This window comes from Oryctolagus cuniculus, chromosome 1, assembly GCF_964237555.1.
Source record: "Oryctolagus cuniculus chromosome 1, mOryCun1.1, whole genome shotgun sequence".
Lineage (NCBI taxonomy): Eukaryota > Metazoa > Chordata > Mammalia > Lagomorpha > Leporidae > Oryctolagus > Oryctolagus cuniculus.
In genome coordinates, this window is record NC_091432.1 from 237,436,372 (window position 1) to 237,551,976 (window position 115,605).

General features: G+C 70.6%; 19 protein-coding genes and 1 long non-coding RNA gene across 47 annotated transcripts; 12 read left to right on the forward strand and 8 right to left on the reverse strand.

Annotated features, from left to right (window-relative positions):
• Positions 1–7,767: 7,767 nt before the first annotated feature.
• On the forward strand, positions 7,768–29,952 carry GRIN1 (glutamate ionotropic receptor NMDA type subunit 1). 10 transcript variants are annotated; one of them, XM_070059507.1, is made up of 21 exons: positions 8,163–8,554; positions 10,431–10,565; positions 13,536–13,712; positions 15,287–15,349; positions 15,951–16,051; positions 19,775–19,896; positions 19,984–20,158; positions 21,963–22,107; positions 22,205–22,288; positions 22,970–23,111; positions 23,203–23,330; positions 23,721–23,885; positions 24,370–24,488; positions 24,591–24,703; positions 24,778–24,926; positions 25,000–25,157; positions 25,238–25,399; positions 25,935–26,044; positions 26,118–26,263; positions 27,273–27,383; positions 28,908–29,952. In XM_070059507.1, exons 1-21 carry the CDS (start codon positions 8,297–8,299, stop codon positions 29,022–29,024), a joined length of 2,880 nt encoding a protein of 959 aa, XP_069915608.1. In that variant the 5' UTR covers positions 8,163–8,296; the 3' UTR covers positions 29,025–29,952. The 10 variants fall into 10 exon arrangements, with proteins under 10 accessions (XP_069915601.1, XP_069915613.1, XP_069915608.1 ...); XM_070059519.1 differs by having other exon boundaries at positions 29,179–29,952; XM_070059500.1 differs by lacking the exon at positions 28,908–29,952 and having other exon boundaries at positions 7,768–8,554; positions 27,273–28,897.
• Positions 29,953–29,954: 2 nt separating this feature from the next.
• Positions 29,955–31,712, reverse strand: LRRC26 (leucine rich repeat containing 26). The gene is made up of 2 exons (XM_051831135.2): positions 30,424–31,712; positions 29,955–30,347 (listed from the first exon to the last, which is right to left on the reverse strand). Exons 1-2 carry the CDS (start codon positions 31,091–31,093, stop codon positions 30,031–30,033), a joined length of 987 nt encoding a protein of 328 aa, XP_051687095.2. The 5' UTR covers positions 31,094–31,712; the 3' UTR covers positions 29,955–30,030.
• Positions 31,713–31,847: 135 nt separating this feature from the next.
• Positions 31,848–32,695, reverse strand: TMEM210 (transmembrane protein 210). The gene is made up of 4 exons (XM_051831136.2): positions 32,550–32,695; positions 32,284–32,419; positions 32,149–32,178; positions 31,848–32,069 (listed from the first exon to the last, which is right to left on the reverse strand). Exons 1-4 carry the CDS (start codon positions 32,647–32,649, stop codon positions 31,886–31,888), a joined length of 450 nt encoding a protein of 149 aa, XP_051687096.1. The 5' UTR covers positions 32,650–32,695; the 3' UTR covers positions 31,848–31,885.
• A 29-nt stretch (positions 32,696–32,724) lies between these two features.
• On the forward strand, positions 32,725–34,808 carry LOC138845861 (uncharacterized). 2 transcript variants are annotated; one of them, XR_011383119.1, is made up of 4 exons: positions 32,725–32,790; positions 33,232–33,629; positions 34,240–34,450; positions 34,740–34,808. It is a non-coding gene; the product is annotated as an uncharacterized lncRNA (long non-coding RNA). The 2 variants fall into 2 exon arrangements; XR_011383115.1 differs by lacking the exon at positions 32,725–32,790 and having other exon boundaries at positions 32,805–33,629.
• ANAPC2 (anaphase promoting complex subunit 2) lies at positions 34,512–47,639 on the reverse strand. 3 transcript variants are annotated; one of them, XM_051831134.2, is made up of 13 exons: positions 47,277–47,639; positions 46,491–47,113; positions 44,559–44,691; positions 43,023–43,197; positions 42,649–42,768; positions 42,242–42,359; positions 40,573–40,754; positions 39,998–40,139; positions 38,592–38,667; positions 38,307–38,510; positions 35,348–35,477; positions 34,965–35,200; positions 34,512–34,877 (listed from the first exon to the last, which is right to left on the reverse strand). In XM_051831134.2, exons 1-13 carry the CDS (start codon positions 47,622–47,624, stop codon positions 34,665–34,667), a joined length of 2,700 nt encoding a protein of 899 aa, XP_051687094.2. In that variant the 5' UTR covers positions 47,625–47,639; the 3' UTR covers positions 34,512–34,664. The 3 variants fall into 3 exon arrangements, with proteins under 3 accessions (XP_051687094.2, XP_069915583.1, XP_069915578.1); XM_070059482.1 differs by lacking the exons at positions 34,512–34,877; positions 34,965–35,200; positions 35,348–35,477 and adding an exon at positions 36,060–37,987 and having other exon boundaries at positions 38,287–38,510; XM_070059477.1 differs by lacking the exons at positions 34,512–34,877; positions 34,965–35,200; positions 35,348–35,477 and adding an exon at positions 36,060–38,227 and having other exon boundaries at positions 38,287–38,510.
• Positions 47,547–48,675, forward strand: SSNA1 (SS nuclear autoantigen 1). The gene is made up of 3 exons (XM_051838913.2): positions 47,547–47,674; positions 47,939–48,138; positions 48,308–48,675. The coding sequence occupies exons 1-3, from the start codon at positions 47,623–47,625 to the stop codon at positions 48,416–48,418; spliced, it is 363 nt and encodes a 120-aa protein (XP_051694873.1). The 5' UTR covers positions 47,547–47,622; the 3' UTR covers positions 48,419–48,675.
• A 1,325-nt stretch (positions 48,676–50,000) lies between these two features.
• TPRN (taperin) lies at positions 50,001–55,558 on the reverse strand. Its single transcript, XM_051838889.2, has 4 exons — positions 53,750–55,558; positions 50,614–50,845; positions 50,432–50,538; positions 50,001–50,345 (listed from the first exon to the last, which is right to left on the reverse strand). The coding sequence occupies exons 1-4, from the start codon at positions 55,466–55,468 to the stop codon at positions 50,283–50,285; spliced, it is 2,121 nt and encodes a 706-aa protein (XP_051694849.2). The 5' UTR covers positions 55,469–55,558; the 3' UTR covers positions 50,001–50,282.
• Positions 55,559–57,148: 1,590 nt separating this feature from the next.
• TMEM203 (transmembrane protein 203) lies at positions 57,149–58,124 on the reverse strand. The gene has a single exon (XM_051838912.2). It carries the CDS (start codon positions 58,122–58,124, stop codon positions 57,714–57,716), a length of 411 nt encoding a protein of 136 aa, XP_051694872.1. The 3' UTR covers positions 57,149–57,713.
• A 150-nt stretch (positions 58,125–58,274) lies between these two features.
• On the forward strand, positions 58,275–63,149 carry NDOR1 (NADPH dependent diflavin oxidoreductase 1). Of its 6 annotated transcripts, none has more exons than XM_051838898.2 (14): positions 58,275–58,530; positions 58,690–58,718; positions 59,688–59,815; positions 60,282–60,380; positions 60,465–60,566; positions 60,646–60,855; positions 61,053–61,174; positions 61,261–61,481; positions 61,562–61,669; positions 61,801–61,915; positions 61,997–62,143; positions 62,233–62,351; positions 62,430–62,524; positions 62,612–63,149. In XM_051838898.2, exons 1-14 carry the CDS (start codon positions 58,275–58,277, stop codon positions 62,754–62,756), a joined length of 1,896 nt encoding a protein of 631 aa, XP_051694858.2. In that variant the 3' UTR covers positions 62,757–63,149. The 6 variants fall into 6 exon arrangements, 5 of the variants coding, with proteins under 5 accessions (XP_051694858.2, XP_051694859.2, XP_051694856.2 ...); XM_051838899.2 differs by having other exon boundaries at positions 59,718–59,815; XR_011383050.1 differs by having other exon boundaries at positions 58,313–58,530; positions 58,641–58,718; positions 61,781–61,915.
• A 799-nt stretch (positions 63,150–63,948) lies between these two features.
• LOC138845857 (ring finger protein-like) lies at positions 63,949–65,630 on the forward strand. Its single transcript, XM_070059657.1, has one exon. The coding sequence runs from the start codon at positions 64,271–64,273 to the stop codon at positions 65,120–65,122; it is 852 nt and encodes a 283-aa protein (XP_069915758.1). The 5' UTR covers positions 63,949–64,270; the 3' UTR covers positions 65,123–65,630.
• Positions 65,631–65,954: 324 nt separating this feature from the next.
• RNF208 (ring finger protein 208) lies at positions 65,955–67,862 on the reverse strand. Its single transcript, XM_051838909.2, has 2 exons — positions 67,653–67,862; positions 65,955–67,415 (listed from the first exon to the last, which is right to left on the reverse strand). Exon 2 carries the CDS (start codon positions 66,914–66,916, stop codon positions 66,131–66,133), a length of 786 nt encoding a protein of 261 aa, XP_051694869.1. The 5' UTR covers positions 66,917–67,415; positions 67,653–67,862; the 3' UTR covers positions 65,955–66,130.
• A 105-nt stretch (positions 67,863–67,967) lies between these two features.
• CYSRT1 (cysteine rich tail 1) lies at positions 67,968–70,619 on the forward strand. Of its 2 annotated transcripts, none has more exons than XM_070059670.1 (2): positions 67,968–69,733; positions 70,020–70,619. In XM_070059670.1, the coding sequence occupies exon 2, from the start codon at positions 70,028–70,030 to the stop codon at positions 70,460–70,462; it is 435 nt and encodes a 144-aa protein (XP_069915771.1). In that variant the 5' UTR covers positions 67,968–69,733; positions 70,020–70,027; the 3' UTR covers positions 70,463–70,619. The 2 variants fall into 2 exon arrangements, with proteins under 2 accessions (XP_069915771.1, XP_069915769.1); XM_070059668.1 differs by having other exon boundaries at positions 67,974–69,635.
• Positions 70,620–72,329: 1,710 nt separating this feature from the next.
• RNF224 (ring finger protein 224) lies at positions 72,330–72,776 on the forward strand. The gene has a single exon (XM_051838914.2). It carries the CDS (start codon positions 72,330–72,332, stop codon positions 72,774–72,776), a length of 447 nt encoding a protein of 148 aa, XP_051694874.2.
• Positions 72,777–72,781: 5 nt separating this feature from the next.
• Positions 72,782–78,509, forward strand: SLC34A3 (solute carrier family 34 member 3). Of its 5 annotated transcripts, none has more exons than XM_051838891.2 (13): positions 72,782–74,633; positions 74,756–74,855; positions 74,969–75,058; positions 75,361–75,489; positions 75,569–75,712; positions 75,783–75,894; positions 75,980–76,175; positions 76,287–76,361; positions 76,465–76,525; positions 76,612–76,779; positions 76,851–76,967; positions 77,037–77,161; positions 77,957–78,509. In XM_051838891.2, exons 1-13 carry the CDS (start codon positions 74,391–74,393, stop codon positions 78,407–78,409), a joined length of 2,013 nt encoding a protein of 670 aa, XP_051694851.1. In that variant the 5' UTR covers positions 72,782–74,390; the 3' UTR covers positions 78,410–78,509. The 5 variants fall into 5 exon arrangements, with proteins under 5 accessions (XP_051694851.1, XP_051694853.1, XP_051694850.1 ...); XM_051838893.2 differs by having other exon boundaries at positions 72,782–74,067; positions 74,496–74,633; positions 75,980–76,361; XM_051838890.2 differs by having other exon boundaries at positions 75,980–76,361.
• A 2,192-nt stretch (positions 78,510–80,701) lies between these two features.
• On the forward strand, positions 80,702–82,949 carry TUBB4B (tubulin beta 4B class IVb). Its single transcript, XM_051838903.2, has 4 exons — positions 80,702–80,922; positions 81,260–81,368; positions 81,448–81,558; positions 81,762–82,949. The coding sequence occupies exons 1-4, from the start codon at positions 80,866–80,868 to the stop codon at positions 82,820–82,822; spliced, it is 1,338 nt and encodes a 445-aa protein (XP_051694863.1). The 5' UTR covers positions 80,702–80,865; the 3' UTR covers positions 82,823–82,949.
• CIMIP2A (ciliary microtubule inner protein 2A) lies at positions 81,801–85,823 on the reverse strand. Of its 2 annotated transcripts, none has more exons than XM_051838905.2 (7): positions 85,579–85,823; positions 84,160–84,374; positions 83,811–84,073; positions 83,602–83,728; positions 83,330–83,424; positions 83,113–83,230; positions 81,801–83,025 (listed from the first exon to the last, which is right to left on the reverse strand). In XM_051838905.2, exons 1-7 carry the CDS (start codon positions 85,632–85,634, stop codon positions 82,937–82,939), a joined length of 963 nt encoding a protein of 320 aa, XP_051694865.1. In that variant the 5' UTR covers positions 85,635–85,823; the 3' UTR covers positions 81,801–82,936. The 2 variants fall into 2 exon arrangements, with proteins under 2 accessions (XP_051694865.1, XP_051694866.1); XM_051838906.2 differs by lacking the exon at positions 85,579–85,823 and adding an exon at positions 84,886–85,318.
• STPG3 (sperm-tail PG-rich repeat containing 3) lies at positions 84,374–88,348 on the forward strand. 2 transcript variants are annotated; one of them, XM_070059647.1, is made up of 7 exons: positions 84,374–85,013; positions 85,997–86,127; positions 87,142–87,281; positions 87,382–87,516; positions 87,617–87,705; positions 87,791–88,067; positions 88,158–88,348. In XM_070059647.1, the coding sequence occupies exons 1-7, from the start codon at positions 84,960–84,962 to the stop codon at positions 88,289–88,291; spliced, it is 960 nt and encodes a 319-aa protein (XP_069915748.1). In that variant the 5' UTR covers positions 84,374–84,959; the 3' UTR covers positions 88,292–88,348. The 2 variants fall into 2 exon arrangements, with proteins under 2 accessions (XP_069915748.1, XP_051694868.1); XM_051838908.2 differs by lacking the exons at positions 84,374–85,013; positions 85,997–86,127 and adding an exon at positions 86,797–87,057.
• A 450-nt stretch (positions 88,349–88,798) lies between these two features.
• NELFB (negative elongation factor complex member B) lies at positions 88,799–96,390 on the forward strand. Of its 2 annotated transcripts, none has more exons than XM_051838902.2 (13): positions 88,799–89,171; positions 89,254–89,417; positions 90,143–90,242; positions 90,473–90,703; positions 91,245–91,430; positions 91,982–92,094; positions 92,194–92,296; positions 92,387–92,482; positions 92,724–92,866; positions 92,953–93,059; positions 95,455–95,596; positions 95,679–95,787; positions 95,868–96,390. In XM_051838902.2, the coding sequence occupies exons 1-13, from the start codon at positions 89,070–89,072 to the stop codon at positions 96,012–96,014; spliced, it is 1,743 nt and encodes a 580-aa protein (XP_051694862.1). In that variant the 5' UTR covers positions 88,799–89,069; the 3' UTR covers positions 96,015–96,390. The 2 variants fall into 2 exon arrangements, with proteins under 2 accessions (XP_051694862.1, XP_051694861.1); XM_051838901.2 differs by having other exon boundaries at positions 88,856–89,171; positions 89,287–89,417.
• A 988-nt stretch (positions 96,391–97,378) lies between these two features.
• TOR4A (torsin family 4 member A) lies at positions 97,379–108,282 on the forward strand. 3 transcript variants are annotated; one of them, XM_070059600.1, is made up of 2 exons: positions 97,379–98,497; positions 103,038–108,282. In XM_070059600.1, exon 2 carries the CDS (start codon positions 104,562–104,564, stop codon positions 106,233–106,235), a length of 1,674 nt encoding a protein of 557 aa, XP_069915701.1. In that variant the 5' UTR covers positions 97,379–98,497; positions 103,038–104,561; the 3' UTR covers positions 106,236–108,282. The 3 variants fall into 3 exon arrangements, with proteins under 3 accessions (XP_069915701.1, XP_051694864.1, XP_069915708.1); XM_051838904.2 differs by lacking the exon at positions 103,038–108,282 and adding an exon at positions 99,056–101,409 and having other exon boundaries at positions 98,055–98,497; XM_070059607.1 differs by lacking the exon at positions 97,379–98,497 and adding an exon at positions 100,326–101,481.
• Positions 108,283–111,574: 3,292 nt separating this feature from the next.
• On the reverse strand, positions 111,575–113,385 carry NRARP (NOTCH regulated ankyrin repeat protein). Its single transcript, XM_051838868.2, has one exon. The coding sequence runs from the start codon at positions 113,137–113,139 to the stop codon at positions 112,795–112,797; it is 345 nt and encodes a 114-aa protein (XP_051694828.1). The 5' UTR covers positions 113,140–113,385; the 3' UTR covers positions 111,575–112,794.
• Between the last annotated feature and the right edge of the window lie 2,220 nt (positions 113,386–115,605).

Consider the following 115,605-nt stretch of genomic DNA (forward strand, 5'->3'; position numbering starts at 1 on the left):
CAGCAGTCAGGGGCTCCGTGTGGGAGCGGAGGGCCAGCTGTGGCCACCCTGCCCACGCAGCCTTCACCGCCCATGGGCAGACTCCATGGGGAAGGTTGCCTGTGACCCTGGCCCGGCGCCCAGGGAGCCAGCCCCGCACCTGTGGCCAGCTCCCCCCACCGCGGGACACCTGCCAGCTCCCAGGGCTGAGGTCCTGGCAGAAAAGAACCCTGGGGGCTGGGCCCCAGTCCCTCTGGGACCACCGCCCGGCCACCCCCAGTCCACATCCGGGTACCACGCGGGGACAGGCGCCCCCTCCCGACTCGAGATGTAGGGGGCTCCTCATGACCACCTGCTCGGTCCCCTCAGGCCTCAAAGCTGCCGGCTGTGGGGGGGTCCCTGCCTTGGCAAGCGGGGCAGCAGGGGGCGGCTCGGGTTCCCGTCTCCCGCATCCCAGACCTGGACTGAGTTCTGAGCTCCCAGCTTCAGCCTGGCCCAGCCCTGACTTTCACAGGGATGGGGGAGTGAACTGGTGGATGTAGGACACGCTCGCTCCCCCTCTCTCGCTCTCCCTCGCTCTCTCCCTCTCTTGCTCTCTCCCTCTCCCTCTCTCCCCCCTCCCTCGATCTCTCCCTCTCTCCCTCCCCCCCTCCCTCTCTCGCTCTGCCTTTCAGATAAATAAGCAACCTTTACAAAGGAGAGGAATCTGTCACTGGCTGTGGTCCTGCAGCCCTCTGCTCCCACGGGGCCGTCCCCTCGCTCCCGACCGCGAGTGTGGGCGCCGCAGAAGGGGCTTTGTCCGGTGCTCAGGACCCCTTCACCCTGGCAGCCTCCCCAGGGCCTGTCCCTGGGCCCCAGTGTTTAACACGTTCAGTGCACTGTTGGATTCAGTCTGTATTTTGTTGACAATTTAAAAATATATAAGGTGAAAGGCAGAGGAGAGCGAGCGAGTGTCCGTCCACTGGTTCACTCCCCAGATGGCCACAATGGGGGGGCTGGGCCAGGCTACAGCCAGGAGCCTGGAGCTCCATCCGGGTCTCCCAGGCACTTGGGCCATCCCCGTCCTGCACTGCTCTCCCAGGCCACAGCAGAGAGCTGGACTGGAAGTGGAGCAGCCGGGGCGCCAGCAGGCTCTGTCCGCTGTGGGGTGCTGGCGCCCAAGCCGCAGCTCGGCCCTCTGCCTGCCGCGCCCACCATATCTGTGGCCTCCTCGTGGTGTTTGTATCAGGCTGGCCCTGGCCTCTGAATGGATGTCAAAGTGTTTTTCTTGAATTTTTGGGAAGAAGTGGAGAAAGACTGGTGTCCGTTCTTAAACGCTAGGTAGAATTTACCAGCAGAACCTGGCTTTTTCTGTTTGGAGGTCTGTCGGTTATCTGTTTCCTTTACTTGAGCAGAGCCTTCCACCCGCTGGTTCCCCCCTCCCCCAGATGACCGAGAGCTGGGAAACCCACCGGTTCTCCCACTTCCCAGGCGGGTGGCAGGGACCCACGTGCCTGAGTGACCACCTGCTGGGGGGGCACAGCCAGGCACTGAGTGACCACCTGCTGGGGGGGCACAGCCAGGCACCTGACCACCTGCTATGGGGGGGCACAGCCAGGCACTGAGTGACCACCTGCCGCCGGGGGGGGCACAGCCACGGACTGAGTGACCACCTGCTGGGGGGGCACAGCCAGGCACTGAGTGACCTCCTGCCGCCGGGGGGGGCACAGCCACGGACTGAGTGACCACCTGCTGGGGGGGCACAGCCAGGCACTGAGTGACCACCTGCTGGGGACGCAGGGGCACAGTATTAGCAGGAAGTGGGGGCCTCGGATGCCGGGATCCCGGTGGGTGCTGGGCAGGTCACCTTCCCCCAGACCCTCGCCCTGGCGACCCCCGCGCATCTGAGAGCTGCTCGCGTCTCCGGGACGCCGTGTCCGGTCTCACTGGAGCTGCAGCCGCGGGGTCGGCTCCTCGCTCACTGCTGCTGTGTTCGCCCGTCTTCCCCCGCTGCTCCCAGTCCTGGGGGGGGGGGGGCAGTCCGCGAACCGCGTCCTGTGCTGTCCTGGCCGAAGCCCGGCTGAAGCCCCCCCCCCCCGCCAAGGAGCGACAGGCACCCAGGGCCTGGGCGACGCCCGGGGCGGGGCGGCTGCAGTGGGTCCTGGGGGGGTGGCGGGGGGGGGAGGGGGAGGGGAGAAGTGGGGGGCTCCCGAGCCCAGCGCGGCAGGTTCCGCGGGCACCGCCTCCCTAAGTGTTCTCCGGTCTTGTCGAGGAGACGCCGGGTTGTTGTTTTTTTCTACTAAAACCTCTTCGCCGTCACTGTTGGGCGAGGACGTGGGTGACCGAGACCCCGTGTCGGGTCGGGGGGGGGGCTGCCTCGTCACGTGCGGGCCGGGGCCGGGGCCAGGGCAGGGGCCAGGGGGCCGGGGGCCGGGGCCGCGGGCAGGGGGTCGGGGTCGGAGGCCGGGGGCAGAAGCAGGGGCAGGGGGCCGCGGGTCGGGGTCGGGGGCAGGGGGTCGGGGTCAGGGGCAGGGGGCCGAGGCCGGGGCAGGGGGCCGAAGCCGGGGGGCCGGGGTCGGGGGCAGGGGCCGGGGGCCGGGGAGGCCCCGGCGTCCGGGACGGTCCGCTCGGGCCGCAGCACTGGGCTCGGGTCCCCGCGGCCGGGTTCTCCCGAGGACGTCGTGTGGAAGACTTTTTACCTAAGTGCGCGTTTACTTTCATGTGATTTGAAAGGCGAGGTCCCAGGCCGCAGCCAGGGGCCGGAGCTCCCTCCCGGCCTCCCACGGGGGCGACAGGGACCTGAAGCCCCTTCCCCGACGCGCCCCGGGGCGCCCGCCTCCCCTCACTGCGCCTGCGCGCCAACGTCACGTCCGCTTCGCGCGCACGCGCCTGCGCAGACAGCGGCCGTGCGCTTCCGGTCGGCTCGCGGCGCTTCCTGCCCGCCTGGTGTCCCGCGGGCTCGTTCGGGCGCGTCTGGGGGCACGCAGGGTCCGAGTCAGAGACCCCTGCCCCGCGCCCCCGCCCCCGCCGCGGCCCCAGCGCTCCCGCGAGCTGCTGGCGCTGGCGGTGTCCGCCGTGCGAGTGCGGGAGCCCCCGGGGCTGTTGACCCGCCGGGTGGTCCCGGGTCCCGGCCGAGCGCTGGGCGGGAGCCCGACGGGCCGCTGCTCCCACGGGGCCCCCGGAGAGCTCCGGCCTCGGCCGCGAGCGCCCGGCCCCCGGCCCACGCCCAAGGCGGCCCCTGCGGCCCCTGGGCCCGGCGCGCCTGCGGAAGCAGAGCCCAGCTGTCCGTCTCCTGGGGCTGCCCGCGGTCACGAGGGGCGGCACGAGGGCGACGTTTGTGGTCACGAGCGGTTGTGCCCCGCGGCGTGCGAGGGCGGTGACCTGGGCCACCCCGGGCGGGGCCGCGTCCCTGGGCTCCACGTCCTGTGGCCGAGGGAGGGAGAGGCCGCGCCGGGGAGACGGGGGAAGGACACACTCGGGGCGGCCCAGCCCGTGGCGGCTCCACGCACACGCCTCGAGACACCTCCGGGGAGCCGGGCCCGGCCGCGGAGGCCCAGTCCCCACCCAAGGGTCATGCAGGGCGGCGGGAGTAGCCGGGACCCTCCTGCGGTCGGCAAGAGCGGGCTCCCCGCGACGCCCCTGTGTCCTGCCGGCGGTGCTGCCCGTGGGGTCCACGGTGGGGACCGGGGCGGCCGCGCTCGGGTCGGGGAAGACGGCAGAAGGGGCTTGTTGGAAACGCTCCAGGTCCAAGGGCGCCCAGGGTCAGCGAGGCCCAGGCAGACCTGGGGGCGGGGTAGCGGTGACTGACGGCCCAGGGGTCAAAGCACTGTCCGACGCCAGGGACGGGGGCTGCTTCGGGGGCGCCCGGTGTCCCGGCTCCGCGGCCTCCAGGTTGCTGTCTGGGGGTCTCTTCCCAGAACAGTGCTGGGACCGCCTAACGCGAGGCCACAAAGTGTGTGACCCAAGCGTGGCACGGGTCCATCCTGCGTGGGAGAACCTGGCACTGGGGTCAGATTCTGGCCCCTGCGCTACCGGTCCAGCTCTGCTGTGGCCTGGGAAAGCAGTGGAAAATGACCAAGTGCTTGGGCCTGCACCCGCGTGGGAGACCCGGGGCAGCTCCTGCCCAGCCCTGCTCTCGCGGGTATTTGGGGAGTGAACCAGTGGATGTAGGATCTCTCTCCCTCTCTCACTGCACTTCAAATACATAAATCCTTAAGTATATTTTTAAAAAACCTGTGTGGGGGGCTGGCGTTGTGGCTTAGTGGGTAAAGCCCTGCCTGCAGTGCTGGCATCCCATATGGGCGCTGGTTCAAGTCCCGGCTGCTCCACTTCCCATCTGATGGCCTGGGAAAGCAGTGGAGGATGCCCAGGTCCTTGTGCCCTGCACCCGTGTGGGAGACCTGGAGGAAGCTCCTGGCTCCTGGCTTCGGATCGGTGCAGCTCCAGCCATTATGGCCATCTGGGGAGTGAGCGATTCTCTCTGCCTCTGCCTCTCTGTAACTCTGCCTTTCAAATAAATAAATAAATGTTAAAAAAAAAAAAACAAAAAACCTACATGGGGTCCTGTGCTGTGGCTGCGCACAATGCCGGTCCCACTTGAGCGCGGGTTCGAGTCCTGTCCACTCCACTTCTGATCCAGCTCCCATCTGATGGGCAGGGGGAGGCATTGGAGGTCAGCCCAAGTGATGACCCCTGTGGCCCGCGTGGGAGACCCGATGGGGGTCCTGGCTCCGATCCACGCAGGGGCCAGGCGTTCAGATGCAGTTCCGTGTCCTTCAGCGGGCCGGCACCGAGGAAGGTCCTTCGCGAGTGCACGGCCCAATCTGTGGGAAACGCTGAGGGAGCGGCGTGCTCGGTCCTCGAAAACCCATCTCATTCCTGCACGTGACAGTGGACGACCTGAAGATACAGCCGAGAAAACCACAGGTGCGTGGGTAAGGCGAAAACACTGGAGAACCGGAAACAGAAGGTGATGGCCATTGAAACCCCGAGGAGCAGGGGGCTGGCTCTCGGTAACCGGTCTATGCGAGCAGCGCGCCCCCTGTCGGTCGTGGCGAAGATTGACAGGTTGATCCTAAGGTGTGTGTGTGAGTGCGGACACTGTTGGATGACTGACGCCAGCGGAGAAAAAGCGGCAGTGACCACGACAGTGCAGCCTTGGTGCAAAAAGGGGCAGGGGGCGGGGAAACCGCCACCCGCAGCACCACCAAACCACCTGGGCGCCGGTTCCAGCCTCGGCTGCTGCACTTCCCATCCGGCTCCCTGCTAATGCCCCTGGGAGAGCAGTGGAGGATGGCCCAGGTCCTCGGGGCCCTGCACCCGTGTGGGAGACCCAATGAAGCTCCTGGCTCCTGCACCCAGCCTGACCCAGCCCTGACTGTTGGGGCCATCTGGGGAGAGAACCAGCAGGTGCGAGAGATTCTTTTTAAAGAGATGTATGTTATGTGAAAGGCAGAAAAACAGAGAAGGAGGGAAATTTTTTTTTTTAAGATTTACTGTTTATTTATTTGAAAGGCAGAGAGAGCACGTCCGTGTGCTCCGCCCCGCAGATGCCGGCAGCAGCGGGAGCCTGCACGTGGGCGCAGGGACCCCTGGACCGTGGGGCCGTCCTCTGCTGCCTTCCCAGACACGCTGCAGGAAACCGTCAGAACCGGAGCGCCGGGACGCGAGCCGGCACCGGGCTGGGGGGTGCCGGTGTCCCGGGTAACTGCGCCCCAGGCGCCTGTCCCCAGTGTTCAGTCTCGTGGAGTCCGACTTTTCCTCTCACTGATTGGCCACTTGCTGTCAGCTCCGAGTTATCTTTGCCAGACCCCTGGTTCCCTGGGGGCGGGGACTGGGGAGCAGGTGACAGGCAGGTTCAGGCTCAGCACCTCATGCGGCTGCGGCCGTGCCGGATGCTGGCCACTTCCCAGGTGCTGGGCTCCTGTGGCCCTCGGCGTGGACTTCCTCTCCACACTGGCATCTCCCGGGGCCACCTGAGTGTCCTCGTGTCCAGGCGCTGGCCGGTGTCCCCAGGGGAGGGGCGTTCTTCCCGGGCCTCACCCTGGCGGTAGCCACTTTGCAGTGCGCCCTGGAGAGCCTGGCGGCCGAGGACAGCCCCCCCCCCCCCCCCCGTCCTGGCTCCTCCATTTCCTGCTGTTCAGAAAGTGAGAGCCTCAGGCGGTTCTGTGCTGTTCGCGGGCCAGGGCCTTGCTTTCCCACAGCTCTCCAGAGCTGCACCCCAGTGCTTGCAGGGCCAGCACGCAGGCAGAGCTGGGAGGTGCAGGCCCACAGTGGGGGCACGCAGGAGCCAGCCTGGAGGGGGCACAGGGGGAGTCAGGCGGGGGTAGCAAGGTCGCCTCCTCAGTGTCTGGGCTTGTTCTCTGTGAGGGTCCTTTAGCCCCAGTGAGGGACCATTTATTTGCCTGTGGCCAGGCCTGCGAGGGTCAGCCCCATCCCCCCCCCCCACCTCCCAGACAGGGCCTGACCTCTGCCCACTTGGTCAGCCACGCACCTGTCCCTTCTTCCCTGCCCGTCAGCTCCTCCTCCTGATCAAAGTGTCCACAGGTGGCCCTGAGCCCCACTCCCAGACCCCTGCACTTGGGATGTGCAGCCAAGTCCAATCCCAGGGCCTGATCTGCCCAAAATTCCAGGCAATAATCCTGATTGGTCTACTTGGGTCATATGAAAACCTCTTGGCCAATCCACTGAGGCCAAGGAGGGACTATGCCTGTGATCGACAGCCCCTTCCAGGACCTCGGAGTTGGAGTGGAGCAGCCGCAAGCCGGCGGCAGTCCCCTGCCCGCGGGTCTCAGCAGAGGGGAAACCCCAGGAGATGGGCGGCAGGGGGCGGTAGAGGGCGCCGGGCAGCACCCCAGGTCGCAGCTGGACTCAGAGGGCCCAGGCCCAGCCCATGCCGGGCCGCAGCAGCCGGACAGGCAGCCCAGGCCCTGAGGGCCTCGCCGCGCTGCCCCCAGGAAAAGCAAAGAACAGGGCCCCGGGAAGCCCCCACACGGCCCTGGGGACAGAAGCCCTAGATGGAGCCTGGCCCTGACCAGGGCTGCGCGGCGGCTGCGCGGCGCCCACGGCACCGGGAACCCGGCTTCTGAAGCCAGCCGCCTCGCTGAGCCCCCTCCTCCCCGCACTGCCACGGCGCCGAGCCCCCAGACCCAGGCCAGCGGGGGCCATGCCCTGGCCCCGCGCCAGTGTCCGCCCTGCTGCGTTCCTGGGCCGCAGAACCAGGGGGCTCCCGAGCCCAAGCGCTGGCCCCTGCTCTAATAGCCAGGGCGGGGAGCGGGAGCCGGGCAGCCCCCGCACCCCCACAGCCTCTGGCTCTCCTCTTGGCTCAGGGGGCCCCACAGCGTGCGTGAAGACGCAGCGGGCGTGAGGCATGGGACCCCGATGCTGCACCGCTGAGGCCAGCGCTTAGGTGCCGGGAGGATCCCACTTTCTGCCCACTGGGGGCTTTGGCCATGCGGACTGCAGAATCCTCGGTTGCTACTGGAAACCGTGACGTCACTGGCAAGGGGCGGAGTTAGGCAGAGGGATGCGTGGAGAGGACAAAGGATCCGGCTGGCGAGGACCCCCAGGGCGAGGAGCGCGCGAGAGGGAGGGGCGCCTGATGTGCGGCCTCAGCCCCACAGTTGGGGACCAGAACCCCAACCTCTCCTGGGAAATGGGGCTCAGCACGTGGGGGCAGCACGGCACCCTTCTTGCTCTTGACCTGGGGATCCGAGTCACGTGGTCCAGGGGATTGGGGTCCCTGTCCCCTTTCTGCTCCCTGTGAGGATGGAAGCCCGTCTCCCTCCCCAGCGGGCACGGCTTAGGGTTCCTCGGAACAGACGGCCTGGGGCTGCACCAGCCGCCCCGAAATAGCACTCGTGCACGCGCACAAGCCGGCGGGACAGCCTGGCCCCGCAAAAAACGCGAAGGGGTGCAGGCTGCCCGCGGTGGCACAGGCCCCTCACCTCTCGACGCAGCCCGCGCGAGTCGGCGCCGGTCGGCTGGGGACCCCCCACCCCGCAGCGGGCGCGCACACGCACTCGCGCGCGCACGGGAACGCAAGCGCACGCTCCGCTCCGCGTTGGGAAGCGGGGGCGGCGAGAGACGCAGAGACCTGGTGCGGGCTCCGGGCTCCGCTGCTGCCGCAGTCGCCGCAGCGTCGGGACCGGGACCGGCGAGTCCTCTGCGCGCGGGGCGCGGGGAGCCGCCGCGGAGCCGCTTCAGCACCGCGGACAGCGCCGGCGCGCTCCGCACCGCGGCTCGGGGCGGGGAGACGCGGCGCCCCCAGCCCGCCGGGGATGCCCCGCGGGCCCCGCGTCGGCGCTGCCCCGAGCCAGGCCCGCCGCGGCCGGAGCCCATGAGCACCATGCATCTGCTGACGCTCGCCCTGCTCTTCTCCTGCTCCTTCGCCCGCGCCGCCTGCGACCCCAAGATCGTCAACATCGGCGCGGTGCTGAGCACGCGGAAGCACGAGCAGATGTTCCGCGAGGCCGTGAGCCAGGCCAACAAGCGCCACGGCTCCTGGAAGATCCAGCTCAACGCCACGTCGGTCACGCACAAGCCCAACGCCATCCAGATGGCCCTGTCGGTGTGCGAGGACCTCATCTCCAGCCAGGTGCCCGCCGCCCCGCCCCGCCCCGTTCCGGAGAGACCCCCTTCCCCGTGCCCGCTGCCCCCACGGCCGGCCCGCAGAAGGGGCCTGGGGCTCCCCCGCGCCGGCGTGCGAGGTTTGTGCCGGCAAGGGACGCGCGCCCCGCACAGGGGCAGGCGCGCTACTCCAACCCCAGGCGCTGCTGCGGGTTTAAGCAGGGTGGGGCCCGGGGCCATCTTGACTTCTGCTCCCGGAGCCTCCCTCCCTTCCCCCGCCCCATTGTCTGGCTGTCAGGAAACGGCCCAGGCGTGGAAGCGGGGTGCCGGCAGGGGCGGGAGCGGGAGCAGGGCTGCGCATGTGACAAGTGCGGGCGCCGTGTGAGCTGCGGGGGAGGACGCGTCCCGGCTGCGGGAGCTGTCCGCCCCCAGCTGCACAGCAGCCTTTTATGTAAGAGGCGGGGCAGACACGCGCGCTCACACGCACGCACAGAACACGTGACACCGGCACACACGCGTGCACACTGCTCGGCGGGCCCAGACCCAGCCGTGCACCCATACGCGCTGCTGAGCCCCTGCCTGGCCGTGCACACGCACGCGCACGCGCGCTCGCACAGGCGCTGACCCGTGGCCCTCTGCTGAGCGGCCCTGGGTGGCGACGGCCGGTGTGAGCTGGGGCAGGGAGACCTTTTCCCTCAGAAACCCAGACACGCGGCTCCTGGGGCAGATGCGTGGCCCAGCCAGGAGACGCCAGAGAAGGCGCTGGCTGGTGCCAGTGCGTCAGAGGTCCTGGCTTTCATCCCTCTCCGGCTCCCTGGGCACAAGTGCTCCGGCCCCTGCCACCCAGGTGGGAGACCCGGATGGAGCTCCTGGCTCCTACCTTTGGCTTGGCCCAGCCCCGGCTGTTCCTGGCATTTGGGGAGTGAACCAGGGGTTAAAAGAGCTCTGCTTCTTTTTGTCTCTGTCTCTCGAATGAATGAACTATATCTATCGATGGACTCCCCTGCACGCCCATCCCCACGCCCCAGCCCGGAGCATCATGGGCCTCTGGGGCCAATGGCCCAGTCATGCCTTCTGTCTGGGGGTCCAGGTGGGACCCGACTCACTCATCGCTCTGGCCCTCAGGACGGCCAGTGCGGGAGCCCACCCTCTCAGACCTGCCCCGTGGCCGGGCACTGCAGACGTCCAGCTCCAGCCTCCTGCACACCTCCCCTTGTTGCAGAAGCAGGGGGACCCACGACGAGGGCAAAGGCAGAGCTGGACGTGCAGGTCCCTTAGGCGGCCCCTCTGCCTGGAGAGGGGCTGCAGGGGAGCAGGAAGCACCCGCTCCAGGAAGCAGAGCCCCTGCCATGGGGGAGGCTCAGAAGGCCAGGCTGCCCCCAGGCCCTCCCCAACCCCTGCCTCAGGCCGGCACGCAGCTCCCCGATGCAGGGCTCTGGGCAGTGCTGGCCTCCCTCAGGGCTGCCTGCCCTGTCTCCAGGGGTGGCCGGCGCCCTCCTTGACCAGGGAGGGGGATGGCGGTGGCCTAGATGGTGGTGCCAAGCCAGCCATTCTCCCCATTACCCCCCAGGGGCCCCCCTGCACAGGAAGGGACATCACAGGCCAGCCCCTCTCTCTGGGAGGTCTTACACCTGCCTCAGGGTGGCCGTCCAGGGCCCTGTCAGCAGCAGGAGGGACAGGAGGGGCTGGCGGGAGCTTCATCTCCCTGGGCACCTCCTCGGCCGCCTCCATCTCTGCCGCAGGACTGGTCAGGGAATGGGGACGGCCAGGCTCTCCTGGCTGTGCTGTGAGTGTGTCTGCAGCTGTGCTCAGCTGGGTTCCGCCCCTGCGGCTCCAGGTCTCCGGCTCCGGGGCAGGGCCTAGCCTACCAAGCTGACCGTGTCCTCCCGCCCCCGTGTCCACAGGTCTACGCCATCCTGGTTAGCCACCCGCCTACCCCCAACGACCACTTCACCCCCACCCCCGTCTCATACACAGCTGGCTTCTACCGAATCCCTGTGCTGGGACTGACCACTCGCATGTCCATCTACTCCGACAAGGTAAGCCTGACCGCCGGCCCCGGAGCTGCAGCTGTCCATCGGGGAGCTCAGCTCCAGTGACCCCGCCCGGCCAGGACTCAAGGAGCAGCATGGTGGTGCACACACATTCACACTCACAGTCACACACACAGTCACACTCACACAGCCACACACACAGTCACACTCACACACACAACACCCACACTCATTCACATTCACACACATTCACACTCACAGTCACACACAGTCACACTCACACACACTCACACACACAACACCCACACTCATTCACATTCACACATACAGTCACACACAATCACACACTTTCACACTCAGTCACACTCACAGTCACATTCACACTCACACACACTCACACTCACCCACACACAACACCCACACTCATTCACATTTACACATACAGTCACACACATACACAGCCTCACACACACAACAGCCACACTCATTAACATTCACACGTACAGTCACACACAGCCACATACACACACAGCCTCACACACATTCACACACACACATTCACACTCACACACACAACACCCACACTCATTCACATTCACACATACAGTCACACACATACACAGCCTCACACACATAGGCACACACATTCACACTCACAGTCACATAGTTACACACACAACCACACACAATACTCACACTCATTCACATTCACACATACATAGAGTCACACACAGTCTCACACACATACAGAGACACACAGTCACACACACAGCCACACACACTCACAGCCACAGTCACACACTCACATTCACACTCCATGGTCACACACACACCTATACTCATTCACACACACACTCACAGTCACACACGGCCACACACACACTCACACTCTCGCAGTCTCCCAGATGTGCACACAAGTCACCCATGCTCCTGCACACACATGTGCATACTCACAACCACACACTCCCTCCTGCCTCTCACAGAATTCACATGCACACGTGTGTGCTCTCACAGCCCACACGCTGTCACACACGTGTGGTCACCTGCACACTGCAGTTGCACGCACTCACTCCCACAGCCTCAGTCTGCCCATGACTGGGGCACATGGCAGCCCCCAGGGACTGCGAGGGCTGCACTCACGGCAGGGCCACAGACCCCGCCTGAGCTCACCCCCAGGTGCACCTGCCTCAGGCAGCCTCAGGCTGCCGCGGGGGAGGGGTGGAGGCGGAGGGGGCCAGGCTGCCTGGGCTAGTGGGGTCCTCCAGCAGGGCCCCCGGGGCGGGAGACAGGGACATCCAACCCTCCTCCCAGGCGCCCGAGGCCTCAGCCAGACAAAGCGGACACAGTCCTGGGCCCCGTGTGCCCCTCCTGGGCCCTGAGTCCTCCTGAAAGGAGACAAGGCTGTTCTTGAGGGAAGGCAGAGCGGCAACTCCAGGGTCCCCATGAGGCCAACGGCAGGGTCAGGGCCAGGGCCCCTGTGCCCAGCACACCCGCAGACCCGAGGCAGGGCCAGGGTCCCCGTGCCCAGCACACCCGCAGACCCGAGGCAGGGCCAGGGTCCCCGTGCCCAACACACCCGCAGACCCGAGGCAGGGCCAGGGTCCCCGTGCCCAACACACCCGCAGACCCGAGGCAGGGCCAGGGTCCCCGTGCCCAACACACCCGCAGACCCGAGGCAGGGCCAGGGTCCCCGTGCCCAACACACCCCCAGACCCAAGGCAGGGCCAGGGCCAGGGTCCCTGTGCCCAACACACCCGCAGACCCGAGGCAGGGCCAGGGTCCCCGTGCCCAGCACACCCGCAGACCCAAGGCAGGGCCAGGGCCCCTGTGCCCAACACACCCGCAGACCCAAGGCAGTGCCAGGGTCCCTGTGCCCAACACACCCGCAGACCCAAGGCAGTGCCAGGGCCCCTGTGCCCAACACACCCGCAGACCCAAGGCAGTGCCAGGGTCCCTGTGCCCAACACACCCGCAGACCCGAGGCAGTGCCAGGGTCCCTGTGCCCAGCATACCCGCAGACCCGAGGCAGGGCCAGGACCAGGGTCCCCGTGCCCAGCACACCCGCAGACCCGAGGCAGGGCCAGGACCAGGGTCCCCGTGCCCAGCACACCCGCAGACCCAAGGCAGGGCCAGGAACAGGGTCCCCGTGCCCAACACACCCGCAGACCCAAGGCAGGGCCAGGGCCCCTGTGCCCAACACACCCCAGACCCGAGGCAGGGCCAGGGTCCCTGTGCCCAGCACACCCGCAGACCCGAGGCAGGGCCAGGACCAGGGTCCCCGTGCCCAGCACACCCGCAGACCCGAGGCAGGGCCAGGACCAGGGTCCCCGTGCCCAACACACCCGCAGACCCAAGGCAGGGCCAGGGCCCCTGTGCCCAACACACCCCAGACCCGAGGCAGGGCCAGGGCCCCTGTGCCCAGCACACCCGCAGACCCAAGGCAGTGCCAGGGTCCCTGTGCCCAGCACACCCGCAGACCCAAGGCAGTGCCAGGGTCCCCGTGCCCAACACACCCGCAGACCCAAGGCAGGGCCAGGGTCCCTGTGCCCAGCACACCCACAGACCCAAGGCAGGGCCAGGGCCAGGGTCCCCGTGCCCAGCACACCCCCAGACCCGAGGCAGGGCCAGGGCCCCCGTGCCCAACACACCCGCAGACCCGAGGCAGGGCCAGGCACAGGCTCCCGGGGCCCCAGAGGCTCCCAGGGACAGGGCACAGCCCCAGGCACAAAGTGGCAGTCCCGGGCTCACTCTACAGGGCTTCCCCGGGCTCCCAGAGACGCGGGTCCTGCGGGCGGCCCCTGGCTTTCCCTGGAAGCTGACGCTGAGACGCGGGCAGGGCCAGCCAGCGGTGACCCCAGGAGGGGGTGGACGGGACTTGAAAGAGTGAAGACTCCCCAAAACACCCATGACTGACAGCCGCTGGGCATGTCCTGAGCCCCGCCTCCGTGGGCGTGGCCTGGCGCCGGGGCGCGGGGCGGGGCGGGCGGGCCGGCCCTCACGCCCCGCCCCCCGCAGAGCATCCACCTGAGCTTCCTGCGCACGGTGCCGCCCTACTCGCACCAGTCCAGCGTGTGGTTCGAGATGATGCGGGTGTACAGCTGGAGCCACGTGATCCTGCTGGTGAGCGACGACCACGAGGGCCGCGCGGCGCAGAAGCGCCTGGAGACGCTGCTGGAGGAGCGCGAGTCCAAGGTGGGCGGCGCGCGCGGCCGGGGCGCGGGTCCGCGCTGCTGTCTGTGGCTCCGTGTGACTCTCTCTCCATCGTGCTGGCCGGCAGCCCCGCCCCGGCGGGCGCCCGCCCCGGCCTGTCCTCGGCTCATTTCACTCGCTTTGCCATTAGTCGAATCTCCTTCGTGTCAGTCCCTGCGGGGCCAGGGCCGGACCACCTGGAGCTCCGCAAACACCCCCCCCCGCCCCGCCCCGCCCCGCCCCGCCCCGCCCTGGGGGCTTCTTCGGGTGGCAGCCACCCCCGCGGGCCCCCCAGGCCTGTTCCACCTGCTCCTCCTGGAGCCCCGCCACACCGAGGCCCACCCAGGCCTCCGCCACTCCTGCCCGGGGGGCCTCCTTCAGGCCCTCCAGCTGTGCCTGGACCCCTCCCCTGCCCACACCTGGCAGACCCTGGCTCCTGGACACAGAGCCCCCTCCCCACCCCGGCCCAGCTCCACCCTGTGCTGCTATGGACTGAGCCAGGATTCCCTGAGGGCGGGGGGTCCCAGCGACCCCCACTGCCTTCCTCGCCAGTCAGAGGGGACCCAGACCACCTCCCAGCCCCAGCGTCCAGGGTGTGCAGAGAGGGAGGGAGGCCCCGACTGGGGGGCCCAGAGGGGCTGGGGAGCTCCATCTGTCTGTGAAGCCAAAGCTTCCTCCAAGTTAGCAACCATCTGGGCCGCCAGGGCGCTCAGGACCCGGGAGGGAGGGAGTAGGGGCCTGGGGGGCGGCGAGGCAGACCCAGGGGTGCCTGGGGACCTGTCATGGGGGAGTCGGGGATGGAGGGCTGACTGGGAGCATGGGGCCCCGCCCACCCTGAGACAGAGCCACGCCCCCAGCACCTGACAGGCAGGTCACCTCCTCAGCACGCACACACACTCCGTGCCACGTGTGCGCCCGGGCCCTGCTCACACACACAAGCGCACGCCTGACACGCCCTGCAGGCTCTCATCACGCTCCGCCCCCCGCCACAGACTCGGGCCGCCCGTGGGCTCACACTCGGACACACACGGGCCCCCGGGTGCTGCTCGCAGCACCTGCCCCTGCGGCTCTGCTGCCACACACACGTGTTCCTCTGTCATCAGCTGGTGCGCACACAGCCCCCTGCAGGCACACGCACGCACACACACACACACGTGGGCCTCCTGGTAGTGAGGAGGGAAGCCCTGGGCCTCAGCCAGGCAGGTGGGAGGACGGGAGGTGGGGAGGGAGCTGGGAGCAGGGCTGGGGGCTGCTGGGCCACAGGCAGGACTGGGGTGGGCGGGGTCACACGGCAGGTGCATGGCAGGGCTGGGGGCGGCAGGCGGGACCCCGAGGGTGGGCGCGGACAGAGCCCCCTCTCTCCCGAGACGCTGGCCCCCAAGAGCAGAGCTCCGAGGCCGGAGCCCCGCCCCGCCCCGCCCGCGCCCCGCCCCGCCCCGGGCCTCGGTGTTTGCGAGCTCCAGGTGCGGCCGCGAGCAGTGGTGCCGAGGAGGCGGTGTGAATGCTTGGCTCCGTCATTTCTGACCGTTGATAATCTTCTGTGTCTGCGTATTTTCTCTGTGCACATTATCCATCAGAGTAAAAAAAGGAACTATGAAAACCTCGACCAACTGTCCTATGACCACAAGCGCGGACCCAAGGTATATATGCATGGACGTGCACGCCACCCACCGGCTAGCGCGCCGCGGGCGCCATGCCGCGCCCAGCCGCAGGCCCCAGCAGGAAGCAGAGCCAGGCGGAGAGGCAGGCAGCAGGCAGGCGAGGGCAGGCGTGGGCGGCCGCCCGCCGCGGGCCCGGCTGCAGGAGGAGCGCTCTCTGGGAAGTGCATGCCAAACTCCGGGACCCCCAGGGCTTCCTCACGGAACCCGGGCGGGCACCCGCCCACCCAGCCGGCCGAGGCGCTGCTGCCGGGGGCTGCGGAGCAGCGCGAGGAGCCCCCGTGGTTCCGGTTCCGAGACTCCGTTGTTTCCTGTCCGCTGCACGCCTCTTCCTGAGTCTGGGTCCACTTCAGCTTGCATGCCCAGTGCAGACCAGCAGGACAGGAGGAGAGCGGCAGGCAGAGCAGAGCAGCCGGCGGAAGAAGACAGGAGAGGCAGGGCCAGGCCAGGCCAGGAGCCAGCGAGGCAGGCGCAGGCGCAGGCGCAGGTGGCAGGCGGGCCGCCGCCCCGCCGCTGGACTCTTGCCCCTGAGGCGCCGTGTCCCTGCCGCGGCAGCCGGCTGACGCCCCCGCTCGCACCGCAGGCGGAGAAGGTGCTGCAGTTCGACCCGGGGACCAAGAACGTGACGGCGCTGCTGCTGGAGGCGCGCGAGCTGGAGGCCAGGGTCATCATCCTCTCGGCCAGGTGAGGCCTGCTCGCCGCTGCCTCCGCGTGCCCACCCCCAGCCCTGCCTGCCCCGGGAGGGAGGACGTGGTGGCTCGCCCAGCGCGGCCGCCGCGGGGGTGGGGCCACGGCTGCTCCTCCCCGGCAAATCCAGGGGCGGGGGCGGGGGTCTCTGCCCTCAACCTCAGCCGCGTGGGAACTGCGGGGAAGGCGCCAGGGGCTCCCGGAGACAGGGTGGACGACGTGGCCAGGGCTAGGGCTGCACAGAGACCCCCCGCCGCTCACAGCCGCTCACTCATCGCGGGGCTCCAGGCAGACCGGGCGTGGCGGGTGGGCAGCGAGAGCGGGGGACGCGTCCAGCCGCTCAAGTGGAGCTGCCGCACCAAGCTGGACCTGCCAGGCTCAGCGCAACTGCAGTGGCCGCCGGGACACGGGCCGGAGAACCGCACGGAAATCCAAGCCACGAAGCTCAGTCCCGGGCCCAGGAGAGCCGGGTGGGGCTTTGCCTCCGTTATCGCTGTGCCTCGTGAGCCCTGGGCACCCAGCACCCACACAGGCTGGGCGTGTGGACCCCAGGGTCAGCCAGGCCTGGGGGTGTGGCTGAGAGCCCTGGGAAGAGACATGGTCATGGCAGACAGGTGTGAGCATGTTCACACCACACACATGTACACGCACACGTATACCACACCACGTGTGCACACAGTGCAACCCATATACACACATACAGCATATGCACACACGTGCACACACACCACATGTGCACACAGTGCAGCCCGTATGCACACACATATACACACACCACACCACATGTGCACACCGTATGCACACACATACACCACAGGTGCACACATACATGCACCCCAACATGGCATATGCACACATGCATGCAGACACACCATATGCACAACACACAGAAGTGCACACACACGTGCCATGAAACAGTGTGTACACACACACGTGCCATGAAACAGTGTGTACACAGTGCTGCATTGTACCACATGTGCACATGTATGCACACACATACACACCACATACACCTGCATGTGGGCAACCAGATTAAACCACATACGCACGTGCCTGCATACACCCATGGACACAAGTGCACCACACACACGGGCTAACATGTACCTGTGTATACCATAGATGCTCACACACGCACACACGGGCTAACATGTACCTGTGTATACCATAGATGCTCACACACGCACACACGGGCTAACATGTACCTGTGTATACCATAGATGCTCACACACGCACACACGGGCTAACATGTACCTGTGTATACCATAGATGCTCACACACGCACACACGGGCTAACATGTACCTGTGTATACCATAGATGCTCACACATGCACACACGGGCTAACATGTACCTGTGTATACCATAGATGCTCACACACGCACACACGGGCTAACACGTACCTGTGTATACCATAGATGCTCACACATGCACACACGGGCACATACCATCTGCACTGCACACGGCACACACAGCATATACACAACGCACACAAGTGCACATGTGTGCATGCCATACATGTACCATATATGTGCTCATGTAACGGCACCAAACATACAAACACAGATGTGTGCACACATGCCACATTGCATCACATGTGCACACATGCACACTCCAAATACAGACCACACATGCACATACACAGGCACACCAAAGTCACATCACATATGCACACACATTCACACCGTATGCACACACGTGTCCACCACACATGGGAACACACATGCCTACGTATACCACAGGTGCATACACCATGTGCACACTGTAGAGTGCACATATCCTGTGCACACCAGGCATACATGCATGTGCATACTACGCATGCACACATGGTGTCAAGGCACAACATGGGTACATGTGCACAGATGCACATGCTATGTACAAACCACACACGTGCACATCGCACAGCACACGTATGTCAGTGCACATATAAGCACACATATACACACCACATACTGACACGCATGGCACACACATGCATGTGTCGTATACATACATGAGCCATGTGAACACAACAGTCATGCACATGCCATTTGCACACCACCATAGGAACACCTTATGTACCTCACCTGTGCACACACAAGTCATGCACACATTATGCAACACACGTGTGCACATAGTACACACACAACACACATGTACATGCATACAGGGCGCACTTTCCCCTCTTGCACACCACAGCACACAGCGCACACATCAACGCCATAATCAGGAACAGCTGCACGCTCACGATTCACACTAACGTGACCTGCACACGCGTCCTTGTGCATCAGTACATGCACCGTGCACACACCACATGCTACATACGTGTGTGTGCACCGCTCACAGCCACACATCCACCGACCCCGCTGTTGGTGAACCGCAGGCCCCTGGCCCGAGAGAGCTGGGAGGGCTGGACGCTTGCAGCTGACCGGGGCCCCACAGTGCAGCCTGGACCTCACGGCCACCGCGGCCCCTCCCTCCTGGAGCTGCCCAGAGACTCTGTGACACCCGCTTCCTGTTTAAAAAGAAGATCGATTGATTTGAGAGAGAGAGAGAGAGAGAGAGGAGAGAGAGAGAGAGGAGAGAGAGAGAGAGAGGAGAGGTCTTCCATCTGCTGGTCCACTCCCCAGATGGCCATGATGGCTGGGGCTGGGCCAGGTCGAAGCCCGGAGCCCGGAGCGCCAGCCGGTCTCCCCCGTGGGTGCAGGGCCCAGCACGTGGGCCGTCCCTCGCTGCCTTCCCAGGCGCACCAGCAGGGAGCTGGGCGGGACGAGGGGCCCAGATGCCGGCACTGCAGGCGAAGGCTTTACCCGCTGCGCCACAGAGCCCGCCCCTGCTCAGTGTGGCGGTTTCTATGGCGTGCAGAGAGCTGGCTCCAAACCTCGTGGTTTTTTTTTCCCTGAAATTGTTGGTGTCGGGAGGAGGTGGGGTGGCTGATCGGCTTCTGTCCACCATCACCCACCGATCGCGGTCACTCCACCGTGTCGCCGGTCCAGACCCGGCTGCACTGAGAAGATGGCTCCTCTGCCAGCCTGGTGGGCAGAGCCGGCGGCCGGGAGCAGAGCCTGGACACTGCCGGGCACCCTCGCTCTGGCCGCCTGTGTGCTGGGGCTTCCGGCCGGCTGCAGAGGCTGAGGGTTTGCTTTGCTCCGTGGGCTCCTCCTTGACAGCGCAGGGGCGGAGCCCTGGGGCAGACGAGGGCAGCTGGCGCCAGCATCAGCCTCTGTGCAAACAGCCCAGCGCCCACCACGCACGCCTTCTGCTGCCCGCGCACCAGAGAGGCTGGGCCCCAGTCCCTGGCCAGGCCCGGTGTGGGGGGTCCTTGTCACCACCAGGGAGGCCCCAGCCCCCCAGTGTCCCTGTGCACAGGGGCTCTCCCATGAGGGAGCCCAGGGTGTGTGGCCCTGAGCTCTGTGCCGACCCCAGCAGGCAGCAGCCCCTCAACTCCCCGGAAGCCCCCACCCGAGTCCCCATCTGAACATGGGGGCTGCAGACAGGGGCTGTCCCCGAAGTCACAGGGGCTCGGGGCGTAGTTAGGCGCAAACCCCACTCTGCCCACCAGGGGCACTCGCGAGCCTCAGCTTCCCCTCCTGGCACAGAGGTGGTCCCAGCGCCTTCCCCGAGGGCTGCTGAGCCCCGGCAGAGTATCCCAGGTGCAGGTGCGGGTGCCCGGGCCCAGCCAGGCCGGCCCCCAGAGGCCTCGGCGGCGCCTGGGTCTTGGCCCGTCACCCCGCTCTGCCCCACAGCGAGGACGACGCAGCCACCGTGTACCGCGCAGCCGCGATGCTGAACATGACCGGCTCGGGGTACGTGTGGCTGGTGGGGGAGCGCGAGATCTCGGGGAACGCCCTGCGCTACGCCCCCGACGGTGAGTGCCGAGTGCCGGGACGGCCGGGCCTGCGGGCGGGCGGGAGGCGGCGGCGGCCTCGCGGGCTCTGAGCCGGCCTCGCCGCAGGCATCATCGGGCTGCAGCTCATCAACGGGAAGAACGAGTCCGCGCACATCAGCGACGCCGTGGGCGTGGTGGCGCAGGCCGTGCACGAGCTGCTGGAGAAGGAGAACATCACCGACCCGCCGCGCGGCTGTGTGGGCAACACCAACATCTGGAAGACCGGGCCGCTCTTCAAGAGGTGAGGCCGGCGCCGCGCCCGCCGGGAGCGTCCGGGGCCCCAGGGGGTCGGCGGAGGAGGCCATGCGGGGCCAGAGTCCCAGGTGGACAGCTCCACCAGGAAGGCCTGCACACACGGCCCCACACCTGCTGCGGGTCGCTGGTGAGCACACACACGCATGCACGTGTGTGCCCCAGGTAGAAGGCGTGCACATGTGTGCCCCAGGTAGAGGGTGTGCACGTGTGTGCTCCAGGTAGAGGGTGTACACGTGTGTGCTCCCAGGTAGAAGATGTACACATATGTAGAAGATGTGCACGTGTGTGCCCGCAGATAGCAGACATGCACGTATGTGCTGCCAGGTAGAAGGCGTGTACATGTGTGCTCCCAGGTAGAAGGTGTGCACGTGTGTGCTGCCAGGTAGAAGGTGTACACATATGTAGAAGATGTGCACATGTGTGCCCGCAGATAGCAGGCGTGCACATGTGTGCTGCCAGGTAGAAGGTGTGTACATGTGTGCCTGCAGATAGCAGGCGTGCACGTGTGTGCCCCAGGTAGAGGGTGTGCACGTGTGTGCCCCAGGTAGAAGGTGTGCACGTATGTAGAAGGCAAGCACGAGTGTGCTCCCAGGTAGAAGGCGTGCACGTGTGTGCCTGCTGATAGCAGACGTGCACGTGTGTGCTCCAGGTAGAAGATGTACACGTATGTAGAAGGCGTGCACGTGTGTGCCCCAGGTAGAGGGTGTACACGTGTGTGCTCCCAGGTAGAAGATGTACACATATGTAGAAGATGTGCACGTGTGTGCCCGCAGATAGCAGACATGCACGTATGTGCTGCCAGGTAGAAGGCGTGTACATGTGTGCTCCCAGGTAGAAGGTGTGCACGTGTGTGCTGCCAGGTAGAAGGTGTACACATATGTAGAAGATGTGCACATGTGTGCCCGCAGATAGCAGGCGTGCACATGTGTGCTGCCAGGTAGAAGGTGTGTACATGTGTGCCTGCAGATAGCAGGCGTGCACGTGTGTGCCCCAGGTAGAGGGTGTGCACGTGTGTGCCCCAGGTAGAAGGTGTGCACGTATGTAGAAGGCAAGCACGAGTGTGCTCCCAGGTAGAAGGCGTGCACGTGTGTGCCTGCTGATAGCAGACGTGCACGTGTGTGCTCCAGGTAGAAGATGTACACGTATGTAGAAGGTGTGCACGTGTGTGCTCCAGGTAGAAGATGTACACGTATGTAGAAGGCGTGCACGTGTGTGCCCCAGGTAGCAGGCGTGCACGTGTGTGCCCCAGGTAGCAGGTGTGCACGTGTGTGCCCCAGGTATAAGGTGTGCACGTGTGTGCCCCAGGTAGAAGGCGTGCATGTGTGTTCCCCAGGTAGAAGGCGTGCACATGTGTGCCCCAGGTAGCAGGTGTACATGTGTGTGCCCAGGTAGAAGGTGTGCACGTGTGTTCCCCAGGTAGAAGGCGTGCACGTGTGTGCCCCAGGTAGAAGATGTGCACGTATGTAGAAGGCGTGCACATGTGTGCTCCAGGTAGAAGATGTGCACGTATGTAGAAGGCGTGCACGTGTGTGCCCCAGGTAGAAGATGTGCACGTATGTAGAAGGCGTGCACGTGTGTGCCCCAGGTAGAAGATGTGCACGTATGTAGAAGGTGTGCACGTGTGTGCTCCAGGTAGCAGGGAAGCTGGAGGTGCCAGCAGACGCCCACCCCCTGTGCGGCCACCCTCACCCTGGCTGTTCCCAGGACTGGGACAGGAGGGCCCTGGCTGCCCTGGAGGCCTGCAGGGTGGGGGTAGCAGCCCCCTGATGAGCGGAACACGCGGCCCCCAGGGTCCTGATGTCCTCCAAGTATGCGGACGGCGTGACCGGCCGCGTGGAGTTCAACGAGGACGGGGACCGCAAGTTCGCCAACTACAGCATCATGAACCTGCAGAACCGCAAGCTGGTGCAAGTGGGCGTCTACAACGGCACCCACGTAGGTGGGGGTCATGAGGGGGTGGGGGCTGGGGCCTTAGGGTCCTGGGGCCGAGACCCCTGCGTGGCCACCCTCCATCTCATACTCCCACCCCCAGGTCATCCCCAACGACAGGAAGATCATCTGGCCGGGAGGGGAGACTGAGAAGCCTCGAGGGTACCAGATGTCCACCAGGCTGAAGGTGGGACCCCCAGCCCACAGGCAGCGAGGAGGGGGCCTGCCTCAGCTGCCGACCTCCCCAGGGCACAGCGGGGGGGCAGGCGACGACGGGTTGGCTGCCCCCAGCACCCCTCTTGATTCAACCCTGAGGGTGGGCTGGCGGGGGACAGCCTGGAGGGTCACTGTGCCTGGTGTGGACCTTGTCCCCAGCACTCTGCGTCCTGGCGCCTCACCACCCCCAGCTACCCCAGGCCGCTCGGCCCTGGGCCTCCGGGAGCCCCTGGCTGGCCGCTCCTTCCCTCCAGGCAGTCTCCTTGGCCTGGCCGCTGTCCCCCTCTGGGCTCGGGCACTGGCCCCGTCTCCTCCGGTGCTCTCCTGAGTCTCTCGGCTCTGCAGCCCCACCCGTGGCAGTGCTCCGTGGCAGGCGGTGGGGGAGGGGCTGCGAGTCTCAGGGAAAACGGCCCCGCCCCTTGCGGCTCTGCTTGTTCTGCAAGCGCGGGACCCCCTGTGCAACAGAGCAAGGAACGCACCAAGTCTGAAACCAGGGCCTGCGGTCCCCCAGGGCCAGGGTCCCGCCTCCCTTCCCTCCCCGCTCCCGCGCAGGCCCAGCCCCGCGGCCCCAGCCTGGCCCTCCCAGACGGGGTCGGGGGCTTGAGGCCGGGTGGAGGGCGCGCGCGGAGCACCTCGGGCCCTGTCCCCGCAGATCGTCACGATCCACCAGGAGCCCTTCGTGTACGTGAAGCCCACGCTGAGCGACGGGACGTGCAAGGAGGAGTCCACGGTGAACGGCGACCCGGTCAAGAAGGTCATCTGCACCGGGCCCAACGACACCTCGCCGGGCAGCCGTGAGTGCCGCGGGCCGGGCGCGCGGGCGCGTGGGCGGGTGCGGTGCGGGCGCGCGGCGCGGGGCCCAGCTCTGCCCGCCCTCGCCCGCAGCGCGCCACACCGTGCCGCAGTGCTGCTACGGCTTCTGCATCGACCTGCTCATCAAGCTGGCGCGCACCATGAACTTCACCTACGAGGTGCACCTGGTGGCCGACGGCAAGTTCGGCACGCAGGAGCGGGTAGGCGGGGCGGGGCGGGGCGGGGCCGCTGGGGCGGGGCGGGGCGGGGCCGCTGGGGCGGGGCGGGGCGGGGCCGCTGGGGCGGGGCGGGGCCAGGACCGCTGGGGCGGGGCGGGGCTGAGACCCCTGGGGCGGGGCGGGGCGGGGCCGGGACCGCTGGGGCGGGGCGGGGCCGAGACCCCTGGGGCGGGGCGGGGCCGGGACCGCTGGGGCGGGGCGGGGCGGGGCCGGGACCGCTGGGGCGGGGCGGGGCGGGGCCGAGACCCCTGGGGCGGGGCGGGGCCGGGACCGCTGGGGCGGGGCGGGGCGGGGCGGGGCCGGGACCGCTGGGGCGGGGCGGGGCGGGGCGGGGCGGGGACCCTCGGCGGGCGCTGACCCGGCCGCGCGCAGGTCAACAACAGCAACAAGAAGGAGTGGAACGGCATGATGGGGGAGCTGCTGAGCGGGCAGGCCGACATGATCGTGGCGCCGCTGACCATCAACAACGAGCGCGCGCAGTACATCGAGTTCTCCAAGCCCTTCAAGTACCAGGGCCTGACGATCCTGGTCAAGAAGGTGGGCGGGGCCGGCGGGGCGGGAGCAGGGGCGGCGGGGCGCGGGGCCGGAGCAGGGGCGGCGGGGCGCGGGGCCGGAGCGGGGGCGGCGGGGCGCGGGGCCGGAGCAGGGGCGGCGGGGCGCGGGGCCGGCGCGGGGGCAGCGGGGCCGGCGGGGCGGGAGCAGGGGCGGCGGGGCGCGGGGCCGGAGCGGGGGCGGCGGGGCGCGGGGCCGGAGCGGGGGCGGCGGGGCGCGGGGCCGGAGCAGGGGCGGCGGGGCGCGGGGCCGGCGCGGGGGCGGCGGGGCGCGGGGCCGGAGCAGGGCCGGCGGGGCGCGGGGCCGGAGCAGGGGCGGCGGGGCGCGGGGCCGGAGCGGGGGCGGCGGGGCCGGCGGGGCGGGAGCAGGGGCGGCGGGGCGCGGGGCCGGAGCGGGGGCGGCGGGGCGCGGGGCCGGAGCAGGGGCGGCGGGCGGGCCGGCGCGGGGCTGACCGCGCGTGCGCCCCCAGGAGATCCCGCGGAGCACGCTGGACTCGTTCATGCAGCCCTTCCAGAGCACGCTGTGGCTGCTCGTGGGGCTGTCGGTGCACGTGGTGGCCGTGATGCTGTACCTGCTGGACCGCTTCAGGTGAGCCGGGGCCCGCGCCGCCAGCCCCGCGGGCGGGCCCCCTCGCCGGCCGGGCCGCGCCGCGCCGCCGCTCTCTCTCCCGCCTGCCCTTTCGCACCGCAGCCCCTTCGGCCGCTTCAAGGTGAACAGCGAGGAGGAGGAGGAGGACGCGCTGACCCTGTCCTCGGCCATGTGGTTCTCCTGGGGCGTCTTGCTCAACTCGGGCATCGGGGAAGGTGAGGCCGCGCCGGCCCCGCGCCCGCACGCGCACCCGCGCCCGCACGGCGCTGACCGCGGCCTCCGCCCGCAGGCGCCCCGCGCAGCTTCTCGGCGCGCATCCTGGGCATGGTGTGGGCTGGCTTCGCCATGATCATCGTGGCCTCCTACACCGCCAACCTGGCGGCCTTCCTGGTGCTGGACCGGCCCGAGGAGCGCATCACCGGCATCAACGACCCGCGGGTGAGGCCCGGGCGGGCTGCGGGCGCGGCGCGGCCCGGGGCCGCTGTGAGCGAGCGCGCGCCTCTGCCCGCAGCTGCGGAACCCGTCGGACAAGTTCATCTACGCGACCGTGAAGCAGAGCTCGGTGGACATCTACTTCCGGCGGCAGGTGGAGCTGAGCACCATGTACCGGCACATGGAGAAGCACAACTACGAGAGCGCGGCCGAGGCCATCCAGGCCGTGAGGGACAAGTGAGGCGGGTCCGGGGCGGGGCGCCGGTGGGCGGGGGAGGGCGCGCCCGCCGCGGGCTGCTGACCGCGCCCGCCCGCAGCAAGCTGCACGCCTTCATCTGGGACTCGGCGGTGCTGGAGTTCGAGGCGTCGCAGAAGTGCGACCTGGTGACCACGGGCGAGCTCTTCTTCCGCTCGGGCTTCGGCATCGGCATGCGCAAGGACAGCCCCTGGAAGCAGAACGTGTCGCTGTCCATCCTCAAGTGAGCCCGCGCCTGGCCCCGCCCCGCGCCGCGACAGGCCCCGCCCACAGGCCGCCCGGCCCCGCCCTGAGGAAGCCTGCCCAAGACTTGGCAGTCCCGCCTCTGCCCCGCCCCGCGCCTTAACCGGCCACGCCCACGCGGCAGCCCAGGCCCCGCCCCGTGGAAGCCCCGCCCCGCGCCCTGGCAGGCCCCGCCCACAGGCCGCCCGGCCCCGCCCTGAGGAAGCCTGCTGCCCAGGACTTGGCAGTCCCGCCTCTGCCCCGCCCCGCGCCTTAACCGGCCACGCGCACGCGGCAGCCCCGGCCCCGCCCCTGGAAGCCCCGCCCCGCGCCCTGGCAGGCCCCGCCCACAGGCCACCCGGCCCCGCCCTGAGGAAGCCTGCCCAAGACTTGGCAGTCCCGCCTCTGCCCCGCCCCGCGCCCTGGCAGGCCACGCCCACGCGGCAGCCCCGGCCCCGCCCCTGGAAGCCCCGCCCCGCGCCCTGGCAGGCCCCGCCCGGCCACGCCCGCACGACAGCCCCCGCCCCGCCCCGCAGATCCCACGAGAACGGCTTCATGGAGGACCTGGACAAGACGTGGGTGCGGTACCAGGAGTGTGACTCGCGCAGCAACGCCCCCGCGACCCTCACCTTCGAGAACATGGCAGGTGGGCCCCGTCCCCCGCGCCCCCACGCGTGCCGGCGCCGCGGCAGCCGCTGAGGCCTGGCGCCGGCCCGCAGGGGTCTTCATGCTGGTGGCCGGCGGCATCGTGGCCGGCATCTTCCTGATCTTCATCGAGATCGCCTACAAGCGGCACAAGGACGCGCGGCGCAAGCAGATGCAGCTGGCCTTCGCCGCCGTGAACGTGTGGCGGAAGAACCTGCAGGTAGGGTGGGCCACCCTGCGAGGCCTGCTGCCCAGGGCCCGGCCCTCTGCCAGCCCCCAGGCGGCGGCGGCGGCCGCACTGGCTCTGGCTCCCGGGGGCAGGACCTGAGCTGGGAGCCGCGGCCGGGGGGCCCGCGTGGGCGGCCGGGGAGGGGGCTGCCTGTAGGTGGCCGCCCACTGCAGAGCCAGGCCGAGGAGGGAGGCCCACGCCCTGCTCCGAGCCTCCAGCCGGCCCTCGGTCTCCAGAGCCGCCCACCGGTGCCGGTCCGGTAGGAGAAAAGCAGGCAGGGTAAGGCAGGGGGCCCCCTCCCCGCACGTGGCCCGCGGCCGACCACCCCCCAGGCCTCTCAGCACCTTGGGAACCCCCTCCCTCTGCGTCCCCTGCTCTGTGACGCCGGTCAGAGGCGGCCGAGCCTGGCCCGCAGGCTGCTCCGGCCCGGCCAGCAGGGCCGAGGCGGGGGTCGGGCCCCGGCAGGCCGCGGCCCTGGTCTCTTCTCTTTGGGCGCCGTTCTGGAGCCGGTGTCTGGAGGCGAAGTTGGCACCGCACCGAGGGCTGTGGGGGGGCCAGGCTGCCGGAGCCCCCACACCTGTCATCCGCCCGCTCTCGCTCTTGGCCCCACAGGCCCCCCGGGGACCTGGCCGAGGCTCCTGTCTCGCTCCAAGGCCATCTCGACTCCTGCCTTCGGCCCCTGAGCCCCCTGCTGAGTCTCGGTGTGTGTGCCCTTGGGGGTCAGCAGGCTGTGCGCGGAGCGGCTGGCGTGGCCGAGGGGCAGCAGCGCCTCCTCCTCCTCGTCCCGGGGACGCCTGTGAGCCAGGCCCACCTCCCAGCCCCAGCGCCAGCCAGGTCAGGCCGCGGAGAGGCCGCGCACCCCCGCACGCCTGGCTGCCGGCTCAGCCGTCCAGCGCAGGGAGGCAGGCAGGAGTGAGGCCCGAGTGGCCGCCCAGGAGCAGGCCAGGGCAGGTGCGGCGCCACCCTTAGCTGTCTAATCACTTATACATATTCATTTTAGGATAGAAAGAGTGGTAGAGCAGAGCCTGACCCTAAAAAGAAAGCCACATTTAGGGTTCTCACCTCCACCCTGGCTTCCAGCTTCAAGAGACGTAGGTCCTCCAAAGACACGGTAAGGGGGAGAGCACCCCGGTCCCACGTCTCCGACGCCCCCTCGCTCCCTGCCTCCGTGTCTGTCTGCCCCCTCTCATCCCACCCCTGCCCCGGCCGCCTGGCCCCTGCGCCCCACACGGCCGGTGCTGTGCTCTCTCTCGACCTCTCCCCCGGCCCGCGCCGGGCCGGCCTCCCCCGTGTGTCTGCCCCGCCCCCCATGCCGTGACCCACGCACCATCCGAAGCCGTGTCCTGTGTTGGTCAGTCAGTCAGCCTCACCACAGCTCAGCCCCCTGCGGCCCTGCCCCCGGGAGGCCACGCCATCCCCGCTCTGCCACGGCCCTGGCGCTCTCGCCTCCCCCAGAGGGGCCCGCCGCCCTCGCTCCCGTCCCGCCACGGCCCTGGAGGGGCAGCTGTGACGTCCCATCCCGTCCGTCTGTCTGGCCGCTGGCCCCGCCCCCCCGGACACCTGTCTCGCCTCTCACCAGAGCCATGCGTGTTGCATCTTCCATGTGGTCTCTGTGTGGGCTGGGGGCTGGGGGCCGGGCCTGGGTCCATCTGGGTGGACAGCTGGGGCCTGGAGTTGGAACTGGCCCCTGGCAACAGGGGACTGTGTCAGGTGGGGACCGGGTGGCAGTGGGTGGCAGGCCGAGCAGGGGCCCTGCAGGGAGGTCGGGTGGCAGTCCCCGGAGGGTCTGAGAACGGGTGGGGGCAGCCCCGGAGCCCTGGCCTGCATGGTCTGGGGCGATACTGAGGCCCCCAGACATGGGCCCAGGAAGCAGAGGCCCCTGGGAAGGAGGCCACCCCCCCCCCGCCCCGGTTTTGAGCCCAGAAGCCCTCTGCCTCCTGCCTGCTCGTCCCTGTACCAGCTGCACACACCTGGGCTGAAGGTGTGCAGAGGCTGTCGTAGGACCCAAGCAGACCAGGCAGCGCCAGGGAGCAGGAGGGACCTGCGGCCACCCCAGTGCAGATCCAGGCCACAAAGCAGTCCACGTTGGGGGCAGAGAGAGCGAGCGAGCGCCTAGCTGCTCTGGGTCCCGGAGTGCGGGTCCCTGGAGCTGGCAGCACCTGAGGCTCTGGGGGTGGGCAGGTCTGAGCGGGGGCAGGGTCTCCCAGGTACCCGCAGCAGCGCTGGCCGTCCTGCAGGTGGTGGCCACTTCAGAGGGGGGCGCCCGCCCCGGCCCCGCCTGTAGCTGAGGCAGGTGCAGCTCAGAGGTCTTCCCGGTGGCCGACCGAGGACACGCCCCCGAGCCCCTGTGCAAGGGCCGGCCCCGCCCCAGCCCCGCCCCGCCCCGCCCCGCCCCGCAGGGCTGAATCAGCGCGCCGCCGGGCCCGTGGGAGGGCGGCCCAGCTCCCACCTTCCTTCTCGCGCCGGGCACCTGTTCGGAGGGAGGTGGGGGGCGGGACGGGCTCCTTCGTGGGGGTGGGGTCGTCCGGCTGCTGAGATCGTCTGCCCCTGCCCTGCGGCCGGTCTGGGCCAGGGCAGCGCGGGGCGCTCGGGGCTGGGATCCCGGCGGGTATTGATTCTTGGTTCTTATTTATAGAGCACCGGGGGTGGACGCGGCCCTTTGCAAAACCAAAAAGACACGGTGCTGCCGCGACGCGCTATTGAGAGGGAGGAGGGCCAGCTGCAGCTGTGCTCCCGGCATAGGGAGAGCTGAGACGCCCCCCCCGCGGACGGACGGACGGACGGACGGACGGCGCCCCGCCCACGCAGAGCCCCGGCGCCTCCCCAGGCCGCGCCGCCCGCCGGCCGGCCGCCGCGCGTGCCCCGCGGGGGGCTAACGGCGCTGTCTGTGTATTTCTATTTTGCAGCAGTACCACCCCTCTGATATCACGGGCCCGCTGAACCTCTCAGATCCCTCGGTCAGCACCGTGGTGTGAGGCCCCCGGAGGCGCCCACCTGCCCAGTTAGCCCGGCCAAGGACACTGATGGGTCCTGCTGCTCGGGAAAGCCTGAGGGAAGCCCACCCACCCCAGAGACTGCCCACCCTGGGCCTCCCGCCCGCCCGCCCCGCTGCTGCCTGGCGGGCAGCCCCTGCTGGACCAAGGTGCCGACCGGAGCGGCTGAGGACGGCCAGAGCCCAGCCGGTTGGGCAGGGCCGCGGGCGCTCCAGGAGAGGCAGGGCCCCCGGGGTCTCTGAGCAGTGGGCCCAGGCCAGGGGCTGGGGGGCGTAGGCCGGCAGCCCGTCCGTCCCAAGCCACCAACCACCCTGAGCCCCAGTGGGGGCCCACGGCCCTGGCTGGCCGCTGCAGCTGAGCGCCACCTTCTCCCGCCGGGGCCACCCCTGCCCGCGCCACTTCTTCCCCTCCCCGACGCACCGGCTGGCCCTGCCTGCCCTGCCCCCAGGGCGTCCTGGCTCTGCCGCGGGCAGCCGCCTCCCCAGGCCTCCCCCTCCGGACTGCGAGAGGCTGAGCCTCCTCTGGGCCGGCTGCCGGGACCGGATTCCGCAGACGCCGGCTCAGGACTGTCTTCAACCCTGCCCCGCACGCCCGCCGCCTTGTACAGCATCAGCCCTCCCCGCGCGGCCCGTGTGCCCCCCGCCCCACGTGGTGTGCAGTGGTGATGCCTAAAGGAATGTCACGACATCTCGGCCTGTGTCGCTTGTTGGCGCTGGGCAGGGGCGGTGGGGGGAGAGCGGGGGTGGGGCTGGGGGGGGCGCCCGCTCAGGCCTCGGCGGGGCTCCCAGCGTTCGCTGGCGAGGCTGGGCCGCCGGGGTCGAGGTCCAACGATCTCCTTGGCGGGCGGTGGGCAGCAGTGCGTTGGCGGCGGCGGCGACGCGCGCGGCAGGCGGTGAGGGCGGAGCCCAGCGCCAGGCAGGCGGCCAGGCTGGCGAGGAAGGACGCGGGACCGAGCAAGTAGATCATCGCCAGGTCGCGCGGGGAGAGCGGCCGCGCGCAGTGTCGGAAGGCGGCGTCGGGGAAGGCGGCCAGGGGGCTGCGCGCCAGGCGCCCCGGCGACACGCAGACCGGCGTCTCGGCTTCTGCGGGACACAGGCGGCGTCAGGCGGCGGCCGCAGCTTTGCCCGAGCCGCCTGGCCGGCACCCCGCACGGCTCACCTGATGCGGGCCGCGGGTGCCGACGCAGCCAGGTGCAAAGCGGGCGCAGCGCGCAGTCGCAGGTCCAAGGGTTACCGCGCAGGCGCAGCGCGTCGAGGGCTGGCAGGCCGGCCAGCAGGCCAGGCGAGAGCGCGGACAGCGCGTTGTCCTGCAGGCTGAGCGCGCGCAGCAGCGGGAGCGCGCCTAGTGCTGCAGGCTCCAGGCGCGCCAGCCGGTTGCCCGCTAGCGAGAGGGTGCGCAGCGCGCGCAGCGGCCCGAAGGTGCCTGGCGCTAGCGCCTCCAGCCGGTTGGCGCTCAGGTCGAGCCGCTGTAGCGCGCCCAGGCCCCAGAAGGCGCGCGCGTGCACCCAGCGCAGCTCGTTCTCGCGCAGGTCCAGCCGCAGCAGCGCGTCCGCGTCCGCGAAGGCGCCGGGCGGCAGCGAACCCAAGCGGTTGTGGTCCAGCAGCAGGGCGCGCACTCGCCGGCTCAGGCCCGCCGGCACCGCGGACAGCGCGAGTGCCGAGCAGTTGGCCTGGCCGCCTGGCGCGCACGCGCACGCCTCGGGGCAGTCCGGGGCGCCCGAGACCCCCGAGGAGGTAGCCAGGGAGGGCGCCTGCGCGCAGACTTGCCACGGATGCAGCAGCAGCAGCAGCAGTGGCGGCGGCCACGAGGAGAATGATGGACTTCGCATGGGGGCAGTCGGGGGGGGGGGGTGCGAGGCGGGAGGCCTGGCGCCCCTGCGTCCTGGGAACCCGTCCCTTCGGCGCCTGCACCAACACTAAACTGACCGGGGCACCCGTAGTTCCTGTCCCAAGCCTGATCCCGCGCCTGGGGCGGGGGCCAGGCTCGCAGCCAACACCCAGCACCGCCAGCCACCTGTCCCGGAGCTCCGGGCTCGTGACTCTGCGCCAGCCGCCGCGCCGACCAGACCGGCCCCCGCCCCGCTCGTCCACCTCCGGTGCCCCCAGCGTAGACCTCAGCAGCAGCGCTGCACCCACCAAGCAGGCGGAAGTTCCGCGGAGAATGCGACCCAGTGCCCCTCTCAGGCTGAGCCAAGCGGTGCCCCCCAGAACGGACGTTCCCACCCAGTGAGCCGGCTGGTGGGGGCTTGAGTTCAGGGCACAGGCACTGCGATGGAGGGGGCGGTGCCCCCCCCGCGGTCCCCAGGAATCCCGGATCTGGAGGGGACGGTGTGGGCGCGCAGGAGGGACTCCAGCCCAAGTCCTGGGCCAGGTGTCCTTTTATGTTTCCAGCTGTGGGTCCTGTGTTGGGGGGCAGAGGGGGGATGGGATGGGCAGGGCCCCAGGATCCCCAGACTTCACAGGACAGAGCCACAGGAAGGAGCTGGGGACTCCTGGGGGGGGGACCCTGCCCCGGGCGGAGATAAAGGTGACCCTGGCTATGGGCGCGGCACATGTGGGGAAGCCAGCAAGGACAGCGCCACCACTAAATACCATTTAATCCCCTCCCGGCAGCTAGGGCCCTACTCAGGGGGCGGGGGTGGGGGTGGGGGCGGGTCCTCCAGAGAGGGGTCCATGGTCAGGAGGCCCTGGTCCTCCAGCGGGGTGATCATCGACACCTCCATGTCGGGGTCCATGAGGTGGGACTCCACGTGCACCGTGTGCAGGTCCATGCGGTCCTCCTGGACCCCGAAGCGCCCCACCAACCTGCAGGACGCGGGTGTGGTCAGCGCCCCGGGGCGGTGCTGTCCACACTGCAGGCTCCCTGGCCCGCCCCTGCACTCACCTGCTGTCCACGCGTCCCGGGCATGTTTCACTGAGGAGAGAGGCTGGGCGTGAGTCCTGAGCCCCGGCGCTGCCCCCCGCGCGTGCACACCGAGGGCCTCACTCCCCCGGCTCCCAGCCCCAGGGGCCCACGCACCCCTTGGCTCGGAAGACGCCGATGGCCACGATGAGGAGGGCGCAGAAGCAGCTGGCGCTGACGCCCGCCAGCACCACGATCAGGGCGATGAGGGCCTCCCGGCTGAGGCCCAGGCTGCACTCGCAGTAGGTTCCCGCTGCAGAGACAGGGCCGTGAGGCCGAGGCCCGGTCACCTGCCTGGGGAGGGCCTGGGTCCCCGGCGGCCACCGGAAGGACACAGCGTGCCCACCCTGCGGGAGGGGAGAGCCCTGGCTGGGGGCAGGCACCTGCAGCAGGGACGAGCCACAGGGACAAGCCCAGGAGGCCCAGGGGACTGCCCAGGGGACTGCCGGCCAGGCAGGAGTCGGGCTGGGGACAGAGGGCCATGTCCAACCCCCAGCCCCACCGCACACCTCTGGACGGAACTCGTCGGAAGGCGCTGACCTCACAGTGGGGCTGTGAGGCCGGGGGTGGGGGGGCAGGGTCACTCGTCCCGGAGTGCCAGGAGGTGGCCCTGGGAAGGGGCAGGTAGGGTGGGCCTGGGGCCCCTGCTCAGCTCTGAGGCAGAAGCAGTGGTGGGGAGCGGGACGCTGCTGCCTGAACCCCGGCTCCTGGCACGGAGGACACAGGGGCCCGGCAGCACCAAGGCTGCGTGGGGGGGGGGGGGGCTTGGCGTTCAGCTGATGACGCGGCACTGCCTCCCCCAGGGCTGGGGCACAAAGGGGCCGAGGAACGCACTTGTGCCTGGCTGCCCTCGTGAGCTACTGCCGGAGAGTCCGAGCCACACCCCCAGCAAAGGCCAGGGCTGGACGGCTGCTTGCACCCAAGGGGAGCCCAGCTGCCGGGAGCAGGCCCCAAGCCACGCCCTCCCCCAAACACCTGAGAGCAGGAGGCTCAGGCGTGGCTGCTGGCACCAAGCGTCTCTGCAGCTGGGAGCTTGCTGACCCCACGGGTTTCTTCCCTCTGCAGACTGGACAGGCAGCGCCCAGGAAGCGGACAGCAGGCTGGCACGGCCAGGGGGACCTGCTGCTCCAGGCGGGGAGCGCCTTCCCTGTTCCCACCCCGGGGACCTGTGGCAACCACCAGGCTGCAGGAGGAGACGCACACGGCGGCTGGGCCTCCTGCCAGCTCAGGCCCCACAGGGTGGCAGGGGCAGCCCCGCCCCTGGCGCTGGCCACCAGAGGCCGCCTGACTGCCAACACAGGTGTCCTCCTGCTGGGATCCCTGGGGGACCTGCCAGCGCACCTGCTGAGTGATGCTGTGACCCGGGACACACCCTGATCCAGAGCAAATCCAAGGGACACCAAGTACAAAGTGTTCCCGGAGCCAGTGGCTGGCACCGCCACCCTGCCAGGCCAGCCCGGCAGGTTTGCATCCTGGTCAGGCGGTGGCCATGGACGGAGGGGAACACGTGTGTCACCAGCGCTCAGAGCAGTCCCTCTGTTCCCAACAGCACCGACAGCCATGGCGCCCGGGTGGGGGAGGGGAGGAGGTGGAGCCCAGGGCTGGCAGCTGGCGGGGGCCAGCGACACCAGGTCCCGTGCCCGCCCCCCACCTGCCGCTTCCCCCAAGCCACAGGGCAGCGAGGAGGAGGAAGTGGCTGAGGGGCTGCCACGCCACTGAGGGCCACATGCAGACCAGGGCAGAGCGGGAGGCGTGGGGTTGGGAGTGGGGAAGCGGCTGAGCGTGGGGGACCAGGAGGGGGATGGGGCGCAGGGCAGGACGGGAGAGGCTCAGGGGTGGGCCTCTCCCCTGCCTGCTCAGCTCAGCTTCCAGACACCCAGGCTGGGCTGCACCCTGGGCAACAACCTGCCCCGGCCAGGGGCGCTGAGCCCGCTCCCTGGGCCCTCACCCACATGCGTGATCACTCATCTCAGGGACACGGAAGTCACTTTCCTGGGTTCCGTAGCCCCCCCCCCCCCGGTGTGGGCAGTGGACGCCTGGGGACAGGCCTCACGCAGCCCCTTGCTGCTGCAGACATGGGAGGTTCCGGCTCAGGTCATTCCGAGTCCACACAACATCCCAGCAGCGCCACAGCCTGCCCAGCCGGCAACGGCGGAGGGCGGGTGGAGCCGGGCATCCCAGCCAACCCCAGTGCACTGCTCTCACAGCAGGCCCAGGGGCGGCCCTCAGGAGGGCCAGGGTCCCAGCACAGACGTCCACCCAGCCCTGCACAGCTGGGAGCTGGGTGAGGCCCCAGGGAAGGAGGGGGAGACACCCGCAGGGCCCACAAAGCCACGACAGGGAAGCAGTGGCCAACCTTTTATGCAACCGGGGGTGGGACAAGGCTGTGGGCGGGGCCAGGCAGGCCTGTGGGAGGGGCAGGGCCATGGGAGGGGCCAGTCAGGCCTTGGGGTGGGGCGGAGCCGTGGTGGGGCGGGGACATGGGCGGGGGAGGGCCCTCAGCCGCAGCTCTTGGGCAGCCGGTAGACGCCGGCGGCGTAGACGAGCTGCTGGTCGCGCACTTTCTTCTGCAGGTAGGCCTGCAGCTCCTGCAGGTCGATCTCGGCCAGCGCCGGCCCGGTCATCACGAACATGCGCAGCATGCTGTAGATGCGCTCCAGCGAGAGGCTCTCCAGGTTGGTCAGCATGGCCTGGATGTAGGTCCAGAAGAGCTGCGGGCAGAGCCAGCCGTCAGCCAGGCCGCCGCCCCGCCCCCGCCAGGCCCGCCCCCGCGCGGCGCCAAGCCCCGCCCCGCGCACCAGCAGCTCCTCCTCCTTCTGGTCAGCCTGGGAGGCCATGCCCGAGTCGCTCTCGTCGTCACTGTCGATGAGCACCATGGTGTCGCGGTCCTGCGGCCGCTCCTCCTCGATGACGGAGAAGGTGCCGGGCGGCTCCTCCCGCAGCACGCCCTGCTGCAGCCACACCGCCAGCCGCCGGCGCAGCAGGGCCGCCGGCATCTTCACCACCTTGCTCAGCTCCTCCAGGCTCCAGACGGCTGCGTGGGCGACAGCGGGCGGCTCGGGAGGCCACACACCCGGCCCCGCCCTCCTGCAGCCCAGCCTGGAGGGACCGGGCCTCCCCCACAGCTGCCCAGAGCAGTGCCGGCACCAGCGGCGCGCGGCCTGGAGAGCAGCAGGCTCACCTTGGTCCTGGAAGTACAGCAGGATCACAGCCTGCACGGGCGTCACGGCCACAGACAGGGTGCGGTCAGCCAGCTCCACGTCCATGGTCACCAGGCCCAGCGTGTGCTTCCAGCTCAGCGTCCGCATGGCCTGAGCGAGACCGGCATCAGCCACGAGCAAGCTGGGGGTCCTGGCCAGGCCCAGCCGAGTCTGCCTCAGGCCCAGGGGCTCGGGCGGCAGCGGCGCCAGGCTGTGAAGGGGCGCCCCCTGAAGGCCAGGGCCTGAGCCCCCCAGGAAGATGCGTCGGCACCCCTGCCCACGTGACGCCGCCCAGCACCCGGAGTCCCTGCAGGCACTGGCTCGGGGAGCGCACGAAGGCGCCAGGGGCTGCGGCAGGCACCACAGGCCGGGCAGGTGGCCGGGCCTCGCACCCTGCTCTCGGACGGACAGATGGACGCGGCGCGCCTGCTCTCAGCCCCGGTGCACGTGGATCCTGTTACAGCAGATCCTGTGCCCTGGAGCGCGCAGCCCCGGGGGCAGGGGGCTGTGGAGGGGGCGCCTGTCACCCCAGGAAACACGGATGACTGACATCAGCAGGTGCCCGTGTGAGGTGCTGGGTGGGACGAGGGACGTGCGGCCGCAGGGCCAGAGCAAGACTGGCAATGAGCAGAGACGGGGGGCTTCCCGGCGAGGGGCGGGGGCTGCTCCAGTGAGCGCACAGGAAAGAGAAACGGGAGGGGCCCGCGGGAGCCAGCACTGAGGCCCCGCCCGGCAGCCCGCGGCCTGGACTCGCACCTCCGACCCCGGCAGCAGCCAGGAGCAGACGGGTGCCTGTGAAGTCTGGGGAGGACCGTCCCCGGGATGGCCAGGCCCCAGAGAGCTGCACGGGGAGCAAAGCTGCTCAGCGCCTCGCGACACCGGACACGGCCATGGACGGGGCGGCGGGGGGGCCGCGGCTGACGGGGCGGGGCCGGCTTGGCGGAGCGGGCATGCAGGCATCACCAGGCCTCGACGCCCCTGCGCGGCCCGAGGCCCCTCCCAGCAGCCCCCTGGAGAAGCAGGCTGCAGCTGGGGGCGCATTCTGCCCCCGAGGCCGCACCCCCAGTCTCACCTGCCCCGACTCATGCCGAGCACGTGGGCGTGGGCGGAGTGCCGAGCCGTGCCCACAGAGGCAAGGTGAAGTCCTAACTCCCAGGACCTGAGTGGGGCTCCATTCAGAAACTGGTCCCTTACGGATCCTGGGAGAGGACAATACGCCTCCGCGCTGACACGTCAGAGGCAGAGCTGGGGACTCCGCCCGCCCAGAGCACAGCCTGCTAACATCTGGCTGACCTCTGACCTCCAACCTGGGCTCTGTGAGTCAGGTGCCGCTTGGAGTCCCTGCAGGGTCCCAGGAGGTGGCCGGCAGCCGGCTTGGGCTGCGGCCATCACAGCTGTTCCGGCTGTATACCTCCAAGGCCTCGGCCTGCACAGGACAGTCACGGGGCTGGGGGCACCCAGCAGAGCCACTGTTGTGTCCAGCAAGATCTCCGGGCCGGGAGATCTGCAGTCGGGAGGCAGAGGCACCGCAGGCCGGCTGCTCAGCACAGCCCAGGGAGCCACGTCACATCCGGCTGGACGTAGGGGAAGGGACACACATCGGGCCTGAGGCCCGGGTGGGGCAGGCGAGCACAGCCCTCACACAGAGGCTGGATGGGAGGTGGCAGGCACGGGACCTGCAGACGGTGCCAGGGCACCGGCACAACACAGGCCAGGCGGGGACATCCACCCGGCCAGCAGGAGCCACACGGGACAGCTGGTCTCCAGACACTCGTGGCCGCCGGCCCAGCACGGCCCTGCCATGGGCCCCAGCCTGCGCCTTTCCCCGGGGCTGCCTGGGAGGGAATCGCCAGCGCCATCCCAGCTGCCCCTCCCCCAGGAGCACGGGTCCTCAGCCGGGACAGCGTCCGCCCAGCACCTCTTCACAGCAGACAAAAGCTGCCCACCAACCGGGGCCTGGGCAGGCTCAGCGCCCCAGGCCAGCTGCCGGCCCGCCCACCGCCCGGGCGTCTGTACCCCAGGGCCCCCCTGCCGCTCCACTCTGCCTGGTGCCTCCCAGACCCAAGCACTCGCTGGGCCACAGCCCACGGACGTGCAGCCCGACTACCTTTGCTCCACCTGACCGTGACGCGGGAGGAAGGACTTGGAACTGGGACCCCGTGTCCCAGCCCACGCCTCCCACCTGGACCCTGCCCTGGGGCTCAGGAGCAGAGAACACCAATCCCGTCGTGCTGCGTGCTGAGCACGCGCTGTCCACCCGCTGTCCCGGCCCCGGCCCTCCCCTCCCCGAGCTCCCCAGGGCTCCACGCACAGCACAGCCCTGGCCCTCAGGCCCCGGGACAGAAGTCTGCATGTAGGACAAGCAGGGCGCACCCAGGGCAGGGAGGGCGCCCCGCGGGCCCTGAGCTGGTGCCCGCAGAGAAGGGAGGGGCTTGCTCCGGCCCAGGGGTCCCTGAAGCAGAGGGGACAGTGAGGACGCGGGCCCCGTGCAGGGGACAGTGAGGACGCAAGCCCCAGGGGACAGTGAGGACGCGAGCCCCGTGTAGAGGGGACAGTGAGGACGCGGAGCCCCGTGCAGGGGACAGTGAGGACGCGAGCCCCGTGCAGGGGACAGTGAGGGCCTGGAGCCCCGTGCAGGGGACAGTGAGGACGCGAGCCCCATGTGGAGGGGACAGTGAGGACGCGAGCCCCGTGCCAGGGACAGTGAGGACGCGGAGCCCCGTGTGGAGGGGACAGTGAGGACGCGAGCCCCGTGCAGGGGACAGTGAGGATGCGAGCCCCGTGTGGAGGGGACAGTGAGGACGCGAGCCCCGTGCAGGGGACAGTGAGGACGCGAGCCCCGTGCAGGGGACAGTGAGGGCCTGGAGCCCCGTGCAGGGGACAGTGAGGACGCGAGCCCCGTGCAGGGGACAGTGAGGACGCGAGCCCTGCCGCCGCTACCTTGAGCTTCTCGTACTTCTTGCAGTAGACCTCCAGGGCCGCCCTGATGTCCTCAGGCACCTCCAGCTTCTCGTCCTTGAAGGGCGGCCAGAACTCGCTGGACAGGATGACCGCGTAGACGCTGAACGGCGGCTGCTCCTCCGCCGGCCGCTTCTCGTCCTCCTCGCGGATGTTGGCGTTGATGCGGCGGGAGTCGGCCATGTCCTAGGGGCCGGGGGAGGCGGCTCTCACCGAGGCCAGGCCAGCGGGCAGGGCGGGCGGTGGGGGCGCGGGGGCGGGGCCGACCTTCAGCATGACCTCGCAGAAGTGCATGGGGGCCTCCCCGAAGCGCAGCTTCAGCAGCTCCACGTTGCGGATCTCCCTGGGGGGACAGAGTTTCTGGGGGCTGCGTGGTGCCCTGGCCCCACCTGGTGGCCGGAGCAGGGCCTGCAGCTGCACCCCACACACAGGGAGGCCACGGCCACAGCACGCCCACTGCACTGCCACCCGAGAGCAGCGCTGAGCTCAGATAAGGCTGCGGCTCCTAGAGGCACAAACGCTGGCCAGTGGGGGGGTGTGGGGCGGTGTGGGCCAGTGGGGCAGTGTAGACGGTGTGGGCTGGTTGGGGGGGTGTGGGGCGGTGTGGCTGGTGTGGGTGCTGTAGGCTGGTGGGGAGGTGTGGATGGTGTGGGGCGGTGTGGGCGGTGTACACGGTGTAGGGGGTGTGGGCGGTGCACACGGTATAGGGGGGTGTGGGCAGCATAGACGGTGTGAGTTGGTGTGGGGCGGTGTAGACGGTGTGAGCTGGTGTGGGGCGGTGTTGGGGGTTATGGGGCAGTGTGGGCGGTGTGGGGGGGGCGGTGTGGGCAGTGTACACAGTGTGAGGGGGTATGGGCGGTGTAGACGGTGTGAGCTGGTGTGGGGGGTTATGGGGTGGTGCGGGGGTGTGGGCTGTGGGGTGGTGGGGTGGTGTACACAGTGTGGGCCGGTGGGGGGTTATGGGGTGGTGTGGATGATGTGGGGCGGTGTAGGTGGTGTACACAGTGGGGGGGTGTGGGCAGTGTAGACAGTGTGAGCCGGTGTTGGGGGTTATGGGGCAGTGTACACAGTGTGGGGGGGGGTGAGTGGGGTAGACAGTGTGAGCCGGTGTTGGAGGTTATGGGGCGGCGTGGGCAGTGTACACAGCGTGGGGGGGTTTGAGCGGGGCAGACAGTGAGAGCCAGTGTTGGGGGTTATGGGGCGGTGTGGGTTGTGGGGTGGTGGGGCAGTGTGGGCGGTGTAGACAGTGTGGGCGGTGTAGACAGTGTGAGCCGGTGTTGGGGGTTATGGGGCAGTGTGGGCAGTGTAGACAGTGTGAGCCGGTGTTGGGGTTATGGGGCGGTGTGGGGGTGTGAGCCGGTGTTGTGGGTTACGGGGCGGTGTGGGGGTGTGGGCCGGTGTTGGGGTTACGGGGTGGTGTGGGGGTCTGAGCCGGTGTTGGGGTTACGGGGCGGTGTGGGGGTGTGGGCCGGTGTTGGGGTTACGGGGCGGTGTGGGGGTGTGGGCCGGTGTTGGGGTTACGGGGCGGTGTGGGGGTCTGAGCCGGTGTTGGGGTTACGGGGCGGTGTGGGGGTGTGGGCCGGTGTTGGGGTTACGGGGCGGTGTGGGGGTGTGGGCCGGTGTTGGGGTTACGGGGCGGTGTGGGGGTGTGGGCGCGGCACCCAAGGCCTCACCGCTCTGGGCTGAAGCTCAGGTGGTGCAGCAGGCGGTCGGCCAGCAGGGAGCGGTACTCGTTGATGAAGAGGTCCTTGCTGCCGTAGATGCTGACCAGCAGGCTGATGATGTCCGAGGAGCGCCGCTTGGAGCTCGACTTTCCTGGGGGAGCGACCGCGGGCACCCGGGCAAGCTCAGGACACCCGGCCGGGGCCCACCCCGCTGGACAGCGCAGCCCAGCGGCTCCGGGCGGGGCACCCTCGCGTCTCCATGCCCCTTACAGCTGGGGGCAGCTCAGAGCCTCCCACTGGACCCCAGCAGGCCCAGCGTCAGGCACGCTGCCTCGACTCCCACCCAGGCTCAGGGAACACCAGACTTCTGAGCTCAGAAACCCCTCAGGGCCAGGCACGGGGCACAGGCAAGTCAGGCGGGGTCCTCCGCAGCCAGATGGCCGCAGCCAGGGCACACAGCCCCTCCGGAGGCCTGTCTCAGCTGGGGACACCTTGACCTCCGACTGCTCACGGGCTGCCCCCGACGTGGCCTTGCACACTCAGGGCCCTGGATAAACCCAGGGAAGCCTGCGGGTCAAGCTGACCTGGATCAGCGTCCACTGGGTCAGGGACCCAGTCCTCAGGCTCGCCCGAGTCGTCCTCGCTGTCCTGCCCGGTCTCCAGGCTGGCTGGGTCAGTCTTGGACAGCTCAACGGCCAGGTCGCCAGTCCCATCTGAGTCCCCCGTCAGCCCAGCCACAATCTGCCGCACCGTGTCCTCCCGCGTCCTGCCAGGCACAAGCGCTGCTGAGCCCACAGCGTACGGCCCTCAGGGACCCCGCTGCCCACCCGACCCACGTCTGCAGCCAGTGCCGACGGCCCCACGCTGAAGACGAAGAGGCAGAGTCTGGCCCTGGCCCGGAACAGCGGGTGCCGAGACGGGGACCGGCCCAGCCACTCGCCCCCAGCAGCTCCCGCTGTCCAGGCCCTCTGTGCCAAGGCGCTCTGCCGAGCTCGGTCACGGAGGGGGAGCCGCGGTAGCACAGGCCACGCCTCCCAGTCAGGCGGGGGGTGACGCCAAGTGCACGAGGACACAGGGACAGTGGGGGACCCGGGTCACTGCAGGACACAGGGACAGTGGGGGGCCGGGTCTCCGCAGGACACAGGGACAGTGGGGGGCCCAGGTTGCTGCAGGACACAGGGACAGTGGGGGGCCAGGTCACCACAGGAGACAGGGACAGTGGGGGGGGCCGGGTCACTGCAGGACACAGGGACAGTGGGGGGCCGGGTCACTGCAGGGGGACACTGGGACAGTGGGGGGCCGCGTCACCACAGGACACAGGGACAGTGGGGGGCCGGGTCACTGCAGGGGGACACTGGGACAGTGGGGGGCCGCGTCACCACAGGACACAGGGACAGTGTGGGGGCCGGGTCGCTGCAGGGGGACACTGGGACAGTGGGGGGCCGCGTCACCACAGGACACAGGGACAGTGTGGGGGCCGGGTCGCTGCAGGGGGACACTGGGACTGTGGGGGGCCAGGTCACCACAGGACACAGGGACAGTGTGGGGGCCAGGTCGCTGCAGGACACAGGGACAGTGGGGGGCCCGGGTCGCTGCAGGACACAGGGACAGTGGGGAGCCCGGGTCTCTGCAGGACACAGGGACAGTGGGGGGCCCGGGTCTCTGCAGGACACAGGGACAGTGGGGAGCCCGGGTCTCTGCAGGACACAGGGACAGTGTGGGGGCCAGGTCGCTGCAGGACACAGGGACAGTGGGGGGCCCGGGTCGCTGCAGGACACAGGGACAGTGGGGAGCCCGGGTCGCTGCAGGACACTGGGACAGTGGGGGGCCCGGGTCTCTGCAGGACACAGGGACAGTGGGGGCCCGGGTCTCTGCAGGACACAGGGACAGTGGGGGGCCCGGGTCTCTGCAGGACACAGGGACAGTGGAGGGGGGCCCGGGTCACTGCAGGACACAGGGACAGTGGAGGGGGGCCCGGGTCACTGCAGGACACAGGGACAGTGGAGGGGGGCCCGGGTCACTGCAGGACACAGGGACAGTGGGGGGCCCAGGTCGCTGCAGGACACTGGGACAGTGGGGGGCCGCGTCACCACAGGACACTGGGACAGTGGGGGGGCCGAGTCACTGTAGGGGGACACTGGGACCGTGGGGGGCCGGGTCGCTGCAGGACACAGGGACAGTGGGGGGGATAGGAGCCCCGAGGTGCCCGGCGTGAGAAGGCCGGGAGGCCGGCTCCCTGGTGCGGGGCCTCACCTCAGGTAGCGGCGGATGGGCTCACAAGCCACCTCCAGGATGACCATGGAGGGGTCCAGCACACGCAGCGCCTTGATGGCCGAGATGTAGAGAGTGATGATGTCACACGTGTTGACGCCTGCGGGGGTGGGGGCGCGGTCACTCAGAGTCCTGGACAGCAGCCCCCAGGTGCCGGTGCCAACACCCAAGTGGGCAGCCTACGGGTCTCCCCCGGGACCTGTCTCCCTAGGGGACCACAGGGAGCTGACCCCACCCCCACTTCCACCTTCTCACAGGCACTTTCTCCAGAGGCTTCCACGGACCAGGCAGCCTGTTCTGAGGAGCCCCCACCCCAGGCCAGACCAGCTGGGCCCTGCCTTCCTCCAGGAGCGCGCCCGGCCCAGGGGCTGCGCCGGGGCTGAGGGCACCTGGGTGGAGGAGCCGGGCCTCCAGCGCAGCTTTGAGCGACACGAGCAGCTGCTGCCTCTGGTCCGTCCTCTCCAGGCAGTACTTGAGGTCCTCGATGGCCGGCCGGGAGTCTGGGAAATCTGCGGGAAGGGGCCACCTCAGGGCCATGCACACGCACGCACACGCACACGCACACGCACACACGGGCAGGCCGGGAAGGCGCACGCGGCGAGGACACACGGGCTGCGGGCGCTCTGGGGACGGCACCCTTGACGCTCGCACGGGCGGCGTCTCAGCACAGCAACCCCGCGGGGTCACTGCCCACCAGGCCGAAGGGGCAGGGGACAGCGAGCCGGCGGGGTGTGGCCAGGACGTGGGTGGGGGCAGCACCCACCCCGCACGATGCTGAAGAGCTCCTCGATGCGCAGGCTGGCGTAGGTGCGGTAGAAGAACCTCTGCACGTGGCAGCGCCAGCGCCGCAGCGTGTTGCCGGCCTCCGGGGACGCGGGCCGGGCAGGGCCGTCCTGCAGGAACACCTTGCCCAGCCAGCCGACCACCCTCTCGATCCACTGTCGGAGAGCCCCCACGCGTGAGTGGCAGTGAGCCCCAGCCAACCCAGAGGCTGCCCACCCTGCTGGTCAGGCCTCGGCAGGCCCACCTCGCCCCTGCAGGGTGGGCCCCGCCCCCAGCACCTGTTACGCCTCACACCCTGCTGCGCATCAGGGCCCGGCAGGTCCCTGGCAGGCAGGGGCCACAGACTCAGCCGTGGTGACGACCGTGAGTGCCTGCGTATCCACAGCCCCCCATGGGCCCACTCGCCCAGACACCGCCTCAGCCCCAGCCCTCTGCTGTACGGGTGCAGCACACGGCCCCCAGTCCCCTCACCTCCCCAGTCCCCCCCATCCCCTCACCCCCCCAGTCCCCTCCCATACCCCCGTCCCCTCACCCCCCCAGTCCCCTCACCCCCAGTCCCCTGACTCCCCCAGTCCCCCCCCATCCTCCCCATCCCCTCACCCCCCCGGCCCCTCACCTCCCCAGTCCCCTCTCTCCCAGTACCCCCATCCCACCAGTCCCCTCACCCCCCTCACCCCCCCAGTCCCCTGACTCCCCCAGTCCCCCCCATCCCCTCACCCCCCCGTCCCCTCACCCCCCCGGCCCCTCACCCCCCCAGTCCTCCCCATCCCCCCCGTCCCCTCAACCCCCAGTCCCCTGACTCCCCCAGTCCCCCCCCATCCTCCCCATCCCCTCACCCCCCCGGCCCCTCACCTCCCCAGTCCCCTCTCCCCCAGTACCCCCATCCCACCAGTCCCCTCACCCCCCTCACCCCCCCAGTCCCCTGACTCCCCCAGTCCCCCCCATCCCCTCACCCCCCCGTCCCCTCACCCCCCCAGTCCTCCCCATCCCCCCCGTCCCCTCACCCCCCCGGCCCCTCACCTCCCCAGTCCCCTCTCCCCCAGTACCCCCATCCCACCAGTCCCCTCACCCCCCTCACCCCCCCAGTCCCCTGACTCCCCCAGTCCCCCCCATCCCCTCACCCCCCCGTCCCCTCACCCCCCCGTCCCCTCACCCCCCGGTCCACACTGCCGGCCGGCCTGCACCCCGCCCCTGGCCCCTCATCCCCCCCCCCCCGGTCCATGCTGCCGGCCGGCCTGCACCCCGCCCCCGGCCCCTCATCCCCCCGTCCACACTGCCGCCGGCCTGCACCCCGCCCCTGGCCCCTCACCCCCCGTCCACACTGCCGCCGGCCTGCACCCCGCCCCCGTCCCCCCCCCCCCCGTCCACACTGCCGCCGGCCTGCACCCCGCCCCTGGCCCCTCACCCCCCGTCCACACTGCCGCCGGCCTGCACCCCGCCCCCGGCCCCTCACCCCCCGTCCACACTGCCGCCGGCCTGCACCCCGCCCCTGGCGCCAGCGTGGCGGGGAGGTCACCTTGTGGAACTCGCGCAGGAAGGAGCGCTCGTACTCGCCCCTGCAGCGGTCCTCCATGCGCTCCCGCGTCACCTGGTGCAGGGTGGTGGTCACCGCCTCGGCACTGACGCGCTCCAGCAGGCTGAGCCGGTGCCTGGGGGAGAGCCTGTGTGGGACACGGCACGGCCACGTGGCCGGGGCACACGGGGGCGCACGCGCAGGGCCCACGGGGACACGGCCAGGGCCCACGCGCAGGGCCCCACGGGGGACACACGGGGGACATACGGGGGACATACGGCCAGGGCACACACGCGCAGGGCCCCACGGGGGACACAGCCAGGACACACGAGCAGGGCCCCACGGGGGACACACAGCCAGGGCACATGAGCAGGGCCCCACGGGGACACGGCCAGGGCACACGAGCAGGGCCCCACGGGGGACACACGGCCAGGGCCCGTGAGCAGGGCCCCACGGGGGACACACACCCAGGGGACACACGGCCAGGGCCCCACGAGGGACACACGGCCAGGGCACACACGAGCAGGGCCCCACGGGGACACGGCCAGGGGCACACGAGCAGGGCCCCACGGGGGACACACAGCCAGGGCACATGAGCAGGGCCCCACGGGAGACACAGCCAGGACACACGAGCAGGGCCCCACGGGGGGCTGCAGGACAAGGCACTGACACGGCTCTGACCCTGCCCGCAGCCTCTGTGTCAGGTGGACGCTGGCCCTCCAGGTGGCCGGGGCGGCAGGCGTGGCCATGGGGGAACCCCGCTGCCCTCCTGGGAAGGGTTCTGCGGAACCGGCCGCAGGCTGCCCCGGCTGCAGACTGGCCTCCAGCGGCTCTCGGGAGAGCGAGAGGGCTCCAGTCCCTGCCCGGGGGTGGACCCAGCAGAGGCCCAGCAGAGCCCTGCCGGCACCTGGACCGGTCCCGCCGTCCCCTAAGAGCCCTCTCCCACACAGCCGCGCGCCGCCTCTGTCCGGTGTGACCAATCACCTCTGCGGGCCGCGGGCAGTGCGACCGCTAGGGGGCAACAGCAGGGCCAGACTCCAGCCGCCGCGGCCCAGCCCCCCCGGAGCACCGGAGAGGACACCTGCTGCCCCCTGCTGGCCGGGAGCAAAGCGCCAGCAAGCCCGCTCGCGCCGGCGCCTCCGGCAGGGCTAGGAGTGCGCGCCTGCGCTGCAGCCCGAGCCGCCGTCCACAAGGCCAGCACCCCGCGCCCCGCCGCCGGATCGGGTCCCACAAGGCCAGCACCCCGCGCCCCGGCGCCGGATCGGGTCCCACAAGGCCAGCACCCCGCGCCCCGCCGCCAGATCGGGTCCCACAAGGCCAGCACCCCGCGCCCCGGCGCCGGATCGGGTCCCACAAGGCCAGCACCCCGCGCCCCGCCGCCAGATCGGGTCCCACAAGGCCAGCACCCCGCGCCCCGGCGCCGGATCGGGTCCCACAAGGCCAGCACCCCGCGCCCCGGCGCCGGATCGGGTCCCACAAGGCCAGCACCCCGCGCCCCGCCGCCGGATCGGGTCCCACAAGGCCAGCACCCCGCGCCCCGCCGCCGGATCGGGTCCCACAAGGCCAGCACCCCGCGCCCCGCCGCCGGATCGGGTCCCGGCCGCTCCACTTCCGACCCAGCTCCCTGCTAAGCTGCCTGGGAAAGCAGCAGCAGACGGGCCAAGCACCCGGGCCCCCGCACGCGCGTGGGAGGCCCGGATGCAGCTCCTGGCTCCAGCCTGGCCCAGCCCTGGCCATTCTGGTCACTTCGGGAGGGAGCCGGACAGCAGAAGGCCTCTCTCTCTCTGCCTCTCAGATACATAAACCCTGAGAAGGCAGCAAACCCGAGCCTCCCGCGGCCTCAGCACAGGGACCTCGGAGCCCTGGGCTAGGCGTGCGGGCAGGCAGACCTGCGTGCGGCTTGCCGCGAGGGCCAGCAGGGCGCGGGGTACTCACAGGACCTGGCTGAGCTGCTGGAACTGCTCCAGCGCCTGGCGGCACCAGCAGCGCTGCTTGTCGCCGCCGCAGCCCGCGCACAGCGGGCTCTGCAGGAGCCGGTAGTACCGCCGGCGGGCGTAGCGGCTGTCCAGCTCGCCCTCCAGCTCGGGGTCCGTGCCCCCCTCTCCCTTCCTCTTGCTCTGCATGTAGACCCGCAGGAAGCGCCCGTAGAGACGCTGCACCATCTCCTGGAAGCTTCTGGGCGTGGAGAAGAACAGGACGCCCCGCAGCATGGTGTGCACCCTCTCGCGCAGCCCCTGCGCGCCGGGGCCCAGCAGCAGCCCCAGGCGCGTCCACTTCTCCAGGAGCTCCAGGCTGCGCAGGTAGGGGTCCAGGCGGCTCTCCAGCAGGCCGAAGGCGTCGAGGAGCAGCAGGAGACACTGGGGCTCGTCGGCCGCGTTCTCGCGCTGCGAGAGCGCGTTCCAGAACTCGGGGGCGATGTGGGCCTGCAGGTCGTTCTGCAGCACCTCCACGAACCACTCCTCCAGGACCGAGTGCAGCCCGTGGCCCCTCAGCACCTCCACGGCGGCGCGCAGCTCCTCCTCCTTGGGCGGCACCGCGCCGCTGGTCCGCGAGGACGCCTGCGGGGCAGGAGCCGCTGAGCGGAGGGGCGAGGGCCGAGGGCCGAGGGGCGAGGGCCGAGGGGCGAGGGCCGAGGGCCGAGGCGGGCGCCGACGGAGCCAGCAGAGGCTGGCGACCAGCGGACGCCCCGCGCGGGCCCGCCACCCCGCTCCCGGGCCTCACCAGTCCCAGCGCCGCCGGCGGCACCAGCCCGGTGCTCACGGTATTCCAGGCCACCAACAGATCCTGCCCAGGCCCAGGGCCGCCATCCCCCTGCACCCCCGCCGCCTCCATCTTCGCCCACTCGCTCTCAGAGACCCCACCCCCACCCCGGCGGTGCGGCGTCCGGAGATGACGCGGGCTGGGCGCGGCGCGCTGAGATGGCGTAGGCTGGGCGCGGCGCGCAGCCGTGACGCGCAGGCGGGGCGCGCGGTAGTGACGCGTCGACCGGCGCGCCGTCGGGGAGAGTGCGCAGGCGCAGACGGGGGCGGCGCGGCGGTTGGGGCGGCGGGGCGTCCGAGCGCTAACCATGACCCAGCAGGGCGCGGCGCTGCAGACCTACAACAACGAGCTGGTCAAGTGTGAGCGGCGGGCCTGTCGGGGAGGCCGTGGGGGCCGCAGGGCCCGGCTCCGGGGACTGTCGGTGCGAGGCGAGGCTCCCGTAGCGTGGACGCCTCGGGCCGGCCTTCCCCGGGGCGTTGTGTGGCTCAGGCGGGTGCACGCGGCCCGGCCCTGCCCGCGCCCAGGGCTGGGGACCGAGGGCCCCGGGGCGGGACCGTGGCCTTGCGCGGGCGGCGGGCGGCCTCCGGCCCCGGCCCGCGGCGCTGACCTCGGGCCCGCCGCAGGCATGGAGGAGCTGTGTCAGAAGCGGGAGGAGCTGTGCCAGCAGATCCAGCAGGAGGAGGAGGAGAAGCAGCGGCTGCAGGTCGAGGTGCGGCAGCTGACCGAGCGGCTGGCCCGCGTCAACGAGAACCTGGCCTGCAAGATCGCCTCCCGCAACGAGTTCGACCGGACCATCGCGGAGACGGAGGCCGCCTACCTCAAGGTGGGGCTCGGCAGGTGGCCGGGCTGCCCTGGGCTTGTCCCCCGCGGCTCCTCCCAGGGCTGGCAGAGCCAAGCCCGCCTGGCTCTGCAGCCTGGGGAGGAAGGGGTGGGTGGGTCCCCCCCCCCCCCCCCCCCCGGGTCGGGCAGTGAGTCTCGCCCCGTCGGCGCAGATCCTGGAGAGCTCGCAGACCCTGCTCAGCGTCCTGAAGAGGGAGACCGGGAACCTGAGCAAGGCCACCATGGCCACGGAGCAGAAGGGCGGCGGGGGCAAGGACAGCTGACGGGCGGGGCCGCCCCCAGCCCCCCTGAAGCAGCTGCACCGCACTGTGGCCCCGGGTGACCAGAAGCCGCCCAGACAGCCACCGGCGAGGGTCCTGGCCTCCCGCGCACCCAGGCCCTGGGGTGTTGGACTCCAGGTGGGCTCTGCGGCCCCCACACCCCTGGCACTGGCCTCTGCTCGGCCGTGGTGGCCAGGCCGGCGGGGCGGGGGCGGGGCCTAGCGCCCTGACCTGCCAATAAAGGTTGTATTTGTACAGAGCCCACCAGCCCGTGCCTGTGCCGCGTCAACCGTGGGGCTGCGCGCACCCCTGGAGCCGGTCCCCGCCCAGCCGCTGTGGCCCCTGGGGAAGGAGAGCCGAGGGTGCCCGCCCCACCCCAGGAGCGTGGACGGGGCTCTGCTCCTCTGTGCCCGCGTGGTGCATCCGTCCACGGAGGCACCCGTCCCGCTCAGCAGGGCTGGGGCTCCATCCCCTTGCCTGCTCCCGTTCAGGTCTGGGCCTAGCGGGTAAAGCAGCCGCCTGCAGTGCCGCTGCCCCACTCCCCAGCCAGCCCCTGCTGCCGAGGCCTGGGAAGGCCGTGGGAGATGCCCAGTCCTCGGCCCTGCACGTGTGCGGGAGACCTGGAGGAAGCGCCTGGCTCAGCTCCAGCCGTGGTGGCCGTGTAGGGAGCGAACCAGTGGTGGGACCTGCCACTCCTTCACTCTGAGTCCGCGTTTGAAGTAAATAAATCTTCAGAAAAAATAAGTGCTCATTTGATGCCACCACTGTGCCCGCAGGTGCTGGTGCCCCTCTGCTGTCCACAGGCCCAGTGTCCGCCCCCGCCTGCCCAGCCCCCAACCTCAGCAGCCTGTCCTACTGCAGTAACCAAGGCCCAGCTGCTGCCTGGACTGGGGTCCTGGAAACGCCCCTCCCCCGCCAGGACATGCCCCCCCAAGAACACTGCCCCCCACCTCCCCGGAGCCTGGTGGCTTCTGACAGGTTTTGGTTTTGAAGGTTTTTTCCGTCTGCTGGTCCTCTCTCCACATGGCCACGACAGCCAGGGCTGGACCAGGACGTCACACGCCTGAACTCCACGCAGGTCTCTCACGGGGTGCGGGGGACGAAGCACTGGGACACATTGCTGCTGTCCAGGTGGAGCAGCCGGGCCCTGAACGGTCCTCACCGGGGACGCTGGCTTTCCCAGCCACGCACAGCAAGGGCCGGGTCTGACCACCCTGGAGGGGAACCGGTCCCCGTGCAGGTGCTGCCTGTGGGCTGTCGGCTGCCCAGCCTTCCAAGCCGCCGCCTCCACCTTGTCCGTCCAGCCTGCCCTGCCTCTGGTCCCTTCTGCGAAGTCGCCTCAGACCCCACAGCCCCAGCCCCCGCCCTCCAGGGCCCACAGCTGGGCACGGGAAGCAGGGAGGTGGGCTCCCGTGAGGGGGTGAGAGCCTGGCCCCTGCCGTGGGGGCCCCGCCCATGCTCCTTGTCACGCCCCCGGGTCCCCGCCCACACCCCAGCCCCGCCCACACTCCCTGCCACGCCCCCGGGTCCCAGCCCCACCCACACTCCCTGCCACGCCCCCGGGTCCCCAGTCCGCGAGCAGAGGCATCCTCCAGTGCTGTTTATTTAGAGCCCACTGTCAGGCCTGCCATTCACAAGGGGTGGGGACGGGCCCACTTGGCTCCCCACCACCTGGCAGGACCCCAGCCCTCCCCACAGGCTGCTCCCCTTTTCTGCCTTTCGACCCCCAAAGCCAGGGCCAAAGACAGACCCAAACAGCCCTGGCGCTGAGGGCTGGAGCCCCAGCAGGGCTGTGGGACCCCAGGAAGAAGGGAGGACGGGGCAGAGCCGGCCGGCGGGGGAGGGGCCGGCGCGGCCTTGGCTGGGATCAGAAGTAGAGGGCCGGCTCGCTGCGGAAGTCGGAGAGGTCGTCGTGGCTGGCAGGCGTGAGCTGGAAGAGAGTGTGGAGTAGCCACAGGGCTTGTCCTGCTGCCAGCCGCCCGCCTCCTGCCCGCGGGCGCCCCTCCCTCCGCTCACCGTGACCTCGCTGGGCGGGGGCTCCGCTTCGCGCGCAGCCTGCTCCAGCGTCTGCTCCTGCCATCTGCTGAAGGCCACAGAGTGCTTCGGGGTGTAGCTGGACAGGCCTGAGGGCCGAGCAGGACAGATGGACGTGTGGGCCGGGCCCCCGCCAGGCTCCCCGCCGCGCGGCCGGCACTCACCTGAGCCCCCGCCTGGCCGCTCGGGCCCCACGCTGCCCACAAACGTGGCTCGCGGCAGGAAGAGTGCGAAGGGCTTCTCGGGGCCGGGCCCCTCCTCCTCGTCCTCCTCGTCCTCGTCGCCCTCCCCGTCCTCCCCGTCCTCCTCCGCCGCCGCCTCGTCCTGCACCAAGGAGCTCTCGGAAGGGTACTCGAAGGTGGTGTGCAGGCTCTCGTCGTTGAAGGAGATCTTCATCTGGGGACAGACGCACGGCGGCATGGCGACGGCGGCCTCCCGCAGCCGGGCCAGTGTCCTGGGCAGCTCACGCGCCTTCGGCAGGGGCCGCCTGCTCCAGACCGAGCCCAGAGTGGGCCGAGGCCGACAGGGGGCTCCTGCTCCCAGGCTGTCCCGGGGGAGGCCCCCTCTCCTCCCCTCCCCTCCCCTCCCGGCCCTGCGCGGAGGGCTGAGTGACCAGGCAGGCCCCGCCGGGCAGGACGCGGAGCGCCCACAGGGCTGCCGGGTAATGATAAGCAGCCATCCAGCAGCTCGAAATACTAAACTCCTCCTGGGCACAGGACACCGCAGCTCAAGTTCAGGTTCTCCCTCCTCCCTGGGGCAGGCTGCAGTCAGCCCCCAGACAGAGCGCCACGGCCACCCAGTGACAGACGGGAGGGGGCTCAGAAGCAGCCAGCTCACCGGGGCGGCCGAGGTGTCCCGACGTGCCGGCCCACACGCCTGACCTCTCCTTTGCCCTCCCCGGCCAGGGCGACCCCCGTCCCTGGGCTCCTGGCCTCGGTGTCGGCACAGCTCACACAAAGTTCTCAGGAGCAGGCAGGCCCGGACCACGGGAGGCTGGGCAGAGGCCGGCAGAGCCCACAGGCACCCACCTGCACCAGCCGGCTCGGGGACGGGGACCCCAGCCCTCCAGGACAGACACTCCCACAGGGGCCCAGCCGCCCCTGCTGCCTCGTCTCAACGGCCCCAGCCTGCCAGGCCCATCCCCCACCACTAAGAACCGGCGGGCCGGCTGCCAGAGCCCAGGCTCAGCACCCTTGTCGGTCCACATGACCAGCTCCTCGTGGGGAGGCCTTGGGGGCTGGGCACACTGAGCCTGGCACAGCCTGGCCCACAGGCCATCTGCCCCCAGCTGGGGCCCGGGGGCCCTCTGGGTGCAGGTCAGTGGGTCACAGGGCACCCCATGATTCATGCTGCTGGAGACAGGATATAGGATAGGCGGGAGGGCGTGGCCAGGGCTGGCTCCCAGTGCGCCTGGTCACCGGGCCTCTTGGGGACTTTGCCCGTGGCACGGAGCACAGCGGCAGACAGGTGGGCCCTGGCCGGGGAGCCTCCCACTTGCACAGGGGCCTTTGTTCTCACTGCACCTGCCCTGCCCGTTCACGCCCAGCTCCAGTTACTGCCCGCCCGGCTGCAGGTGGCCCTGCCCCGCCCACCTCTCCCACCGCACACACGGCCTCCCATCCCCCCACAGCCAGAGCTCCCACAGGGGACACAGGGAACAAAGCAGGGAGCTGTTCAGGTAGTGTCCACACGGCTTGCGCCCCAGGGCCCATGCAGCCCCCAGCCCAAGGCAGCCTCTGGGAGCAAGGAGGGTGCCAGCCAGGCTGAGCCAGACTGGCCTGGAAGCTGGGTGGAGGCTGCTCTCCAGAGGGCAAAGGGGAGGGGAAGGAGCCGGCCAGGTGGAGCTCCGAGTCCCACGGGAGGCGGCTGTGGGGAGCCAGGCCAGGGGGTGTGGCTGCACCCTCGGCTGTGCGGTCAGCAGGGGCCACCGCCCAGAGGAAGCCGAGCGGCTGCGTTCTGCCCGCCCTCCGGGTAAACCCCGGGGTCACCAGTGACCCACGCCAGCATCCCTGTGCCCAATGGCCTGGGCAAGCAGCAGATGGCCCAAGCGCTTGGCCCTGCACCCTTGTGGGAGACCCGGAAGCAGCTCCTGGCTTCATCCACCCTGACCCAGACCCAGCTGTCGCAGCCCCTTGGGGAGTGAACCCAAAGAGGGAATGGAAGGCCATCAGTCTTTGTCTAACTCTGCCTTTCACATACACAAATGAACCTTTGAAAAAAAAAAAAAAAAAAACCGGCAGGGAGACCTGGGCCAGGCCCCAGCCCGCGGGGGTGCTGGGAGGCGCAGGCGCACACACGGCCGGGGCCCTGGAGGCTGAAGGCCAGGCAGCCCCGCAGGCCGGCTCCTCCTGGGTGGGCAGCTGGTGCGGCCACCTGGCCACGCCAGGCTCAGCCATCCGGACTCAGGCCTCAGGCTGGCACGGAGATCAGCGCCATCCGGTGCCCTGTCAGTCACACCTCCTCTTGCTCCTGGGGGCTTCAGGCTCCCCATCTTTCTCACCCCAACTCCCCCCAGTTCTGCTTCCAGCTGGGGCAGGATGGCCTGGCCCTAGACAGCAACCCAGGCAGGCGCCAGGCTGGCCGTGGGTGAATGACCCTGGCCAAGGGCGGGCGCTCCAGCCTCGGTCTCTGTACCGCTTCCATTTCCTGGGGCAAGGTGGGGAGGGGGCCACCCCACGTTGTAGCCAGAGCCAAGGGTCAGAGGCACACCAGGGAGAAGCAGGCCAAGGGGCAAGGGAGGGAGGAGGCGGAGGCCGGCCCGAGAGGCAGCCAGGGACGTCACAGCGGCCAGCCCTGATCCAGGGGGCGTGGACGCCTGCCCGGCTCCGGCGTCGGCATCGGCAGATGGAGCCGGCAGGGCCTGAGGCGGGGGAGCCTTAGACTCCGCTGGGCGCTGTCCCAGCACCGGGGGAAAGTGCATCTCTCGGGAGCCAGCGGTGGCGGAGCGGGGCTGGCCTTGGAATTACCCCGGGCGACACTCACAGGTGCTGGAGAAACCAGGAAGAATCCCAAGAGCACTTCCGTGTGCCCGGGGGATCCAGGCCGCAGCAGCTCCTCGCGGGGTGCCAGCCGAGGCCCCAGCGTCACACCCGGGTGTGGCCGGCCCAGCTGCACACCAGGTGGATGGAGCAGGCGGGACCCGCTGCCCTTCCCGCCAGCTCCGAGCTGGTACTCACTGACCCACCACAGCAGACCGCCCCTCCGAGCCAGGCCAGGCAGGGCCCTCTTCCCAGCTGGACCCCCAGAGGGACAGCCCTGCGAGCCGGCAGGAGGCCGCTCGGCCCTGCCCCCACCACTGACCTTCTTCCTGGAGGAGCCGGCCTTGGTGAGGCAGGACTTCTGCAGGGCCAGGTAGCCGCCAATCACCTCGATTTCGTGCACGGTGGGGTAGCGCTCCTTGAGCACCGCGCCCCGGCGGCCGCCGGCCTCTCCCTGCGGCTCCTCGGCCTCGCGGGGCTGCTGCCCGTCGGCCGGCCCGCAGAGCTGCGCCTGCAGCACCGCGGGCTTCCTCTTGGGCACCACCACGAAGGTGTTGCCGCCCCGGTGCTGGAGCTCCGCCGTGTGCCCGGGCCTGGCCGGCTGCGGGAGGTGCCGGGGGGGCGCCCCAGCCCCCGGGCAGGGCAGCTTGGCTTCCTGGGGGCCCTCGTCCTCAGAGTCCACCTCGTCGATGTAGGTGACCGGCAGCCCGGGCTCCCGGCCATTCTTGGCCAAGCCGGGAGCCCTGGCGCTCTGGACAGGCCCGGCTTCTGCAGCAGCCGGCAGGAACGGCGGTGGCGAGGGCAGCCCGCCGCCCGGGGCGGCCCCATCCGTGAGGGTGGTGGCTGGCCTGGCGCTGGCCCTCCAAGGCACCGCCGCGGCCTCGGAGGGGCTCCTCCCCAGGGCGGACGCAGGGTCTCCAGACCCCGGCTGGGCTCCGGGCTCCGGGCTCCGGGCGGCCCAGGCCGCCGACTGCCTGTCCCCGGGAGGAGCAGTGGCCTCGGAGGCCTTGCGCTTTGGGACAAACACGAAGGAGTTCCGGGAGTTCACGCGCAGGCTGGCCAGGGCTCGGGCCTGCAGGTCGCCCGAGGGGATGGCCTCCAAGTCTGGCGTGGGGGCCGGCAGTATCTCGAAGGAGTCGTTGGCGCTGGTGGCGGCGGAGACCCACCGGCGCTGGCTGGGAGTGGCACTGGCAGGGCTGGGCGCGGGGACTGCAGCGGGCGCGGCGGCGGTGGCACTCGGGGTCCCGGGGCTGGGGGGCGGGACGGCGGGAGGCGCCGCCGTCCCCGCCTTTGGCTTCCACTCCCCGGGCCCGGGAGGGGCGCCCGCCGGCGCGCAGGCAGGGCCGGGCCGGGGCTCGGGCGCCGCGCCGCGGTGCAGGCCGCGCGGGTGGACGGTGAACGAGTTGCTGCCGGTCTTCTGCACGAACTCGCCGCGCCGGGACCCAGGGCCCGCCCCATCGGCGGGGCGCGCGGGCTGCAGGCGGGCGGCGCGCTCGGCGGGCGGCGGCGGCGGCGGCGGCGGCGGCGGGGCGCGGGGTGCGGGCGGCGGCGGCCGGGCGCGTTCCGGGCTCCCGCGGCGGCGCGGCGCGGCCGGGGGGTCGAACTTCTCCAGCAGGCGGCTGACGCGGCCGGCCGGCGGCGGCGCCTCATACACCAGCACCTCGGCGGCGCGGATGCGCGCGGCGCCCGCGGGCGGCGCGGGGCCGGCGGGCGGCGCGGGGCAGCCGGGCGCCGCCTCGATGATGAGGATGTTGTCGGCGCGGATGGTGCGCACGCCCGGCACGCGGCGGTACAGCTCCAGCAGCTGCTGCGCCGGCCGCGCCCCGCGCCTTCGCTCCGACTCGAGCCGCATGAACGGGTTCTCGCGCAGCGGACCCAGGCTCTCGGCCAGCACGAGCTGCTCGGCCGGCCCCGCCGGCGCCGCCCCGGCCCCCGGCCCGGCGCCCAGCGCGGCCAGCTTCGCGCGCTTCCGCTCCAGGATCTCCCGCTTCCAGGCGGGCATCGCGGCGCGCGGCGCCGGCGGCCGCCCCAGGCCGGCCATGGCGCGGGCGCGGCCGGGACGGCGGACTGCGCGGGCGGCCGCAGCCAGCGCGCACCGGGACTGAGTGTCCCGGCCGCCGCCGGCCTTCGCGCCACGGCCACGCCCACCGGGCCGCTGCCCATTGGGGGAGGCCCGCCGAGCCCCGCCCCACGCCGGCAGCCCCACCTGTGGCGGGGGAGGACGACCGGCCCCCTCGGCCCATTGGAGAACCTCCGCTCCGACCCCGCCTACCTGGGGGCCTGATTGGCCGACGCCGGGCCCCGAAAGCCGGCCCCCATTGGAGAAGGCCTCGGACACCGCCCCGGCCTCGGCGCCGCTCATTGGCGGCCCTACTTCCGCCTCTGCGCTCTCGGCTCACCCGGGTGCCCGCCGGGCGGGGCAGGACCTGGCGGGCGGCCAAGAGCGGACCCCTGGGTCCTGCGCCGCGAGTGACCTTGGCTGGACTTGCGACTTCCGCATCGCTGCAGCGCCCAGCCCGTCGCTGAAAGCGCGGGGCAGGAAGGAGCTGCGCGGGCGCGGAAGGCGGCGCCCGGCTCTGCAGTCGGTGCAGCGGCCCCGGGGCCTCCCGCGCGGGGTCCCGGGGGCGCCTCAGACCTGGCCCCCCTGAACGTGGACAGAGAGACGCCGAGGAACGGAGAGGGGCCTCTCTCCACCCACAAGCAGGCGCACGGGGCCCGCGTGCTCGGCTAGCTCGCAGTGCAGAAAGGGCCTGGGGGCCAGGCCGTGTGTCCGAGCATCCCACGCTGTGGCCACACCAGGGCTCTCAACGCTCGACGGCGTAGGGGGGTCCCACTTCCTCTGAGGGTGCAGCCCCTCTAGGCCGACCGGTCCTCAGCTCCCTCCCCGGGGAGGGCTGCACGGTGCTCTCAGGGCGTCTGGAGTGCCAGCAGCAGCCCCCCACAATGCCACCACTGCCTCACACCCCCGGCCTCGGGGGCGGGGGAGGGCTCAGCAGGTTTCAGCCTGCAGCTGCCAGCGCCTTAACTCCCCTCCCTGTTACGTTGGAGCACCTTGGGTTCCAGCGCCCCGGACCCTCCTCAAATCACCTCTAACCAACAGGAGTGCCCAGTACCCCAGACCCGCCAAACACCAGCACAAGGGCACCCACTCCCAGCGCCAGCTGGTGTCCGACTCTGACAACGCAGGTCAGTCCTGGGCCGGAGACATCTTGGTAGTGAGACTGACCCGGCCAGGGGTCTCCCAAGTGCAGGGCAGTGCGGTAGCGAGCCTACAGGACCGGCACCCCTCAGGCAAGGGGACACAGGCCCACAGGCTGGACAGGCTGTCACAGCAGGGTCAGCACACCTGCTCTGGGAAAAGCGGTCCCGAGCCCTAGAGGCCGTGGACACTGCTGGACGCCCTACAGCCTCAGGCCAGCACCCGTCCTCGGAGGACGGCCAGGCCCCGTCGGCCGAGGTGCCGGGTGCTGCCCTGCCACTCGGGCCGCGGCCACCGTCACACACCCTTCATCCCGAACCCTTCTAAACGTGGAAGCCTCCCCAGCTCACGAGTGGCGGGAAACCAGGGTTCAGGGCAGCTTTGCCCCCGGCCCTGCAGAGCCACACATGGCAGGTGCCCTCACCTGGGCGCCCCCGCTCGCCTCCCCTCCAGGTCCACCCCAAGCCCCGCCGTGAGACCCACGCAGGGGCCCGTCTTCAGGACGCACAGAAAACCCGCGCCTTTCCGGAAAGATTCTCTTTTATTTTTATCGCAGATGTTCCCACTTGGCACCCAACTGGCGTCAGACCAAAGACCGCGGCCGACAGAGCCGGCCACCCCGCTTCCCACCTGCAGGTCTCAATCCTCAGGGCACCGGGCACCTGTTCCTCTCGGCCAACCCCATGGCAGAGCGATGCTCCCAGCTGACAGCGGACGCGGTCTGACGTCCTTCAGGCCCTGCGTGGTGGCCGGGATGGAGAAAGGACATCAGGCAGGAGATCCACCATCTCACACAGCCTGGACAGCACGGTGCGACTGGAGCTCTTGGGTCAGCACAGCCGGGCCAGGAAGTCCCTGAGTCCAGCGGGGCAGCTGCTGTGCAGGCCCCGAGCTAACGGGAGAAGCAATGTCAGCCACGACTTCTGGGCAGCAAAGTGGCCGCTCGGCTGGGCAGGAGCAGGCGCTGTCTCTGGTGCAGCGGGCGGAGGTGGGGCCCCGGCTGGCCCACGCCCCGGGCTCGGGGTCCCGCACCCCCGGCGCGGGGCTGGCCGCCCCACAGGCCCGGGCACGCACCCCCGCCGCGGGGCTAGTTGACCCGACAGGCGCGGATCATGAGCAGCTGCAGCAGGATGAAGACGGGCGACGCGATGAGGCCGAACCACAGCTCCCGGGTCTGCTCCACCAGCTTCTGGCACAGCAGCATCTCAAAGACGAACTTGAGGCTTAGCACCGTGAGCACCCAGAAGAGGCGCAGCACGGCCAGCCGCTTCTCCCCGTCCTGGAAGAGGCGCACGGACACGATGGTGGTGAAGTAGGCGCTCAGCCCGTCGGCGGCGAACAGCGGCACGAACACGTTCCACCAGGACAGGCCGGGCGCCAGGCCGTCGGCGCGCAGCGCCAGCAGCACGGAGAACACCAGCAGGGCCAGCAGGTGCACGAAGCTCTCGAAGGGCGCGAAGCCCAGCCACTGCACCAGCTCCCGCAGCGAGAAGAGCATGGCGCCGGCCGCGCGCGGCCCGGGGCCTCGCCCGCCGCCCCCGCAACCGCCGCGAGCGCGAGGCAGCGAGCGGCCGCGCCGCCGCCGCCGCCGGCCGCCGCCCGGAACCCCGCACCGGCCGCCCGCCGACGCCCGCGGCGCTCGGACGCCATGCCCCGCCGGGCGCGGCCCAAGTGCGTCACTTCCGGTGGGCGGCGGAAAGCGGAAGTCGCCTCGCGGCGGGCGCCGGCGGTGCACCTGGTGGCGGGGACCGCCCCCCGGGGGAGCCGCGATGCCGAGCCCGCAGCTGCTGGTGCTGTTCGGCAGCCAGACGGGCACGGCCCAGGATGTGGCGGAGAGGCTGGGCCGCGAGGCCCGGCGCCGGAGGCTCGGCTGCCGCGTGCAGGCGCTGGACTCCTACGCGGTGGTGAGCGCTCCGGGGGCGCGGGGAGGGGGCCGGGCCGCGGGGGTGCTCGCAGGGGGCGCCCTCGGTGCGGTGTCCCCGCACGAGGTCTTACCTGCGTGTCTTCTCTTGAGGTGAACCTGATCAACGAGCGCCTGGTGGTATTTGTTTGTGCAACTGCAGGCCAGGGAGACCCCCCGGACAACATGAAGGTAAGGCTGGCCCGGGGGCTCCGCCCCGCACTTGGAGAGACACCGGCGGTAGTCAGTGGCTCTCCGCCGGTGCTGTCGGAGAAGCCTCGCCCTCCGTGTTCACCGCTCGCGGACAGGCTGGTCTGGTCTCCTGTGGCTCCCGGGGAAGGGCCTTTAGGTCTCGGTGCAGCCTGGGCACGGGCTGGGGCCGGGGCTCCCGGGAGCAGAAGCAGCGAGCGTGCTGGGCGGTCCAGTCGGCGCCGGAAGTGCCCGCGGCTGGGGAAGGTGCCAGATGCTAGGGGGGCCAGCCGCGGGGTGCGAGCAGAGCCTCTGGTCCTGCAGCGAGCGGGGCGCCAGGCCCGGGAGGAGGGTGCTTGGCGCTGCAGGGAGGGGCGGCAGGAAGCCAGGCCCAGTGCAGAGTGGCCGGGCAGCGGCGGTCAGGCAGGTGGGCCGGAAGCCGTGGGGCGACAGCTGTCAGGTCCAGGCCTTCTGCTCACCCACAGAAGGGGCGGTGGGCACGCAGGGGCTGAGGCGCCCTTGCAGGGCGGTGGTGGGAGGAGCAGAGGGGCAGCGCGGAGGGCCGCTCTGGTCACGGACAAGGAAGGTCGGGGTTCAGGTTTGGGGCTCCTGGGGTGGCCCTGTGAGGGCGGGGGCGGGGGGAGGGGTCCCAGCAGCACAGCCCAGAACCGCTGCTGCGACGGGGAGACGAGGGGAGGGGGCGCGGGAGGCAGCGAGCTCGCCCCCCACCTCGTGAGTGCCTGCTCCGGGCGGCCTCGGGGCCACCTGCCTTCCCTGGACGGGTTCTCGGCACGGTGGCAGAGCAGTCGTGTTGCTCCAGGTGTCCATGTTCGTCTGCCTGCAAGCCAGGCCTGGGCCGGGCTGAACCCGGGAGGCCAGACCTGCAGCTGGGTCTCCGCGTGGGCGTGGGCGTGGGCGTGGGCGGCGGCCAAGCGCGGAGCCGTCAGCACCGCCTGCGGGGCGCGCGGGAAGCCCGGCTCTCACAGCTCCCTGCGGCTTCAGAACTTCTGGAGGTTCCTGTTCCGGAAGCGCCTGCCGCCCACCTCCCTCTGCCAGATGGACTTCGCCGTCCTGGGCCTTGGGGACTCCTCCTACGCCAAGTGAGTCCGAGGCGGGTGGGCGCTGGGCGGGAGGGGCGAGAGCTGCGTCCCGTCCACGCACGCTCTCCGTGGGGCCGGCGCCCCTCCACACGGCTCCGCCGGGGCGGGGGGCTGCCTCCGGTTTTCCTCGGCCTGCCGTAAACAAGCAGCAGTGTCGCTCGGCAGACGTGGAAGACCGCCCGGCGGTCCCAGAAGGGCGGGGTGGCCGTGCCCGCAGGTCAGGCACCCCCGAGTCCCTTCAGTGGGAGGCACAGGCAGTGAGGACCTGGGACCGCTCCACGTGGTGTTGGTGACCGGGGGGGCACTCCCCACAGAGGAAACCGCGCCCGGGAAGACAGGTGGCCCCCGCAAGTCCCGGCTCCCACCTGCGGGCACCCGGATGAGGGCCGTCGGGAACGAGGCTACTTCCCAGCCCCGGAGCTTCCTCGGCTCTGCCAAGCCTGGGCCGGCCGCGCTGTCTCTGCAGGTTCAACTTCGTGGCCAAGAAGCTGTACCGCCGGCTGCTGCAGCTGGGTGGCAGCGCGTTGCTGCCCGCCTGCCTGGGCGATGACCAGCACGAGCTGGGGTGAGAGCAGGGGGCGGTGCCGTGGCGCGGCCAGCAGGGCCCCGCCACGGGCAGGACGCCCTCAGCTCGTGCCCATCCCCCCAGGCCTGATGCCGCCATCGACCCCTGGCTGCAGAGCCTGTGGGAGAAGGTACTGGAGCTGTACCCTGTGCCCGCCGGCCTCGCCGTGATCCCCCCGGGAGTCCCGTGAGTGTGGGCCTCCCCGAGGGGTGGGCGAGGGCCCCGGAAGGCAGCCCAGGCTCTGACGGCCACGCCCTCCCCACAGCCTGCCCTCCAAGTTCACCTTGCAGTTCCTTCAGGAGGGCTCCAGCGTGGGCTCGGAGGAGCCCCGCGAGGCTGGTGCTGACCCTCAGGGGCCGCCCACAGAGCTGCGGCCCTTCCTGGCGCCCATGGTCACCAACCAGAGGGTCACCGGCCCCTCACACTTCCAGGACGTCCGCCTGATAGAGTTTGACATCACGGGCTCTGGCATCAGGTAAGGGGCCTGACACAGCCTCGTCCCCAGACAGGCAGGGCAGCGGGGTGTGGAGGCGTCCCCGGGAGCTTGGGGCTCGGGGTGGGGCAGTGGGCGCAGGGTTCTCGAGCCCCCGCTGGAGCTGGGAGTTGGCAGCTCTGCTGGGGAGGCCTGAACGTGGCCTCCCTCCGCAAGCCCCTCCCCTAACCCCCACCCAGCTTTGCCGCCGGTGACGTGGTGCTGATCCAGCCCTCCAACACCGCCGACCACGTCCAGCGGTTCTGCCAGGTACTGGGCCTGGACCCCAACCAGCGCTTCTGGCTGCGGCCGCAGGAGCCAGGTAAGCCCGGCCGAGCTGCTGCTCCTCCCCGCCCTCCCCACCCGTGTCCGCGGCCGGCCACCCAGGCCTCCTGCTCCCCACGGCAGGTACCCCCGGCCTGGAGGGGCTGCCCCAGCCCTGCTCCGTTGGGCACCTGGTGTCGCGGTACCTGGACATCGCCAGCGTGCCCCGCCGCTCCTTCTTCGAGCTCCTGGCCTGTCTGTCCCCGCACGAGCTGGAGCGGGAGAAGCTGCAGGAGTTCTCGTCGGCGTCCGGCCAGGAGCAGCGCCACGAGTACTGCTCCCGGCCCCGCCGCACCATCCTGGAGGTGAGGCCGGGCGGGGCGGGGCAGAGCTGCCCAGGCTTTACAGACCGCCCCGCCCGGCCTCACCCAGCGCCGGCCCCCAGGTGCTGTGTGACTTCCCCCACACCGCGGGCGCCATCCCCCCGGACTACCTGCTGGACCTCATCCCCCTGATCCGCCCTCGCCCCTTCTCCATCGCCTCCTCGCTGCTGGTGAGGCACCGTGGGCGGGCCGAGGGCCGTGGCCCCCTGCCCCTCCCCCCACTGCCCTGGGCGGCGTGGGTGGGGCCTGTGGCTGGCAGCAGACTGGTCCTAGCTGGCCAGGGTGCACACTGTCCCCGCAGGTGCACCCGGCGCGGCTGCAGATCCTGGTGGCCGTGGTGCAGTACCGGACCCGCCTCAAGGAGCCGCGCCGGGGCCTCTGCTCCTCCTGGCTGGCGTCCCTGGACCCTGGACAAGGTGACCCCTACTCCCATGGCCACGCCCAGGCCCCTCAGCCCGTCCCTTGAGCCGCCTCACGCCGCCTCCCTCCTGTGGCAGGACCTGTACAGGTGCCCCTGTGGGTGCGGCCTGGCAGCCTGGCCTTCCCAGAGACGGCAGACACGCCCGTGGTCATGGTGGGGGCTGGCACCGGTGTGGCCCCGTTCCGGGCAGCTGTCCAGGAGCGTGTGGCCCAGGGCCGCACAGGTGAGCGCTTGGGGCGGTGGGCGGCGGGCGGCGGGCGGGCGGCGGGCGGGCGGGCGGGGCCCGGCTCAGGGCTGCTCTGCGTGCCCCAGGGAACTGCTTGTTTTTCGGCTGCCGCTTGAGGGACCAGGACTTCTACTGGGAGGCTGAGTGGCGGCTCTTGGAGAAGAGGGGCTGCCTGACCTTGGTCACCGCCTTCTCCCGGGAGCAGGTGGGCCGCGCAGGGCGAGGGGGGTGGGGAGGGGCGGGAGGGGTTCACACTCAGGGCCTGCCCTGCCCCCGCCCGCAGGAGCACAAAGTGTACGTGCAGCACCGGCTCCGGGACTTGGGGCCCCTGGTGTGGGAGCTGCTGGACCGCCGTGGGGCCTGCTTCTACCTGGCAGGGTGAGCGGCACCGCGGGCGGGAGGGCCTCGCCCCACCCCCAGGGTCCCCAGGTCCCGCCTCACGGCTCCCGGTGGCCATCCCTGCAGCAATGCCAAGCACCTGCCGACAGAGGTCTCCGAGGCCCTGGCCGCCATCTTCCAGGAGGAGGGCGGGCTCTCCGGCCCCGAGGCCGCCGCCTACCTCGCCAGGCTCCAGGCGACGCGGCGCTTCCAGACGGAGACCTGGGCCTGACCTGCACCCCCCCCAGCCGCTCCCTGGCCCCATCAGACCCCAGTCCTTGTCACACTGCCGGCCAGGACGGTGGCTCCTCACAGCCACGCCCCGGTTGTCCCCGGCTGCCCCACCCCCCAGCCACAGCCCCGTCCATGTCCTCCGCCTATCAGGTGGTGCCCTGAGCCACGGCACCCTGCACAGGAACGGCGACCCGGAGGCACCCGATGGCTCGGGAGCCCAGCAGCCCACCACCGCCTCTGCCTCCTGCCAGTCCTGTCAGCCTGCAGGGACGGTGCCACCCCAGGCTCAGTGCAGACCCCAGCCTCCCGAGGGACAGCGGGAGGAGGCTGGCCAGCAGCCCCCCCCCCACCGACAGCAGGGCCGGGCAGTAAACCGCAGCCTCTGACCACTGCCGCGTGTGCTGTCTCCCTTCTTCCTGCTCAGCTTGGGCCACAGGAGGGTGTGTGTGTGCACACACGTGTGCATGTGGGTGTGCGTATGTGACTGGGTGCACATGTGTGTCTCTGGGTGTATGCGTGTGCATGTGGGTGTATGCATGTGCCTGTGGGTGTATGTGTGTACTCGTATGTGTATGTGGGTGCCTGCAGGTGTGTGTGGGTGTATGTGTGTGCCTGTGGGTACACGTGTGTGCCCACGTGTGCCTCTGGGTGTATGTGTGTGCCTGTGGGTACACGTATGAGCCCACGTGTGCCTCTGGGTGTATGTGTGTGCCTGTGGGTACACGTGTGTGCCCACGTGTGCCTCTGGGTGTATGTGTGTGCCTGTGGGTACACACATGTGCCCATGTGTGCCTCTGGGTGTATGTGTGTGCCTGTGGGTACACGTATGAGCCCACGTGTGCCTCTGGGTGTATGTGTGTGCCTGTGGGTACACGTGTGTGCCCACGTGTGCCTCTGGGTGTATGTGTGTGCCTGTGGGTATACGTGTGTGCCCACGTGTGCCTCTGGGTACCCTTGCTGGGCTGCGTGTGCCAGAGGTGCTGCTGCAGCCTGGGTGCCTGGTCGCTGTGCGGTCACCCTGTGCCCAGGGGCTCCCACAGGTCTGCCCTCCTCTGATGGCCCAGCAGGGAGCGGCTCAGGGGGCCCAGGCTGCTCCCCAGCAGGCTCTGCCCACGGAGCTGGGGGAGTGACGCGAGGGGGCGTGGCCCGGAGGGGGCGTGGTGGGCGCTGGGCCGCCCCTGGGAGGGGCTTCGCCTGCTCGGACGGGGAAATCCTGTTGGAGGGGTTGGGCGGTGCCTGCTTACACCGGAGCTGTTGGGCTTCTGCCTGTTGGTCAGTCGCTGGCCGGGACTGGACGTGGATGGGCCAGGCTCAGACCAGGTCTGCCTGGGGACGGCACCGCATGGGCCCAGGAGCCCTCTGGAGCTGGCTCGTCGCTGGGTCCCAGGTGAGGACCTGCAGTGGGGCCAGCAAGCCTGGAGGGAGCTGGAGGTCAGTGCCGGAGCTGTGGGTGGAGCCCGGAGCCCAGACCCCGCGCGGTGCCTCAGGGCCACGCTGACCTTCACGCCCCTGATGACCCCCATCACCACGCTGGGTTCCCTACCCACCCGCCCTGACTCCGGCCCCAGGGCCTCCACCCCGGAATTGGGTGCCCCCGCCCCCACCTTGGGCCAGCCCAGCTCTGAGCCCAGCGGCCTGCCTTGGACTTCTCTGGACCCTGAGGGCCTGGACCCGCCGTACCAGGAGCCAGCAGATGAAAGAGATGACCTTGGGGTCCCCCAGGGCGCCAGGCCTCGGGACAGTGAGCCCTTGCTGGGGGCCGCTGCCCTGGCCGGTATCTGGGCCCTGCCAGCAGGGTGGGAGGAGCAGGTGCGTGGGCAGGGGGCAGAGGAGGAGTGTCCCATCTGCACAGAGCCCTACGGGCCTGGCCAGCAGCGCCTGGCCCTGCTGAACTGTGGCCACGGCCTGTGTGTGGGCTGCCTGCACCGGCTGCTGGGCACAGCTCCCAGCGTCGACCTGGGCCGGGTGCGCTGCCCGCTGTGTCGCCAGAAGACGCCCGTGCTGGAGTGGGAGATCTGCCGGCTGCAGGAGGAGCTGCTCCAGGCCGACGGGCCCCAGCGCCCCCCACCCCCCGAGCGCCCCGCCCCGCCCCGCCGGGGGCCCGGGCCCTGGGGCTCCCTGGAGCACCGCTACCAGCTGCGCTTCCTGGCGGGGCCCGCGGGCGGCCAGGGCTGCCTGCCCTTCCTGCCCTGCCCTCCCTGCCTGGGAGCCCGGCTGTGGGCGCTGAGGGAGCAGGGGCCCTGTGCGCGCCGCCTGGCCCTGCTGGCGCTGCTGGCGCTGGAGCTGCTGGGGCTGCTGCTGATCTTCACGCCGCTGCTGCTGCTGGGGCTGCTGTTCGTGCTCCTGGACCGCCCCGGCCGCTGACCGCGCCCAGGACGGCCTGGACACCACCGGCCGCTGACCGCGCCCAGGACGGCCTGGACACCACCGGCCTGAAGACCCAAGGGTGGACCGGGGCACCGGCCAGCAACGAGGACCTGCCACCGCCAAGCCCAGGGCCCAGGCCACCCAGCTGGCGTCCACACCACCCTGCTGCCCCGGCTCCAGCGGAGCCCCAAGGACACCAGAGCCAAGGACAGCCGCTGCAGGAGGCCGGGCCTGCAGGACAGCCTGTGAGCAGCCGGCGGGCACTGTGCCGGCAGGGGCACACCCCCTCCCTGCCGAGGCCCAGCCGGGCACAGCAGACGGAACCTGAAGAGCCCTGGCCGTGGTCAGGCCCCCAGCAGCCCCAGGAAGGGACCAGTGTGACCCTGAGAGGCCTGCATTCGGGCCACCAGCCCGGGCCTTGGCTCCTGAGTGAGCCGGGCCCAGGTCCAGCCTTGAGCAGTGCCGCGTGCACAGCGGCACAATAAACGCCACTGCGTGGTCTGTCCACCCTGCCTGGCTGTCCCTTCTCCAGACCCAGGAGGGCCCTGGGTCCTCCCAGCAGCCATGGCCCTAGGGCACCCAGGTGGCACCAGGAGGGAAATCTAGGTTGTCCCCTAGGCAGCCCCCACCGTGGTCCCACACAGGGACCCAAGCACCTGTCCACCAGGCCTGGCCTCCTGAGCGGGCTCAGCCCAGCTGGGTCCCCCCGCGGGCAGAGCTGGGCCTCCTCTCACAGGCTCCAGGTTGAACCCCATCCAGACTGCAGTCCTGGGCCCCACCCTCCGCCCGGCCCCCAGGCCCAGCCCAGGGAGCCAGCACCAATCCGGGAACAGGTGCAAACTTTGGCAGTTTTAATGGCAAAGTTGGCTGAAGTGACAGTGCCACGCGGGGTGGGCCAGAAGCCATGGTGGGCGAGGAAGGGGCGGCGGCGGCAGGGCAGGGCCAGGCCCCGAGGCAGCAGCGAGCAGGGACTGCCGGGGGAGGGGGGTGGCGGGCAGGCGGACGCTACATGATGGAGCAGGCGGACAGCGGGTTCCGCACGTGGCAGGTGCAGGCGGCCCCGCAGTACTGCCGGAAGCTCTGGTAGCAGCTGCCCTCCGGCTCGCCGCCCCACTGGCCCCCGGCCGGCGCGGTGAGCGCCTCGGGCGGCAGGCGGCTCAGGATGGACGTGTTGACCGCCAGCGCGGCCAGGCCGTAGTCGGTGAAGAGCACAGTCTCGCGGCGGCACGTGGGGCAGGAGATGAACTTGTACTTGGGGCACGACTCGTACAGGATCTGCAGGCACTGCTCGCACACCGAGTGCAGGCACGAGAGCACGCGCGGCCGCCGCTGCGTGGCATTGTACGTGTGCCCGCACGTGGGGCACTGCAGCGGCTCGCCGGCCGCCGAGGCCGCCGCGGCCGCCGCGGGGCCCGGCCGCACCACGTACTGGTTCACGATGACCTCGTCCGCCGGCGCCACGCGCGGGAAGCCCAGCTCCACGCTGCCCTTGCGGGGCCGCCGCGGCGGGGGCGGAGTGCGGGGCGCCCCGTCCAGGGCCGGCGCGTCGCCCCCGCACGCCTGGTTGACGATGATCTCGGTGTCGGAGGGCCAGGCCCGCTTGGGGGCCAGCGCGGGGGCGGGCCGCGGCGCCGCGGGGAAGCAGGGCGCGGCTGCCGGCAGCTCGGGGAACTTCTCGGGGTGCACGACCTTCATGGCTTCCATCTTGAGGATGACGTGGGGACCCCTCAGGCAGGACATGAGCAGGCCCGGCCAGCCACTGCCCACCTCGGGCCCGGGCTCAGCCGGCATCGGGCTGTCCCCGCTCAGACGGCGCGTTCGGGTGGGCGCGGGCGTTGGCTGGGGCCAGGCAGCATCCTGGTCCAGCCAGGCCCGGGGCGGACCCCTGGGGGCGGCTGGCGCGAGCTGGGAGGGCAGGGCCCCCCCCAGGGGCCACAGTGGCCTCTCTGGTCCAGTCCTAGGGGCAGGAGGGAGAGGCGGGGGCGGCAGGCAGGGGCAGGGGCCGGCAGGGGGCTGTCCTGGGCCGCGGGTCGCACCCAGGGGCTCACCCAGGGTCTCTGGCCGCCGGGGCTGGGCGGGGGGCGTGGGGGGTTCTCCCCCTGCAGCCGAGGTCAGCAGTCCGCGGGCGGGGACATCGAGGCGGGCAGGGGCTAGGTGGGCCCCATGACTCCAGGACAGGGCGCCCAGGGAAGGCAGCTAGCCGGAGCGGCGGCGGCGGCGGCGGCTGCGGGAGGGCCCGGGCTGCAGGCTCCGCGGCGGCGGCGGCGGAGAGGCCTGAAGCAGGCCCGAGCTGCGGGAGAGAGGCGGCGTGAGCGCAGCGCGCGGCCCCCGCACCCTCCCCGCCGCCCCGCGCGAAGGACGCGGCGCCCGACCTCTGACCCTGACCTCAGCCGGGGGGCCTCGACCTCGGCCGGACTCCGAACACGGACCCCGCCCCCGCGGCCGCGCGCGCCCTCCGGGAGCCCGACCCCCGCCGGGGTGGGGAGGGGCCGCGGGCCGCCCCCCGCCCGCGCCCGCGCCCGCTCACCTGCCCCAGCCTGGCGTCCGCGGGCCGCGCGCCGCCGCCGCCGCAGAGGTTGTCTCAAAGGCAGGCCCGGGCGCGGCTGCGGCGGCTCCAGCGGCGACCTCGAGCGATGGCGCGGCTTCGGGCGACACCCAGGGGCAGGGGCGTGGGCGCGGGCGCGGGCGCGGGGCGCGGGGCGCGGGGCTCGGCGCGGCGGCGGCGGCGGCGGCGGCGGCAGGTGCGTGCAGAGCGTGGCGCGCTCTGCGGCGGCGGCGGCGGCGCGGGGACCGCAGTGCGCGCGGCGCCCGCCCGCGCCCGCAGCGCCACCCCCCGTCTGGGGACCCGCGCGGGGTCCGCGGGGCGGGGCCAGCCTCTCGCCGCCCCTCCAGTCGCTCCGGGCCTGAGCCCGCCCCCGCGTCGCCCCCGGTAGGCCCTGGGGTCGCCCCCTCCTGCGCTCACGTGGCGAAGCCTCGGCGCCCGCGCTGCCAGGGGCGCAGGGGGACGGCTCTAGGCCCGCTCGCATCCGCCGTGCGTGCTGCGGGAGGGAGGCCGCTGCGCCTCCGCGGCCATCGCCCGAGCCCCTGGCGGGCTCCAAGGCGACGGTGTGGTGGCCGGGAGGTGGGCAGCAGCGTGGGCGGCCCGCCGCAGGGTGGCGTGCGAGTCTGCGGTAGCCCACAGCTGTGGGGCCGCCGGGCGCCCACGTGCCGGGTCCCGCGCTGCGCGGGGGGCACGCAGGTTCGGGGCAGGGCAGGGCGCGAGACCAGCCGATTGCGGGAACGCGCGCCCTGGGCGCAAAGCCCCGGGGGTACGGTGTCGGGGAGTCGGCCGCACAGGCTGGAGGGCGTCCCTGGCCCACAGGGCACGGCGTGGCCGCCCTGGGGCCTCGGGCCAGGGTCTGGGCAGCTTTACTGATGTGAGGTGCACAGGGGAGAAGGAGCTCGGTGGCGGCCTGCGGCCGGGGCAGCCTCGCCCGGAACAGGCCTCGGGCCCACACCTGCCGCGCGCTCTGCGCGTGGAGCCACCGAGTCGCGCGGCCGCGCACCTGCCGGCACCAGCCGCAGGCCCCGCCCCGCGCCTCGAAGCCCCGCCCCCTCCGGCGCGAGGCCCCGCCCAGGCTGGGGCGCACCAGCCTCGCGGTTCCGAGCCGAATCCGTCCGACCCGGGTCTTCCGGGCAGCCCTGGAACGCGGAGGTTTCTGGGGAATAAAGGTTCCGCCGGCGGCCCGTGCCTGAAATGCGCGTGCGCCAGGTTGGGAGGCGGAGTCTGAGGCTGCCCGGGGGTGGGGCTTCCAGGGTCTGCCCCCGAGGGGCTCCGAGTACCTTGGCCCCGCGTGCTGACTGCAGCGGGCACCCGGCCTGCGGCTCGTGTCCAGCTTGGGCCCGCCCTCCTGGTACTGCTCGCGGGCGCCGACGTCCGGAGGTGCAGGGTCCGGGCCGGCTCCGTCCGGGGGCGCTCGCGCGTGGGGCGGCCCCGAGTGCCTCCCGCGCTGTCACACACCCCCTCTCACGGCGCCCCTGGCCGGGCTGGCACCATGGGGTGGGCGCGCAGCCCCCCGAGCCCGCCGGCGCAGGGCAGCCCCGGTCCCGCACGGGAGCCGACGGCGTGGCCCGCATCCCGAACTCTGAGGTTTATCGACGGCGGTGTGCGGGTCGCACAAGAAGCCACGCGCCTCCTCCCGCGCCGGCCCGGCGGGTCGCCATCCCCGCCCCTGCGCGCGGCGCGGGCCTGACCCACCTCCGGGCTGGGGCCGGGCGGCAGGTGCCCTGGAGGGCCCGGGGCAAGCCCTGGATGCCTCGCGCCTGAGTCACCCCCGGTCAGCCGTGCCCTTGGAGCTGCCGCCCACCTGAGTGAGGGGTGGGCCTCGGAGACCGGGGGAACCCCTTCTGGCCCGCCCCGCGGCCCCGCCCTGCCCCAGCAGGGAAAAGGCGGCTGCCAGTCACAACAGTCACAGGCACTGGGACCAGGAGCCGCGAAGACCGAGGTCAGCCGGCCACCCTGCCAGCGCCGGTGAGTGCTCGGCCCGCGGCCCTGGCTGGGTCTCACAGCTGCCCCCGGGCTGGGCCCGCGCACTGCCGTCTCCGTGGGCAGGTGGGGTTGGGGGGCAGGTGAGTGCCCCCGGGCTGGGCCTTGCACACTGCAGTCTCCGTGGGCAGGTGGGGTTGGGGGGGCAGGTGAGTGGCCCCGGGCTGGGCCTTGCACACTGCAGTCTCCGTGGGCAGGTGGGGTTGGGGGGCAGGTGAGTGGCCCCGGGCTGGGCCCGCGCATTGCCGTCTCCGTGGGCGGGGGGCATGGGCAAAGCAGGCCTTGCCTAGTCGGCGCGTTCCTGGGCCATGGCTGGCAGGCAGCCTTGCCCTTCCCTGAGGCCCCGTCTGTGTCTGTCCACCCCTGCAGCCTGGGCCATGGACCCCCACGAGATGGTTGTGAAGAACCCGTTCGCCCACATCAGCATCCCCCGGGCCCACCTGCGGCCGGCCCTGGGGCAGCAGCTGGAGGCCGCGCCCTGCTCGACATCCTCAGTGACACAGCCACTGCCCGAGGGGCCCTGTGCCCCCCGGCCGGCCAGCCCTCTGCAGCACCCCCAGACTCTGGGGCCCAAGGGGGCCCAAGGGGCCAAGGGGACCCCGGGGGTGGCCCTCGGCCAGAGCCAGCAGGCTTGGCAGCAGCCCAGCAACCCCTATGGCCCCGGGCAGCGCCCGGCGGGACTGACCTATGCTGGCCTGCCCCCCGTGGGGCGTGGCGACGACATCGCCCACCACTGCTGCTGCTGCCCCTGCTGCTCCTGCTGCCACTGCCCCCGCTTCTGCCGCTGCCACAGCTGCTGCGTCGTCTCCTAGCCCAGACCCCGAGGATGGCCGCTCCCCGCTCGCCAGGACGCCTGCCCGTCGGGAAGGCTGGCAGCTCGGCCGGTCCCTTGGTGTGGAGTCCCGGGCACTCGGGGACACCTGAGGCCACCTCCTCGGAGGCCCAGACAATAAAGCAGGGTGCGCGCTGTCCGGTGGCTCCTGTCCTCTGTTGCTGGCCTGGGGGGTGGGGGGCAGGAAGGACGACAGCACTGCCCCGCCCCCGCAGCCCTGTAATAGTCTCCTGGCCTCCGTGGAACGTTCTAGGGACAGGAAAGCCACTGCCCCCGTGACAGTGTGTGGGCCCGGGGCTGCAGGGGGTGGGAGTGTGTCCGTGGGCCTGGCTGGGCCTGGCCTGGGTTGGAGCTGCCGCCCGCACTCCCAGGCCAGGGATGCGACCCAGGCCGGGTCCGACGGCAGGAAGAGGTGGTGGCAGGTTTCGGGGAGGCACAGCTGAGGGCTGAACCCTGCCCGCCCGTGAGTCACCTCCCAGTCTCAGCCAGGGTGTTTTTCTGGTTTCCCATGAAACATCTAATTCCTGCACACCCTGGGCCGTGCTGCTGGCCGGCTGACCTGTCCCCTGAGGACGGAGCAGCCCGGAAGACCAGGAAGGGCAGGGCTGGGAGGCTGCAGCCATGGGTGCTACAGAGGCCCCGGCCAGCCGGGCTGCGCCTGGCTCTGCACCAGGGAACGTGCCTGCCGGGAAGACCCGGATGCCGGAACGGGGAGTGAGCCGCGGGGCCGGCTCTGGGAATGCCTTGGTTTCACGGAGGCGGGAGCTGAGCCGGCCTCGCTGGACGGACGGGTCCTCCTGCTGAGCCGCCCTCTGCTCTCAGCAGGGCAGGGCTGGAGTGTGGCATGCGGAGGTCACTGTCCTGACTGCACGGGACTGCCTGTGCCAGGCTCCCTGTTCCTTCTCCCCCGCCCCCCAGTGGGTGATGACCCCACCCAGGCCAGTCCCGGAACCTGCCTGACCAGTCCTGGGGCAGACGGCCAAGGGGTGGCTCCTGGCCAGGAGGGGCCTCCAGGCCCCTGGCTTCCAGCAGGGCTGCGGGGCGCAAGTTCCGACCGCATCCCCTGGAACCCGTGCTCCCCGGGCTGGCCGTTAGGTTGCAGCTGCGCAGGCAGCCAGCTGGAGGTGCCCTCTGGCGGGGGCCTCTGGCGTCGTCGGCAACGCCTGGCACCTCTGAGAGCTTTGGGGTGGCCGCGTTTGGGGGGGGGGTCTCACACGGAGCTGGAGCGCCACCTGGGGGCCTGTGGCCGATGGAAACAGCACAGGCCGCGCCAGGCGGGGACCCAGGACCGACAAGCACATGGGGAGGAGCGGAAGCCCTGGAGGCTCTGAGCTGGAGGTGGAGGGCAGGCTTCCTGGAGGCGGTGGCCCAGGAGCTGGGGACTGAGAACACCGCGGGAGAGCCCTGAGGTTGGGGGGGGGTGAGTGCAGGGCCGGGCCTGGTGGGGGTTGGGCAGGGAGAGCTGGTCCAGTTAGCAGAGGGGCCCTTATCTCCTGCAGGGCGGGAGGTGCCTCCAGATCCAGTTGCAAGGCTTTGTGGCTGAAAGGGGAGCCCACCCCACCCGCCCGCATGCCCACAGCCGCTGCCTGCTTCCCTGCTGACTCCCCCGTGCCGGTAACGCGAGCCAGGAGAGAGCCCTGGGCCCCCACCCCTCCTCCAGCTCCGGCTGGGCACAGCCACCTGGCGGAGCGCATGCAGGTAAGACTGGGGTTCAGGCGGGCTGGAGGGGCCCCGAGAGGCGCACCCTGCGGCCCCCACCACCCTGGCTCCCCCGGCTCCACCACGGCTGGGCTCCCGCTCTCCCGGGTGGACACTCTGGGCGATGTGGGCTGCGTTCCTCCCCCAGGATGCTGCAGCCCCAGGGCCCCCGAGCCTCAGAGGAGGGGCCAACCCCCAGGCCGCGGCGGAATGAGTGCATCGTCTGTTACTCGGCCTACGACCTCTCAGGGCACCTGCCCCGCCGCCTCTACTGCGGCCACACCTTCTGCCAGGCGTGCGTGCGGCGGCTGGACACGCCGGCCCAGGAGCAGCGCTGGATCCCCTGCCCCCAGTGCCGCCAGAGCACGCCCATGCCCCGCGGAGGGGCGGCCATGCTGGACCTCGACCTGGCCGCCTTCCTGGCCGTGAAGGCCGAGCGGGAGCCCTCGAGGGTGGAGCCACAGCCCCCCACGCCTCTCAAGGGTGGCACAGCTGTCACACAACAGCCGGCCGGGCTCCGCCCCTCCTGGGGCCCCCGGCCCAGACGCTGCTGCTGCTCCTGCTGCTGGGACCCCCCGGGCAACCCCGAGGTCTGAGCTGTGGCCATTCCCACCTGGCGGAGGACATGCTGCCCAGGGCAGGGCTCACGTGGAACCACCCTGTGCACGGCACCCCGGGCACAGCCCCCTGTGGACGCCCTGGGCTGCCAACAGGTCTGGGCTGTCGAGCCTTGAGACCCCACAAGAAGCGCCTCCTCCCCTCCCCGCTAGAACCCCAGACCCCCAAGCTGTCCTGTGTGTGGCCCAGGGACATGGCCATCAGGGTTGCCTGCAGACTGGCTCAGGCCTGGACTTCACTCAGGACAGACAGGGTCCCAGGTGCAGGACCAGGGCCAGGCCACGCCGTCCCCACTCCCATAAAGCATCGGCAAGCAGTGGGCAGGGAGGCCTGGCCAGGCCACCAACGTCAGCCCTGACCTGCCGGCTGCCCCGTGCGGTGCACCCACTCAGCCGTGTTCCCTGGGCTCCCACCGTGCAGGCGCCGTCCCCTGCACACACAGAGGCACCAGGGAGAGGGCCGGGGGCAGGCCGGACTCCGAGGCCCCGGAGGGTCGGGATCTGCTGCGGCCTCGCTGCTCAGCCGAGCTGGGAGCCGGCCCCTGCTCCCGGCACCTGCCAGCCGCCACCACTCAGACGCTTCAGAGCGGCCGGCACCGCCGGGCCCCATCCCCTCGGGAAAGAGCTGCCCCGGGAGCCCCGGGCAGTGGGGAGTGGGACGGGCGGGGAGGGAAGGGAATCTGCTGAACAGACACTCGGGAACCCCCCCTCCGGGCCAAAGTCCCCCCGTGTCCAGTGAGGGGCTGGCAGTGGGCAGCGCGGGGTGATGTGGAGGCCGGGCCTGTGGGGGAGGGGCTGGCCCGAGGGGGCATCCCACCAGCTACGGGCGGTCAGGGCTCGGCTGGGAGCAGCGTGCAGGGGGGAGGCAGGGGCTGGGGGTCGGGGGCTCTACCCCCTTCCCTCTGCAGCCACTGGCCTTCGAGGCGCCCTGCCCATCCTGCCCTGCCCAGAGCCCAGCTGTGAACTCGACGCCCTCCCTGCTGGGCTGCCCGCCCACCGGCCCCCAGGTCGCATGCCCGCCTACCCCATGGTGCCCTTGGTTGGCCCATGGCCCACTCCCAGGAGAACACTCACTCCAGGAGGGTTGGGTTGGGGGCTTCGCGCTCCTTGCCCTGGGGCGCTGGGTCCAGGCAGGGTGCCCCCCGGGAGCTTCAGCTGCTGGGTAAACATTAATGGGGCTCGGCCGGCAGGTCATGTGCGCACCCAGGCTCTCTGACCTGCGGCTGCTGCGCCGTCAGCTCCCCACAGGGGCCCCCGACCACCCACACAGGTAGGAACTCCTAGAACCAGGGGTGGGGGAGGTCCAGGGCCACTGACACAACCCAAATGACCTCCAGGCCTGGAGCTTGGGTCCTATCGTGCGTGTCGGGGACACCTGGACAAGAGAGAGCAGCCGGGGGCAGGCAGGAGCGGGGGTGCCCCAGAGGACCCCAGGCCCAGCAGGCAGTCGGGGTGGACGGATCAGATGGACAGCTCCGAGCCCGGGAGCTGAGGAGGCAGAAGCTGCCGGGAGATGAGTCTTGAAGTGGGGTGGGGGCGCCCAAGCCGCTTCCTCTGCTCCTTGCCCTGTGGGGGGGCCCTCATCCAGTGGCGATGGCGCCATGTGGAATTGGATGCCAGCGTCGAAGCCGGGACTGTCGTAGCGTCCCCGACATCACGCGGTGGGACAAGTCCCCAGTGCCCTGCACCCTCGTCCAGCCAGACCCGCAAGGAAGACAGGAGCCAGGGCCCTCGACTCTGTCCTTGAGGCTGCCTGGGGCCTGCCCGCCTGCAGCCGGAGATCACTGTGGCCACCCTCCTGTGGACGGAGGTGGGGGGACACAGAGGCCTGCAGGGGTGAGGAAGGAGAGCGGAGGCCTATGTCTCGGGTCTGGGGGTGCCGGGGGCCCTGAATTCAGCCTCCTTGGTGCCACAGGCACAGCCAAAGGGGCGCCCCACACCTGCCCTCCTGCCCACAGATCTGCCCCAGACCCATGCCGGCCTCCCTCACTGGTGGCCAGGCTGCCCACCGCCCTCCGAACATGGCTGACCTGGCGGACCAGGGTCTAAGAAATGCAGGTACCAGGCCCCCTGCCCACCCTGGGGCTCCACCCAGCTATACCCAGCGTCCTTTCCTGCTGTCACTCACCGCAAGCCCTCTGGCCTCAGCCCTCCTGACCCCCACCCCGCAGGGCCCTCCAGTTCTGTCCTGGTCTTGGAAGAGGTGGGCACAGACCCCTGGGCACTGCCTCAGCTGAAGGACACTGGCCAGTCCTGGAAAGGTAGGCCCGGGGGTGTGGGGGCAGCAGGCGGGCAGGCCTCGGGAACCCACCGTGCAGGCCGGCTGCCTGCCAGCTGCCCGCTCCGTCCTGCCGCAGGGCAGCTCTGGGAGCCCCGGGGCTGTGGGCTCGGCCACTCTGCAGAGGAACGGGGTGGGGGGCTCTGTGCCTCGGGTTACAGAGAGGAGGAAGTGGGACCCCGCCAGTGGGAGATGGGGCGGGGTGCTCGGCCGTGCCCTCCCAGGGGGCGGGGGAGGAGGGGCCCGGAGCGGCCGGCAGAGGACAGCCCCGGCCTGTGTTTGCAGAGCTCAGTGTGGCCGGCAGGCTCGGCCGCCTGGCCGGCAGCTTCCTCAAAGCCGGGGGCCTCCTGGGCTGCCTCTACTTCTTCATCTGCTCCCTGGACATCCTGAGCTCCGCCTTCCAGCTGCTGGGCAGTGAGTGACGGGCGCCTCCGGGGCCGGGGCGGGCGGGCAGCCCTCTGCAGCCGGCACCTTCCCCCCCACCCCGGTGCAGGCAGAGTGGCTGGGGACGCCTTCAAGGACAACGTGGTGCTGTCCAGCCCCGTGGCCGGACTGGTCCTGGGCGTTCTGGTCACGGTGCTTGTGCAGAGTTCCAGCACGTCTTCGTCCATCGTGGTCAGCATGGTGGCCTCCAAGCGTGAGTGCTGGGGCCTGGCCGGGCGGCGGGCGGCTGGGGTGGCGGGCAGCTGACGTGGGGGCCCCCGCAGTGCTGTCCGTGCAGGCGTCCGTGCCCATCATCATGGGTGTCAACGTGGGCACCGCCGTCACCAGCACGCTGGTCTCCATCGCGCAGGTGGGCCACCGGGACGAGTTCCGCAGGTGAGTCGGGGGCCGGAGGAGGGCAGGTTGGGGCCGCCAGGGCCGGCACGCCGCGGCCACCTCCCCACGCCCTGCGTGGCCACAGGGCCTTTGGCGGCTCGGCCGTGCACGGCATCTTCAACTGGCTCACGGTGCTGGTGCTGCTGCCACTGGAGCGGGCGACGGCCGCCCTGCAGAGGCTCAGCGAGCTGGCCCTGGGCGCCGCCAGCCTGCGGCCCGGCGGGCGGGCGCCCGACATCCTCAAGGTGCTCACCAAGCCGCTCACACACCTGGTCGTGCAGGTGAGCAGGGGAGGGCACGCCGGGCAGGGCTGGGCCGGGCCGATCCCTTGGGCATCTGAGCCCTTGGCGAGCCTGGAGGGAGCGACCAGCACACAACCCCCCCTCCCCCAGCTGGACGCCGACGTGCTCACTGGCGGCACCAACAGCAGCCTCATTAAGCGATGGTGCGGCTCCGGCAGGGAGACGGTGAGGTGGCCCTGACCCCTGACCCCTGACCCGCTGAGTCGCCCTTGACCTCCAGCTGCCCAGTGAGCCTGTCCTGAGTCCTCCCTGCTCCCCCCCGCCACAGGCTCAGGGGAACAGCGAGTTTGAGCAGCGGAATCAAACAGTGCCGGCGGACAAGCTGCCCTGTGAGGCCCGCGCCAGCCCCGCCCCCCGGCCCCGGGCCGCCGCGCCCGCAGCCGCTCTCTGCTGACCACCGTGCCCCTGCCCCCAGGCCACCACCTGTTCGTGGGAGCGGGGCTCACGGACCTGGCCGCGGGCTGCATCCTGCTGGCCGGCTCCCTGCTCCTGCTCTGCACCTGCCTGCTCCTCCTGGTGAAGCTGCTGAACTCGGCGCTGCGCGGCCGCGTGGCCGGCGCCGTGAGGACCGCCATCAACGCCGGTGGGCCGGGCGCCGGGCGGGGGCTGGGGAGCGGCCGCTGGCCGACGGCACTGACCCCGCCCCGCCCCCAGATTTCCCCTTCCCCTTCGGCTGGGTCAGCGGCTACTTGGCCATCCTGGTGGGCGCCGGCCTGACCTTCCTGCTACAGAGCAGCAGCATCTTCACGGCGGCCATCGTGCCTCTCATAGGTGAGCGGGGTGGGCGGGGCCTCGGGCAGGGGTTCCGCCTGGGCCCGGTGGTGACCCCTGCTCTCCCAGGGGTCGGGGTGATCAGCCTGGACCGCGCGTACCCCCTCTTCCTGGGCTCCAACATCGGCACCACGACCACGGCCCTTCTGGCCGCCCTGGCCAGCCCCGCCGACATGCTGCTGCCTTCCGTGCAGGTACTGCCCCTCCTCACTGGGACACTGGCCTGGGGGCTCCTGAGTACCCCCCGCACCCAGGGCAGTCGTGCGGCCTGCCCTGGGGCCACTGGCCAAGCTCCCCTGGACTCCTGGTTGCCTGCCACAGCCGGCAGCCCTGCTCCCCCGGACCCACAGACCCGCAGCACCCAACACTTGTCACTTCCGGGACGTTCCGCAGCGTGGGGTCCCCAGGCCACCCGCTCTTCCCCCGGCACCCTGTTCCTGCACAGTGTGCTCTTCGGGTGCGCCCCGGGGGCCTGCCCCAGCCTGGGGGCCCCCGAGTGCCTCTACGCCACACCTGCAGGATGTGTCTCCCCGCTCCTCTCTCCACAACACCCAGTGTCCACTGCCCTGGCTCTAGATGCCCTCTGCCTGGGTGCCTGGACGGGCCACGCTGGGCTGCTGCTGCCTGGCCCTGCCCGCCTCCCCTGGCCTCCTTGCCTCTGCCCCCTCACTCCGCCCAGCCCAGGGCCTGCTGCACCCACAGGAGTTGAGGTGGCCAAGCACCCAGCCACTGCGCACAGGCACAGCCAGGCCAGTCCAGGGGTGGACAGGTTCCCTCGATGGCCTTGGTGACATGGTGACCGCCCCTGCCCACGTGTGCATGGCAGAGCCGTGGCGTGGGAGGGACGTGCCCACCCCTCGCCAGGGTCCTCCCTCTCGCGTGGCCTGTCTGGGCTGCTGGGCAGACCCCGGTCAAGGCCAGGGGCCTTGTCTGCAGGGGGCTGGGCAGGGGGCCTGGAGCGCCAGGCTGCTGACTCCCCCCCCCCCCAGGTGGCCCTCATCCACTTCTTCTTCAACCTGGCGGGCATACTGCTGTGGTACACACTGCCCGTCCTGCGGCTGCCCGTGCCGCTGGCCAAGCGCTTCGGAGACCTGACTGCCCGCTACCGCTGGGTGGCCATCGCCTACCTCCTGCTCACCTTCCTGCTGCTTCCCCTGCTGGCCTTCGGGCTCTCCCTGGCTGGGGCCACGGCGCTGGCCGCCGTAGGGGGGCCCCTGGTGGGGCTGCTGCTCCTTGCCGGCCTGGTCTGCGTCCTGCAGCGGCACCGGCCCGCCTGGCTGCCCGGCCGCCTGCGCTCCTGGGCCTGGCTCCCCCTCTGGCTGCGTTCCCTGGAGCCCTGGGACCACCTGGTGACCCGCTGCTGCCCCTGCAGCCTCCCTCAGAGCACCAGAGAGGCCCACGGCTGCGGGGACCCTGAGGTCCTGGCCTCCCAGCGGTTGTGAGGGGTGGGGCCTCCGGTGCGGGATGGGGGCCGGGTCTGCACAGTATCAGATGTGAGTGGCCTGCCCGGCTCCGCTGCGAATAAACGAGGCCCTCACTGTGGTGGGCGCGTGGTCTTTACCGCCAGGGGGCACTGGCCGGGGAGGGCTCCGGGGTCCCACTGCGAGGGGAGGTGCTGCCTCCTGGCGGACATTCAGGGGTCCCCAGGCCAGCTCAGCGGGGCTGCGGGGGCCCGGATGGCGGTGAGCACCCACTGTTTGCCTGGCTCCCTCCCCGTTTTGCCAGTCCACCCAGGAACTTGGTCCCCAGCTGGGAGTGGGGGAGCCAGGTGCCAGATGGTGAGGCCAGGCCAAGAGACCCCCCTCACGTGGGGGTGCCCCGCGGAGGGTGCTCGGGGGCAGGGCTGGGCCCTGGGGGCTCTCGTGCTCACTGCCCAGCCTGCAAGGCTCCTCTGGTTCCTGCACAGGAAGGCCTCTGCCGGCCAGCGGGAACCGGACACCTCCAGGCCGGGGCTGCCCACAACACCAGCCCCGCCTCCCCGGGAGAGGAAGCTCAGATGGTCCCAGAGTTCTCATGCCTCCCCCCTTGCAAGCCCTGTTAGGGACCAGCGGTGGGCCGTGAGATGCGGCCTGGGGGAGCCCCAAGGCCGTTTCTGGCCACAGTCCTGTCCTCCTCCTCCCACACCTCCAGTCCCCAGCGGTCAGCTCTGGTGACTCCGGGACGCTGCCCCGCCCCCGCCTCCGGGCGCCCTCTGAGGTCCCTGAGGAGGTGCTGGGGCCGCCTGGCTTCCGGGGGCGGGGGTGGATTGCCCCACGCACCTGTCCTCCGGGGCAGGTGAGGTCTCCCACAAAGGCTGACCACAAGGGCCTTTGAGGCTGCCAGCGACTGTCTGGCTGCTGCCCCTGGCTGAGGGTAATGCATCCTCCGCTGGGACATGACCACTGGCAAAGGCGGCCTCCCACGTGGGCACCTGCAGGAGGGCCGGCGCCTGCCTGGCCACCGACTCCAGGCCCGGAGGTGGGGGGTACCTGCAGGGCCTCTCCCCCCGCCCGGTGCAGAGCTGCTGCTGTATTGAGAGGCCGACGTGCGCGTGGCCTGCGTCACCTGCAAGACGGGGGCTGCCACACTGACCTCGCAGCCCCTGCGCGCTGGTCACAGCAGCAGGGAGGGGGTCTCCGGTCACCCCAAGTGTGGCTGGGCTGGGGAGGCGCTGACAAGTTGGACGAGGGCCAGAGACCTGAGCTTCCCCGTGCGTGAGGGCCTGCCTGTGGACTGCATGGGCAGCGGAGCCACCCTGGAGGACGCCCGCACTGCGCACGCGCCCAGGCAGGCAGGCTCCAGACCCCAGGGACCGGGCCGTGTCAGCGTGGGCAGCAGGAGCCGGGCCAGCCTTGCGGGCTGCTCTGGGCACAGTGGAGCTGCCGACTCACGGTCCCCGCAGCACGGAGAACGCCCCCTCGGGGCGCCCCCCGCTAGGAACAAGCAAGTGCTGCCCCCCGACCGACGCCGGGAGAACAGGACCCGGATGGGCCCCGCGCCCACGGCGGTGACCGCGTCCAGCGCAGCCCGGAGCGCGCGGATCACCCTTAGAGACGTTACCAAAACACAACGCGAATGTGCGCCAAGGTGCAGCCGTGTGCGCAACCGTCTTTCAACACAAGTCAAGCCGGAAGCTGGTGCGCAGGGCAGGAGAGCCCACCCCGTGTCCATGCAGCCCTGCGCCCCGGGCGACCGGCGCACGGCCAGTGCGGTCTCCACAACACAGCGCGCGGCGGGGGCGGCGGTCCAGACCCCGCCCCTGGACGCGGCCACTGCGGCACCGGGGGGACGGGGCTCTGCGCGGAGACCCGCGGGGCTCGCCACGGCCGTGCGGGCCCGCGCGCCAGCGTGTGCACCGCGGCGTGCGCCCCGGAGGAGGCGCGCGGGCTGGCCCCGGACCACGGGCTCGCGCGGCCCCGCCGAGGCCTGAGCTGTCGCAGGAGGCCCGGCCGGAAGCCCGCGCCCGCGCCCGCGCTCCCTAACGCCCCGCCCGCGCGCGTCTCCCGCTGCACTGCGGCGGTTACCAGGACGCTGACCCAGGACGGCCAATAGCGCCGGCCTGTCGGCGTGCTCCCGGGCGTCCGCCAATGAGAGGGCAAATCAATCATTTGAAACACCCAATGGACAGAGCACTGCAGCGCGAGGCGGGGCGGATTGTGATAGGGAAGCAGGGGCCCGCGTCTGACCAATAAAGAGCGGACATCGTTGGGAAGGTGGGCCTTAAGCAGCTCTATTGACAGAAGCTCGGCCAGTCAGACGAGGCCGCTCTGCAGCCTCGTTCTGGCGGCCCAATCCGAGGCTGGCGGAGGCGGGTGCAGGGGGTATATAAGCGTCGGCGGAGCGACGGTTGTAGCACTCTGCGCGCCCGCTCCTCCGTGTTCTTGTCGGTCTTGCTGCTTGTGCCGTCGCCGCCGTCGCCATGAGGGAGATCGTGCACCTGCAGGCCGGGCAGTGCGGCAACCAGATCGGCGCAAAGGTGGGCATTCGCGGCGCCGCGGGCCCGGCGCGGCGTTGCCGGGCGGGGCGGGCGGCTGGGAAAAATGGCGGCAGCGGCTGGGCGGGCGGCGTTCCCGCATTGCGGCTCCCGGAAGCGCAGCGCGGACCGCGACCGGGGCCGCCGGGGCCCGAGCCCGGGCGCCGGCTGCCGGCGGGGGCGGGCGGAGCTGCGGGCCCGAGCGCCGGTGGCCGCGGGCGCGCGGGCCCGGGTGGGGGAGGGGAGGGCCCGCCGCGCCCATCCGGGGCGGGGCCGCCCCGGGCGCACCGGCTGCGGTGACTCAGCCGCACGCCCGCCCGGGCGCGCCCGTGCCTTGCAGTTTTGGGAGGTGATCAGCGACGAGCATGGCATCGACCCGACGGGCACCTACCACGGGGACAGCGACCTGCAGCTGGAGCGCATCAACGTGTACTACAACGAGGCCACCGGTGAGCCCCCGGCCGCCCCCGCGCCCCCCGCCCGCGGCGCCGCGGCCGCCCGCGCGCTGACGCCCCGCTGTCCCCGCAGGCGGCAAGTACGTGCCCCGCGCCGTGCTCGTGGACCTGGAGCCCGGCACCATGGACTCCGTGCGCTCGGGGCCCTTCGGGCAGATCTTCAGACCCGACAACTTCGTGTTCGGTGAGCGGTGGGGGCCGCCCAAGGTCACGGCCCGGAGCCGCCTGGTGCCGCCTGAAGCGGCTTTGGGAGGGAGGCCCGGGAGCCGCAGGGGCGGGGCTGCTCCCGCACGGTCCTCCCCCGCCCCGGGTTGGACTTGAGCAGGGCTGGCGGCTGTGCCGGTGACCACGTGCCTGGCCCCAGAGTGACCACTTGTCCTCCTGCAGGCCAGAGTGGGGCCGGGAACAACTGGGCCAAGGGCCACTACACGGAGGGGGCCGAGCTGGTGGACTCGGTGCTGGACGTGGTGAGGAAGGAGGCGGAGAGCTGTGACTGCCTGCAGGGCTTCCAGCTGACCCACTCGCTGGGCGGCGGCACGGGCTCGGGCATGGGCACCCTGCTCATCAGCAAGATCCGCGAGGAGTACCCCGACCGCATCATGAACACCTTCAGCGTGGTGCCCTCGCCCAAGGTGTCGGACACGGTGGTGGAGCCCTACAACGCCACGCTGTCCGTGCACCAGCTGGTGGAGAACACGGACGAGACCTACTGCATCGACAACGAGGCCCTCTACGACATCTGCTTCCGCACGCTCAAGCTCACCACGCCCACCTACGGCGACCTCAACCACCTGGTGTCGGCCACCATGAGCGGGGTCACCACCTGCCTGCGCTTCCCCGGCCAGCTCAACGCCGACCTGCGCAAGCTGGCCGTGAACATGGTGCCCTTCCCCCGCCTGCACTTCTTCATGCCCGGCTTCGCGCCCCTCACCAGCCGCGGCAGCCAGCAGTACCGCGCGCTCACCGTGCCCGAGCTCACCCAGCAGATGTTCGACGCCAAGAACATGATGGCCGCCTGCGACCCGCGCCACGGCCGCTACCTGACGGTGGCCGCCGTGTTCCGCGGCCGCATGTCCATGAAGGAGGTGGACGAGCAGATGCTGAACGTGCAGAACAAGAACAGCAGCTACTTCGTCGAGTGGATCCCCAACAACGTCAAGACGGCCGTGTGCGACATCCCGCCGCGCGGCCTCAAGATGTCGGCCACCTTCATCGGCAACAGCACGGCCATCCAGGAGCTGTTCAAGCGCATCTCGGAGCAGTTCACGGCCATGTTCCGGCGCAAGGCCTTCCTGCACTGGTACACGGGCGAGGGCATGGACGAGATGGAGTTCACCGAGGCCGAGAGCAACATGAACGACCTGGTGTCCGAGTACCAGCAGTACCAGGACGCCACGGCCGAGGAGGAGGGCGAGTTCGAGGAGGAGGCGGAGGAGGAGGTGGCCTAGGGCCGGTCGCCAGCGCGCGCTCGCGGTGTGAACTCTTTATTGGCTCAGCGCCCCTGGCAGGGCCGTCTGCGTGCACCTGCCCCCTTCCTGTCCGCACACCACCATTAAAGCGTTTCATAGTGCCTGGCTCCGCCTCTGCACTTCCTTCTGGTAGGCCCTGCGGGTGCTGTTGCCAAAGGTCATGGCGTAGTTGTCCTGCATGGCTGCGGGGGAGGCGCGGCTGAGCTGGGCCGGCTGCGGGCCCCGCCCTGCCCCTGGGGTGCGGGAGGGCGGGCAGGGCTGGTACTCACAGGGGATGAACCCCATGTAGAAAGGGATCATGCCTTGGCTGTTGTAGATGGTGCTGCTGGACCAGTGGGCGCTGGGCAGCCTTTGGCCCAGGGCACAGCCCGGGTTTCTGAACAGAAACTGGGGGGGGCAGGTGGGTGCTGGCGCCCGTCAGGCAGGCAGAGCCCCCCCCAGCCTCCGCAAGCCGGGCCACAGGGAGCAGCCTTGGGGCGGTTGTACCTGCGTCTTGTCGAACTCGTCCAAGGCCTGTGTCACCCCGTCACGGTAATTCATCCCCATCACCCAGGCGAAGCGCGGGACGAAGCCAGCGTAGCCTGGGGGGGCACGCAGTCAGCCCAGCTTGATGGGCAGCCGTCCCCCGAGTTAGCCCAAGTTGGGGTCCCGAGACAGCTGGGCGGCAGAGGCGAGGACACGGCTGCGCCCTCCCCTGTCATCCCCCGGGGCCTGCGGGGGAGGGCGACCCCTGGACCAAGCCCCCTCCGTCCTGGCACCGGAGATGGCCTTGCGTTGGATCAGGTTGGGGTGGTCCAGCTGGGGCAGCCGCTGGAACCTGTCCACGTCGAGCGTCTCCAGGTGACGGGCCCGCGGCAGGCCCTCGTCCCTCCTGCAGTGGTACAGCTGGGGGGGACAGGGTGAGGTCACCCCCAGCTCCCCCCGTAGCTGGGTGGGGTGGGCGGGGCCTCTGCCGGCGTCAGGGTACCTGGTACTGGCCGGGGGCCTCGTGGAGGGGCGCGGGGTTCCTCCAGGCCTCTTCCCCGTAGGCCAGCCGCAGGCCGGGGTGTCCCCAGTCTCTGGAGTCCACCTTCCTCCCTGGTGGGCACGGCGGGTAGGGGAAGTAGGGCATGGAGCCCGCGGGCAGCGGCACATGTCTGGACACGTTCTGCGCTGCCGGAGGCTCCTCGGCGCCTGCCTCCTGGGGCGGGAGCCGGCCCAGGATCTCGAAGTTCTTGTAGGGCTGCAGACCTGCGTGACAGGGCCGTCGTGAGCGAGTGTGTGTGTGTGTGTGTGTGTGTGTGTGCACGCACATGCGTGTGGGGGTGATAGCTCACCCGTGTAGTGGGGGATGTAGGGTTCGATCAGGTCTCGGCAGGGGACCAGCGGGGGCTTGGACTTGCTGAAGTCCTCGATGAACTTGGGCTTGGAGATGGGGGACAGGACGGAGCAGGGGCTCTTGCGCACGCTGGGGTCGGTGAGCAGCTGTGCCGTGGTGCGCCCATAGGTGTTCCCAACCTGGTAGCGCAGCTGCGGGTAGAAGCCGGCATACCTGCGGGGGAGGGGGGCAGGGGGGCAGGGCAGCTGGTCTGGCAGCACCACCTGGGTCCGGCCTGGTCATCTGCCCGTCGGGGGGCCTGAGGCCTGAGCCCACAGCACCCCCCAGTGCTGACCTCGCTGCCTCCCGGGAGCCTCACTGTCGCCCCCCGTGCCCACCCTCGCTGCCTGCGGGAAGTGGAGGCAAGGGCAGGGTTGGCCCGGTGTGGCTGCAGGCCCAGCTGGAGGGACAGCGCCCAGGAAGGTGGGGGTGGGGTCTGGCCCAGTGACTGACCACAGGACCGGGATTGGGGAAGCAGGCAGGGGGCTGGGTGAGCTGAGTTTGCGGGAGGGGTGGTGTGGTGGTCGCACAGGCCCCAGGGATGGGGAGGGTGAGTTTGTCTTACTGGAAAAAAAGGACAAAGGTGTTGCTGTGGATTGGTTCCTGAGAGGAGGAGCGTGGTGGGGACAAGAGGCACGGAGTCACCACACAGACACAAAGGGACACAGCACAGATGGCAACTCACGGATGGTCACGCACAGCAACACGGATGGACCCGGCGGGCATTGCGTCACATCAAGTGGCACAAAAGTTTAGGAAATGAGACAGACGTCATCACACCCGTGTGGAGGGGGAGCCACGGCCGCCGCAGAGGTCAGTGCAGGCCGCAAAGGTGGAGGCGGGGAGAGGCGGCGGCCACGCTACGGGGCTCGGGGACACCGTCCACGCAGGGCTCCACAGGGCAGTGGCGGGCACCCTGTCGTGGTGCCTGCGTGCGGACAGGACACAGGGACAAGCCTGCCCAGGCCAGCAGGCGTGCGTGCAGCAAGGGAACAAGGCTGGGGCACGGGGTGGGCGCCCCGCCCTCCCTGGGGGAGTGCCCTCGGAGATGTAGCTGTGCGGACAGCGGGCAGCCGAGGGGACCCAGGCGGGCAGCCCACTCCGCGCTCGGCTCCCCTAGCAGCACCTGCTTAGCTGGCCTCGGCCAGCTGCTCGGCTGCCCCAGTTTCAGCTCCTGACAGACGCGCCGGCCACCTGGTGTGGCCTTGCTGGGCGAAGTGCCCGCAGGGAGGGGTGAAGCCGGCAGCGGCCGCCCCCGCCCGGCGGCTCCTCTGTTCCTGGGGCCTCCCTGGCTCCCTTCTTGGCTCCAGCCTCCCGGCGTCTGGCTGGGGGGCCTTCACGCGGGCCCCCGGCCTGCCCCAGAGCCCCCGGCTCTTACCCGGGGATATAGTGAGGTTCCGGGGTGAAGAGGCCATGCTTCTGAGTAGCTGTCATTCTCCTTGACTCTGCCCTGGCCAGCTCAGCCCCCTGCCCCCGGGGGAGCCATCACCTGGCAACCATTGTGAGGCCCCCACCCCCGCACTGTTGAGCAGCCCTGCAGGCTGCCCGGCTCCTGGCTGGCCTGCCCAGGGCACCCAGCACCCACCCTCCGCGGGCGGGAAGGTGTTAGGGTGTTAGGGTGAGGCAGGGGGCCCCGGGCGGAGGCTCAGAGCACTGCAGGGAAGGCCTGGCCAGTTCAGGGGGCCAGCAGCCCGCCCCCGGCTCCTCAGCCCTGGACCGCCAGTGGCCAGTGACCTACAGAGGGCAGTGTTTTCCGTTTTAGACAAATCTTGATTTTTGTTTGTGGGGGGATTCAGGGGCTTTGTAGCGTGAACTTGGAGCTGTCCAAGGACACACGAGGAGGTGCGGCCCCTGGCAGGAGCTGCACACAGACGCACACGGCCTGCAGCAAGGCCTGGAGCAAGGACGTCCACGCCACAGGCAACAGGTGGATGTCAGGCTGACCCGTTCCAATTCGAGCTGCTGGCCCGGCCCCAGGGGACGCCCCGGGTCCTGGGGGACCCTGTGGGGAGTCCGGTCCGGTCCAGATGGGGTGCTGTCGCTCCTGCTGCCAGGAATCCGCCCTGCAGGAGTGCTCCAGGACCAAGCTGAGACACACACGGTGTCCCTCATCTCCACCGCGGCCCCGGCCCCGGTGCAGTCCCGGTCACCCATTGGGAGCCACGCCATGTCCTCAGGCAGGCGTCCATCCACCCGGGACTCCACTCAGGGGCTGCAGGAAGGCACGGGCACAGGGGGACGGGCTCCTGGGAGGGCCCTGGACGCAAGGACTTGGGGCCAAGGTCGAGACCAGGGCTGGCAGGCTGGTCTGCTCCAGGGATGCCCCGCAGGGCCCTTGCTCTGTCCGGCTTCCCCGTCCTCCTCTGCAGGACCACCCTGTCCGTCCGTGACACACTCCGCTGGGCGCCTGTGGCTCCAGGGCCACCCCACTGCTGCTGTTCCGACGGCTGTGGCTGGGGTGGGCGTCTCCCCTCCACACGCCCCCAGGAGCCCTGCTGCAGGGGCCGCTGGCTCCCTTCCCTTCAGCTCCGGGTGCAGGGGAGGGGCAGGGGCCACCGTGCAGGAAGGGGGAGGGGCCACAGGGCGCCAGGGTGGGGGCGCGCGCGCGCGGGGTGTGTGTGTCCCTGGGTTGGCGCCTGCAGAGCTGGACAATGCTGCGTCCCTAGGGAGCCCCTGGCAACGGGGTGGGGGTGGAGCCACCCGCCAGTGAGGTCACAGTGCCCTCCCCCAAGGGAGCCAGAGACTGGGAGATGAATTTTGACCAGAAGGCGGTGAAATTCCTGGCAAATTTTTACATCAATGGAGGCAAACACTGGACCCACGGCCCCCTGAGCCAGAAGCTGCCGCGGCCGCCCCAGTAACCTCCGCGGGCGGCAGGCGGGGCGGCCTGGGAGGGTCGCCGGCAGGCCGGGTGGCCAGCGGCTGCCCGTCTCCCTTGCAGGTCCCAGTCAGCGGTGCTGTGGCTGGGCCCGCGGCCCGGGGCGGCCTGGGAGGAGGCGTGGCCCTCGCAGAAGCAGGCAGTCCCGGCTGCCCTGGGCTCAGGGGTGGACACTGCCTGTGCGGCCACCCTGAGGAAGCTGTGTGAGTGCAGCGGGGGTCTCGGCTCCCGCAGGCGATCGGGGGGCGAGGGGAGGAGGGGTCTGGTGGGCAGCCCCAGTCCCGAGCTGCTTCCTTCGGCCAGTGCTGGAGCGACGCCCCCCGCTGCTCACCGACCCGGAGGTGCCCGGCCCCGCCAAGTACCAGGTGCCCAGCGCGTCCGCGCGAGAGAGCTCCGCACACCCGCACTACAGCCTGGGACGCAGGCACCCCGGCCCAGGTGCATCCCCGCCGCCAGCCCCGCCCCGCCCCGCCCCGCCCGGCCCGGAGACCCCAGGCTATGCCACCTCCGCCCCTTCCCCTGCCCCCCTCCCCCGCAGAGGGCGGCGGCCGCAGGGCCTGGCAGACCGAGTGGCTGCGGAGCGAAAGCCCCTTCACGCACAAGGTGGACTTCAACCGCGAGCTCAAGGTGCGGCCGGCCCGCGGGGTGCGGGACGCGGGGGCTGGGCGGCGTGAGCGCGGAGCACGCCTCAGCCGCGTTCCGCCTCCCGCAGTGGCCGTCGCCCGCGCACTACCGGCCGCTCAGCGGCCCCGCCGCCCGCTCCTGCAGCGCCAGGGTCCCCCTTCCCGCCGCCATGGCCCCCGAGGGCCAGGCCCGCCCCGCGCCGCCGCGGGCGCAGCCGCTGGTGCAGGCTCTGGCGCGGGCTCGCGGCGAGAAGCGCCCGGACCCCGGCACCTACGACGTCGTCCCCGGGGACCGTCTGCGCAGCCCGCGCGCCCCCGCCTTCTCCATGCGCAGCGCGCGCGCCCCCGCCTCGCGGGCCGGCCCGGGTAAGGCGCGGGGCGCGGCGGGGCTGGGCGGCGGGCCCGGGCGGCGCAGCGCTGAGGTCCGCGGGGCGCCTCCTTGCCCTCTCTCCGCAGCCGGCGTCCCCGGCCCCGGCGCCTACCGCACGGAGCGGGCTCGCGACTCGCGCTTCCGCTCGGCGCCCGGCGCGCTCATCCAGGGCGTGCGGAGACCCAAGCGCCACGACACCGGCCCCTTCTGCGCGCTCTAGGGCCCCGCGTGGCCGAGGGCAGCCCGCGCCCCCATTACAGACGTACTGTTCCCCGGCTCCGCGCTGTGCCTTGTGCCCCTCCCGGCGCGCGGCGGGGACGCGGGGCGTGCGGGAGGAGGGGCAGCAGGCAGGCAGTGCGTGGCAGGGGCTGGGGTGGCTGCAGGTGCGTGGGCCGGCCGCCGCGGACAACCACGGCGGGTCGCTCCCGCAGCGCGCGCGGGTCTCCGCCCCGCCCCGTGGGAGGCACGCACGCAGCGCGCACCCTCCTCGACCACGCACGCTCGCGTAGGCAAGGCTGCGGGGAGGTCAGCAGCACCGCAGTGAAAGGCGCTCCAACGCCAGCTCCCGGAACGCGAAGCGCGGAGGGGGCGGGGCCGGGCGCCGGGGCGGGGCCGCGTGCGGCGGGCGAGGCCGGGCAGGGGCGGGGCCGCGTGCGGTGGGCGGGGCCGGGGCCGCGCCCACGGCTCGCGCGTCCTCCGGCTCCGCCCCCCGCGCAGGCCGAGGGCGGCGCTCCCAGGAACCCGTGCGCGGCCGCGGCGGCGTTTCCCGGGAGCGCTTTGGGTGGCGGACCAGGGCCGTGCGGGGCGGAAGTGGGCGGCCGCGGGCCGGTGCAGAGTCGCGCCGCGAGCGGGACCTGGGCGAGCTGGAGGCCGCGGGGGAGCGCAGCTCGGGCGGCCCCCGAGGCCCCGGGGAGCGGGCTTCCGGGGCGCCCGCGGCGGCCCCGGCGGAGCGCGGCGGGGATGGGGCGCCGAGCCGGCCGGGGGTCGGGGCCTCGGCCATGTTCGCGGGGCTGCAGGACCTGGGCGTGGCCAACGGCGAGGACCTGAAGGAGACGCTGACCAACTGCACCGAGCCGCTCAAGGCCATCGAGCAGTTCCAGGTGCGGCCGGGCACGCGGGCGGGGGCCGGGGCGGCGGGCGGACCCCCGCCTCGGGCCCCCGCGCTGACCCCCGGCCCCGCAGACGGAGAACGGCGTGCTGCTGCCCTCGCTGCAGTCGGCGCTCCCGTTCCTGGACCTGCACGGGACCCCGCGCCTGGAGTTCCACCAGTCGGTGTTCGACGAGCTGCGGGACAAGCTGCTGGAGCGGGTGTCGGCCATCGCGTCGGAGGGGAAGGCGGAGGAGAGGTGGGCGCGGGCGCGGGCTGCAGGCAGGCAGTGGGGCAGGGGCTGGGGAGGCTGCAGGCGCGTGGGCCGGGGGCGCGGGCTGGGGGCCGCAGGCAGGTAGTGGGGCAGGGGCTCCCCAGGCTGCAGGCGCGTGGGCGGGGGGCTGCAGGAAGGCAGTGGGTGGCAGGGGCCCGGGAGGCTGCAGGCGCGTGGGCGGGGGGCTGCAGGAAGGCAGTGGGTGGCAGGGGCCCGGGAGGCTGCAGGCGCGTGGGCCGGGGGCTGCAGGAAGGTAGTGGGGCAGGGGCTGGGGTGGCTGCAGGCGCGTGAGCCGGGGGCTGCAGGAAGGCAGTGGGTGGCAGGGGCCCGGGAGGCTGCAGGCGCGTGGGCCGGGGGCTGCAGGCAGGCAGTGGGGCAGGGGCTGGGGTGGCTGCAGGCGCGTGGGCCGGGGGCTGCAGGCAGGTAGTGGGGCAGGGGCTGGGGTGGCTGCAGGCGCGTGGGCCGGGGGCGCGGGCGGGGGGCCGGGGGCTGCAGGCAGGCAGTGGGGCAGGGGCCGGGGAGGCTGCAGGCGCGTGGCCGTGGGCGCGGGCGGGGGCCGGGGGCTGCAGGCAGGCAGTGGGGCAGGGGCCGGGGAGGCTGCAGGCGCGGGGGCGGGGGGCGCGGGCCGGGGGCCGGCCCAGGGCGGTCGCCCCGCAGCTTGTGCGGTGTCCGCCCCGCCCCGCGGGGGGGCTCAGCGCGCGCCGCCGCAGGTACAAGAAGCTGGAGGACCTTTTGGAGAAGAGCTTCTCGCTGGTGAAGATGCCGTCGCTGCAGCCGGTGGTGATGTGCGTCATGAAGCACCTGCCCAAGGTGCGCGGGCGGCCGGGGCGGGCCGGGGCCGGGGGCGGGGGCGCGCGGCCGGGGGCGGGGTCGGCCAGGGGCGCGCGGGGGCGGGGCCGGGGGCGCGCGCGGCCGGGGGCGGGGGCGGGGGCGGGGCGGGGGCGTCAGCGGCGGGGCGGCCGGGGCAGGGGGGCGGGGGGCGGGGGCCGGGGGCGCGCGCGGCCGCCCCGCCGCTGACGCCCCCCCCCCCTCGCGCGCAGGTGCCGGAGAAGAAGCTGAAGCTGGTGATGGCCGACAAGGAGCTGTACCGCGCGTGCGCCGTGGAGGTGAAGCGGCAGATCTGGCAGGACAACCAGGCGCTGTTCGGGGACGAGGTGTCGCCACTGCTCAAGCAGTACATCCTGGAGAAGGAGAGCGCGCTCTTCAGCACCGGGCTGTCGGTGCTGCACAACTTCTTCAGCCCGTCGCCCAAGACGCGGCGCCAGGGCGAGGTGTGCGGGCGGGGGCGGGAGGCTGCCGGGCCTGCGCGGCGCGTGGGCGAGGTGTGCGGGCGCGGCCCGGGTGGCGCTGGCTGGGAGCCGGCCCGGGGTTGGCGGTGGCCGGAGCCGGCCCGGGGTTGGCGCTGGCTGGGAGCCGGCCCGGGGTTGGCGCTGGCTGGGAGCCGGCCCGGGGTTGGCGCTGGCTGGGAGCCGGCCCGGGGTTGGCGGTGGCCGGAGCCGGCCCGGGGTTGGCGCTGGCTGGGAGCCGGCCCGGGGTTGGCGCTGGCTGGGAGCCGGCCCGGGGTTGGCGCTGGCTGGGAGCCGGCCCGGGGTTGGCGGTGGCTGGGAGCCGGCCCGGGGTTGGCGGTGGCTGGGAGCCGGCCCGGGGTTGGCGGTGGCCGGAGCCGGCCCGGGGTTGGCGCTGGCTGGGAGCCGGCCCGGGGTTGGCGGTGGCTGGGAGCCGGCCCGGGGTTGGCGGTGGCCGGAGCCAGGCCCGGGTGGCGCTGGCTGGGAGCCGGCCCGGGGCTGGCGGCGCTGACGCTGTGTGCTGCAGGTGGTGCAGGCGCTGACGCGCATGGTGGGCCGCAGCGTGAAGCTGTACGACATGGTGCTGCAGTTCCTGCGCACGCTCTTCCTGCGCACGCGCAACGTGCACTACTGCACCCTGCGCGCCGAGCTGCTCATGTCCCTGCACGACCTGGACGTCGGCGACATCTGCACCGTGGACCCCTGCCACAAGGTCGGCCTCCACGCCCACCTCGAGCTCTGTCCCTGGTAGGGTGGAGGAAGCAGCCCCGCCGCGCCCAGGCCCAGCTGTCCCCTGTCCCTGCAGCCCGGTGGTGCTGGCCCTGCCCCCCCCGAGCCCAGGGGCCTGCTGCTGGTGACGCGGGGCACCTGGCGCGGGGCTCCGAGCTGGACCCTCCTCTCCCTCGTTTTCCGTGGCTGTTGCAGCTGAAGACTGCTCCCTGGGTCTTGGGTCACCTGTGGCCACTTGTCACTGCTGTGGCCACGCCCCCTCCAGACAGGGGACACCATGGAGGCTCTCAGGAGCCTTCTGTCCTCACAGTGGTGCCCTGGGGACGCTGGGGGCGGGCCTCTGTGTGTTTCCTCTGTGAACCTGTGTAGCTGACGCACAGACGGGCAGCCTGTGCCTCTGCTGCCTGCTGGCCCTGGCCCTGGCCCGTGTCCGTCTGCCTGTGCCCTGCTCCGGCTCTGGCCCTTGTTCCGTGGCTGTGCCGGGTGGGGGCGGGAGGGTCTGGCCACGCTGAGCTGGTACACGTCCTCCCGCAGTTCACCTGGTGCCTGGACGCCTGCATCCGGGAGCGCTTTGTGGACAGCAAGCGGGCGCGGGAGCTGCAGGGCTTCCTGGACGGGGTGAAGAAGGGCCAGGAACAGGTCCTGGGGTGAGAGCGGCCGCGCCCCGCCCGGGCCACACCGCGGGCGCCTTCCCGGGGGCAGGGGTGGGGCCCGGCGTCCCAGCCCAGCACGCGGCTTCCTTCCAGGGACTTGTCCATGATCCTCTGTGACCCCTTTGCCATCAACACGCTGTCGCTCAGCACTATTCGGCACCTGCAGGAGCTGGTCGGCCAGGAGACGCTGCCCAGGGTGAGCCCAGCCCGGGCCAGGACTGCGGGCGTGGGCCGCGTGCGGGGCCCTGTGGCCGGCTGAGCGCAGCTGTGGCCTGTTTGTCCACAGGACAGCCCTGACCTCCTGCTGCTGCTCAGGCTGCTGGCCCTGGGCCAGGGGGCCTGGGACATGATCGACAGCCAGGTCTTCAAGGAGCCCAAGATGGTAACGGCGCCTGTGTGGGCCCGGGGCCTGGGTGGTCTTGGAGTCCCCTTGCTGTTCAGTACCTCCTGCCGGGAGGCGCCTGCCCACCAGGTGCCCGGAGGCCTGCTGGGCACGCGGCTGCTCCTTTCAGCCTGGGGCGGGACCCGTGGGCGCAGGGAGGCGCAGGGAGGCGCGGGGAGGCACGGGGGGGGGGGCGCGGGAGGCGTGGGGGGAGCGCGGGCTCACGGGCTTCCCCCTGCAGGAGGCGGAGCTGGTCACCAGGTTCCTGCCCATGCTCATGTCCTTCGTGGTGGACGACCACACTTTCAGCGTGGACCAGAAGCTGCCCGCCGAGGAGAAGGCGCCGGTCGCCTACCCGAGCACACTTCCCGAAAGCTTCACCAAGTACGGCGGGGCGGGGCGGGGCGGGGCGGGGGCGGGGGGGGGCCTCCGGAGGCCGAGCGGGCGCTGACGGCCGTGCCCCGGCGCAGGTTCCTGCAGGAGCAGCGCACGGCCTGCGAGGTGGGGCTGTACTACGTCCTGCACATCACCAAGCAGCGCAACAAGAACGCTCTGCTGCGCCTGCTGCCCGGCCTCGGTGAGCCCCTCGTGAGCCCCTCGTCCCCGCGGCCAGAGCGCCCTCGGCCAGGACGGGGTCAGGACGCCCGCTCCTGGTGGCTCCGCGGTCTCTGGGTGCGGTGTCCCTTCCTCCTGAGTGTCTGGGGGTCTGCCGCGGCTGGGGGGCGGAGCTCAGCGCCAGCTTCCTGCCCAGGCTCCCCAGGCTCGTGTCCTTGGCGGTGGATGCCACACTCGCGGTGTGGACCCCCTGAGCCGGGGGTTGGTCTCCTGGTGCTGCTGGCCGAGTCACACAGCGTCCCTCTGACTGGTAGCTGAGGTCAGGACACGAAGGGTCGGGGTCAGACGCAGTGGCCTGTGCCCTGCGGTGCCTGTGCGCCCCTTTCTCGGCTGGGGTGGGGGCGGGGTCGCCAGGGTCACCAGGGAGGCGCGCAGTGGACGCCGCTGAGAGTGGACGTCATTTGTGGAATTCTGTCAGCTCTGGGTGCTTTAAAGCAGGGTTTTATTGAAAACATTTTATGGCCGGCGCCGCGGCTCACTAGGCTAATCCTCCGCCTTGCGGCGCCGGCACACCGGGTTCTAGTCCCGGTCGGGGCTCCGGATTCTGTCCTGGTTGCCCCTCTTCCAGGCCAGCTCTCTGCTGTGGCCCGGGAGTGCAGTGGAGGATGGCCCAAGTGCTTGGGCCCTGCACCCATGGGAGACCAGGAGAAGCACCTGGCTCCTGCCTTCGGATCAGCACGGTGCACGGGCGCAGCGGCCATTGGAGGGTGAACCAACGGCAAAAGGAAGACCTTTTCTCTTTCTCTCACTGTCCACTCTGCCTGTAAAAAAAAAAAAAACATTTTAGAATGAGACAGGGTCCTCCTGTGCACGGGCTCCTTCCCCCAAATGCTGGCAAGAGCCAGGCGCCGAGTGCGCGTTCTGCGTGTGGGTAGCAGGGCCCGGCCACGTGGGCCGTCACCTGCTGCCCGCGGGTACACAGCAGGGAGCTGGGCTTGAGCCACGGGCTGTCCTGACCCCGTCCCAGATGCTGGGCCCTCTTCTCTTTATTGATTTAGTCGGTAGGCGGAATGACAGCTGGGGAGGGAGAGAGAGGTCTTCCACCACTGGCCACAACGGCCAGGGCTGGGCTGGGCCAGGCCAGGCCAGAGCCAGGAGCTCCACCCAGGTCTCCCACGTGGGGCAGGGGCCCAAGCACTGGGCCATCACTGCTGCTCTCCCGGGTCATAGCAGAGAGCTGGATTGGAAGTGGAGCAGCCGGGACTTGAACCAGCGTCCACATGGGATGCCGGCATCGCAGGCAGCAGCTCAGCCTGTGCCACGGTGCCGGGCCGTTCCATGTGTCTCAGACTTTTAGGAAGTGTGCATGTGTGCGTGGGTGTGTCAGGTGTTCTGTAAACGCACCTGAAGAGAGCGTGTGTCTGGCTCCCCGGCCGAGGCTGTGGTCTGGCGTGAGAAGCAGGAAGCCCAGTGCGGGCGCACCTGTCCCGGCGGCCAGGCCTGCCCTGCTTTCTAGCTGCTTATTGTGGGATTTGAACAAACACAGAGCCAGAGCATGCGCTGTGGCGAAGGGCCGGTGTCGGTGCCGTCGCTGCGTGCCGATGTCACCATGAGGGGCCCCCAGGGGCCGGCGCAGTGGCACAGCCGAGGCGCTGCTCACGGTGCCGAGGTCCCGGCAGAGTGCCGGTCTTCCTGCAGAGCAGCCGGGGGGGTCAGTGACAGCCGAGGGCGGGCCTGCCCCCACGGGGGGCCCGGGTGGGGCTCCTGGCTCTGGCTCCGGCCATCTGGGCCGTGAACCAGTGGGTGGACAATCTCTGTGCTCCACCTTTCAGATAAATAAATGTAACCCTTAAACTGACCACAGGCTGAGGTCCTGATGAGGCACGACTGCCGGTGGCCTCGAGTTAGCCGAGGGGGGTGTGGCCTGCTGGTTATGTAGAGGCGAGGGGTGTGGCCTGCTGGACCCATTCCGCTCAGGGCCTGAGTCTTGGGGATGCTGGGGTCATCGCGGGGTCGGGGTCAGATGGGGTCAGATCTGCCCTCTGCTCCCTGCCCAGGTGTGGCTCCCAGGTTCCAGGGGTGGGGGACCCTTGTGCTGTGTGGGCCTGGGCTGAGTCCTTGTGGAGTGAGGCTCACTTCATACTGTGTGGGGGTGGTCTCTGCCCTTGCTGGGTCCCACCACAGCGTGGGCCAGGCTGGTGCTGTGCGCTCGGAAGCTGTCCGTCAGCAGCCGTGGGCGGAGCCTCTGTCCTCTGCCCCGCCCCCCAGCTATAGCCCTGCATCACTGGGTGGGGTCCCGGCCCCCCACGCCCTGATCTCAGGACCCCCAGACGTGGGTGCTGCCGCTGGGCTCCCCAGGGCGGCCCGCGGGCGGAGGCGCCTGGGCCGGGCCTCACCCACGCCTGCGGGGGTTGCAGTGGAGACGTTCGGGGACCTGGCGTTCAGCGACATCTTCCTGCACCTGCTCACCGGCAACCTGGCGCTGCTGGCGGACGAGTTTGCCCTGGAGGATTTCTGCAGCAGCCTGTTCGACGGCTTCCTCCTCACCGCCTCGCCCAGGTAGGCTGCCGCCGGGGGGGGGGGCTGGGCGTTCCGGGGGGGCGTTCCGGGGGGGCCAGGGTCTGCTGCCCCTCCCTTGCAGGAAGGAGAACGTGCACCGGCACGTGCTGCGGCTGCTCCTGCACCTGCACCCCAGGGTGGCCCCCGCCAAGCTGCAGGCCCTGCAGAAGGCCCTGGAGCCCACGGGCCAGGTGGGTGCCGGCCGGGCGGCGCTGGCGGCGGGGTGTGGTGGGCCCCGCCGGGCCTGAGCGCCGACGTGGTTTTCCTGCAGAGCGGGGAGGCGGTAAAGGAACTTTACTCGCAGCTCGGAGAGAAGCTGGAGCAGCTGGACCACCGCAAGTCCAGCCCTGCCCAGGCCCCGGAGACGCCGGCCCTGGAGCTGCCCCTCGCCCACGTGCCGGCCCCGGCTGGGCTCTGAGGCCGCTGTGCAGCTGGGCTCCTTCCACCCTTCCCGCGCCTCCGCCCACCTGGGGCCGTGTGGGGGACGGTGGCTGCTGGGCACGGGAGATCTGGGTTCTGCCCTCGGGGGGCACGGGGGTTGGGGGTCCTGCCTTGCCTTTCAGGTGCTCACGGCTGGCCTGTGGTCTGGGGTGGAGCCCGGGTGAGGCTTCGGGGGATGGGGGGTGGAGGGGTCCACCTGCATTGCCAGACCAAAGCCGGACCTTTGCTGGGGTCTGGCGGTGGAGCCCTCCCTCCGTGTCCTGAGCCCACCTGGGCCCTGGACTCCCTGCTCAGCCCGGGGGCAGCGGCGCATGGGGAGGCCTCACTCATGTAAATAAAGGTGTTTTGGTACACAGGGGCGTGAGGTGTCTGCTGGTGTCGGGCAGTGCGGTGGACACAGCCAGCTCTCCTGGCCGTGGCCGTGGCTGCTCAGCCCGGGGTGGTTTATGGGCCAGGCCCACAGGAAGACCCCAGACCCCAGGGCTTGTCTCCGAGGGCCTGGTGATGGCCCCTCGCTGCCAGTGCCGGGGGTGTGCCCAGGACACGGCTCCCGCAGTGGCAGCTCCCAGTGCCCTCCTGGGTAACTCTGGCAGGGGAGGGCATGGCCTCCTTGAAGTGGAGCCCCTGGGCTGTCTCTGCCGCGCTGGCTTCACGTGGGCACCAGGGCGAGTCCCGGCTGCTCCACTTCCCAGCCAGCTCCCTGCTGTGGCCTGGCGGAAGTGGCGGAGTGGCCGTGCTTGGTCCCCGCTCCCACGTGCGAGACCTGGAAGGCGCTCCTGGCGTCAGCCTTGCCCCCCCCCCCCCCCCCGGTGTTGTGGCCGTTTGGGGGGTGAGCCATGGAAGACAGCTGTCTGCCTCAGCCGTTCAAGGAAAACCAGGAAAAGTGGAACCCCAGCCGTGGCTGCCCAGTGGCTGGTCCTCCTGCACCACTGTGGGTGGGGTCAGGAGCCCTCAGCCTGGCGCCCAGGGTTTGCCCCTCCCCCACACTGCTCAGGTGGGGACCAGGCCCTGTTGTCCTCCTCAATCTGCAGGGTGGGCAGGCGGGGCCCAGGGCCTCCCCGAGCGACTGTTACGGGAGACGGGGGTCTCCGGGAGGGGATTGGAGTTGGGGTGTGACTACAGCTCACCTGTGGTGTCAGCCATAAACATGGCCAAGGGGGAGAGGAGCCCCGGTGCCCCGACCTGCAGAGGGCAGAGCTGGCGGCCGGGGGGCCCAGGGAGTGGTCAGTGTGGCCTGGCTCCTCCAGCCTCGCTCCGGGTTTCAGGGGGGTCCTGCTGACCGCGGGTGGGGGGACTGAGGCCTGGGGGTCTGTGGGGGAGGAGTGGGATGAGGGAGTGGACAGAGGAGCTTAGGGGAGCACAGGGAGCTGGAGGAGGCCAGGCCCGCCGTGTGGAGCGAAGTCTCCAGACACTGGGGGATGGGGAGTGGGGGCGCTGCTCTCCTCCAGGTGGGGTGGGGGTCCTCAGAGGAGGCTGCAGATGCAGGGTGCAGGGAGGACTATGGGTGGGACGCGGCCATGCCTGCTGGGCAGTCCTGGGCCCAGGGTTGGGGGTGCTGGCAGCATGTGGGGCAGGGAGTGCAGGGCTCAGGTCATGGGGCAGGCCGCCTGGGGCGCGACCCCTGCCCACTGCAGAGGGTTTGTCAATCAAGCAGGGGCAGCTCCCCTCAGTGGGTCCCCTGGGGGCGCCTGCTTCTGCCCTAGGGTTCCCACCGCAGCCTGGGTCCTGTCAGAAGCAGCTCCTAGAGGAAGCTGGAGGCCCGGGAAGGGGCGGCTGGGCCAGGGCCACCTGTGACTCCCCGTGGGGAGGCCCCCGGGGGGCGGGAACTGACCGGCAGGCCTGTGCTCCCGAGCTCCGGAGTGGGAGTGCAGGGCCAGCTGGACTGGTCTGGTCAGACAGGGCTGCAGTGGGTCCTTGAGTGTGGGGGATGGGCCTGGGCGGTCCTAAATTCACTCCCAGGCCTCACAGGGGCCGGGGAGCACAGGCCCAGGCCTTCCCTTCCAGTGTGTGCTGTCCTGGGAGAGGAGGTGCTCAGCTGGGCACAGGGCCTGCTGTCCCCTCGTGTTCAGGCTGCTGGGAGCCCCGGTGGTCCTGTCAGGGCCTGGCCAGGGTCTGTGGAGGTGCCCCAGGCCTGAGTGAGACAGGGGGCTCGCCTGGGAGCACAGGGCAGAGGGGAGGTGGCCTCCGGCCAGGCCTCCCCCTCGGGCGCCTCGTCCAGCCCAAGTCCCGCCCCCGCCGCACCCCCTGACTCACTTCCTCCCCTGAGAAGCGGAAACCTCCCGGGAGCTTCCTCTGCCGGACACTGCCAGGGGCCTGCAGGTGCCGCTGCCCCTCCGGCCGGAGCTGGCCCGGGAGGCCCCTGACCTGCCACCGGGATCCAGTATTTCCTGATTCTGGTGTCCGGCCTGGGCCCGGAACCGCGGAGCTGGGGGGCGGGTCCCCACACCCACGCAGCCGCAGGTACGCAGGGTGGGTTGGGGGTCCGGTTGCAGGCGGCTTCAGCCGGCAGGGGCTCCTCCTCTGGTCCATCATTCCGCCCACCCCTAGCCCCCTGAGGGGGCTCCCTACACAGATGCTTAAGGACCCCAGGTTGGGGGGGTCTTGGGGGCAGGGCGGGGGTCAAAGCCTCCAGGCCGCCCCCGCCCCAGGGTTCCTGGGTGGGTGTGTGTTGGGGGGGCTTCCTTTGCCCCCGCCTTAGGGCCTGGCGCCGGGCAGTCCGGTTGGAGCTGCAGGCGGGGACGAGTCAGCCTTGACCCCAGATCGGCGCCGGCCCCTCGACTCCTCCTCCAGGAAGCCCGGGCAGCCGCCCGATAAGCTGTAGGCCCCCTCCCCCCGCCACTTCCTCCGGGCCGAGGCCGGTTAGGGGAGGGCCCGACGGAGGAGGCGCTTCCTGGCCAGCGGGGACTAGGCCTTGGCCGAGCCCAGACCGCGCCTGGGGGGGGGGCGTAGGGGGGAACGGGGTCCCTCCGGGAGGGCCGCGGCCGGAGTCCGGAGCGGGTCCCCGTCTTCCCGCTGCAGGGAGCGTGATCTGCGCGCCGAGCACTATGGACCGCGGCCAGTGCAGTCCGGAGCCCGCGGCCGCAGCTCCTCGCGCCTCAGGCCCATGCGTGATGGCGCCAGTGCGCGCCGTGGTCCGCCTTCGCCGCCGCGTGTGCATCCTGCGCAAGCGGCGCCTGCCGCCTCCTGGCGCGGGGCCCGACGCGGGGGCCGGCGCGCCCAGGCCGGGCTGCAGTGCCCGGACGCCGCGCGCCGCCCTGGACCAGCCCAAGTTTTTCACCTTCGACGACCTCGCCGAGTTGCCCTCCAGGGGCGCGCGCCGTAGGCGCCGGCGCAGCCGCCCGGTGCTGTACCCCGAGACCTCCCGCAGGTACCTGCCGCGCGCGGAGCGCCGGAGCCGCGCACAGCGCTGCCTGCTGCTGCTCGTGGCCATCGTGGGCTTCCAGGTGCTCAACGCCATCGAGAACCTGGACGACAACGCGCAGCGCTACGACCTGGACGGGCTGGAGAAAGCGCTGCGGCGCTCCGTGTTCGGCCAGCCGGCCGCCGTGGGGCGCATCGTGGCGCTGCTGCGGGACTACCTGGCCACGCACGTGCACAGCCGCCCGCTGCTGCTGTCCCTGCACGGGCCCAGCGGCGTGGGCAAGAGCCACGTGGGCCGCCTGCTGGCGCGCCACTTCCGCGCGGTGCTGGAGGACGGCGGCCTGGTGCTGCAGTACGACGCCCGGCACCACTGCCCCGCGCCGCGCGCCGCGCACGACTGCCGCGCGGAGCTGGCGCGGCGCGTGGCCGAGGTGGTGGCGCGGGCCGAGGCCGAGGAGAAGACCCCGCTGCTGGTGCTGGACGAGGTGGAGCGGCTGCCGCCCGCCCTGCTGGACGAGCTGCACGGCCTGCTGCAGCCGCAGCGCGCCCACCACTTCCACAACGCCGTCTACGTGCTCCTGAGCGGCGCGGGCGGCGCCGAGGTCACGCGCTTCGTGCTGCAGAACGCGAGCCGCGCGCTGCCCGCGCGCCCCGACGGCGCGCGGCCGCAGGACGAGCTCGGGGCCCGCCTGCGCGCGCTCCTGGCCCGCGAGCACCCGCTCTGGCAGGCGGCGGCCGTGGTGCCCTTCCTGCTGCTGGACAAGCAGGACGTGGTCAGCTGCTTCCGAGAGGAGATGGCGGGGGAGGGCTTCTTCCCCGAGCAGGCCCTCGCCGAGCGCCTGGCGGCGCAGCTCAGCTACTACCGCGTCGGGGGCCGCGAGTTCGCCGTCACCGGCTGCAAGCAGGTGGTGGCCACGGTGAACCTCCTGTAGTGCAGGCGCGCTCAGCTGGGCGAGAGCCGCGCCCCCGACGGCGGGGCCAGGTGGGCGGGTCCCAGGTCGTGTCCACACTGGGAGCCGCGGAGGCCCCCCACTCCCGGCGCTGAGGCAGTGCCCGGGGCCCCAGGAGGACAGCGACCTGCAGCACCTGTCCGGCACCGCCCCCCACTAGGGGGCTGTGAGTTCTGCCGGCCCGGGAGATGGGCGTCTCTCCCCAGAGGCCGTGTGGCTCCCAGGGTCAGCAGGGACAGGGACCACCGCGTGTGCCCCGTTCCTCGCACCTCCCCAGGGAGTAATGGGGCGGGGTCTCAAGGCCCACGAGCAGGCCCATTGGGAGCCCCAGCAGTGGGCATGGCGCCCCACCCTGGCCAGCAGCGGGCTCCCCGGCCGGGTGAGGGGAGACTTTAGAGCCACGGGCCCTCAAGGCCCCTTGCAGAGGTGTGGAGCCCCGGCCCCTCCCCCAGCACCGGCTCTGGAGATGGTGGCGGCGCCCTCGGTGAACAGGCAGGGGGTGGCACTGATTGCAGACCGTAACCGGGGGAACCCTGCGTCCGTGCGCCCCTATCTGCACCTAACACCGTTAGCCTGTTACAGGCCGTCTGCCCACCTTGGCCACGCCGCCCGGCTCTGTACCTCTGGGGGCTCAGGTACCCAGGCCCCGCCTCCCGGAAGCGCCCTGAGGTGGGCTCCCCATGCTGGGGCAGCCCTGTCGGAGGCTGTGGAGACGCAGGGGACCGGGCCTCACCACCGCCAGCCCTGGGCACCGCGGGGTCTAGGGTCTGTGAGCTCCTGCGCCCCATTTGCTGGTAAAAGGGGGGCTGGGGGCACCGAGCCAAAGCTCTGTGTCCCCGCCCCCCGCCGGTTCTCTCCCTGGGCCTGGTCCGGCTCGTGGGACGTGGCGGGGAGGCTCAGGGCGCCCCTCGGTGGATGGAAGCGGCTAGCCTGCCCCCTCCCCCTGTTGTCAAAATCCGAACCCACGAGGAGTTTTATTTTTCTATTTATTTTCTAAAGTGTTACCTTGAGGCCAATTTGTGCGGGCGGAAATCACCGTGTGAATAAAGAGTGTGGCTGAGATCCCTTGGCCGCGGCTGTCCATGTGTTGTCTGCGGACCGGAAGAGGGCCCGGGGTGGGGCTTCACCCAGCAGGTGGGCTGGCTTGGACTTTTTTTTTTTTCTAAGATTTCTTTGAAAGGCAGAAGACAGAGAAAAAGAGACAGGGAGACAGATCCTCCACCCGCTGGTTCACGGTTCACTCCTCACAAGGCCACATGGCTGGAGCTGGACCAGGCGCTCCATCGGGGTCTCCCTCATGGGTGCGGGGGCCCAGGCACTCGGGCACCGCCTGCTGCTTTCCCGGGTGCACCAGCCGGGAGCTGGGTCAGAGGCGCGGCCCTGGGACTTGAACCCCCAGCCACATGGGATACCTGCTGGTGTCGCCAGCGACGGCTCAACACCGGCCCACAAGATGGTCCCGGCTGCTCGGCTGGGGCGGCGGTGTGCCCGGGGCTCACGGACGGCAGTGGGCGCGGGTGCAGGCGCCGGGGCTGTGGTGTGCCCGGGGCTCACGGACGGCGGTGGGCGCGGGTGCAGGCGCCGGGGCTGCGGTGTGCCCGGGGCTCACGGACGGCGGTGGGCGCGGGTGCAGGCGCCGGGGCTGCGGTGTGCCCGGGGCTCACGGACGGCGGTGGGCGCGGGTGCAGGCGCCGGGGCGGCGGTGTGCCCGGGGCTCACGGACGGCGGTGGGCGCGGGTGCAGGCGCCGGGGCTGCGGTGTGCCCGGGGCTCACGGACGGCGGTGGGCGCGGGTGCAGGCGCCGGGGCGGCGGTGTGCCCGGGGCTCACGGACGGCGGTGGGCGCGGGTGCAGGCGCCGGGGCGGCGGTGTGCCCGGGGCTCACGGACGGCGGTGGGCGCGGGTGCAGGCTCTCCCGGTGGCCATGGCCCTTCCCGCCCCAGAGCACCTCGCTGTCTTGGAGGCTGTGGGGTTGGAGCTCTTTCACTGAGCACATTTCCAGGCCGGTTCCTGCCGGCGCGGGGCTGAACCTGGCCTCGTGTCCTGTGACCGTGCTGGATTCCAGTAACTCCTGCGTGCCCGCCGGGCTCTGTGGGAGCAGCCCCAGCCCCTGGCCCCCCACACCGTGCTGAGCGGCCTCGTCCGCAGGGTGTGGGTGGCGGCTGTTTCTGTACGCGTTCGTTGTCCCACCCAGTCTCCTTCTCTTCGTACGTCTGCCCGGCGCACCGTGCCTTTTGCCTTTGCTTGTTGACTCGGTGCAGTTGGGCCGTCTGTTCCTACGTCTAACCAGCCTCGCCTGCCCGGGTGAATCCCACTTGCTCATCCCGCCATGCTGTTTGGGTCTGGACACGCCCACATCCCGTATCTGTGTGCGGGTTCAGTCCCGCTTCCTGCTCACCCTGGGGGACAGCGGTGATGGCCCAAGCACCTGGGTCCCTGCCACTCACATGGGCGACCCGGGAGGTGTTCAGGCTCCTGGCTCAGGCCTGGCTGTTGTGGGCATCTGGGGAGTGAACTGGCAGATGAGAGTGCTCGCTCGCTCGCTCTCTGCCTTTCAGATAAATAAAAGAATCTTGTAAAAAGCAAACAGAGGGGTTGGCGCTGGAGCGTAGTGTGTTAAGCCTCTTCCTGCAGTGCCTACATCCCATGTGGGCGCGGGTTCGAGTCCCAGCTGCTCCTCTTCCCATCCAGCTCTCTGCTGTGGCCTGGGAAAGCAGTGGAAGATGGCCAAGTGCTTGGGCCCCTGCACCCGCGTGGGAGACCTGGAAGAAGCTGCTGTCTCCTGGTTTCTGATCAGCTCAGCTCTTGCGGCCATTTGGGGAGTGAATCAGCAGATGGAAGACATCTCTCTCTCTCTCTCTCTCTCTAACTCTACCTCTCAAATAAATAAATAATTCTTCAAAGAAAAAAAAAAGCAACAAGGAGTCTTTTTTTTTTTTTTTTTTTTTTGACAGGCAGAGTGGACAGTGAGAGAGAGAGACAGAGAGAAAGGTCTTCCTTTGCCGTTGGTTCACCCTCCAATGGCCGCTGCGGCTGGCGCGCTGCGGCCGGCGCACCACGCTGATCCGATGGCAGGAGCCAGGTGCTTCTCCTGGTCTCCCATGGGGTGCAGGGCCCAAGCACTTGGGCCATCCTCCACTGCACTCCCTGGCCACAGCAGAGAGCTGGCCTGGAAGAGGGGCAACCAGGACAGAATCCGGAGCCCTGACCGGGACTAGAACCCGGTGTGCCGGCGCCGCAAGGCGGAGGATTAGCCTAGTGCGCCGCGGCGCCGGCCACAGAGTCTTTATCGTAAGGGTCACAGGAGCTGGGAGTGGAGGTCCCCAGGGCTGCGTTGGTTCCGGAAGAGTCTGTGTCCCCCGTTTCCCGGCTCCGCAGCTCCCGCGTCCTCTGCTGTGCGTTTCTGAAGCCAGCATCCTGCACCTGTCATCTTCATAGCTGACCACAGCCAGGGAAAGTTTGACTGCCCCGTCTGCTTAGTTCAGGAAACTCCCCACCTCAAGGTGGACTTTTTTCTTGAAGGGTTAATTTATTTATTTTAAAGGCAGAGTGACAGAGGTAGAGGGAGACACACACACACACACACACAGGTTTTCCATCCGCTGGTTCACTCCCCAGTTGGCCTCAATGGCCAGGGCTGGGCCAGGCTGAAGCCAGGAGCTGGGAGCTTCCTCCCAGTCTCCCCCATGGGTGCCGGGGCCCAAGCCCTGGGGCTGACTCCCTCCAGCGCCCAGGCCATCAGCAGGAGCTGCGTGGGATTCAAAGGCTCACGGCCCCGAGCGCCTGCGAGTCCCTGAGGCAGCTTCGGTCACGTGTGTCTGTCCCGGGTTTCTAGAAAGTGTCCCTTCCTCTAAGTCATCTGCCTTCATTGATGACTGGGGTTTATGCGTCATCTGTCACCCTGGGCTGTCAGATTCTAGGGGTCTTTGTAGCTGACAGCCACCCGAGCTCTGTCTGAAAAGACCACTGAACTCCGACAGAAACCCCGTGGGATTGGGGTGCGTTGCCACGGCAACCACAGCGCCTCTTCCCGCCCCGACACCCGGCTTCTGTCAGTGCTGCAGGGTTCAGTTCACAGTGCGGCCAGAGCTCGGAGGGAGACTGGGCTCCGGCCCTCAGCACAGCCACCCACCGCCTCCAGGCCCCGGCCCCCTGCGAGGAGGCAGCCTGACCCGCACCGCCCGTCTCGGTGTGGGGCCTGGAGCGGCTCGGACGATGGAGACCGGCGCCGGCTGCCCTCTGGCCATCCCGTGCCGCGTCTCCTCTCTGCCCTCGCCCTGCGCGATGCCCACCGCTGGCCAGGGCCGGCCGTCCTCTTGCCCAGCTCGGGTTCACGCGTTTCCGCTGCTCCGCCTCGGCCGCGCTTCCTCTTCCCCGCGTCCGGATCTGCCCCTGGCGTCTCGCGTGTGTGCATGTCAGGCCTCGCGCATTTTTGCTCCGGACTTCCCACTGGAAGAGGCGGTGTTTACATCCGTCCGTCCGTCCGTCTACGCATCTGTGCGTCTTTCTGGCATCCATCCGTCTCTGTCTTTCTGTCTGTCCATCTGTCTTTATTTCTTTGTGATAAAAAAGCTATTTTTTCCCTGTCTTGAGCTGCAGCCAACACGTCTCTGCTTCCTGGAGAATGAAAGTGCTTTAGCAGACGGAATGGGAAGCGATGGAGTCACAAACGTTTTCCGGAAGGAAAAGCTTCAGAATTGCCTCTGGAGACACCCGGGGGGCGTGCAGGGACGCCGACCACAACGAACGCGGCTGCCAGGCCATGGACCCGACACCACTGCTCGGGGCAGCCGGGGACGCAGAGCGAGGGGCTCAGAGCCAGGCAAGGGCTCGGGCAGAGGGGTCTCCCCGCTGGACACAGGGGTCTCCCACACTGGACACAGGGGTCTCCCTGCTGGACACAGGGGTCTCCATGCTGGACACAGGGGTCTCCCCGCTGGACACATGAGTCTCTGTGCTGGACACAGGGGTCCCTGCTGGACACTGGGGTCTCCACGCTGGACACAGGGGTCTCCGTGCTGGACACAGGGGTCTCCACGCTGGACACAGGGGTCTGTGTGCTGGACACAGGGGTCTCCACGCTGGACACATGAGTCTCTGTGCTGGACACAGGGGTCTCCCTGCTGGACACGGGGGTCTCCATGCTGGACACAGGAGTCTCCATGCTGGACACAGGGGTCTCCCACACTGGACACAGGGGTCTCCCACATTGGACACAGGGGTCTCTATGCTGGACACAGGGGTCTCCCCGCTGGACACAGGGGTCCCCCTGCTGGACACAGGGGTCTCCATGCTGGACACAGGAGTCTCCATGCTGGACACAGGGGTCTCCCCACTGGACACAGGGGTCTCCGACACTGGACACAGGGGTCTCTATGCTGGACACAGGGGTCTCCCCCACTGGACACGGGGGTCTCCCTGCTGGACACAGGGGTCTCCCCACTGGACACGGGGGTCTCCCTGCTGGACACAGGGGTCTCCCCACTGGACACAGGGGTCTCCCTGCTGGACACTGGGGTCTCCCTGCTGGACACAGGGGTCTCCCTGCTGGACACTGGGGTCTCCCTGCTGGACACAGGGGTCTCCACGCTGGACGCTGGGGTCTCCTGTTGTGGACGCAGAGGTCTGCATGCTGGATGCCTAGAAGAGGAGCTGAGGCAGTTCCCTCCCCCACCAGCGGGAAGCCGTCTGAGGTCAGCAGGCAGCGGGTCAAGCCGCGGCTTGTGCTGGATCGAGTCCCAGCTGGGAGACCCGGGTGGAGCTCTGGGCTCCTGGCTTTGGATCAGCACGAGCAGCCATTTGGGGGGCGAGCCAGTGGACGGAGGACCTCTCTCTCTGTCTCTCCCTCTCTGTAACTCTGCCTCTCAAATAAATAGAGAAAATCTTTAAAACAAAACAAACAAAAAGCTGCCTGTGACACGGAGAGGAGGGAGTAGGAGGGTGCCCCCGCACGGCCACACTCAGTCCCTGAGCTGGTGCCGGAACTCAGCCCTTCAGGGTGGCTGTGCCACCTCAGCCTCTTCCTACTGTAGGGAGTGTGCGGCGGGACCCTGAGCTGCCGGCTCCCCGTGTGTGTGTGTGTGTGTGTGTGTGTGTGGTGGGACCTGAGGTGCCGGCTCCCCGTGTTGCAGGAGTCCGGATCTCTCTTCCAGAGGAGCTCTGACGTCTGCACCCGCCCGAGGCCTCCACAGCCCAGGAGCCCCGTCCAGGAGGCCCAGCTGGGTTCCGGTTCTGACAGGGTTGTGCCCAGCTGGGTTCCAGTTCTGACAGGGTTGTGCCCAGCTGGGTTCCGGTTCTGACAGGGTTGTGCCCAGCTGGGTTCCGGTTCTGACAGGGTTGTGCCCATCTGGGTTCCGGTTTTGGGGGCGGGGCTGAGTGGCACTGCAGAGGGATTTGTGCTCCCGGTCCTCAGGCGTCCCAGGGGAGGGGTGCGGCGTCCCTGGGCCTGGGTACTGGGCCTGGGCTCACGACCGCTGAGGCCCCTCGAGGCCTGCACTTATTTTAGAGGCACACAGAGAGAGCCCCCCAGTGGCAGCCGTGCAGCGGCTGGGCGGGGCCGGGGCCGGGCGCCCAGTCTGGTCTCCCAGTGGAGGCCGGGACCTGAGTACCTGCGCTGTCCCTGCTGCCTCCCGGGCATGGACCTGGGCATGGAGCTCAGGCACACGGGGTGGGGAGGGGTGGCACCACAGTGCCGGCCCCTTAAAAAGTCTTTCAAATCGAGACGTATTTCACACATTATAGGCTCCCCCCATTTAAAGTGTACAACTCAGGGGTGGCCCAGTGCTGTGGTGTAGCGGGTAAAGCCACCACCGCAGTGCCAGCTTCCCATGTGGGCACCAGTTCGAGTCCTGGCTGCTCCACTTCCGATCCAGCTCCCGGCTAATGGCCTGGGAAGGCAGCAGAGGACGGGCCTGGTGCCTGGGCCCCTGCACCCACGCGGGAGACCTGGAAGAAGCTCCTGGCTCCTGGCTTCAGCCTGGCCCAGCCCCCACCATTGCAGCCATTTGGGGATGGAAGATCTCTTGCTCTCGCTCTCCCGCTCTCCTTCTCTCTCTGTAACCCTGCCTCCCAAATAAATACAAAATAAATCTTTTTCTAATGTACCACTGGGATGGGGGTGGCCCGGCCGCTAAGGAGCTAACTACATCCTGGTCCCGCAGCCTGTGCTGGCACCTGTGGGGCTGGGGGACTTGACAAAGCCCAGCCCTGGCCCTGGCAGGCATTCGGGAAATGAAACCAGGGGTGGAAGATCTGTCACTGTGCCTTCCCAATAAATAAAGAGAAAGAAAAATTAAGAAAATTATGGTGTATAACTGAGTTAAAAATTGCTTTATTTCAAAGGCAGAGGGACAGAGAGAGAGAGAGAGGTCTCCACCTGCTGGTTCACTCCCCAGATGGCCACTACAGCTGAGGCTGGGCCAGGCCTAGGGCTGGAGCCCAGAACGCCCCGGGTCCCCCACGGGGGCAGGGCCCAGGCACCCGGGCCTCCTCGCCTGCTTCCCCGGCCGGCGGTGAGCAGGGCGCGGGGTGCGCACAGAATCTGGGACGAAGGCGGCCGCTTCCCCGAGCTCTGCGTTGGCTCCCAGCGGGTCACAGGAGACCCCCGCCCGTGCCCCGCACCCGCGGCCGCTTCTCCCCGCATGTAAATTACACCGATCTTGGGGATCTGAACGATAAACGCAGGATTCTCTCAGGCTGGGTTACAGTGCGGGGCGCAGCCCCAGAGGGACGGGGCTGGGCACAGGTCTCTGGGGCCAGTGCCCGCTGGGGTACCCGCACTTGCCCAAGCCGCAGCTGACTGCCCCGAGCCCCCTCTCCACCTGGCGGTGCAGCCCAGGCCTCGCGCACCGAGTGTCCCCACGCGGGACCCTCTTCACCTTGGGCAGCGTCCAGTTTCTGCGAGGCTGCCTCAGGTCGGCCGGGTGGCCCATACCGGCCCCGCTGCGTCCACCTAACGTGGGCCCTGGGCTCCGAGGGCCTGGCTGGGGGGCGCAGCGCCGGCCGTGGCCACGGGGCGGCAGCACAGCCTCGCTGCGGGTTCCCGGGCCACCGCGCCCGCCGAAGCCACCGCTGCGCCCAGCACTGGGGAGCCCAGGATGTGCGCGCGTGGGCGGCGACAGAGTGGCCAGACTCCGGGCGGAGCCCAGGGCCCGGCACGGGGCGTTCAGAGACCTCCGTCCCTCCCCCTGGACCCGCGGAGCAGCGCCTGCTGGGCACCCGGGTCCGGGGCAGCGGGCGCCGGCCCCAGGCCCGCGTGGCTCGCGGACTCCCGGCAGCTGGCCCCGCACGGCCCGAACGGCGTGAATGCCAAGATGGGCCATTGTGCGCACCCGCCCCCCGCCACGCCGAGCCCCACGGGCCGCCGGCGCCCCCTCCCAGCTTCATTAGCATAGCAGCTGCCAGCCGGGCGGGACCTGCGCGGGGGCCGGGGCCGGGCGGGCGGCCGCGCGCATGCGCGGAAGGACTGCGGGGCGGAAGAACGCGTCCTGCCCGGGCCGGCCGTGCGGGATCGCGGCCACCTGCAGCCCCTGGCGTCCGCGCCGAGCGCCCTGGGCACCCTCGCGCTAGACCTCAGCCTCGTCCCCGCCGTCCTGGGCGCGGGGCCCCTCTCCTGCCCTCCCAGGCGCGGGTGGATGCGGCTTCCCCGCCGCAGGCTCCGGGGCGGAGGGCGGACGGGACAGCGCCTCCCGGGCCGCGAGTCCTGCCTGCGCTCGCCCCGGGCCCCGCTCGGCTCCCGCGCCTGCTGCACATCACCGTCTTCCCGCACTTCCTGGAGTCCCTGCGGTCTCGGTTCCAACAGCAAATGCCTCCCGCGGCCAGCGGCGGCCAGATGAGCGCTGGACACTTGGACGGGAGCCGTGCACCTCTGGCCAGGCAGTGGGTCCATTCTGTCTACTTCGTGGGGGCCACCCCAGGGATTCCACCTGCAGCAGCACTGCACCCTGGGTCTCCTGGTGTCCCCCCTGATCACCTGTGTCCCCACCTGCACACCTGTGTCCCCCCAATCACCTGTGTCCCCCTGCACACCTGTGTCCCCCCAATCACCTGTGTCCCCACCTGCACTCCTGTGTCCCCCACTCACCTGTGTCCCCACCTGCACACCTGTGTCCCCCCTGCTCACCTGTGTCCCCCCTGCACACCTGTGTCCCCCCTGCACACCTGTGTCCCCACCTCACACCTCACACCCCCCCTGCACGCCTGTGTCCCCACCTGCACACCTGTGTCCCCACTCACCTGTCCCCACCTGCACTCCTGTGTCCCCTGCTCACCTGTGTCCCCCTTGTGCACCTGTCCCTCCCTGCACACCTGTGTCCCCCCTGCTCACCTGTGTCCCCCTGCTCACCTGTGTCCCCCTGTGCACCTGTCCCCCCTGCTCACCTGTGTCCCCCGCTCACCTGCTCACCTGTGTCCCCCCCGCTCACCTGTGTCCCCCCGCTCACCTGTGTCCCCCTGCTCACCTGTGTCCCCCTGTGCACCTGTCCCCCCTGCTCACCTGTGTCCCCCGCTCACCTGCTCACCTGTGTCCCCCGCTCACCTGCTCACCTGTGTCCCCCCCGCTCACCTGTGTCCCCCCGCTCACCTGTGTCCCCCTGCTCACCTGTGTCCCCCTGTGCACCTGTCCCCCCTGCTCACCTGTGTCCCCCGCTCACCTGCTCACCTGTCCCCCCCACTCACCTGTGTCCCCCGCTCACCTGCTCACCTGTCCCCCCCACTCACCTGTGTCCCCCACTCACCTGTGTCCCCCACTCACCTGTGTCCCCACCTGCTCACCTGTGTCCTCCCCATTCACCTGTGTCCCCCTGTGCACCTGTCCCCCGATCACCTGTCCCCCTGTGCACCTGTCCCCCTCCCCCGCTCACCTGCACGCTTGTGTCCCCCCCACTCACCTGTGTCCCCCACTCACCTGTGTCCCCCCTGCTCACCTGTGTCCCCCACTCACCTGTGTCCCCCCTGCTCACCTGTGTCCCCCACTCACCTGTGTCCCCCCTGCTCACCTGTGTCCCCCACTCACCTGTGTCCCCCTCACCTGTGTCCCCCTGTGCACCTGCCCCCCTCCCCCGCTCACCTGCGGCAGAGCAGAGGTAGTGTGGGCTCTGGCAGGCTTTTGCACCTTGGGCCTGGCTGGCCAGGAGGGTGGGGCCTCCTGTCCATGCCACTGACGGCAGTGACTGTGACCAGGAGGGTCCAGGGGGAGGCAGCCGGGCAGCTCGGACCTGGCCGTGGCTGGGAGCAGGGCCTGGCCTCTCTTTGTGCCCTCCCACAAGCAGCCCCCACCCCCGTGAGGTGGGTGCAGCTCCACCCTGCAGCCAGGGGTCCCAGTGGGCGCCCACCTCTGCCCAGCCAGCTCCCCTCTCCCCGGGGCTGCTGGCTCCTGGACGTGCCGCCCACACCCCCCAGGACAGGGCCGCTGCGGCCAGGCGTGCACCTTCACCCTGCCCCGTCTCTGGACGCTGGGGTGCAGCTGGGGCAGGGTGGCAGCACAGAGGGCCCGCCCAGCGCTGCAGTGCCTCACTGCTCTGGGGAAGCAGCGTCCAGAGGCCGCAGCACCCCGCGGTCCTCAGTCCCCTGCCTTTCAGCAGCCACACGCGGTCACCGGGGCAGTGACTCCCCCCGCGAGGGCTAGGAACAGCTCCTAGGGCGTCTGCATTCCAGGGGGACGGGGACCTGGGCAGCACAGGTGTGGCCCAGGCAAGACCCCACTCCCGGGCTCCCCAGGAGCGGCGCCGCGCCTGGCCGGCTGGGCAGCCCCCTCGTGGGACCCCAGGCCAGGGCGACGGGAAGCCCCCACGGGTGTGGAGGAAGCGTCCAGTGGAGCAAGGGTGCTGGCCCCCCTGCAGATCCTGAAGGCCCCCGGGGTGGGCCCCCCCCCCCCGCTCTGATCTGCCCTGCACCCTCCCACAGGCCCCCTGCCGGGCTCCCCTGCCCTGACTGCTGGCCTGGGCTGGCTCCCCAGCTCCCAGGGGCCTCCTCCTGCACAGCAGGTGTCCAGTGCGGTGGGGGGGCACGAGGAGGGGCCCTCCCTCCCCAGGCCTGAGGCTCAGGCTTGCTGGGGAGCTGGAAAAGCCTTGGCAGCCGGCCCCCCAGGAGCAGGAAACAGGGCTGGTCCCGTTCCGGCTGGGACGTGGAGTGGGGTGCACCCGAGCCCAGCACCCCCAGCTGCACGTGGAGCGTGGCCCGCACCCCCGGGACTGGTGCCGAGAGACCACCAAGAGCCAGCAAAACCGTCCTTTAGTATAAAAAGATCAATGAAAAATTTATTTATAAACTTCTCCCGCTGGGCTACAAGTCTCTATCGTACACTTGGACCTCATCCAGTCAGCAGAGATGGCCCGCGAGCCCGGGCGGTCTGAACGTTAATTTCCGTAATTAGGGAGGGATTTGCAGCTAGGAAACAAACAACTCGGTCCGGAGCGGCCTGCTCCTGCGTGCGCTCCCGCACGGCGGCGGGGCCGTGGCCCGCCACGCGCAAAGGGCCTCCGCCCACCTGTGTCCTCGAGTGCTCCCCATTTTCGCGCGAAGGGTCAGCAGCACTTCCAAGAAGGGAAACCTCATTTAAATGTGAATAATTCAGCCTCTCTTTCTTTCCCGGGATCCCGACAACGAGGGGTGTGGGGTTGCATAGAACGAGGGGGCCCCGCCCCGCCCGGGTCCGCCCCTCCCCCACGGCGGGGCTTGCGGGCGCCGCTCGGGTCCGTGCGGCCGGCGCGGGCGATTCACAGTCTGGCAGGCATCTCACACAAATATAAATACGGGGACACTCGCTCGGCGGCGCGGGCCACGGCGCCCTCGCGGCCAGGGCCCAAGGACACCCGCAGACTCTGCTTAAAGGGTCAGCATTTTGCATTCCGTCATAAATGTTATGACACTTAACCGTGGCAAATCCATTCACTTTTTAAAAATTAAAAAAAAAAAAAAAAAAAGGCGTGCGACCGACCGTTCGCGGTCACGACCTCGCTGCGAGGGGCCGCCGCTGCCCGCACGAGCGAGCGCGCGGGACCGCGGGCGCGGGATTCAGTGCAACCGGAACGCAGTCGACTCAAGTTTTTAAGATCAGAAAACAAAACAAAACAAAACGGAAAACGCATCCTTCCCGCTCAGGACAGCATGGGCCACGCGCCCCGCGGGCCACGCACAGCGTTTTCCGAAGGAACGAACAGCGACAAAGACGAGCGCCAGGCGCGCAGACTTCACGCACAAACACATACACGCGATAAATAGCTGGGGACGCCCGCGGCGGGGTCTCGGAGGGGCAGCCGGCGACACTCGGACATCACGGGGGGGTGGGGGCAGACCGAGGTAGTTGGCGCGCAGGTACAGCAGAGGCGGCGGCACGGGCCCGGGTGCGGGTCTGGCGCGGGTCCGGCGCGGGCCCGGTCCTCCCTGGCCGCCCGCCGCGTACTTGGTCTCGGCGGTGAGCTACAGCACGGTGCTGCGGGCGCGCGCGTCCTCACCGGCCGCCCGCCGCGTACTTGGCCTTGGTGATGAGATACAGCGCGATGTCCTGGTGGCCGCCGAACGCCGCGATGTGCAGCGCGCTCCAGCCGTCGCGGTTGGCCAGGCGGATGTCCGCGCCGAACTTGACCAGCAGCTTGACCAGCTCGAGGTTCCCGTCCAGCACCGACTGGTGCAGTGCCGTCTGGCCCTCGGGCCCGAACGAGTTCACGTTGAACTCGCAGCTCGTCATGTTCTGCAGCAGAGACTGTAGCTCCTGCGTGTTGCCCCTGCGCACCGCCTCCTGGAAGACGCGCTGCGGCGGCGCCGCCGCGCAGGTGGACAGCTCGGCCTGGCTCATGCTGCCGGCCGCCGGCGGGCTGCGGGCGGGGCTGGCGGCGCGCCGCGGGGCATGGAGGGCGCGGCGCCCCCGGGGCCCCGCACGCCGCCGCGGGGCCCGCGCCGCATCCAGCCGCGCCCGGGCGCGCGGCGGCGGGGCAGGGCCCGGCCGGGGACGGCGGCGCCGCGCGGTCCCGCTCCCCGCTCGGCTCGGCTGAGGCTCCCACGCGGCTGCACGCGCGCCTCCCCCCGCGCCGCTGCGCTCGCTGGCCCGCCGCGCCCGGGCGCCCCCGGCGCCTTTATCTCCGCATAACAATGAGCGCCGTGACGCGCGCGCCGGCGGCGCGGGGGATTGGGCGGCGGGCGGGGGGCGGGGCGTGCCCGGGCGGCGCCGCGCCTCGCGGCAGGGGGCGCTGGTCGCGGGCGGCGCCGGGGCGGGGGCGGCCAGGTGGCCCCGGGGCGGGGGGGGGTCTCGGCTCCGCCACCGCCTGCGCCCGCCTCCTCTGGCCCGCGCGCCCCGGGGCCGTCCGCGCCTCTCCTTCCGGCCACCCCGGGAATTCCCAGCCTTCTGGGCAGCCAGATCCGGGACCCCGGGCGACCCCGAGAGGGCCCCTCCCGGGCGGGGGCGCGCGGGCCTCTTGGGCTTGGGAGGACCCTCTCCCGGGGAGGGGCGCGCGTCCACGCGGGTCCGCGGCGGCGAGGTGTTGGGAATCATGCTCTGGTCCGCCTGAGGCCCGGGCCGGCCTCCCTCCCCCCACCGCCCAGCCCCTGGCCGCCTGCGGGGGATCCCCCAGGCTCGGTCAGGTGGGCAGCCCAGGTGAGGAACCGGGGACTGCCCTGACCGGAGTTTTGGAGTGACCAACTAACAGCTGGCCGCAGGCGCGGAGTAGGAGGCAGCCACATTTCCTCATTAGGGTTTCGAAGTTTATAGCTCGCGTAGGGACTGGAAATTAAGGAGGAACGAGTCTCGCGCGGAGCAGGAGGGCCGGGCACGCCGGGACATGACTCCCTTCTGAGCCAGCCTGGGAATTCCCGGCTCGCGGCTCCCGGCCTGGGCCCCCCACGCCCCCATCGTCCTGCCCTGTGCTTGCGGAGGGGTCAGGGCTAAGGGACAGGAAACATCAGGCAGGTCCACTGGGAATGACCGTCTGTGACCAGCAGAACTCGTGGCTGGCTGGGACTGGACCACGCGCTCCCCGCGGGCCCCAGGGTGGCCGGCCAGCTTGCAGCAGCTTGGTCTTCCCGCGCTCAGGCCTGCGGCTCACTGTTTCTCTTGGGAGCCCCCCCGGGGGCCTCCCTGCTGTGTAGAGGGGACGCTGGAGCCACAGGGCGAGCCCAAGCCCAGTGGGGTCTCCCGAGCCTGTTCCACAGCTGGATCCTGGAAGCCGCCAGCACCTTTGTCCCCTAAGGGTGGGGAGCTTACTGCTGCCCACCGCTCCCTGCTGCTGGCTGGGCTGGGGACGTTGTCCTGGCCTCGAGCGGTGCCAGGGCGAGAGGGCAGGGGCTCCTTCCTGGTCCTTCCGGGTTCCGGCCGTGCCTGACTGGCAGGAGGCAGAGGCCGTGGCCAGGGACCAGGGAGCCCTGGCTCTCCCCAACCCCGGGGCTGCCCCCTGGGAGCTGGGTGGGTTCACACACAGGCCCCAGCCCAGGTGGGCTGCAGCCGGGCTTGGCGGTGGCAGAGCCGGGATCCGCAGCGGGCGGGCAGACAAAGGGGCCCTGTGTGAGCTCAGTGTGGGAACCCGAGGCGGCCGCCACGGGGCCGTGAAATCGGCGGCGGCCGGGAGAGGGCTGGGCGGCTCGGACGCCACTGGCAGGGACAGTGTGGCTGGCGTGGCCGCCCAGCCGCAGCAGGAGTCCACCCCGGGTCTGGAGTGGGGGTCAGGCAGAGACCACCAGACCTGCGCGCTCTGTGGCCCCGTGGAGCCACCACCCCATCCAGGAGTCTCACGGAGGGGGCTTGGGCTGGTACTGGCCCACCCTGGCTGGGAGGGTGGGATGGGCTGAGGGGCGTGGGGGCCCAGGGCCCACGGCAGCGCTTCCTGCTGTCTGCTGGACACATCCAAAAGGTGGACATCTGTTCCCCAAGCTGTGGGCGGGGGCGGTCCCGCACTAGGCTGCGAGGGCCCCTGCTGTGTTTGATGGCGCTGGCTCTCACAGACCAGACAGGAGAGGACGGCAGCGTTTGGCCTGGCTGTTAAGACCCCCACACTGGGGTGCCGGGTGCGGGGCATGGTCCCCAGCCCAGCTCTTGCCCTCAGCTTCCTGTGGGGCACACACTCCGGGAGGCTGCTGCTGGCTCGGGGGGCTGGGACCCTGCCGCTCACGTGGGAGACCTGGGTTGAGTTCCTGGCTCCTGGCTCCAGCCTCAGCCCTGCCTGGCCTTGGGCACTGGGGGAGTGAACCAGCAGATGGGATGCCCCTCTCTCTCTCCCTCCCTCCCTCTCTCATACAGAAGTAGAAATTAAAGAAGCACAGAAGATTTCGTGTG

Bases quoted from the DNA above. Each gene is read 5' to 3' on its own strand.
- TMEM210 (XM_051831136.2), bottom strand. From the start codon at position 32,649: ATGGCCCTCTGTCCCCAGCCCGACTCCTGCCTGGCCGGCAGTCCCCTG. The intron at 32,420-32,549 runs GTGCCTGCCCCC...CTGTCTCTGCAG, and splicing joins GTGGCTCGTCCCTGCTGCAG to CGGGAACCTACTGCGAGTGC. The intron at 32,070-32,148 runs GTGAGTGCAGGG...CGCGTCCTGCAG, and splicing joins CCGGGACGCGTGGACAGCAG to GTTGGTGGGGCGCTTCGGGG.
- LRRC26 (XM_051831135.2), bottom strand. From the start codon at position 31,093: ATGCGAAGTCCATCATTCTCCTCGTGGCCGCCGCCACTGCTGCTGCTG. The intron at 30,348-30,423 runs GTGAGCCGTGCG...TGTGTCCCGCAG, and splicing joins GCACCCGCGGCCCGCATCAG to AAGCCGAGACGCCGGTCTGC.
- CIMIP2A (XM_051838905.2), bottom strand. From the start codon at position 85,634: ATGACAGCTACTCAGAAGCATGGCCTCTTCACCCCGGAACCTCACTAT. The intron at 83,729-83,810 runs GTACCCTGACGC...TGTCCCCCCCAG, and splicing joins AGGCCCCCGGCCAGTACCAG to CTGTACCACTGCAGGAGGGA. The intron at 83,026-83,112 runs GTGAGTACCAGC...CCTCCCCCGCAG, and splicing joins CTACATGGGGTTCATCCCCT to CCATGCAGGACAACTACGCC.
- GRIN1 (XM_070059500.1), top strand. From the start codon at position 8,297: ATGAGCACCATGCATCTGCTGACGCTCGCCCTGCTCTTCTCCTGCTCC. The intron at 23,112-23,202 runs GTGAGTGCCGCG...CCTCGCCCGCAG, and splicing joins CGACACCTCGCCGGGCAGCC to CGCGCCACACCGTGCCGCAG. The intron at 25,158-25,237 runs GTGAGGCGGGTC...GCCCGCCCGCAG, and splicing joins ATCCAGGCCGTGAGGGACAA to CAAGCTGCACGCCTTCATCT.
- TMEM203 (XM_051838912.2), bottom strand. From the start codon at position 58,124: ATGCTCTTCTCGCTGCGGGAGCTGGTGCAGTGGCTGGGCTTCGCGCCC.
- RNF208 (XM_051838909.2), bottom strand. From the start codon at position 66,916: ATGCCGGCTGAGCCCGGGCCCGAGGTGGGCAGTGGCTGGCCGGGCCTG.
- SSNA1 (XM_051838913.2), top strand. From the start codon at position 47,623: ATGACCCAGCAGGGCGCGGCGCTGCAGACCTACAACAACGAGCTGGTC. The intron at 47,675-47,938 runs GTGAGCGGCGGG...GGCCCGCCGCAG, and splicing joins CAACAACGAGCTGGTCAAGT to GCATGGAGGAGCTGTGTCAG. The intron at 48,139-48,307 runs GTGGGGCTCGGC...CCGTCGGCGCAG, and splicing joins CGGAGGCCGCCTACCTCAAG to ATCCTGGAGAGCTCGCAGAC.
- NRARP (XM_051838868.2), bottom strand. From the start codon at position 113,139: ATGAGCCAGGCCGAGCTGTCCACCTGCGCGGCGGCGCCGCCGCAGCGC.
- NDOR1 (XM_051838898.2), top strand. From the start codon at position 58,275: ATGCCCCGCCGGGCGCGGCCCAAGTGCGTCACTTCCGGTGGGCGGCGG. The intron at 58,719-59,687 runs GTAAGGCTGGCC...GCGCGCGGGAAG, and splicing joins ACCCCCCGGACAACATGAAG to CCCGGCTCTCACAGCTCCCT. The intron at 61,175-61,260 runs GTAAGCCCGGCC...TCCCCACGGCAG, and splicing joins GCTGCGGCCGCAGGAGCCAG to GTACCCCCGGCCTGGAGGGG.
- LOC138845857 (XM_070059657.1), top strand. From the start codon at position 64,271: ATGACCCCCATCACCACGCTGGGTTCCCTACCCACCCGCCCTGACTCC.
- TOR4A (XM_070059600.1), top strand. From the start codon at position 104,562: ATGGAGACCGGCGCCGGCTGCCCTCTGGCCATCCCGTGCCGCGTCTCC.
- NELFB (XM_051838902.2), top strand. From the start codon at position 89,070: ATGTTCGCGGGGCTGCAGGACCTGGGCGTGGCCAACGGCGAGGACCTG. The intron at 92,867-92,952 runs GTACGGCGGGGC...GCCCCGGCGCAG, and splicing joins CTTCCCGAAAGCTTCACCAA to GTTCCTGCAGGAGCAGCGCA. The intron at 95,597-95,678 runs GTAGGCTGCCGC...CCTCCCTTGCAG, and splicing joins CTCCTCACCGCCTCGCCCAG to GAAGGAGAACGTGCACCGGC.
- CYSRT1 (XM_070059670.1), top strand. From the start codon at position 70,028: ATGGACCCCCACGAGATGGTTGTGAAGAACCCGTTCGCCCACATCAGC.
- STPG3 (XM_070059647.1), top strand. From the start codon at position 84,960: ATGAGACAGACGTCATCACACCCGTGTGGAGGGGGAGCCACGGCCGCC. The intron at 85,014-85,996 runs GTCAGTGCAGGC...GGGGGGATTCAG, and splicing joins GAGCCACGGCCGCCGCAGAG to GGGCTTTGTAGCGTGAACTT. The intron at 88,068-88,157 runs GTAAGGCGCGGG...CTCTCTCCGCAG, and splicing joins CGCCTCGCGGGCCGGCCCGG to CCGGCGTCCCCGGCCCCGGC.
- RNF224 (XM_051838914.2), top strand. From the start codon at position 72,330: ATGCTGCAGCCCCAGGGCCCCCGAGCCTCAGAGGAGGGGCCAACCCCC.
- SLC34A3 (XM_051838890.2), top strand. From the start codon at position 74,391: ATGGCGCCATGTGGAATTGGATGCCAGCGTCGAAGCCGGGACTGTCGT. The intron at 76,362-76,464 runs GTGAGGTGGCCC...CCCCCGCCACAG, and splicing joins GCGGCTCCGGCAGGGAGACG to GCTCAGGGGAACAGCGAGTT. The intron at 76,968-77,036 runs GTGAGCGGGGTG...CTGCTCTCCCAG, and splicing joins GGCCATCGTGCCTCTCATAG to GGGTCGGGGTGATCAGCCTG.
- TUBB4B (XM_051838903.2), top strand. From the start codon at position 80,866: ATGAGGGAGATCGTGCACCTGCAGGCCGGGCAGTGCGGCAACCAGATC. The intron at 80,923-81,259 runs GTGGGCATTCGC...CGTGCCTTGCAG, and splicing joins GCAACCAGATCGGCGCAAAG to TTTTGGGAGGTGATCAGCGA. The intron at 81,559-81,761 runs GTGAGCGGTGGG...GTCCTCCTGCAG, and splicing joins ACCCGACAACTTCGTGTTCG to GCCAGAGTGGGGCCGGGAAC.
- TPRN (XM_051838889.2), bottom strand. From the start codon at position 55,468: ATGGCCGGCCTGGGGCGGCCGCCGGCGCCGCGCGCCGCGATGCCCGCC. The intron at 50,846-53,749 runs GTCAGTGGTGGG...GTCTGTCCCCAG, and splicing joins CCGGCTCCTCCAGGAAGAAG to ATGAAGATCTCCTTCAACGA. The intron at 50,539-50,613 runs GTGAGTGCCGGC...CTCGGCCCTCAG, and splicing joins GCGGCCAGGCGGGGGCTCAG to GCCTGTCCAGCTACACCCCG.
- ANAPC2 (XM_070059477.1), bottom strand. From the start codon at position 47,624: ATGGTTAGCGCTCGGACGCCCCGCCGCCCCAACCGCCGCGCCGCCCCC. The intron at 40,755-42,241 runs GTGAGGCCCCGC...TGTGCCTGGCAG, and splicing joins CCCATCCGCCGCTACCTGAG to GACGCGGGAGGACACGGTGC. The intron at 40,140-40,572 runs GTCAGCTTGACC...TCGCTCCCCCAG, and splicing joins CCCAGTGGACGCTGATCCAG to GAAAGTCGAGCTCCAAGCGG.